Source organism: Podarcis raffonei, chromosome 8 (genome assembly GCF_027172205.1).
Source record: "Podarcis raffonei isolate rPodRaf1 chromosome 8, rPodRaf1.pri, whole genome shotgun sequence".
Lineage (NCBI taxonomy): Eukaryota > Metazoa > Chordata > Lepidosauria > Squamata > Lacertidae > Podarcis > Podarcis raffonei.
The window spans coordinates 45,612,764-45,756,942 of NC_070609.1; the positions used below are offsets into that span (position 1 = coordinate 45,612,764).

Sequence of the window (144,179 nt, forward strand, 5' to 3'; positions counted from 1 at the left end):
TAAGAAGACAGCCAGATAGGGACTGGCTGAGAAGAGACAGAAGTTGGTGGGGCAATGCCCCATTAAACCTAATGGACTCTGGCAATTGCTACCTCCCTCTCATGGATATTTCTGTTTTTGGCACATAAAGGTCCACACTTGTAGAAGCAGTGGTTGTCAACCTTAGGACCCCTTGGCATATTTACAGAGGAAAGAAACCATTATGAGCCCCAAACACAGACACACGCACCCTGGACCAAGCATTCACCACAGCCAAATCTATTAGCCACACCAGAATGCTTCTTTCAACTCTAATTTCAGTTGGGTAGATGGTGGGAGGAGATCATGGAGGCATCAGTAAAGGCCCATGGATGCCAGAGTAGCAATTCTTGGTGTATAGATCATTTAGCATATCCTGCAAGTAACTCTTTTTTCCTTGAAAGGTCAGGAATAGCTTGCATCCTGTGTGAAACACGGTAGCAGAGGAAATGGAAGCCTTTACACAGACCCAGACTGCTAGAGAAGGAACCACATGAAGTGGGCAGCCTTCATGTGGGGAAAGGAAGTCTTAGCCTTAAATTCAAACTGAATGATAAAAGGAAACATGAATGATTCCTGCTGGTCATTGTTGAGATGACAGCAAGTAGTCCACAGAACTCTGGAACGTATAATTAACAATATTATTGGTGAGTGTGTTCTAACATTTTAGCAAGTATTACAGTGATTTTGTAGGTTTAGGTTTTGTAGGTTTAGGAAGACAGGAATCTTCCTTATACTGAGTCAAATCATTGGTCTGTCTAGCTCTTCTTGTCTATACTCACAGGCGCAACTTTCTGGAGCTTCAGACATGAAAATTTCAGCTCTGACTAGAGATGCTGGGGGGGTTGAAATTGGGACCTACTGCATGCAAAACACTCAGCTACTGCCTTTCCCCTAGATAGTATCACAAATGTGCCTTTTGATTTTTGAATTTTTAAAAAGGGGGTTCTACACACAGATTTGTTTTCTGACAGCTAAATTTAAAAAAGACAAAACTAGCCGGGAAAGTAAATTTATTTCCAACCTTATAAGTGAGAAAGAGAGAGAACCACAGACAAAAGAAAATCCCCAAATATTTAAAATTATGAAAAAGTAATTGACAATACTTGTTTCCCTTAAAAATTAAACAGAAGCATATAGAAAAGGTGTTACATTTTTGCCTAACAACGCAGTAAAAAGTACATTATCAAGTAGTGAAAATTATGATGAAGATTATTGTCATTTTGAAGATAAAGGTGGAAATGACCACTTAACAGCAAGTTCACTTTTCCTCTATATGTTAATATAAATTGCGAGCTTTCAAAATTTTAATTCATATCACGGAAATGTGCAAATCTAGCAAAATAGTCTTTGGATTATAAAAATAAGAAAATAATAATAACAATAACGAAAGAACTCTGAACTAAAGAGTGTGAAAGTATATAGAATGTGCATTCTGTTAAAATGTAGTATTGAAATAGGACATGATATAATAGTTACATTTTTTCCCTACACTCAAGCCTACTAGTGGGGCATCTACCAATCTTAGACCTTTAATGGCAAAAGACAACTATATTGAAGTGATAAAATTTAAATCAACATCTTTAAGTTAAAACGAAAATTACCATAAGCAATGCAGCTCTTGCCAATATTGGCATTCTTCACTGCCAGTTGAAGACAGAAGCAGCATTTATCCCCCTGTCCAATCTCCTCTGGGACATTAAAAATGGGCTTTGCTGATGATATGGTTGTTTTCTATATTACATTTTCAGACCTCTGGCCTTCCCCTACTAGCTATCTAAAATCTAGCTTGCTTACATTTGTTTCCAGATGTTAAACAAATAGATGAACATAATCTGGTCTGTTGTCTAAACTAATCCAGAACTAATCTATAGTCCCTTTTAAAATTGATTAAATCAATACATTGAAAATATTAAATAAAAAAGCTATGTATTTATTTTTCAATGTTTTATATTCTAAACATTGAAGCAGCAATACCTGCCCGGCGAACTAAAATAAACAACTACTAAAATATCAAAGCACTAATTAATATATTTCTTAGGTAGAAGTTGGGTAGAAAATTGTTAGTGGGCATGCGTCCCCAAATTGGGTCAGGCTGAGATTTAAGTCTCTTGCAGTCCACAGAAGGCTAAAATGGATAGTCAGCTTAAAAAGCACTGAGTAAATTATAAGTACAGTGCATGCCTGCACATTTATAAAGTCATTTGTGAGACTGTCAAGAGGAAAGATAAATGCATATAACAGGGCAAAAATACTTAGGAAAACTGAACTGAATCCAGAGCTGACTCATTTTACATTTAAGGTGCTACTGCATTCTTGGAGCAGCTGCCAGCTTGCCAGTATTTCACTAAAAAACAACTTGTAATTGATTTTAAATAATCACTTAACAAGACATCTTGAACTACAAACGCATAATAAATAGGGCTATTAAAAGGTCAAATGGGTAGTGAGGGGAGATATACATATGTAAATGGAGCATTAGAAACAACACTTTCCCTTTAAATTTTTAATAAACAAAACCAGAAGTAAAAAAAGAATCATTTTTTTTTATTTCAAAGTCTGCTTCATATATTGAAGCGCATATTAAAGCAACAGTACAATGTTCATAAAATATAAGTGTGATGTAACATTTCTTACATGTCAGAATACTGATATTTGTATGTATACTAAAAATAAGAACTTTAAAATTGTACAAATAGATACATTTAAAAATGACATAGAAATAGGGCGCCTCTCACTGCAACAAGACAGAGTTTTATATCTGGCACGTATTAGATTAAGATGAAAGTATAAGCAAAAAGATTTACAAGAGTCAGCAGAAACAAGTCGGATGCTCAAGAGACATTATAATTGTACATTGTCCTGTACATACATCATATGTGTTTAAGCTGGCTGAATATTATATATTTCAAGTTTAAAAATGCACTACATACGGAGTGTCCATAGTTTAAGGCGAAATTACAGCTCAGAACTGTTATCCTTTCTAATTTGTGGAAGCTTCTTTGACATAAAAGACTTAGTTGTTCATCATACATACAAAGATTGCCCGATTGTAGGATGATTTTTTATTTTTATTTTTTAAAAAGAGTTTCCCTTCACTTAAATATTTTGTATTTCACAAGTGGTTATTTTTGTCCCCCTTCTAGTGAAGTTGATAACCAACTCCTATATTTGCCTTTTGCATGAAAAGGTTCTTCACAGTATTTACCACTTTTTCTTAACATCCGTTTTTAATTTAAGGACTCTCCTGAACCCCACCAAACCAAAAATGCTTTATACGAACCTTTTCTTGTTTTATTTTAAAAAAATACCTGCTTACATTTCCTCTGATTTCTTTTTCTCAGAACATTAGACACAGTTCTTAAGGCCAAATTTTAACTTTATTGTTAAGAATCGTCTTCAAAAGTGTCTTTGGAGCCATATAAGTCTGCTAGTTTCTTAAAACGAGGTCCCCAATTTTGTAGATAGTCATAGTCCAAATCGGAATCTGTCGTTGCTGACTCCAACGAGCTAAGTGAACCAGCCACTGAGCCTCTTCCTTCATAGCCATAGATCTGGATAGAGTCATAGGGAGGAGCTGTTGGGTCATTGTCTGCTTCTTGTATTCTTGTGTTGATAAAGTCATCAACATCAACACTGTTTGGAGCAGGCCGAAGCCCTGGCCGTGGCATGTACTGGTACTCCGGCTTTATGTCTTTGCGAGGAATAAATCCATTGATGCCGTCGGGGTTTTGCAAAGTAGCAATGTCAAAAGCTTCAGTGTCTTCTTCCCCGCCACCTTCATCATCATAAGTAATGATATTCTCTCGAACATCTTCTTCTTCAAAAACAATAAGAGGTTCTTTCTTCTGACGTTTAAGTGTTACAAATAACACTACAATCACTGATGGAGGAAATGAGAAGGTTATTATTATTATTATTACTAAAAAGCAAGTGAAAGAAGCAATCTTCCTGTGCACTGGGCAAATCTTAGAATAACAGGCAGAAATACTGGGTTGAATCCAAAGATTCCATTCCATTCACATAATGAGCTTCTGTTCTAAGAAAGTGAGTTCTGCTTATGGAAGGCCTTCTTTTGTCCTTCCATTCACAGAATTCTTCTGTGCATGAAAAGCCTTTCTGTGAATAGAACAAAACTTTTGGATCTAATCCATTTTGAACAGAGATGTGCAGAGCCCACTGCAGGGTGAATTTGTATTTTAACAGGTTAATTTCCCATATGCCTGCTGGATGTCTGGAAAACAATCTGAGCTCCTTTCTGGATTTGAAACACACCAGGCACTGACACCCTGATCGGGTGCCTTTATGAGCCCTCTCCGTCAAGGGGATGGTGGAACTCCTGAGATTATGCTGGAAATCTTGAGACTTTAGACACTAAAGGCACATGGTGCCTGTTTGGCACTACAAAAAATCAGGATTCACCAAGATGTGGCTGCTGTGCTGTGCTCAGTTTGGTGTATACTTAGTTCAACATATTTTTGTAGGATCACACACTGTATTTCGATGGAGAAGGGAGAAGGAGGAGAAGCAAGAAAAGGGAGAGGAAAATAAATGTTAAGATTTCCTTACCTAACAAAATGACAATACAAGCAAGGATGGCAATTAAAGCTCCAGTGCTAAGTCCGGCATTGAGGACATAGGCTTCTGGGTTGCAAGAGATTAATTGTCCATTTCCATCGCAACCACACACCCGGATTGTGAGTATGTTGGTACTGCTCTGTGGCGGGTTCCCACCATCACTTATCACGATGGGCAGAGAATACAAATCCTTTGTCTGCCGGTTGAAGCTTGTGCGTTTCGCATAAACACTTGCTGTGTTATCTGTTGTAAATAAGATAATGATCATTATAAGGCTTATTCCAGCACCAGCCCTTTTGTCCAAAATAAACACAGAACTTCGGTCCTAATGGCATGACAACATTTTAACATTATGTCTTCTGCATATTGTCATGCTCTCATCATTTCAGTTATTTGAGAATAAAATGCAGTGGTGAAAAGAACAGAAAGTGGGTGAAGAAAATAAAACACATAACTTTGCTCATAATATTATGGACACACCCATTTATGGGTATTGATTACTGCACAGAGCTTGTAAAATGTGAGACATGCATCCCTAAATGGCAGGGGTATGAAAGAGACACATACCAAGAAAATCTGTCAATACCAAGGTAAATCTGTCAATTTTGGTTCCTTTCAATTTCTATTTAATTCTAATTTTGAATCCTGGTCTCCACATTTCCACATCCATTTGTGAATTTATCTTACTTTGCACATTTTGAAATGCTTTTTTCCCCTAGTACACACATTTTTGTAAAGCAATTTTCCATAATACAAGGCATTTATGAATGTTATATTCACAAATATGTGCATTTTTGTGCACATTACTTGGCATGAGAACTGTAGTGAAAAAAGAGAAAAGCAGGGAACTTGAAGGGTGGTTCTGTTTTCACATTGTTTGAGACAGTGCAAATTAGTTACATTTGCCTCTGAATCAACTTTCTGCCCCATCCCTTGTCAAAAATCACATGTCCAATGTTAGGAAGCTTCAGTCAGTAATTTTTCAGGCAAAAAATACACGTCCCTCCTTTGTAAGTCCTTTAATACATAGTTAAGGTGGGGAGTAGTATAATACTTGGAGGCTCATCCCTGCCCTACACATGTTCACACTCTGTGCAATTTAAAAACCTGAAAAGGTTGGATTTGCAAAGATGTGGAGCAAGTCCCATCTGCATGCAAGTAGGCTATGTTCAACTCTCAAAAAAATGCACATAGATCAGAGAAGAGGCATATTTATTTGAATCGTTTATATGCTGCTTCTAAAAATGAAACTTTACTCAGGGCATCTTCCAGTCAGCAGAATAAAAATCTCTTAAATCAGTATATTTAGAAACAAACAGAAACAAAACAAACAAATAAAAGTCATATACAACAATCCCAAATAAGCAGAATGAAACTATTTCTAATCCTGATGGGGGAGAAAATGTTACAATTTAAATAGACAATAATACCAGTTTAAATATTCAGCTCCTAATTTGACCAAAGGCACACTTGGGGAAAATAATCTTTAACATATATTCTATAGATATGGGGTCACCACTGAAAAAGCCCTGTGAGCAAGGCATCAGTGGCTGATCTTAAACCCTGGGCAGAGTCAGGCAATCCTTCAAGTAACCAGATCACAAACTCTTCATGGTTCCTCAAGTTAAAATCATTACTTTAAACTGCTGGCCCCCCACCGATCCGGAAGACATCCATGACTTGATCGTTAAACTTAAAACAGGGAAAGCGCCTGGACCAGACCTGATCCCGGCTGAAGCTATAAAATACCACGCGGACTGGTGGGCCAAAGCCCTGGCAACCATCTTCGATGCCGTTAACAACTCTGGAATGATCCCAGAAGTATGGAAGGACGCTGTTATCGTTCCAATCCACAAAAAGGGCTCACCAGATGACCCGGGGAATTACAGAAATATCAGTCTGCTCTCAATAGTGGGGAAACTGTATGCCCGCTTCCTGTTGAACAGACTTATTCAATGGGCCGAAGAGAAAAAATTAATTGGGCCCGAACAAGCTGGATTCCGCCCAAAACAGTCAACAATAAATCATATTCTAATTTTACAGCATCTTGCCTGGAAATATTCCACCCCAAAGGGTGGCCAACTCTGTGTGGCATTCAGTATACCTGAAGGAGCGTCTCCACCCCCATCATTCTGCCCGGACGCTGAGGTCTAGCGCCGAGGGCCTTCTGGCGGTTCCCTCATTGCGAGAAGCAAAGCTACAGGGAACCAGGCGGAGGGCCTTCTCGGTAGTGGCGCCCGCCCTGTGGAATGCCCTTCCAGCAGATGTCAAAGAGATAAACAACTACCTGACATTCAGAAGACATCTTAAGGCAGCCCTGTTCAGGGAAGTTTTTAACGTGTGATATTTTACTGTATTTTTGGTTTTTATGGAAGCCGCCCAGAGTGGCTGGGGAGGCCCAGCCAGATGGGCGGGGTATAAATAATAAATTATTATTATTATTATTATTATTATTATTATTATTGACCTAAAGGCAGCATTCGATAGTATCTCCAGGAGCATCCTCTGGGAAAAACTCACCCGCTGGGGCATCGACAGAAGGCTTCTCTGGCTAATAATCAAACTCCATGAGAACTCAGCGGCTAGAGTGAGACTCACCCCGGAGGGCGATCTCACCAATTCAATTCCCATTAACAGAGGTGTCCGACAGGGTTGTATATTGGCTCCATTCCTGTTTAATTTGTTCATAAGCGACATGAGGACTCCCCTAATAGAGGCTCAAGAAAGGATTCATGCACCCCGCCTAGCACTTTATCGCTGCCCTTTGTTACTATATGCGGATGACGCAGTCATCCTTTCTTTTTCTAGAGTAGGTCTTATGAGGGCCTTAAAATTTTTTGGATCATATTGTAACGCAAATTCCCTTACAATTAATTATGAGAAATCTAAAATTCTAATTTTCTCAAAGAGCCGGAAACTCCATAATTGGAGAATTGATGGGAGAGTCATCGAACAAGTCTATAGATTCCAATACTTGGGAGTTTGGTTACAACATAACCTTAGATGGAAGGCCCATGTAGCCTATGTTACAAATAGAGCCAAAGCTATCTCCTTGGCGATCTTGCGATTTTTCTTCACCGATGGGGCCCTTCATATCCCATCGGCGTTGAAAGTCTTCAAGGCCAAGGTGATCCCGACAATTGCTTATGCCATCTCAATTTGGGGGACTTTTGTCAACTTATCCCACCTAGAGGTTATTCAAAATCAGTTTTTAAGAGGGATATTGAAACTGCCCAACTGTGTAAGTAATCCAGCACCACGCATGGAACTTAATATTGTATCCCTGGAAAACGCTCTGTGGAAGCACATACTTTGTCACTGGTTATCTCTATGGCACAATCTCCCAAACTTGTACTTGATACAATGCATGTGGAGAGATGATTTCCAGAGCCCATGGGTAATAAATTTACAACTGAAAATTATGGAAATGGGAATCTCCCCATCCAAATTACTAGAGCAGGATATAGTTCCAGCTAAAAGAACAGTAACCTGTAAACTAGAGGAGATGGACTTGCAGCAGAAAATGGTCTTGGGCAATGGTACCTGCTCACCTCTAAACCTTGGTTTATTACCCCTCTTAAGGCTCCCAAACTATTTGAATTCCTTAACTTCTTCGGCTCATAGCTATGCCTTTGTAAAGGCAAGATTCAACACCTTCCCATCGAACGTGCTGAGAAATAGATTCTCCAATGGACAGATATCGCTCTTATGTGATTGTAATTGTGGGGCACCGGAATCGTTGCATCACATAATTTTTGATTGTGCATTTCACTCATCGGCCAGGAGCAAGTTTCTTGCTCAATATCTAAAGGGAATTGCCGATGATACGAATGAAGCCAAACTGAGATATCTATTAAATGATGATGACCCCCTAAGATCACTCATGGTTGCCAGATTCTTGATCAGCATTCTATCCCTAAAGAAGAGAAATGGACTCCTGTGCGGCTCGGATAATCCCTCTAAACTATGATCTATGTTTTAGGATGTAATTAGGTGATATCACCATTATTTATTATTATTTAATGGTGGCCACTAGATGGTTTTACAAGAGATTTACAAATGATGGGCATGATGGCTACCCCCAGGATCAGAGGCAGTATGTCTCCATGTACCAGTCATGGAGGTAGGAGTGAGCTTTGTCCTGTTTGTGGGCTTCCCAGAGGGAAGCAACTCGACTTGACTTGACTTGACCTGACTTGACCTGACTTGACTTTACCTTAGCAACTCTGAGAAATTAGATACTGGACTAGACAGGCTTTTGGTCTGATCCAGCAGGGCCTATACCTGCTGAAGCTTCTGGTTCACCTTTAAAGGCAGACTCACAAAAAGTACATTTTAGTAGACTACAGTGGTACCTCGGGTTACGAACTTAATTCGTTCTGGAGGTCTGTTCTTAACCTGAAACTGTTCTTAACCTGAGGTACCACTTTAGCTAATGGGGCCTCCCGCTGCTGCCGTGCCGCTGCCACGTGATTTCTGTTCTCATCCTGAAGCAAAGTTCTTAACCCAAGGTACTATTTCTGGGTTAGCAGAGTCTGTAATCTGAAGCGTCTGTAACCCGAGGTACCATTGTATTCTGTATGTGATCCCCCTCCCATGTCCATTGGCTCACCCCACATTTGTATCTATAGTTTGCATGTCATTTAGGAAATGTACCTCATTTCAAAACATACATTACTAGGTACTCTCTACCACATCAGATTATTTATCACCTACCCTCTAGTGTTCTCGTACCTTTATTGGAAAGGTCTCAGGGAGGGGATCTTTTCCATCACATACCTGATTTCTTTAACTGGAGGTGCCAGGGATTTAATTGGGGCTTTCTGTGGAATAGAATCTCCAGCTCTTCCTAATACAATCTTTGTTTTTGCTGAGAAACGAAATAGGTGTGGGGAATCTTTGGCCTTCCAAATGTTGCTGAACTACAACTCCCATCATCGCGGTCATTTGCCATGTTTGCTAGGGCTGATAGGAGTTCTAGATTAGCAACATTTGGTGGGCCAAAAGTTCTCCACCCCTGACCTGGAGAATCTGAGGGTATTATTTTAAGGGTGCCTCACTGGCTGAGAGCTCATCCCCCCATTTCAACATCATTATTTGTTGAAACATCCCTTATTTAGAGAAGCCATCCCGGTTTCTGATTTGATCCCAGAATGTCCAACTTTTCCTTAGGATGAAACTATTTTCATTGGAGAAATGTTGGAGGGTATGGAGTTATTTGACCCCCAAGCCATCTTAAGGAAATCCTGTATAGGGAAGTTTTTTAAAGTTTAATGTTTTATTGTGTTTTTATCTATGTTGGAAGCCACCCAGAGAGGCTGGGGCAACCCAGTAAGATATGTGGGTTATAAATAGTAAAATTATCATTATGGAATGGGATGTCCCTATTTTCATTGGAGGGTATGCATCAAAGCACTTAAATTTAAATCACCATTTCATGCATATGCCACTGAATAAATGGAACCCTTCAGACTGCACGGCAGTCTGCAGAACTATACCCTGAATTTAAGCTATGGTGTTGTCCTTTAAGTCATAGTAGTCAAAATGAAAATGACTCATGTGTTATGGCTAAATGGAGCTAAATACCTACCTAAATTTAGCTGTCAAAATAAATATTTTCCCTCTTTATATTTTCAGTGTATTGCCTTTGGCAGACATCATAGTATTCAAGCACTTGAAAGAAATGGCATTTATTCAGACATAATGTCACTGGGCATAATTCCAATAAAGCCAGTCCTGGAACTAAATTTGGCTCAACAAAGAAGCTAATTCGTAATGCTATCATTTCCTCAGACTTTATTTACTGTTTAAAAGAGGTGGGCCCAAGCCAAATATTACTGTAATTTTTTTCCACCCTGGACATGTGATTGTAATCAGATGTGGTAAGTTTATCAGTACCAGGATAAATATCTGTGGATTCCTTCTTTAAAAGAGGGCTGCTAACAGTGTGATTTCCTTTTTTCCCTTTTCAAAGGCCATGAAATCCTTATATGCGTACACAGGGGGGAAATAGCAATTCTAAATTTCATGGTTGTGCACTGCAAAAGGCATGTGATCCGCACAAACAGAGGTGTTAGATCAAGCATAAGTAACCTGCAGCTGTCCAGTTGTTGTAGGCTCCAACTCCAGTCAGCAAGTACATGTATTACTCCAAGGTCTATAATAATCTTAATTCTTGCATCCTCTAGAATCATGAAGTTGCCACTACTTTTATTATCCACTCTGAATGTACTGTAGGAGAAGAGCAGGGGGGGAAATCCATTCCAAACAACTTCAAACTCCATTAATGTTGTTTTTCTTTCAAAAGCACCAGCAGGTGGCTGCTATCTCCTGATCCGATCCTTCTTCATAGATTGGTTGCAGTTCTTTTATATGTTTATGGTATTTCCAGAAAGACTTATTTCCTCCTCTTTGATGCTCCTCTAGACACCTTGGGAAAAAGTCTGTGGGTTTGTTTATTCATTGAAATGCCCTTTCTTTTTCATTTTAAGCAAGTCAAAGGAAGTTTGGTATAGATTATTGAATTTTACCACCTGCTGTACAGCAGACCAAATATCATTGACTGTACTCCAACAACAACAACAAGAAAATGCATCAAAAAGAAAGCTCTCCCGAGGTCAGTAAGATAAGAGTGTGGTGGCCTGGGCATGCATGGAAGTCCACAGCTTGGGGCTGGCAGCTTTAGCACATTCACATCTAGGGTCCACTTCACAAATATCATTCCATGCTGCAGAAGTGGTCATTGTTGTTCACGTATGTCAGGATTCTCACAGTGGTTAGACGGACATCTGGATGTGGTTGGATGCAATTATCTGTTAACACTTCTGAAATGTCTAGTTGTAGGCTAGGAATGATGCAATAGTGGCTTCATAAGAGCAAAGCCATCATCATTTTCAGAAAGCATTTCCATAGTGTAGCTGAACTTCACACTAAAGTTGTTCAATTAACATGGTGCAATTCATATTTATTCATTCTTTTCTTTTTGTTTTCTCTTCTCTTCTTTTCTAGTTTTTGTGTGAATAATCGCCTTCATGCTAGTTAATGGAAGAAGATAGGGCTAGATCTAATGAGCTTACAAGAGCCAAACTTTGGGATGAACTTCTTGCTGGTAAGACCAATAAAGCAATGCCCTAGACAGGTGATTGGCTTTTCCTTGATGGAAGTCTTCAAGTAGAGGCTGAATTGGGGATCCGATGCATTAGTGATGCTCTAGCTCTGGGTTTTCAGCATTGCAACTAGAAGCCAACAAGGACTCCTCCAATTCTACGTTTCTATGAATTTTGCCACCAAACAAATTATTATTATTTTTAAATAATATTTATTACTTTTAAAGATTACAGAAAAGGAAAAGAGAAGGAAAAAGACAAGAGAGAGAAAACAAAAAAAGAAAAGAAACAATACAATACAAGATATAAACAATACAAAACACAACCTAAACACATTAAACTAAACACATTAAACTAAACTAAACAAAACCCTAACCCACCCTAACCCTAAACAAAACAAAACAAAAACCATTTAAAAACATACATCACACCTTTTCCATACTCTATCTTTCATTCCCTTGTTTCCTCGACTTCCTCTCACCTCCCTTTTTGTATTCCACTTCTATTAATTGTTTCAGCAAATCCTTTCCATCTTTCTCTATTTTCTATCATATTATAAATATCTTAACATATTTTTTAACCTTATTTTTCATTAAAACTAAAATACTTATATATGCTTAACTCCTTATAACATTTCTGCTAAGGCCATAAAATTTCTTTCCACCATTTTTATATCACTCATTAATTTTACAGTATTTCTATATATAAACTTTAAATTCTCCAATCTTCTTCCACCATCTCCTCTCCCTGGTTTCGGATTCTGCCAGTCCTTTCCGTCGATTCCATATAGTCCATCAACCTGGAGATCTTATGTCTGAGGCTCTTAACTCTTTTCCAGGTCCCTTCTGCAGGTCTTCTTCATATTCGTTAATGCCAAAGAGCAGATCTCGGGAAGACTCCAACCTAAAAATGCTTTTATTCCTTCTGGACAGGTCAGCCAAATTTCCATAGTTGAAGCTAAGGTCTATAAGGTGTTTCATGACATGTTTCAAAATTCCTCCAAATCCAAAGGCCCCCAGAACTCCAAACTCCTCCAGACCCAAGTCCATGTCCCAAAAGTCAGTTAATCCCTGCATAGAGGGATCTTTCCAACTTTCCTTCTTCCGTCCAAGCCGGGATTCAATCCTCAAAATCTGGCTTTTTCTAGTTTCAATCATAGAAGGCCTCAACTTGTAATCCTCAATTTGCTTCTGTAAGACTGAGGATCCCGCTTGTATTACTTTAGGCTCAACAACCACAGCTTTCTCTTTCTCCTCCACAATTTGTCCTGCCAAAGTAGATTCTTGTACCAAGTCCTGAATTATTTCTGTATTGGTGCTCACTTTTTGTCTCCAATTAGTCACTTTTTGTTCCAAGTTGTCAATTTTAAAAGACATGTCATCCATCTTCTTATGAAGCTGTTCCAACGGATAGCTTATCTTACATAATACCATCACAATGGCTTCTCCTGTCAACATTTTAAATGGTCCAAGGTCAATCTCTGGTTCTCACAATTTCTTATCTTGCAGCCGGTGATTCCCCAGCTACACTCCTGTAACAGTTTCAAAGGCTCCCTCTAGAGGGAAACGGTCTCCACTTGTATCAATCCTTTCAAACAACTCAAGCCATAAAGATAGTTTCAATTTTCAGTTACTTTTCCTCCTTTTTAAACGCAGAAGAGGACAATGGAAACAGTATCTTTCTCTTATTTAACTAGCTGTCAAAAATGTTCTGTTCGCAGTCAATGAACTCTCCCAAAACTTCACTCTTTCTGGCAGCCCTTTTCCAGGTTCAGAGCAGTGGTAATTTGGTTTTTCACTCTCTCCTGCAGGCTCGCTAAGTCCAAAATTTCCCCCCTCTTCTCCTGCTTCCAAGGGGGGTTTTGTAGTTTTAACCGATGGAAATTTAATCCTTTGCCAAAAGCTTTCAAAGACTTTAGCTTATAACGTCTTTGCTTCAATCTATTTACAAAAGAGGAAGGCGGACTTCCTGTTTAAGACCTTCCCGTTTCGGTGCCAAATTAAGGTATTTAAAGATCCAATTTTCCGTTCTACTCACGGGTAGTTGTTTAAAATCCAATTGTCCACAGGAAAAAGTCAGCGCTCTCCGGCAACAGCAATGCGGCTTCACTCCGTGAAAGAAGCAGTCAATTCGAAGCACCGCACCACTCACCCCACATCGCTCCGGATCCCCAAAACAGGGTTTCCCCGCGAGTAGGGGAGGCGCAGAAGGTGCCAGCTGAATCCCAAGTTCACAAGCTTCTCCCGCTTGTGATTTCAGAGGGTCTCCGCCTTCGCCATGGCGGTCAGACCCTGCTTTCCACGGAGCAAGTTCCTCCCGATCGGAGGAGCCAACCCGGAAGTCTGCCACTAAACAAATTAGGCCACATTGATAAAAGTAAAAAACCATAGACAATTCATTATGGTACAGTTCTCTAACCATCCTTAAAGCCTTCCAAAGGAATTCACATGCTTTGTCTGTGTATGAAACAGCATCATATAATACTCTTTGTTTTTTATATAAAAAAATCAATAATGCTTGGAAATCATTTAATAACTGTTTATATAATATATTGTGGGTTTGTGTCTGGATAGAGTAGTCACTGTTCCAGGAGAACCTCAACATAATTTGCTTGTTTTTTGTTGTTTGTAACAGAACAGCAACTCTACATAGCTGCTAGGACTTGCTACCCAGGCAAGACTAATGTTCCAACAGTTTACACCAGATACCTTTAGGTCAAAGAATAACTGAAATCTCTCTCTCTCTCTCTCTCTCTCTCTCTCTCACACACACACACACACACACACACACAGAAAAAGACAAAGAGAGCATTTTGCTCATAAGAGTATGCCCATCTAATCCAGGATCCTGTTCCCTTAGTGTCCATTCAGATGCCCATGAGAATCCAACAAGCAGAATCCAAGTGCAACAGTTCTTTCCTCTTCTGCAACTCCCACAAACTGGTGTTCAGAGGCACTCTGCCTCTTACAGTGCAGGCAGAATACAGCCACAGTGGCTTTTGTCATTCTTTCCTATTGATAAGCATTCCCCCACCCCAGTTTGGAATGATGTATGTCCACTCCTGAAGGGTTTGATGGCTGAAGATGGTTATGTACACATTAGATTCCTGAAAAGCTGCAAGACACTTCTGCTGCATGGCAGAGACCCATGCAAGATGACATTATTATTTTTTTGTTCCTTCTTGCAGCATTCCTGAACATACATTTAAGACACAGGGCTAAAAGCACATGTTTTTTCTCATGTAAGCATGCTGACCAGTAAAGGCTAAAGGGGCACTGCTACTGCAATGGAATTTCTGCTACCCATTATCAGTGAGGCCAGTGTCATGTACACAAGAATATGGCCTGACCATAAAACTGGTAAGAACCAGTTAAGGAAAAACCTAATAGCACAAGAAGGGATCTGCATGTACAACAACAACAACGTGTGTACAAAGATTGTGTCTGGATGAGAGATGGTGAGGAAAAGGGATGGCAGAAAGTGGCTTGGAAGAGGATGAAAAAGCCAAGGTGATGCATGTTTTGTCTGTACAGTGTGTGCCCTAATGGAAAGTCCTTGCAGACTCTCCCCTGTAGTACATTATTGAATAAAGTCTGACTGATTGGGAATTGGGTACGAGTCTGCATACCTGAACCCCAAAGGGGAAATTTCCGCCACAGTAGAAGGGAGTTAATTTTTGTATGAAGAATCCGTTTCAACTGACTTTTAATGCTGTGCCTCTGATCTTCCTGCAATACTGGTACATTCTGTCCCAAACTGTCATGGGAATTAAAAATGGTACCAGATGTATAGAGAGAGTGTGAAGTAAGAAGATGGTTGTCTATTAATATGATGCAATGTGAGTAAACACCCTGAATGAAAGCAGTGTTGTGCTTTATCACAGCATGAAATTACCCATTATCCCATGCTTTTCTATAGAACCAAGCTGGGCTTGAGAAAGCCAGTAACGCCACTGACTATTAACAGGATGTAAAATGTGACTTTTTTATTATTTCAATATGTAATTACTTTTGGGAAACGAGTAGAAACTCTATTAAATGATCATTATAGGATGGTATTCACTTTAAAAGTTCTGGCAGGGGCCTAAACATAGGAGTTTTCATTAACTGGTTTTGCAGTTAATAAAGCCATTTTTCTTTTAAAGTAGTGAATTCCTTAAGAGTGTGGAGGCATGATACAAAGATTACTCTGATTTACAAATGGTGGGAGGGGAGAAGGAGAAATTTTAAGTTATTTGACTTGCAAATCGCAAGACATTCTGTCACCGGGGAAAAAAGGTTACTCGCTAGAAGCCTTTAGAATTCCTGCTATTCACTTTGACTCTCCAGCTTAACCTTTTAAAAATACACGCACATACAAAGAATTAAATTAACTACACTGTGGATCCCCCCCTCCCGCACACATACACTCATGAAAATGACATGAATATATTAAAGAATTTATCATTTAGCTGGAGAATTGGTAAAGTAAATGAAAAGCTCATACCACCCCCCCAATCCAGATAAATTCAATTGACTTAAATTGTTGAGTTTTGTTTTTTATTAAAAAAAAACCAGAGTGCTGTCTGCTAAACTACTCAGTTGAAAAGATTATCAAGTATCTGTGTTAGGAATGTTATTCAATTCACTGCTTGTTTTGAGTGAAAACAATGAAAAAAAGAAAACCAGTGGTGCCAGCCCAGAGAATGAATAGCAGCTTGACACAGGTTAGCTGTAGTTCAGTTAATACATGACCCAACTAATGGTCCACGCCTCCCATAAACAACCCAGACATTAAGTGATTATTTGGATGGAAGCCAGTTTTTAAAATCTATAACTTCTAATGGGAGACATGCCATTAAACATTCCAAAGGCAATGCTAAATGAAAAAGTTGGACCAAGGTACAAGAGTTCATAACTACATAGTTGAAGGTAGTTAAATATGGTCTTGCCCCTTATACACTCAAAAGATCACTGCACTCTGAAGGGGGAAGGGGCTCATGAAGATACCATCTCATCAGGAGGTTCCTTCTGTACAGTATAGGAATTGGGCCCTTAGGATGCTGATGTTTGTGTGAAATAGCTTTGAGATGTTTATGGGGTATGAATTGTAAGAGATCAAGAAAATAAAAGTCAAAAGAAGATGGGGACCTCCTAGACTCTCTGCCTATTATAGGTCCCACCAGCCTGCCTTGAGAGAAATCATAGCTTAGCAACATATTTGGCATTCTTGTGGCCCCATGTTCAGTCCCTTTCCCTTGTATTTCCACTAGCTGCCTCGGGAAGCAGGAATGGTGTCAGTGGTTCCTGAGATTTTGTGTACCCTGATGTGATACAGTGTAATTGTACACTGTAGGAACAGATTTGTTTTATAGATTTTTATTTACACTACTTTGATGGTTTCAGGGTTTGAAGCAGTTTTTTAAAAAATATGGGGGGGTGTATTTTAATAATTAAATAAATATGTAATTTTGGGTTATAAGGGACCAGTGCTGCAACTTGGTGGTAAAGTTTCTCTATTTAGCACAGCTCTAAATTGGTGTTTATGCTTTTCTCTTCCTCTTTAACTGCTTTAACATAGTTAGTCCTTCCCTCTATTCCCCCTAACATTACAGGAGAAACGAATAGCAGGGATTTTTTTTTCTATAAATGGCTCAGGATCTAGAATCATAGGGTTGGAAGGGACCCCGTGAATCATTTTGTCTCAACCCCTGCTGTGCAGGAATACGCACCCATGACCTTGTGACCATGCAATTTTTAAAATATATGAAGTACAGGTGTGTGCATGGGGAGGGATGACTGTGGTTAACCCCATAACACATGAGGAAGCTTAAATCTCCTTCCCAAACTTTGATCCTGGTAAAAAACCCAATTGCCACCCATGTGCAGCAAGGAAAATGAAACTTCCAACTGGTGCTAGATTCCCAGAATTTCCCACCACACCAGTGATAATAACAATAATAACAATAGTGGAAAGAATTGCATAAGAACATAAAAGAAGAGCCCTGTTGTATCAGGCCAAAGGCTCAAGTCCAACATTCTGTTCACATAGGGACTAACCAGATGCCTTTGGGTAACCCTTAAACAAAACCTGAGCCCAACAGCACTCTCCCCAGCTGTGATACCTAAATAGTATTCAGAAGCACACTGCTTCTGACAGTGAAGGTAGAACACAGCCACCATAGCTGGCAGCCATTGAAAGCCTTATCTGCCATGAATTTATCCAATCCTCTTTTCATCATTGCCTCTTTGGGAGGTAAGTACCATAGTTCTTCTGCCCTTTATCATTTTTTTTTCTTTTAAAATTAATCCTCCCTCCTATTGGAAGCAACAGACCATTCTCCTACAATCTGATAGGCCCCAGCAAATCAGAAGGCTGCCATGTGACCATTTTATTCGTGTTAGCAGCCAGCGGCATAGCTAGCCACTCAGGTGCTGGGTGTGGCCCATGTATCATGCAGCTGGGGGCAAGACGAGTTGCCCATGGGGGCGGGGCACGCTGCATGCTGCCTCTCCACTGCCTCCCCCTCAGGGCAGGAGACGTGTGGCTCAGGCATGCTGTAGGCCCCCGCGGTAAGTGCTGGCCCCCACTGTGTGACAACCAGTGCTAGCCGTGTTTCGTTACATTTGTTGACTGAACTAAAAAGTTTCATGAGCCCATTTTTAAAAAATCATTTTTTGTGTATGTCATTTTGTCACCCCCCCTCAGTGATAACACCCAGAGCGGCCCACACCCCCTTCCTCCGCCACTGTTACCAGCTCAGAGATGATGCGCTAGCAGATGTTCCTGAAATCGTTACAGCACTTGCAATCCCAAGGCATTAATCTTATAGAGTCTATATTACATGTATTTATTAGGATAAATGCTGGTGGTGATGCGCTAAAGGAATGCCTCTGAACATTGTTTTCACATTTCACCCCACCGCCCATCCTTTGCAACAAGTCTCAGCCCCAGAGATGCGGGCATGGATAACTAAAGTGTTACAGTATGACATGATAAGAATAATTAGTTTGCTCCTGTCTTCACAAACCTCGGTTATCTCGGAGAGTAAAATTAGGCTTCTGGATCATATCAGGTGGCAACCCAAAGATAAATCTTGGGCCATTAGCTGCATCATCCTTGTCCTCTGCAGTAATTGTTAATAATGGCTGTAAAAGAAAGGCTCTTGTGAGCATGCAGTGCATCTAAAAAGTCATTCCTCTTCCCATCCCACCAAATTGGCTCTTGAGTGAAAATTGTGCAGCTTCCTTTAGGGTGCAATCTCATAACTATTGCCCAGCACATCTTACATCATAAGAATGTAAGCAGAGCCCTGCTGGATCAGACCAAAGTCCTTTCCTGTCTAGCAACCAATTTCACAAAGAGGCCCACAAGCAAGGTGGATGGGCAACTTTCTTCTTGCACTGTTGCTTCCCAGAAATTGGTCGTTCAGTGGCATTCAGCCTCTGAACCTGGATGCAAAAGGCAGCCATCATTGCTTGTAGCCATTGATAGACTTTCCCTCCACGAATCTGGCTAAGCCCCTTTTAAAGGGGAAAAGGCTACAACTCAGTGGTAGAACATCTGCTTTGCATGCAGAAGGTCCCATGTCCAATCTTTGGCATCTCCAGAGAGGGCTGGAAAAACCTTTTTGTGAAACCTGGAAAGCCACTGCCAGTCAATGTAGACAATACTGAGCTAGAACGAGCTGTGAACTGGTATAAAGCAGCTCTCTATATTCTAAAAGGGGGGGGGATGTGTGTGCTATAATTTTAACTACCTTGAAAAATATGAATAAAACTTAACCTGAAATCTTAACCTTTTTTTTTAAAGGCCTCAGATAGACAATATTGGCTCTTCTAAGAAACTTGGCAACAAGTTCTTTCCAAAAGGGATGATTTATGAGCTTCAAGCCTGTTATTAGAATACATTAGAGATGCCCTATGTCTTGGAGAACAGGATATTAACCCCCCAGAAGCCAAACCTATGTTAAATTGAATTTTCTTTGCTACTCTGCACTTAAGAAAAATGAACATCCTCATCTAATCTCTCCCACCCACAAATGAGAGGTTTGTGTGGCAGAGGTTACCTCATTGGTCTGTGGTTTCTCACAAACAACTGCTTCATAGGAATCTGCAAATTTTGGAGCATTGTCATTTACATCAAGGACCTTGATTGCTACTGGAACTTTGGCTTCCTGGTGCCGATTATCTACAGCAGTTATTTAGAAGAAAAAAAGTCACAACATGGGATAAAAACATAAGAAACAAAGTTAGCTGCCCCACCCACACAAATCCTATCCTTGACCATTGATATCAGGAGTAGAGTAGTAAATCTCTTTTCCTGCCTTTGCCTCAAAACCCAAAAGCCCTGTGGCTCCTTTAAGGCTAATAAGTTTTCTTAAGGCATGTTTACATAGACTAACATAACATAAAAACATAATTTCTCAGGAGTCTCTCTCTCTCTCTCTCTCTCTGTGTGTGTGTGTGTGTGTGTGTGTGTGTGTGTGTGTGTGAAATAGCCATAGTGTTAGCCTGGACATTCAATTCCCTGCAGAGCCACAAAGCATGCTTGATGAGTTTTCTGCTGCAACCTAACTAACTTCAAAGAGCAGATAAAAACAAATATAATAATAATACTACCTGGGAATGAAGGAATGCATTAATTCAGGTTGTTAGTCAAGATGTGGAGGTCACCCAACTCTCACAAGTTCAGAATGTCCCATTAGCAGGAACTGTTGGTGAGGAGGGATGGTGCTGTGCACTGGGCCTCCTACCACCAAAGTTGCTGCCAGTTACTAGGACAGGAGCAAATTGGTGAGTGATCAGTGCTTTGTGGGCATATCAGCCCACACAGTGCTGAGCTCCTCACTGACATGCCCCTCTCCTAGTAAGCAGCAGTGACTCCATTGCTGGGAGGTCAGGTGCACAGTGCTGTTCCCTTCTCAAAGACCACTCCTGCCCTTCAGGAGACATCAATAGGCAACAAGAGCTGAATGGGATTAATGATTCTTGGGAGAAACAAAAGTTTGCCCATCCCCCCCCCCCAGAGGTTCAATACATTAGGAAGCTTTTCTTTTTTGATGTTTGTATACATAAAACAGCTTTTTTGTTCATGTGAGACTGTATTGGAGCAGAATAAATATAGGTCAGGTAAAGGTAAACGGACCCCTGACCATTAGGTCCAGTCGCGGATGACTCTGGGGTTGTGGCGCTCATCTTGCTTTATTGGCCGAGGGAGCCGGCGTACAGCTTCCGGGTCATGTGGCCAGCATGACTAAGCCGCTTCTGGCGAACCAGAGCAGCACACGGAAGCGCTGTTTGCCTTCCCGCCTATTTATCTACTTGCACTTTGATATGCTTTCGAACTGCTAGGTTGGCAGGAGCAGGGACTGAGCAACAGGAGCTCACCCCGTCATGGGGATTCTGATCGGCAAGCCCTAGGCTCTGTGGTTTAGACCACAGTGCCACCCGTGTCCCAAAATACAGGTCAACTGGGTTCTAATTAGAGCTATATGCAAATGGCCTCTTAATATTCTCAAATTTATGCCCCATTCCATTCCCAATAAGCACTCTGGCACAAAGTTTTGTCCAGTATCTTCTCTGTGTGATGGGCTCATGGAAAAAAGCTGCCCCATGAGCCTTTGCTGCAGGGTGGAGGGGAAGCCTGTATAAGGCTGATTCCCCTGGAGCTCAGAGCCATTTTGCTTTGAGAGCTTTCCGCCTGCCCACCCTCGGGTTAGAGCCTTCACTGAGCAATTTTGGGTCATTGGTTGACAGGGCTGGAAAGGATTTTTTTCTCTCTCAATCTACTACAGTGGTACCTCTGGTTAAGAACTTAATTCGTTCCAGAGGTCCTTTCTTAAGCTGAAACCGTTCTTATCCTGAGACGTGCTTTTACTAATGGGGTCTACCGCTGCGTGCACGCCTTCGGCACAATTTTCGCTCACATCCCAGGACAAAGTTCACAACCAAGAGCAGCTACTTCTGGGTTAGCGGAGCTCGTAACCTGAAGTGTGCATAACCAGAAGCGTTCGTAACCAGAGGTACCACTGTATTGGCACTTGGTCGGGGTTTTCTTCACCTCAGTGAAATTACAACTTCCCTTTGTTTATATGAGGGCGGAAATGGCATTGGTCAGAATCAACATAGTACAGGGGTCCCCCCATAAGGTGCCTGAGGGGAGGATTGACTATGACAAACCCAAGCGGAGGTTCGGTATCTGCCTTGTTGGAATCTGCACTCCGGTCCCCCAGTGAGACCTTGCTTGCTTGGCTTGCACCACGGCAAGGTTCAACACTGGCCAACTCCCATCATACAGGTTTGGAGCGATCCAAACCCAGTGGATCCATTCTATCAACATGAGCTTGTGGAATGATGAACTGATCCTGGAACTCAATGCCATGCCAACCCTTGCCCTGCCTGCTGCCGTCAATAAAGGTTTGGCCTGATTTGGTTGTACAGTCTGGCTCTCATGGGTCACATAGTGCACCTGCCTGGGCAATCATGGATAAAGAAACTGGGTAACATTTCACTGAATTTCTCTAAGGGTAAGTTATCCAGCAGTTTCTTGTGGGTTAAGGCTCCCTGTTAGTACATTTTCTTTCTCCCCCATTAAGAACGCTCCTCCAAAGTTCATTTCTTGCCATAGGCACCAACTCCGATGGGCTGGAGCAGTTTCAGCCCCCCAAATATACAAGGGTACCTCAGGTTACATACGCTTCAGATTACATACGTTTCAGGTTACAGACTCCGCTAACCCAGAAATAGTGCTTCAGATTAAGAACTTTGCTTCAGGATGAGAACAGAAATCGGGCTCCGGCGGCGCTGCAGCAGCAGGAGGCCCCATTAGCTAAAGTGGTGCTTCAGGTTAAGAACAGTTTCGGGTTAAGTACGGACCTCCAGAATGAATTAAGTACTTAACCTGAGATACCACTGTATATTTTTAGGGGGCTGCCCCCCTTAATATTCAGAGGTCATTGCACAACGCCACACATGCAACATCAGGATGTCGTACAATGTCGCATCACATTCCAATCCTCTTGAAAAGCTGGCACCTCTGTTTCTTTTTGCTTTGGTAGACTGGCTACAATCTCCACAATGCACAGACCTAAGATGACCAACATGCACGTACTACAAAATGGTGAGTGGTATCAAGAAAGAACTCTGCAGGAGTTGGGGGGAGGGGGAATCTCAGAACTTTTCTTAGAAAAGTCTTCCAATAAATTGGCTCAAAATTTACCTGAAATGTACCTCAAATTTTGCTCAAAATGGAGACTGTGGCATTTTAATATAATTTATACGAAAAGTATATATAACTGTCTGATGAATACTTACGGAGTTCATATGCAAACACTGAGATATTGTGCCAGGCCATATCTTCCCTATCCAGTTTCTTTGTGGTTGTAATTGAACCATCTTCTGCGCTGATACTGAAATATCTGTCGAGGTCAGTGTGACGATCAATTATATAACTAAAAGGGGATGCAAATGAAGTAATTAGAGAATTATTCAATTTATTTAGTGTCTCCTAGACAGTGTACCACATATTATTTTTTGGAAAAAATTGTTTGGAGGCACTCTGCTTAGCAAGATAAAAAAAAAATAACTACACTTAACTAAATCACCAGGATCAAAATGGATTTCCTTTCCTAATACCTACATGAGCACCATTGTTTCATATCAGTCTTTTAGCAGAAAGAAACACTTACAAGTGTAGAGCTATGCATTGCCAGAGATACAGGTGGCCTATTGGTGCATTCTGAATCATGTGATTACAATTGTGTGAAGCAGGAGGCATGTTACTTCAGGGATGCAACTGTTGGCTCCTCATCTACCACTGAAACACATTATGGCTCCTTTGCTACCATTTCCATAGGTTGAGGGAATGCCTGAATAATGGACCCTCCTCTATGTACATAAAGGTAAAGGTACCCCTGCCTGTACGGGCCAGTCGTGTCCGACTCTAGGGTTGTGCGCCCATCTCACTTAAGAGGCCGGGGGCCAGCGCTGTCCGCAGACACTTCCAGGTCACGTGGCCAGCGTGACGATGCTGCTCCGGCGAACTGGCACCAGAGCAGCACACGGAAACACCGTTTCCCTTCCCGCTATAAAGCGGTACCTATTTATCTACTTGCACTTAAGGGTGCTTTCAAACTGCTAGGTGGGCAGGAGCTGGGACCGAACGACGGGAGCTCACCCCACCGCGGGGATTCGAACCGCCGACCATGCGATCGGCAAGTCCTAGGCGCTGAGGTTTTACCCACAGCGCCACCCGCGTCCCTCTATGTACATAGCCACCCCATATTATTTGGAATCTGTGCAATCAGGGTGCCACATTACAGTGGGAACCTACATGAATAAAGCAGATTCCTCTCTTCAAACCTTCACCCAGTATGTGGACAACATGATGATATGAAAAGTGCCCCTGTTCCCCCATTGCATATAACGATGACCATGTGATTTAGAACACCCAAATAAGATTAGGATAGCAGAATTATTGGAGTGGAAGCATCAAATGCCTCTTCCATCCATTTGTTTGTTGTGTTCTATACAAACCCCATGTGGTGTTTAGCAACACTCAACCCCATGACATGACAAATGCTTTGGGTTCTCTTGTCACCTGCTCCACATCATTGTTTACCACTATTAGAGTTGAGGAAATAAATGATGTGATGACATGACCTCATGGAGGTGTTATTTCATGTTTTAGCATTTGGGTGAGAGCTGGACAATGGGGTGTGCCATTTTCAGCAGAACCCCAACCCCAATAATGTGTGTTTCCATACTTAACTATATTGTGTGAAAAGTGAATATGTTCCTCAAAGGTGGAGATACTGGGTGGTATCCAATGCTAGTTCTACTTAAAATAGATCCATTTAAGGTAATTGACATGACTAACTTGAGTTTATTAATTTCAATGGGTCTACTCTGAATAGGACTTATTTGGATGCAACCCATTTTCCCCACATATGTTTTCAAATTTCCCATGAAGTCATTTTGGAAACAACCAGTGTCAGCTTAATTTACATCATTTTATGCTTCATGGTTTGCCAGTTTATTGAAACATTGCTAGTTCATTAACTGTACATTTATCTATACAGCCTCTTTATTAGCTAAGATAACTGTGTTAAGGTCTTAGGAAACTGTATGCACTCTGACTCCGTAGTCTTGGACATTGCAGCTGGCATCTGAACAAGTTGGATATAAAAAGCCTAATAAAACTGAAACTTTTATGGAATCTGGCATCTCTTTTGAAACTGTTATTATAGCATAAAACAGATGTGCCCTTTACAGTTAACATTGGTACAATGTATGTAGTGTGATGTTATCGAAGGCTGCAATTGCCTGGCTTGTGATGCCATTATGATCAGATTGCAGATCTTGCCTGCATTGAGCACCACATCCCCGAGTTATTTTTCAAAGCATCCCCTGGGTAGGGGGTTACTTTCAAGTTGCAAGAATAAATAAAATTGGGACACAGATTTTTCCTTTCTGGCCCAGATTCTTGTTGATCTGCATGGGGGAGACGGGACCAGAGAAAGCAAAGAGGAGAATAGGATGGCTTAACTCAAACAAGGCAATGGAAATATATACAACATGGCTTTACAAGTTTTTAAATTGCCATTTGAGGGATTTCCATAATGGCATCACTGAAACCATCCTTCCCATTTCGCAAGCATACCTTATAAGGCTGTTTTTTGCATCAGGGTCTTTGGCATGAACCCTCCCAACTGGAGCACCAGGGCCCAAATTCTCTTCTACTTCCAGAATATAAGATGGTGCTAAAAATATTGGTGGCTCATCAGCATCCTCAACATTAATTTTCACGGTTACAGTATCCTTGAATGGTCCATTGCTGATGAACTTTGGGTCAATGTGTATATTGGCTGCCTCTACCTTCAAGCTGTAGGTCCTTTTGGTTTCATAATCAAGATGCTGAAAAAGACAGAAGCACGGCATATTAGAATCAGTGTTATGACTATTTTTACAGAAGTCAAGTGTGTGTATGTGTGCATGCGCACACACAGAGTCACAAACAAAAAGACTCCTATGCATGCACAATTTTTCAGAATTTGCAGATCTGAGCTAAAAGGAATGAAGAAGCAAGGACCCATGATATTATAATATTGAATATGGATATTTGAAATAACCTATCAACATGAAAAGTTAATATATAAGTCAGAAAGGTTGAGGCTGGTGGCTCAAGGATGACCAAGAGATTAACACCCCAGCATCTCCAGCATTCTTTACTTTGCTCTCTCTAAGGACAACAATTTTCCTTAATATAAGTCATTTTAATGCTTTTTCATGAATATATGTAGTTTTGTAGAAGTTTTGCTTGGAAAACTGCACTGCAAAATTTGGAGAAGTGCAAATCTCCAAGGATGACTGTGTTTTGGTTTGCGTATTGTTTTGGAAAGCACAGACTACATCAAATTTCTCCCCATTCCTAGTTCTGATAGCCACTTGTTTCTGCCCAGGTTCTCACAGTGGCCAACCTGATGGCCACGAGAAGCCCACAAGCAGAGGTTGAGAGCAACAGCATGCTCCCCACCTATGATTCTCAGCAACTGCTATTCAGAGGCATAATGCCTCTGACAGTGAAAATATAAGATGGTCACCCTTGCTTGTAGCCACTGATAGCCATATCCTCCATGAATTTGTCCATTCCTCTTTTAAAGCCATGCAAGTTGGTGGCCTTTTAGGACATCCTGAGAAGCAGTCAGCCCAAGTAAAGTATACTGTGAAACCAGTTTGCAGTGTTGGTTAAAAGTTTGTCATTAATGACACTGAGCATAGTTACTTTCATTTGGGATTTAGCATTATTAGATGTTCAGATTGATTTCAGCAGTGACATCAGCTGTACAATAAAAGAATTCATTTTTGAATTGCAAGCAGAAACCAGATAAGTGGCTTAGGCTGGTTGAATCTCTTGATGGGAATATAATGCCGTTCAGCCTAGGCTTCCTTTCTTCCCATCTCCCCCTTTCTTTCTCTCAGCACTGAATGCATTTGGAAGGAATATTGACAGCAGAAATTAAGTTTTCATCAGAAAAGCAGGCACAAAAAGAAATCTCTTGTAATTTTCACATTATCCGAAAATTCACACCATACTGCCAACTTGAAAATGAATGCTTGATTATAACCAAAGCAATCCTATCATTTATTTCCAAGTTAATACGCAATATGCTTTGAAGAACGAATGGTGTTGATTTCTCAAGTGGAAGATCAGTAAAAGAAGAATGTACTTTCTTCACTTTAAAAAGATGTTAAGAAGCTTCTATGCATCAATGCTTTCTTCTCATAATCTCTTTCCTTCCATTCTGGCTCCAGGCATTAGCAGATAACAGTAAAATGGGATGCTGGAAGTTAATCATAGCTTCATAAACAAATTATCCAAAACTGCATTTGCTGTGATTTTCTTACCATGAGCAATAATCTATGGCTATTATAGTTTCTGCAAGGCATGGGAAGAAAATGAAGTATATTATCCATTAACAGGAATGAAAGGATCGCATTGCTTACCTTCTTAAGCTTCACAACCCCTTCCTGAGTCTCATAATCGGTTGTAATTTCAAACATCTCTATACCGTCTCCATCAATAATGTTGTAAGTTACTAAGCCATTTTCTCCAATATCTGGATCTTTGGCCTTCACTCTTCCAGCTTCCTCCCCTGGGATGGCTGCTTCTGATATTGACATCTGATAAACACCTAGGCAAATAGCATTTATTAATAAATGAGTCATTATTAGTTTCTTTACGTGCATTCTTTTCACTTGTTAATCTACATGTGCAAAAGGCAGCACAGAAACTGCTAAAACTCAAGACATCTCAAAGTGCAGAAGTAGTCAATGTGCTGCCCTCCAATGGACTACCATATGCCACAGCCAGCATGGCTTATGGTCAGGGGTGATCAGAATCCCACAGCATCTGGAAATAACTTCTGTATGTTGGACACTTCTGTATAGACCTACTGACAGTCTACCTGCCACTACTCATTTTCCTCTGCAATGCACAGCTACATGAAAGTGTTGAGTGTACTTAAGAATGCAGTTTCATATCACATGGTTTGATGGTGAACTGGAAGTGCCCTCCATAACACATTCAACAATCCTCCCAAATGCATAGGAGTTATTTGGCAGACGTTCAGGGCTTTCTTGGTAGACATGTCAAAACAGATCAAATCTAGTGCAATGCAACAACAATATTATAACCCACACCAACCCCAAACAGGCAGAGCATGATGACAACAACCTTAAAAACCTTTGGTGCTTCCTGAAAGGTGTTGTGATTTAGAGTACCCATTACCCACAAACCACACGTTCCATCTGACCTCCAACCTTCATTCTGGCCTTACGAGACCTCAAGGAGTAGGAATGTGTGCTTAGAAATGTCTGGCTTCTACACGATGGTTTACTCGTGAATCCCATTCCTGCACCTAAGGTGGGAGCGTATTTGCCGTCACCCGGCTCTCTCTAAAATGAGGCCTGATGACCAATAGGGAAACGGGGGGAGATTGGCTTTATAAGCCTTCTCCTCCCACATTGTCTTGTTCCTTGTGAGTTTGCAGCAACCTCCCTCCTTCCCTCTCTCCTTATGGTGGTCATTTGTTGAAGGGACTGAATAGGGATGTTTGTGGGGGGAGGCCTTAGGATCCCTCTATTTTTTGTGGTGGGCACTGAGTACAGAAAGATAAGGAAGTGGAAGAGAAAATTGCAGGGAAAGTGAGACATTATTGGGTTAAGGGATCTACCAGTGTTTTACACCTGGCAGGGTTGGAGAGTTTCCTTTAGGCCTGGCATTTGTATTTTAGGCCTGGCATGTGTATGCTCAACAGCAGAGAATCAGTGGGCATGTTGGCTTCATACCCAAGGCTCACCAAGCAAGGATGGAATTATTTCCTCCCCAACCTTTATTGGGGAGCCCCAGCATGTGGCTCAAGCACGTGCCCAGATGCATGGATAGATGCTTCCCTACCAGAGCTGGCTAAAACCTCTTTGAATCTGTCAGTTGGGTTAATGCTGGTTTGTAGTTCCTCCAACTTGTTGAGGAATATATATATATATATATATATATATATATTTATAACCTTTATTCCAATGCTAGCTCATGAGTCTGTGAGTGTAGGGACAATGACAATTTTAAATCACTCACAATAATGACTTCATTGTCTGTGACCTGCTCACCAGTTGCTATATTTATGTGCAGTGGATTAGCAGACCAACTGGAAGGTGTTATTTTATTCTCCCCTCAAAAAATAACTTCAGCTTGACCCTCGTCGTAAGGCTTAGCACAGATTGTCAGCTGCCCCAGAGAGGAATTTAAAATGGAACCCATTTGCAGTGTTACTACCAGCGCTAATTTGCATTTGAAAAAAACACAGTGCATTTGAGCTATGCTTTACTTGCCTTCTTTGCTATTTTTTGCCACCATATTTTCAGACTTAAAAATGCAACACTAAGGTCTGGAGCTAATTTTTCTTAAAATTGGGATATAAAATCATCAATGTGCTTGCCATTTTATTGAGTTGCAAAGGCAAGAATGATGAGCCACAGAGCTTACCGCCTAAATCCCTGCCCATTAAGAAATACTCTCACTGCATTATTTACAGTAGGCAGACAACTACACCACATTATTTTCACCACGTGCTGAAACCTTTTCTGTTCCAGAAAACCTAGCTAAGTATGCAAGTTTGGCATGTAATCTGATTTTAGTAGGCACCTATGTTTTCAAATTACTGATTTTGTTTTATATTTCAATTTTTAATGTTCTTGAAAAGAACCCCCCCTCCCTGAGTTTTGCTTAGCCCTTATGAATATATTCAATTCCAATGAGGTATGCTTTCCAATTTGAGATGAAGATTAAGAAGCTAGCCCTTATTAAGGTTTGTTTATTTGTTTAGTTAGTTAAGTAAATTGTTATCCTACCCCTCAGTACAAGTTCTGTCAGCATAGCTGACACAGCCAACAATATACCCTTGTCCTTGCTATCCTCATAACAACCCTGTGAGGTGAATTAGAATGAGACAGACATTGTGATTTTCCCAAGCTTCATGGCTGAGGGGGGATTTGAACCAACATCCCACTGGTTCTAATCTGGTACACTAACCACTACAGCACACTGCATTTCGAGAATTTATTTCCAACATTCCTGACAAGAGCCTGTAAACTACACCTCATTCACCTGTAGACCAATTATAGAAAATTACCTTCCAATTATGCATGTCTTAATCTCAGTCACGAGCACTATAAGACCATGCAGAATATATTGTGACACGAAGGCTGTAATTTATGCTGCAGGTGTTACTGCAGAAATCCAGAGAAAATTACATTAAAAACAAATCACAGAACAACCTTCAACTCCCAGGGTGGTTTCAGAACATTTATTCACACCTTCTTTTTGTGTGCATTTCAAAGAAGGACAGGGCCCAAAAATTATGTTTGCACACTTCATTTTTGACATGCCATACTTTGAGCATAGATATTCACAATCAAAACCAACAACCTAACCCTCAAAAAACTTAAGAAATCAGGGCCTCCAAAAGTCAGATAATTCACAGAAAAACAGCTGATGTAATTGTTGTGCATCACTGGGACAGAAATGAAATCTAAACAGAGATTGCTTTTAAGAACAGTGTCCTTGTCAGTTTCACAGTGTGCACAAACTCATAAATATACAATCTGGAAGAAGTGAGATTCCATTTCTTTCATCCCTCTCTTGTTACAATGGGTATTTCCCCCCTCTCAAGTATATTTTTATTGCTTTCATCCAGTGCAGTCTCAACTGTCTCATTTAACAGGTTTTTCCAGTGCTTTCCACAAAAGTCTTTGCCACATCCCATTGATCTCAGTGGGAGTATGTTTTTAAAACATCATTGTCCAGTATGTTTTGAAAGTGAGACACAAAGCACAAAACCTCCCCCTGGGTTTTAATCTTGCCTTTGAGGGAGAAAAAAACAACAATTCACTGTGAGTCACTAGGAAGTGGTTTAATCCTTTTATGAATAAGCTTGCCTCCCCCCTTTTTAAAGAGGGTGTTTTGATAATGACTCCTAAACTCAATTTGATATAGATGTGTCTACATATTTAAGGGTGAGGCAGAGGAGCTCAAGTGATACTGATAAATTCTGCCTAAGCTACCAGGCCAGATTCAAAGTATTAGCACAAACATACAAGCCCTAAACAGCTTGGTACCCAAGTGCTTAAAAGAGTGCTTTCCCCACTATCATGTATATTGGGCCCTGAGATCAGTCATGGAGGCCCAGTGGGTCTTCTCAGTGTTTGTTCCCTTGTAGAATGCACTTCTTAGTGAGGTGTGTCAGTCTCACTCACCATTAACTTTTAGAACAGATGTCCTAAACCATTCCGGTTTACCTAGGGACATGATGGTTTAAAGTCATGTCCCTGGCAAACTGGAAATTATTAGTTTGAAAGCAGAGGATTTTTAAAAAATGAGTTTTAAACTGTTTTTAGAATGCCATTTTTTAATTGGTTTTGGATTGGTCTGCAATGATCCCAGAAACTCTTACCTAAATGTAGTCCCCATTAAGATCAATGAGATTTTACTTTTGATTATACTTTCTAGGACTGCACTTAGGCAGGATGGCCAAAATACCCAGCTGACATTCCATGTGTGCTTTGATAGTAGATTGCTCAAAGATTTTCTGAATACCTAACCCACTGCATTATTCTTAAGAACGCTTGCAACACCAACTTCAGAGTCTGTGGACTATTGAATACTGCTTGCTAACAGGCAACAGCAAGGGAAATAGATCCCTAAATGGCTATTATCCATGGCAGCTATAAGGAACCTCCTAGTTCATAGGTAGTATGCCACCAAATACTAGTGACATGTGTGTGTTTGTGTAGCAACAGTGGGGAAAAGGTATTGCTTGTGGGTTATCCAGAATCATCTCACTGACCATGAGAAACAGGGTGATGCTGGACTGCACAGGCCAGGCATAGGCAAACTCCAGCCCTCCAGATGTTTGTGACTACAATTCCCAGCATCCCTAGCTAACAGGACCAGTGGCCAGGGATGATGAGAACTGTAGTCCCAAACATCTGGAGGGCCGGAGGTATGATTCAACAGGGCTCTTCTGATGTTCTTTACTTACTCTGCGGGAACTTTGGCGGGTTGTCATTGACATCAGTAAGTGTAATTGTCACTTTGGTTGTCCCTGAGAGCCCTCCCATGTGTCCTCCCATGTCCTTTGCTTGTATGACAACATGATATTCTTCCTTTGCTTCTCTGTCCATGTTGGGAAGGGCAGTTCTAATAATACCTGCAGGTAAAAGACCGAAGGAGGGTTCAGAATACATTCTTTAGACATCTACTATACACTGAGAACCATACATATTCAGATGCATCAGCACTTGTCCAGATTCCTCATAGCTAGCAACTGCCAGCAAGGGGTGAATGAGCCCAAAATGAGCTGGGTAATATTCAGCTGTTCAGATCCTATCCCTTGCATCAGGAGATTTTGGAGAGAGCTTGTGACTGGTATGTCCAGCACAATATATTATGGGCTGTCCCGTGAATCTGCTAGATGAAATAGCAGAAGAATGTTGCCTCAGGAGAGTGAGGAAAACTCTCAGGGATGATTCATACCCTGGCCGGCACTTTCTTGATCTCCTGTCCTCAGGCAGAAGATATAGAAGCATGATTAGTCGCACCAACAGGGTAAAGAACAGCTTCTATCCATGGGCTGTTAGGCTGCTGAATGAAAAGATAACAACAGGGCAATTGACTTTTGGGTTTGGTGGGTGTACGTCAGTAAACGAGGGGAGTTAAAACCAAGCGAGCTGAGTGGGGGGTGCTCATGTAATCTCACTGTATACAAGTTGTAAAAGTGACAATAAAGTTTTCCAATTTCAATTTGTGTGCCAACAATTTCTCATTTCCCAGCTATTCTGCACCAGTTAATAAGAAAATAGATTGTATTTGAAGATTACGAAAGGGGAGAGAAAAAAATCAGAGAAATTATGCTGGGTGGGTTACTATCAAGGTGGCCAAGAGGTCTATGTGACTGTCCTTTCTTTCATCCTACAAATCATCTCTCTAGAGGCCTGTACTCTCCCATGATCTAGACTTCCCTTTAAAATAAAACCAGTGACTGCACTGAACTCATGTACTCAGTAGCAAGCCTGCCTGGCTTACGATGCTTCAAATAAAGCTCAGGGGAAGACATTATCAGGTAATTTATCCCATGGGGATTTTTTGATATCAGGAAGAATAGACATCTGGGAAAGCTGCAGCATGCTGGAGAAATGTTTAATGGGAGCACACACACACCCATAGCGACTTGAATATGATAAATCCAATCCAGCGCCCACAAAAATTATTTTTTTAAAAATTGACTGCCCTGAGAAAGAGGGAGAAAAAATGGAAGTTTCTTTTGTAAAGAAAGAAAACTTTTGAGAAACTGGAAGACATATATAAACAGCTCTAAACATGATACTAGGGAAGAACAATGATGAAGCCAGGATATGCTACCGGAATAATCCTGGTTAAATATAGACCCACTTTCTGTTCCTGTTCTAAATTTGAGTACAGACTTTATTATAGTACAGTTCTCCATTCAAGAAACATTAAGTACATCTTTAAAATTAAGGAAGTTTGTTAAGAATACATATTTAAAGGTGACTTTTCATGTAGATTTTTATTTAATTTATATATTCAGTATTTTAAGAAAGCAACTCCAAAGATAAATATGGAAATGGGATAGACAGAGGTGAAGACATGCAGAAGTGTTACGGACTAGGAAAAATACAGGTCTGCACATCCCAAGCATTTGGCAGGCTAAAATACATTGTTAATAGACGGCTTTTGCTTGGTGAATTGCGTGTTGCACAACCATTGTCTGGAGCCAGTTGGTGATATGAAATGTCAGACTGTATCTACAACTGAAAAGTAATGGTGCTGTCAAAGTTTGTAACTAGGTGGTTCAGAATATGAATGTGCCTCTCTCACAATGCTTGAATGTGTTACAAATCAAATGACATTTCCCCTCAGAGATTCTTCTACAGCTCTATAGCAAAATCAGACTGCAGATATTCAAAAATGTTTTTAGTTTAGATTTTTAGTCTAAGTACAGGACACTAATTACTGCTCAGTCAGAACTAAGCAAATGCTCCCAATGGCAGATTTTAAGGCTCCTATAGACAGTAGATAAATTACAAAGATAAATCACATGGTCTTTGGTAATAGGAAGAAGTATTTTTTTCCCCATTGTTGGTACTTCATCCTTTCTTCTAAAGCAGCCTTCCCCAGCCTGGTGATCACTAGGTGTTTTTGACGCCCATCACATGTAGTCAGTGGTCAATGATTATGGAATCTGTGGTTGAAAGCTTCTGGGAATCTTACACTGAGTCAGGCCATTAGTCCATGTAGCTCAGTCTGGAAGCGACTCTCCAGGGCTTCAGACAGAGGACATTCAAAGTCCTGTCTGGAGGTGTTGTTTGTTGTTGTTTAGTCGTTTAGCCATGTCCGACTCTTCGTGACCCCATGGACCAGAGCACGCCAGGCACTCCTGTCTTCCACTGCCTCCCACAGTTTGGTCAAACTCATGTTAGTAGCTGCGAGAACTCTGTCCAACCATCTCGTCCTCTGTCGTCCCCTTCTCCTTGTGGCCTCCATCTTTCCCAACATCAGGGTCTTTCCAGGGAGTCGTCTCTTCTCATGAGGTGGCCAAAGTATTGGAGCCTCAGCTTCAGGATCTGTCCTTCCAGTGAGCACTCAGGGCTAATTTCCTTAAGAATGGATAGGTTTGTTCTTCTTGCAGTCCATGGGACTCTCTGGAGGTACCAGGGGCTTAATCTGGTGCTTTCTACATGCAAAGCAGATGTGCTACCACTCTTCTATGCCATTATGTTGGTGCAGCTGTTAAAGGGTATCAGGACTTGCCACAGCAATATAAAGAATGATAGACATGCCCATTCTTTAAAAAAAATGAATTAATATCTGGATTTTCATTTATGCTCAGGTCTGATCACCAGATTTCCAGATTTGTAAAGATGCATTGCTCCGGTTTCCCTGGGGAGTGCAGGAAGCACCTTTCTCTTGTAGCAAAAAAGAATTGCTCACCTGTCTGTGCTTCCACAGAAAAGTACGGCTGACCTTCAAGGATGCTGTAAACAAGTTTGGCACTATTTCCATAGGTGGGATCATCAGCATCTGAGGCAGTCACCTGAATAACAGATGTACCTGAAAACAGAAAGGTGTGGTGATACATTTCAGGATTTAAGTAAGCATGTTAAAAGCATGGAGAACATTTTCAAAATTCATTTTTATTTAAAAAACAAAACTAAATGATTGGGAGATTATGTACTAATTAAGCACTGGAAAACTCCAAATTCTCTAGATGAGGTATTATTAGTGAACCACCACTGGTTACCCACCAGCTGTGCTAGGGATTATGGGAAATCTCTGTCCAATGAATTATTTGAATTACACTGTTCAGTAAATTATATTGAATCACCTTTTACCTCATTGGCAATTGCTTAATATTACTATTTGGGGTGTTTATTAGAGGCTCCCTCTCATAAAAACAACATTTCATGGTATCTGGCAATTATATGTATAGTAATTGCTGGATTGATTTCTCTTTGACATGAGGTGAAGAACCTAAGATGGGCAATTTCTTCTCCCATTGGTGCTTTCATCAGAATTCTCTGACATCCCTAGTCAAGACACAAGTTTACTCACGGATATGCTATTTGTGAAAAATAGGCATGAATGAAAATTTCATGTCCTAAGCGTAAACCATAATTGATGATCAGCTCAATACCGATTGTCCTAGAAATCCATTTGTCAGCCTGTGAACTAACTGTTATTTCATGTTTTCTGTTACGTACCTACATTAGACCTCTCTGGTACATTGGCATGGTAGTTTTCATGTAAAAATTCAGGGGGGTTGTCATTGATATCTTGAACTTTCACAATGAATTCTGAGGGTGGTTCCAGAGGTCGGTTGGTATTCCTGTCCACAGCTTGTGCCGTTAATGTGTACTGAGCTCTTTCTTCCCGATCCAGTGTCTTTGTTGCATGGATGTTCCCTGATTTGTCATCAATGACAAAAATGATTCCCGCTCCTTCACCTGAGAGAATGTATTTTATGTTCCCATCACCAGAATCGATGTCCGAATGAAGCTGCAAAATGCAAGATATACACACTTATTGTTTTCAAAGCCAAGAAAATGTTAAGTACATAAGAGCTTTGATGGATGAGGCTGAAAGCCTACCTAGAGTGAGCAACTAGATTCTTCTGGGAAGTCTGCAAGCAGGACAGCAGTGCAAAAGCAGTTCCAACAACTGGTATTCAGCTACATGTTGCCTCTGATACTGGAGATAATACTGCTATTGTGACCAGGAGTCACTGATAGCATTACACTGATAGCATGTTTTTTCTTCTTCTCCTAATCCCTTTCTTCTAATCCCTGTATTGGGAAGTTTTTAATGTTTGGTGTTTCATTATGTTTTTATACATGTTGGAAGCTGCCCAGAGTAGCTGGGGCAACCCACACAGATGAGTGGGGTATAAATAATAAAATTATTACTGTCATCATTACTATTATTATTACTACTACTATTACTACTATTATTATTTGAAGATGCTTTTTATCAACACACTGACTTCTACATATTAATGAAATTTCTGGGGTTCCCAGATTTCTTTTGCCCATATATTGTAAATTTATTGGGCTGAAACCAGATATGTACTCAGAGTTTATTTGTTTCCAGAAACTGATTTTCTGTAGCATGGGCAGAGATAACCCAATGTGTCTTTGTATGGCCCCCTTGGGACTCTTCCTAGGCTACACCTTCTCCTCGGCCTCTTCCTTGTCTGGATGCAGGATAGAGAGGTGTGTGTGTGTAGGTGTGTGTGTGTGTGTGTGTGAGAGAGAGAGAGAGAGAGAGAGAGAGAGAGGTGTAAAACCTTAACCCTTAGCCCACCACTGCCATGTGGCCTCAGAAAGGTTTGCCCAGAAGGGAATCCTAGGCTGAAAAAAGGTTCTACACTCCTATTCTATGATGCTTCTGGGCATCTCTGCCATGGATATAATGAACAAGTAATTTTAAATAGCCTGAAGAAAGAATTCACAAAGTGAATTAAGGATTAGTTTAAAATGTACTTGGGATTTTTTTGGGGGGGGCAATGTGGAAAGTAAAACCGATTATTAGTTGTTGAGATTAAGAGGAAAAAGCAGAGTATCTTTTATGAAAGGTTTTATATTCATCAGATACTTTTTTTAATCTGAACTTTTAAAAAAATGAGGTATGTGAAGCATGGGGCTGCAACAAATGAACCACCCATTGGCTTCCACCTCATTTCCAATTTCTCAGCTACTTAATGCCCATTGTGATATTTTAATGAATGGCACTAAAGCAATTAAAGTATAAAATGAAATCGGAGCCCCACTTGCCTTCCTTCACTTTCATAATGCTTATAGGCATTGGCTCTGTGAATTGATATGAAAAAGTAATGTATAAGACTGGGAACCATCTTCGCTTCCTCAAATGTTCAAGCTGGTACAATAGTGAAGAATTGTCACTCAGTGTGGTTAATCCGTTCCTGCTGTTTAATGCTGGTGCAGGTCCTTTGATGTAAGCAGGGCAGCACTTTTTAAGGTACATTCTGTTATAACTTGGAAAAATAGGTTGCATTCTGGGTAAGAGCAAATGCAGGCTGCAACCCAAGTATGAACACAGTTTTCTTCTATCAAGGATGACTTTTTAAAGTCTGGTTCTACTGCTTTTGTGATAGAGAAGTCATCTGAGTGCTCTGTCATGTGAGTTGCCACACAAATGTTGATCATCCATCATGCTCATACACACGAAGAACCTTCCCCTGGAAAGGGGAATACAGACAAGCAGAGAAAGACTGAGGAGGGACTATCACTCAATGGTGATATCACTCATGCAGAAGGTTCTAGGTTCAATCCAGGGGTAAATTTCAGTTAATTTCCGTTTCTCTCATTTTTTCAACTGAAATGCATCAATAGGCATATTTAAATTTAAAAAGGCCTTACAAAGATTTGTCACCATTTTAACACACACTTTTCCAAACAGGGGTGCCAACTTGAATAAAATATGCAGATAATTGATGACATGACACAGTGCATGCATATGATTTGAATGGCAATGCTCATCAACTTTGGGGGCCCCGCACCCTCAAATATTTTATTGGGGGGACCAAAGACCACTCAAACCGCAGGAATTGGCTCTTATGTTGCCAAATATGTACATTTTTGTATGTAGTTTTGCCAAATATACACCGTTTTGCAAGCAATTTTACTTGCTACGATGCACTTCTGCATGTTACTTTCACCAATATATGCATTTTTGTGTACTCTTTCCTCTAATGGATGCATTATTTGGTTAGAGGACTGCATTACAAAATACAAAGACGTGCACATTTCAAAACATAGCTCTGTCTCTGGAGAATATGGTCCTTGCGAGGGCATCAGAGGGACTCTTTGATGCAAGGCTGGCCCAGCTATGAGGCAAGGTGAGGCAACTGCCTCAGGTGGCAGAATATATAGGGGCAGCAGATCATGGGAACTGACATCCAACAACATCTGGAGGACCACAGATTTATAGAACTGCAGCTTAATAGTTCCTAAAGAGGTAAAATGCAACAACTGATAAAGAATAAAGGCTTTCTTACCCTTCCCACTAAAACAGGATCAGGTCCCGTATACTCCTCTATTACAAAGAACTGGTTCCATACCCATCCTCTTTTTGAACGGTGGAGAACTTGCCCTTCCTTTCCTTTTTCATGATGACCGTGGAGTGATGGCCTGAAATGATTCAATTTCCCGATCTCTATTGCAAGGCTGAAGCACAGCATTCCCAGGCAGATAAGGGTAGCATGTAAACAGTTGTCCACCTTCATTTTTGGTTAATGTATAGGCACCAGAGTATCCACAAATCTAACACTTCTTCTCACAGGGCCACCAGAAGAGTAAAAAGGAATAATATAATCCTCTTGAAATTTCAGGTGTACTTTTCCATAAATGAGATGTAAACACTCCTTAAGCGCATCACTTTAATTCTGGATAGATTCCCAAATTATTTCCTAGAGGGTGGAAAGAGAGAAAAAGAAAGAGGGTGAGAAATGCAGGCTAATTTCCCCCACTGTGTCAATTATAAGTTAATTATAATTTCGAATATGTCATGTGAAGCAAGTTAGCATGGCCAATGTGTCATACATTACAATGACATTCCTCTGTTTGGAGTGTTGCCTGGTTCAGAGCTGTTTTAAAGATAAAGAGCCTTAAGAAAGGAGAGATAGACTCTTGCAGATGCCCATTAACTGTTAGCAAACTAAGCTAACACAAAGTAACCTGGTCATCCTCTTCCTTACTATGGTGAGATGCATTGCATATCTATTTAAATTACAGTAATTATTTCTCAGTGTGCATATATACATACATATTAAGATGCATGATTTTATGCACATCTATGCCTTCTTTTTTGATGATGTATATCCTCTCTCTTTTTCGATTGCAAGATAATAAATGAAATCGGGTAGAATAGGAAAATAATATTATATATTATATATTATAATGAAATATATTATAATACTTGCAGGTATGCATTCTAATTATAATGAATGATTTCTTTCCCTGTACTAGACTCACCGGGTTATTAGAAACATTTATAGTTAGTTTCATGATTATTGAAGAATGGAGTTTGCTTCTGTTTTTGTTTGTTTTTTCTACTAAGAGTGTAGAAAGCTGCCACAGAAAACTGTCCAACCATTGGTCCATCTATCTCATTGTTTACTCTGACTGGCAATGGTTCTCCAAGGATTCAGGCAGAAACCTTTCACAGCGCTACCTGGACACACCAAGGATTGATGCTGGGACCTTTTGCAAGCAAGGCAGATGCTATTGTCTGTATCAAATGTGCATGACCTAATGTCAGCATTTGCTTTTACCAATTCTCAGTACCTTTTCAAAATGCAAGCATCCAGAGTTAAGGCTGCAGAACCATGATATCAACTCACCAAGTAGAGTGCACAGAAAGTCATATATATATGCATATTTATAACACATAGAAGCAAGCAAAGCCAAATATCAACCCACTACTGCCCTTTCCACTTTCACCAGATAACTTTCCAACAAGAATAAAACATTAGCACCCACCCTTTACTGAGTTGCTTTTCACTTCAGTCACACACTCAGCATGTAAAACCCAAATATCAAAGAATGTGACTGGATGACAATACATAGCTGGTGAACTACAGTCAATTTGGTTGAGCACAAGAGCAGGCATTCTCCTTACATGATCCACATGAGAAAAGTAACTAAATAGGACTATATTGGGGAAGGTCCACATCAAAACTCCCCCAAGTTTCCTCCAGCCACCACAAGGGAGTATTTCAGGGCATGTGAAAGTACATACAAAGGGAAGGTTTGGGTGTTCTGCTTCATTATCTTTGTTTGATTGGGGAGAGATATAAGAGGAAATTAAAAGAAGACAAATGAAACGTACAAGTGAATTTTCTTCCACAGACCATTAATTTTAAATGATGCCATCAACAAATGGGCTTAAGAAAATCATCAAATATTTCCAATAACTGCCAAGATGTAGTATAACTTTATTACTGGGATTATTATGTAATTACCAAGAAACTCTTTAGAATAATAGAAAAGATGTGTGGATATATGAAAGTGTTTACTATCAGTTGTTCAGGCATGAAGAACCAAACACAAAACATTAACCACATATCTAAGCCATTATCCTTAATTTACTAATTAGGGCTTAATGTGGTAATTGCCTGCAATCCCTTTCTTTGTAAATCTCTCTCTGTTGGGTAAGGAATGGGCCAGAATCTTTTCAAGTCCTGTTGTATCTGGTCTTGTTGACATGACAACAGTACCCTAGGGTTTCTTTCTAGCATGCAACACAGAGGTTTTCAGTCTGGAGAAAGCACACTGGGGTTATTTTCTGCTGACCTACAGAGAAGTGCAATTCCTGTCGGTTTACCTCACCAACTATCTGGGTTTTGCAAACATTCCTAACAAATACCTGGGCTTGAAAACACACCTTATGGAAGCATAGAAAGTTGCCGTACTCAGAGTTTGCCCACTCATCCAGCTAGCCCAGGATATTCTGTACTTAATAGAGGTATGGATGCTGAAAGAAACTTAATTTTTGTGAATTCTAAAACTAGCTGAGCTGATCCACACTTTCCAGAATAATGGGCACATTAGAAATTAGTTATCCACCGGCTTGAACACATCTATGATGTTCTAGTGCACCTTTACGCATATATATATATATGAAAAATGCATAATTTGTATGTATTTAAATAAGAATTTTCATCCTGGTTTGTTTAAGCATATTCATGGAGAAACAGAACAGGCTTATGAACAGAAGCATGGCATGTGACACTGACCTGAAAAGAAAATGATTGGGCTTTATCTAACTGGAATGGCTTTCCAGGGTTTCAAACAGGTTTCCTTCCCATCCCGACTTTGAGATGACTCTGGAACCTTTACAGGCTCTATCACTGAGCTGTATCCCTTTCAACAGCAGGTTTATGTAGTAGGAGCTGGACCTGGTCCAATTAGACTTATAAACATCTAGGGACAGAAGCATGTGGATATATGTTTTCATCAAAAGACATGACCTATAGTTCAATGGACCATGGATGAGCATTGCAATCCATATTTCATGTGTAGAAATCTGACCTGATGCATGGATCCTTCTTGCAGGATTGACACAACGATGTTTCAGTGGGAGTATTTGCCTGTAATAGGAAAACATTTTTCTATTGTTGTTGTTTTTGTTTGTTACTATGTTACGTATTTTTGTTTTTTTTAATATTCTAAGCTACCTTGTGATCCTTGGATGAAGGATTGTATGGAAATTTAAACAAGAACAAATATCAGTTAAGTGATTGGATTGTATCTTAAAACAATTGATGCATAAATTATTCTAAGTTGTGGAGAGCTGATTGCTACTATAGAAGTAGGATCCAGCTGAAATACTGATCAAATGTGTGGTTGAAGAGCATGCAACTAACTTGAATGAACTTTCCTTTGTTCCTAAGAGCTCAGGGTGGCTTTTTAAAACTGAACATACACAATAAATGGTAAAAGAAATATTAACATATAAACTGTCAAGGTTAAATCCCCTAAAACTCTTAGCAAAATCTTTTCCTGTTTCCTTCCTATTCAATAAATATCTTTCCCCCCATGTTTCATATGTTCCATCTTAAATTTCCGTAGAGGGGGTGGAAATTATAACAAATGAATCACAGACAAAAACCCAAAGAGGCAAGTGGGATTATTATTTGATGACAAGGCTAGAGTCTAGGAAACCACGTCTGACCAATGGTATTCAAGCATGCTCTCTATATAGCAAATATAATCCCAGTAGGACAAAAAAAGTTTCCAGTGACTGCCTTTATTTCAAACACCATGTGCTGAAGCTCAATAGACTAAACAATCCCTTAGATTTGTCTAACCACCATGTCTGCATGATACATTAAAATAGCAGCTGTTCTGTGGGGATATGTATTTAACAAGACAGATTTCTAGAGTGTGCTATATAATGACATTATGATGGATAGCGTAATTCTGAGACAGTTTGCAGAAATAAGGGAAGTGGGATTTTCTGGCAAACAGACAGAACAAATAACTGAACCTCATATGTAGCTGGATAAATAACTGAGTGGGAAGTGCACAGAAGACGCAGACCTTCTTCTTCATGCTTATTGGGTTTGTAGCAATGGAAGGTTGCCAGACCTCCATTTAGATATTTTGGCTGCCCATAAAATTGTTACACAGCTGGATGGCCGTTCCTTTGATAGTCAAAATGCTGGTGAGAAGCTCAGAACACCCTGGTAATGTATTTTGCTGTGTTTGAATAAAATATCCACTAGAGAATTGATGAGAAACCATTGACCCTCCAATGACTACCATCATCCCCAAGCACGCTGGCTTGCCCTCATGACTGAAGGGACCAAGGCTGCATGATGTGTGTACAATGTACGCACACACTGCAGAGAATGCTGACATCACTTGTGCATGCTGCAAGGTAGTGCTGGCGTGCCCTGCGGCATGCGCGACTGACATCAGCACTCCCCATGACATGCATGCATGGCTGCCACAGAATTTTGAGGGAACCCAATTCCTTCCTTGAAAATGGGGGAGGCTTGGGCCCCTGTCCCCCCAAGGCACCCCTGATCATCCCTGACCACTTGTCATATGTAATGGGGCTTATGGCAATGCCAGACTTTGGGGTTTAAAATTTCAGCAGCACCCTGCACAACACCAAAATTCGGTGTCCCTCCACCTCTCGTCTTCCATTGTTCATCATTGTTGCCCTCTTGACTCGGCACCCAGTGCAGGCAAACCTGTCATACTCCCTAAATCCACCTCTGCTGATGGGAGTTGGAGACCAGTAACATCTGGAGGTTCACCACCTCTACACTAAGACTTTGGGGAAGTGGCACCTCATCTCAGGGATGGAAACATGGGTGGGTGTGTGGGTGGGTGGGTGAGAGAGAGGGTGGTGGTGGTAAAAAGCCATAAAGCAGTTTGGAAGAGGCAGAAAGTGGCAGAAAGTGAATGGTGAATTGGCTGAAGGCAAAAGTTACCTAGAGGATTCAGAGAGTCTAGGGATCTAACACTGGGTAGTTTACCTCCTGCTTGTAAGAACACCTGCAGTTTTACACTACTGTTTTTCACCACACTTGTGCATTTTAAAATAATTATTACAAAAACGTTTCCAGAGTTCTCCACCAAAGAATATCCAGCCTGGTAGCACTGCCTTTCGAACTCCCCAACAGTGTGTGAAATGGGAAGCATGCAACAATACAGCATAGTATGGGTGGGAAACTGCAGGTCTAATGGCCAAATACAGCCTTTCAGGTCTCACTATCTGATCCTCAGAACTCTTCTCTGGCCATACCCCTCTCCCCAAGCCACTCCCTCTCCCCAGTCCTTCTTCACACATATGATGTTTTTGCCTGTCTGGAATGTATGATAATGCCTATGATAATGATAAACTATGATAATGCCTCTTGCTTGTCTGGCTGGAGGATAGAAATTAGCTTACTGTAGAGAGGTAAAATTTACATTCATTGCTCTGCCCACTTTCGCCTCTTGCCCCATCAACCGCAGGTATTCCCTTGGCCCCCACTGAAAGCTTGCCCAGAAATGAATGTAGCCCTTAAACTGAAAAAGAGGGAGATGGGTTGAGGAATGGGAACGGTAAGTGATAATAGTTCAGAGAGAGAATTTTTCCAGGATTGGTTTGTAGGCCATATCAACATGGTCCCCTGTAGCTGTCATTAATGAGCTCTTTCTAGAGCTCTCAGAGTGTGTGATTTCAAAAGCAATACATTTACTGCAGTACAATCTTAAATTCTGAAGTAAACCTGGCTGAGTTAAATGCAGTTTACTCCCAGGAAAATGGGTGGAGAATTGCAGCTTTACAATGTAATCCTATGAATCCTATTCATTGGGTGGCATTCCTACTCAGAATAGACACATTGAAATTAATGTACAGTATATGACTAACTTAATGTTCACTTATTTCAATGAGTCCAATGGGTTACTTACTTCCCAGGTAAGTGTGTGCAGAACTGCAATGTAAGTGAATTAATTAAAAGCAGATGTTGCTGAATACTGAGGATCTCATCCAGATATATATTTTACATATATTCAACAGTGCCTAGATAAACGACACTATTCCACTGAAGCTCACTGCACTTCAGCATAAATCATTGTCTTTGTTCCTATCATCTGTCTCAGCGAACTGAAATATTATGGAAAGGTGTTTAAGTACGCTTACCTCCCGCTGAGAATTTTCATGAGATAAAGTAAAAACTGTGGCTTCAATCAGCTTAGCTATTACCAGATTTACATTTCCCTGCTAATTTAAGAATTATTTTACACTTCAAGCAACCTCAGCTTGCATGGAGGCTATATCTACTTACCCAGTGAACTCAGTGTGGCTTGATTCTGAGAAGACATGTAAAAAAATAAATGGTTGTGACTAAGTTGCTCAAGTATGTAGTTAGCTGAAGTCAGTATGGGGAATCAGTGGCACTCCAGCTTCCATCATTCCTGGCAACTGGCCATGCTGGCTGAGGCTGATGGGAGCTAGGTGTTCAACAACACCTGGAGGGACATAGGTTCCCCCCTCTTTTAAAAAATAAACCTTCAGTAACAGATTAAGGACACTTTGGGGGCTGTTTCTATTGTGTTTCACATGAGAAAACATAATATGGCACTAATGTGTTAATGGGTTTTTGTTACCTTGTTTTTGCATAGAAGCTCTCTTCTGTGGCCTAATAACCTGAAGTTTCCTATCTCCAGTTTCTAATGGATACTTTAAATGCAGGTTGTTTGAGCTGGGAATATGTGTGCCTATCTGTCTGTAGTGTGTGTGCATGTGTATTTGCTGATTCCTCTCACCCTGTCCACTGCTGCCCCCTCTGCCTCCCAATCTGCTTCAGAAGTGAAAGCAGTATGGAGGGCTGTAGGAGAAAGGGAAAATATGTAAAAAGCAACCTCCTTCCCTTATTCATTAACAGAAATGGCTATGAGAATTATAGTGATGTTAGTAGTGATGTAATCCCATTGATTATCAGATAAGAATCATGACAACTATAGTCTGTTAAGGGAACTGTAGGTCTGCAAGGGGGAAACTATAGTTCCAGGATTCTTGAGGGAAAGTCATATGCTTTATATGTGCATTGAGTCCTCTTTAAACGTATGGTGTGGCTCTGAATTGTACATAAAATGTCGGGGGGGGTGTTGTGGAGTGAGACTGTTACATGAAAAGTCATTTCTTAACTCTGTAGCTGGGGCTTGACGAAAGACCAATTGAGCAAGATGGATTCAAGGCAGGGGGAGAATTAAGTGGGTTAGCACAAAGAAGCAAAAAGGGAATTGACTGGATGGAGTGCATGACCCAAATTTTCAGTTTATCCCATGCTACTATGGGTAGCTAGAAATCAAAGCAAACACGTCCATGAAATAACTGAAATGTGGAAAATCAAGCATTTGAGTGCCCAAGAGTCACACCCTACCTGCTGCTTAGAGCTTCTCCTAACAACAGGGTGCTCTTTGCTGCTTCAGACCACAATATAATTGTGTGAGTCTAATACGCTCTGCATAAACCTCTGTACGTAAATCTTTGAAGGGATTAGAGTCTTATTCTTTTAATACTCTCCCTTTTACCTTGGAGATCTCTTGGGGCAGCTTTAAAAATTACATTCTGTGCGAAGTTATGAATGAAAATTTTAATCCCTTGCATTTAAGAATTATCTCTCTTGGCTTGGTATTGGATAAACATTTAAATCTGGTAAACTCCAACTGTTCCTAAAAATAGCTTTTCAAACTGTAGTTGCTTTCTCCCTGTGGCCGGTTGGATATTTTGTATATAGAACTGATAGAATAAAGGCTGATTTGAAGAAAGTAAAGTGGTACCTCTGGTTATGAATGCTTCTGGTTATGAACGCTTCAGGTTACGAGCTCCGCTAACCCGGAAGTCGCTGCTCCTGGTTGCAAACTTTGCCCCAGGATGCGAACAGAAATCACATGCCAGAGGTGCATGCACAGTGGGAGACCCTATTAGCAAAAGCGCGCCTAAGGATATGAATGGTTTCAGCTTAAGAACGGAACTCCAGAATGAATTAAGTTCGTAAACAGAGGTATCACTGTACTACACTTCCAAATATGAGAAGCATCTTGCAAACGATGTCTATGAGTACCAACTAGGGCTGCCAACTAATGAAGAATGTTTTGTTGCTTAATTGCTAGCCTACTGACCAGTCTTTAACGATTGATTGATGGGTTAAGTACTTAGTTAAATGCAAATGTATTTACATATTAACAAACCCTCAATATATACTCTTTAGAAATACCGGAGAAAGTGTGGAGAGCTTAATTTGAAAAACAAAATTTATCATTTGCTTTGAGACTACTTTTACTATTGTCTTTTAAATTCTTATTCCAGTAGCACCTCAAAAACCCCTGAAAACCCCTATCTCATACTTTTACTATCTACTTAGCTTAAATTTTCCCTCCACCAATCAACCAAACATTCGGTTGATTTGTATGCTGGTCAAACTAATTAAAGATTAGAAACTGCCCAGGTTCTATCCAAGTTTCACATATGTCTTTGAAAATTCCAGAGGGTCACTGGATGGTTTCAAACTCAATGAACCAGGCTGGAGTGCAGTGCATTCTGAGTGCTTGAGTTCTATCCCTCTTTCCCTGCTCTTACCAGACTACAAATCCCAGTAAGGTATCTTTCTGTGTACCATAAGGGAGATGGAGAGAACTGAAGAAGCATAGAGGGAGAGAACAGAGTGATTTCTCACTTGCAAGAGTAGCAGATCTGTGGCAAGCAAGCAAGGAAGGCTATGTGGTTGTAGGGGTTGAGTGCGTGTGCATAAATCCAGAGGATACACTGTGGTTTGTGACAGGCACCTCTGCCTGGCCCCACCTATTTACAAAAGTCTATATTATTTGCCCAGTATTTCTACCCTAATACAAAAGCTATGTCTTTTGTCCTGTGTTTCAATTTAAATTGTAATATTTTACTTTCTAAATTTGCATTTACGCATATTAACAGTTTAAAAGAGGTGTCATAGAAATTATTTTTCTCTGGTTTTGGTTTCATTTTCAAGCACGCACAGTGTCTAGTGAAGGCACAATTTGAAAGTACAAACAAACTGAATGATTTCAAAATAGGAGATAGAGAGAGAGAGTGAGACTAAAAGGATTGGGAAATGAAAAATGGTTGCAAACTGAGTTTTACATTCTTCAACTGCCCTGGGGAGATGCACTTGAGATAAATGTGACATAGACTGTCTATTCTTAAGCACACACTCAGCAGGAATAGGAAAACAACCAGCATAAGAAAAGGAGTCTTACTAAGGAACACAATGATTGATAGTATCATTTGACATAATGACTATGCTCTTGGAGGAGTTTACTTTAAATAATAATTGTATACTTGTGCGACTTGGAGCTAAGTGGAAAATTCATAATTTACCGTATACTCAAAATCCAATATCGCCCTAGCCTTTGCCCATTCCCATTCCAATAGCCTTTTTTCTATTATATAAGTGAGTGGTTGTAGATGGGGCCCTGAGGGAGAAATAACCTAAGTCAAGAAGCTGCCAATTATTATATGTCGCATTCACATTATAAGCCAGGTTTGAGTGCTTTTCATTTACAAGAGGGCTTGTATGTAAGGAGGTTAAAATTAACCTTAGACCTTTTCTTTTTGTTTGCAGGTTTATGCAGAAAAAAGTCTATAAAAAATTTCCAGCCCCAATAGCAGCCTAATTTCAACATGCAACAGAATTTGCATGCTTTAGATCTAAACTAGTACAGAGCAAAAGGAGGCAGACTTTGCTTTCATATATATATATATATATATATATATATATATATATATATATATATATGTATATGTATACACACACACACACACACACACTGTTCAGAGGCATTTCTTCATTTATTTTCATTTGGAACATTTATTTTTAATTTTGTTTCAGAATTAGAATGAGACCAATGGGGCGGGGCGGGGGGGACACAGAAGCGATGGAGGGAAAAAAATGTGTGTGTGCAAGCATATCAGACATATACAGTGGTACCTCGGGTTACAGAAGCTTCGGGTTACAGACGCTTCGGATTACAGACGCTTCAGGTTACAGACTCCGCTAACCCAGAAATAGTACCTCACGTTAAGAACTTTGCTTCAGGATGAGAACAGAAATCACACAGCAGCGACGCGGCAGCAGCAGGAGGCCCAATTAGCTAAAGTGGTGCTTCAGGTTAAGAACAGTTTCAGGTTAAGAACAGACCTCCAGAATGAATTAAGTTCTTAACCCGTGGTACCACTGTACAACCTTCCAAATCATAGCCTTTTCAACAAAGTCTTTTAAAGGGAGCTTGTTATTTTTATCCCATTCGTCATCTATATTGGATTTGAAATTGTTTTCATTAATTATATATGTATATCACTTCTAGCTGTTTCATTGGAAATGATTCATAAACAAGAATAAACAAATAATCAAATGGAACAGACACACAACTGCCACTGACCCTGGGGCTTGTTGGTGGCTCCTTTTGCGAATGAAATTTCTAACTCACTTTTGCTTTCCAATGGAGATGCTCAGAAGGGCTAACAAAGCAGCTAAAAAAAAGCCAATAATCTTATCATTAAAAACAAATGAATAGATACCACAATACAGCACAAAAGCGTTAAAAATAGCATTAGCAAAGATTCAAAAGAGACAGAATTTACAAATAAATAACCTCACAGAGAAAAGGAATCTAGGGTTGGAAAAAGGAACTTTTGGGGTCCATGATTTAATGTTTATGCAAACATATATAGGGTGAACAGCCATTAAGACTGGAAGAGAAAATAGGAAGAGAGAAACCCAAACTGTAAGATATTTGTCTGTTTTTCATAGAATTAATAGCTTATTGTCTTCAGAATACTAATAAACAAGATGATGATCTAACCACTGGTTTCTGAAATTGGTTGACATGGGCCCCTTAGGATGAATAGGGCTGGGCTGGGGTTTGAAAAGGGCCCAGGATGGAAAATACATTTGTGAGAGACAGAGGTAAAGGTAAAGGTAAAGGGACCCCTGACCATTGGGTCAAGTCGTGACCGACTCTGGGGTTGCAGCACTCATCTCGCTTTATTGGCCGAGGGAGCCGGCGTACAGCTTCCGGGTCATGTGGCCAGCATGACTAAGCCGCTTCTGGAGAACCAGAGCAGCGCACAGAAACGCCGTTTACCTTCCCACTGGAGCGGTACCTATTTATCTACTTGCACTTTGACGTGCTTTCGAACTGCTAGGTTGGCAGGAGCAGGGACCGAGCAACGGGTACTCACCCCGTCGCGGGGATTCGAACCGCCGACCTTCTGATCGGTAAGTCCTAGGCTCTGTGGTTTAACCTACACTTTAATTAGGAACTGTGATCTTCAGAAATAAAGGCTATGTGCATGGTACAGAGTGTTCCCACTCCCAGTGAGGAACCTTCACAATACAAAACTATTCTCTTCTTCTTTACACATGGTAATTTTTAGTAATGAAGATTGGTGACTGAAAAACGTTGATTACATATTGGTGTTTCTTGACTTTATTTCACTTACATTCCTAAGAATTTGGGTTGGTGCTGATGGCAACTTTATAAGCTCAATAAGGGGTCAATGAACACAGAAATCTTGGAAACCCCCAACCCCTACTTCTTGAGGCCAGAAATTACAGGCTGCAGCTGAATCCCCTGACTTGGAACTGACTGTCTTGATCAAAAGGTGCTGAAAGTGTGTTAAAAAACCCCCAAAGATTTTGTATTAATCGAATAGTACCAAAGGTATCCTGCAGATTTGAATTAGGAGCAGTTTCATTCACTGAATGGGCTAGAGCATCGCTTTACATAATTGGGATCTGCAAACTCTGCTTTTCAATTGCTTCTGGAGTAATTATGTAATAGGAGAGGTTGCTGCCATTCTGAGTCCTGACCCCCTTTTTTCCAAGATAACCATAAAGAAATAGCAGTTAAACTATACAGAACTATCTTTCACAGTTTCTGCTGTGAAAATTGTTCAAGGGGCAAGAGCCTCTATGCATCTCCCATTTTCTCTGTGCTGTACAGCAACAGTCCTTTATACTATGTGGTCCCTTGTACTACAGGAACGGGGGAAACTTTTTCAGTCCACATTCCTTTCTGGGCAACCTTCCAAGGGTCTCATATCAGTGGTGGGCAAGACCAGAGCCAAAAGTAGGTGAAGCAATGAATGCAAATATTGTCTCTGTACAGTAATAAATAATAATAATAATAATAATAATAATAATAATAATAATAATAATTATTTATTTATACCCAGCCCATGTGGCTGGGTTTTCCAAGCCACTCTGGGCAGCTCCCAACAGAATATAAATATAAATATTAATAATAAGTGATAAAACATCAAACATTATAAGCTTCCCTAAACAGGGCTGCCTTCAGATGTCTTGTATTTTTTTTTTATTAAATATTTATTGGTATTTTCAACAAACATATAACAATCAAAAACAAAAAATAAACAGAATAAAAACAACACAAAAATACATAAAATTTAAGACTTAACAAAAAAAAAGAAAAAACACATAAAGTTTCAGATACTTATTTTCCTTAACCTTATTTCTCAGACCTCCTCACACCTCCCCTTCTTGTATTCCAATTTAAATTGTCAATTCAGCAAGTCCTTAACTTATTTCTTCACTTTAACTTGAACATTTGTTCTAACATACTGTTATTTTACTTTACTTCTTTTTTCCATTCCCTCAATTTATTTTTACCAGCCTTATTTCTATTTAATTTAAAAAAACCAATTTTACCTTATCAAATTTACACGTCAATACTTATACCTCATTAATTATTCTTAAACCTTTTTCCTAAAGTCGACCAAAATTTCCCTTCCACGATTTTCCCAATTTCCATACAACTAACAAAATATAAAAAACAAGGCAAATTATACTTATATACCCTTTGGATTCCCAACCTCCACCCACCCTTTTCCCGGTTCCAGTCCCCAACCAATATCCATCAGTCTTTATGTTATTTAGCCTGGAGATCTCACGTCCGAGGCCCTTATATCTCTCTCAGTTCCTTTCTGCCGGTCTCTTTGATAGTCCTTAATGTTAGACCCCAAGTCTCAGAGAGGCTCCGGCCCAACAGGATCCATATTGCTTCCAGCCAGACCTCCGTACTTAAAAGCAAAGCCTATGGGGTACTCCAACTCTTGTTTCATATTTCTTTCAAATCCACATGTCCCCAAAGCTCCAACTTTCACCTTCAGCAAATTTGTAATCCTCAGGTCTTCAGATCTCCTCCAAAGGAGATCTCTCCATTTTTCAGACTCCCATTCAGGCCAGGCTTTCCGCATCAAATTTTTATTATCCTTTTTTGTCATCATGTCAGGCCTCATATTGCAACTCTCCTTTGACTCCTGCAGAATTCCAGCTCCTCCTTCATTTTCTTCAAAAGCAACATATTGCTCCATCGTGTCTAAACTTTCAGTTTCATTTATTTGTTCAGTTGAATGGGCTTCCTGTTTCAAGTCCTTATCAGGATCAAAACTGTTATTTACTGTCAAGCGTAGTACTGAAACCTCTGTAGACAAAGCATTGTACTCGTCTTGTAACTTTCCCAGGAGAACAAATGCTCTGTCCAATTCTGCTTGAATTTTCCATGCTCCAGCCATTTTTGTAGTGTAATGTCACTAATACCCCTCTAGGGGGATTTTAGTTCCTTAATATTCCTTTCATCTCACAACCAAAAGTCCAGTTATTTTGTATCAGCCCTCCTTATTTTCAGCAAGTTATAACAAATAAACCAGCAGAAGCAACAGAAACAATGTTCTCTTTTTCCAGCTGACAACTAGCTGACTGACAGCTAACTTGACAGCTGTCAAGCTCTTCAATACAGCAGGCTTTCTCACAGGACGTTCCCGGGTCTAGGGGGGGTGAAATTTCAGCTCCCAAAATTCTTTTTATCCTCCAGTAAATCTTCTTATAATGTCAAAACCGTGAAGTCAAAATCTTTTATTAAAAAGCAAAAAACAGATTCTCTCGACCTTAGCTGCCCGGTCCTTTGCTTTAGATTGTTTACAAAGAGGGGGGGGTGGACTTCCTTTTTAACCCCTTCCCGCTCGTTCCAGATCCAAAATAAAATTTTTTAAAGTTCCAATCTCCGTATTACTCACGGGTTGATGTTTTAGAGTCCAATCGATCCAAAGAAGAAATTGGTGCTCTCTGTCAATGGCTTGCGGCTTCACTCCGTAGACGAGGGAGTACTCTCAGCACCACGCCTCACCCCGTCCCCGCTCCGAAGCCTTTAAAAAGGCTCCGTCACGGATTGGGGGGGCGCAAATGGTGCCCGCCGAGTCTCTGTGTTCACAGGCTTCCGCGCCTGTGATTTTAAGGGTCTCCGCTTCGCCGCAGCGGCCAGACCCAGACGCTACGGAGCCGATTCCCTCCGGAGCTCGGAGGGAATCCGCCATTAAACAATGGCGCCAACCCGGAAGTCCGCCCAGATGTCTTGTAAAAGTCAGATTATTTCCTTGACATCTGATGGGAGGGTGTTCCACAGGGCGGGCACCACTATTGAGAAGGCCCTCTGCCTGGTTCCCTGTAACTTTGATTCTCACAGTGAAGGCCCTCAGCACTGGACCTCAATGTCCGGGCAGAACGATGGGGGTGGAGACGCTCCTTCAGGTATACTGGGGTGAGGCCATTTAGGGATTTAAAGGTCAGCACCAACACTTTGAATTGTGCTCAGAAACATTTCTAGTTTCTACACACACTCATACACCTCTCTCTAGCCTTCATCCTAACAAGCAAGAGGCATTATCAGAGCATATTATTATGACACATTCCAGCCAACCAAAAGAAAAGAAAACATTCAAGGAGGGTCTGAAGTAGTGCCAGAGAGTGGTATGATCGAGGGAGAGGATGTGTGGCATATGGAGAGTTTCAAGGATCATTTAAAGAGGCCTCACTCATGGACAAGGTGGCAACAAAAGACTGGAGAGGAATGCTACACACCATGGACACCATTTAGTTAGCATGAAGCACTTTTAAATCACTTGATCACCATGAGAGGGGATTAAGCGCATGCTTAAATCTCCCATTAACCATACCCCATGGATTTAGATATGAAACAGCTAGATACTGGCAATGTCATGCTATAAAGAAAAAAACCCTACATGCATCATTTTCATATGTGTGAAGATGTGCCAAGATTGCTAAAGTAAACACATGCAGAATGTTTACCTATTAAGTGCAGATTAATTAAACTCTGTGAGAATTAATTGGTTCTCCACAGTCAGGTTAGGCAACCTTTTAAAGATCACACAGCTTGCACATTTTGGATTTTGAAAAGTGCAGCTCTCCTCATCAGCCAAAGCAAAGATACGATTATGATGATCACCACCTTTGGAGGAAGCTAATTCTATAGGAGGGGAGCATATGTTTGCAAAGGTTACAAACAAAAGCGAGCAACTGAAGGCGTCTAGTGATATTATAACTGTTTGACTGTTTTGTTTTGTTTCTAGACATCTGCTGAAGAAGAGTGCTGTTTGATCCATGGGTCTTTCTTGTGACAATCAGAAGGTGTCATCCAAAATATAATGCTGTTATACAAAACTATGGTGTGGCCACATTTGGAAAACTACGGTATATACAGATCTGGTTGCCGTACCTCAGAAAAGATATCGTAGAGTTGGAAAAGGTTCAGTAAAGGGCAACCAAAATGACTGAGGTGGTGGAGCAACCCCCTTGTAAAGAAAGGTTGCCACATTTGGGATTTATTGGTTTAGAGAAAAGCCGAGAAAGAGACAACATGGTAAAAGTTTCTAAAGTATGCATAGCATGGAGAAAGAGGATAGAGATTATTTTGCCCCTCCCTCTCTCATTACAGCAGAACTCGCGGACATTCAATGAAGCTGAATTTTGGAAGATTCAAGACAGATAAAAGAAAGTACTTCTTCATGAAGTGCATCGTTAAATTGTGGAACTTAAATCCACAGGGGGCAATGATGGCCACCAACTTAGATGGCTTTAAAAGAGGATTGGTCAAATGCATGCAGGAGAAAGCTAACAATGGCAACTAGCTATATTGGCTATGCTTTGCCTCCACAATTGGGGGAAGTCATGTACTGAATAGCAGTTGCTGAAGAGTACAGAAGGAAATAGTGTTCCTTTTGTCAGATGCTGTTTGAAAGTTCCCCAAGGCATCTACGTTGGCCACTAGATGGAGCTTTCCTTATGTTTTTATGAAATATATTTGATAATTCCCTTTGTCCTTTGACCTTTCCCCTAAGGACCTCAAGAAAACATTATTTTTATTTAAATATGAAGTGCACTTTCATAAAGAATATTGCAAGGTGGCATACAACTTAAAAACACAAAAAATAACAACAAAATAATGTAAAAGCTAATTGGCAAAGAATCTCAAGTTTGAAAGGCTTGTCTGAATAATGCACCTTGCAGTAGACATCGAAAAACAAGTGGATATGACTCCCATTGAACCTCTATTGGCAAGAAGTTCCACAGGGCATGGCTCATCACACTAAAGGCTTGGTCCTTTGTGAAGGCCAGCCAAACCTCAGGAGAAGGGGGATCACCAAAAGTGCCCCATCCAAAGATCTCAGCAGTTGAGGTGGATCATAAGAAATCAGATGATCATATAATTATATAGCTGGGATGTAGCATAATACAGGATGCAAGAATCACAACTATGCAATTCTTGAAAGTTAACCATCCAACCTTCTCAAAAAACATCAACAACTTCCAACGAAGGAGAGTCCACCACCTTCCGACATGGTCCTCTTCAACTGTCAAAGAGCTCTAGCAAGTTCATCCTAATGTTTTCTCTGAATCTCCTTGTTGTAATTTTAATCCATTAGTTTGCTTTCTACTCTCTGGAGCAGCAGCTCTAAGTCTTCTCTTCTTCAGGCTAAACACACTAACTTCCTCAACTGTTTCCCATAAAACTTGTTTCCCATAAAACTTTATCATCCTGGTTGCTCTCTCGTCTGCACATGTTCCAGCCTTCTTTAACTGTGGTGCCCACAGAACTGGACACAGAACTCAGAACTGATGCCTTTCATTGTACTGAATTTGCAGTTGTGGAAACAATTATTCAGAAATTGGCTTATAGCTAGACCAAAATATGTCAACCCAGAACAAAAATATTGTTTTTCTGGGCCCAGTGCAAACCTATAAACACAGCTCTGCTCTTAAAAACATCCAATAACCTCATTGTTGTTTTGAAAAAAATGGATAATTGCTTGGCTTCCTTTTTGCTTTATTGAATGTGCATTGTTGAAGTGCCTGGCTGGAAAGGCCATACTACATATTTTGCTCAATGCACAGTGTGCTGTTACATCTCATTTTTATTTTTATTTTTTATTAAATATGTATAATTCCCTATACCCAAGGGTCTCATTTTTTTTCTTAATTATTTCAGAGATATTTGATGTGGCCAAGCCATATGTTGTGGACAACAAATCCCATTGGCCGCCAGCTAACAGTCAGCAGCCAAGGGTTATGGGTGTGGGATTCTACAACATTTGGAGGGTGTGTCACATTGACTGCCACTGCCTTAAGTACAAATGTGGACGGACAGTTGTTATAGAGACTTCAGTGCACAGTGGCATGAGACTTGTCCCTTATCTCCTGACCTGTGACATGCCAACAATCTTGCACCCATAAAGCTCCAAGGAACGTTTTTACTAACCCTGGTAGCCATGATGGTGGCCATTTGGTGGTGATGGCTGTGTGGCTGGAAAGAGAAATGATGAACCTTTCCTCCTGATGCACTGCTGTCCTGATAGTTAACAATCCCTCCCCCCACTTGTTATTTAGTAAGGAAGAAAGGGAGAAATAGCGGTATGGTACGCATTAAGCATAAGCGTGCAGTTTGACCTTGATTTTCTATCCACAGCCAAACATAGCCAAGATTACTGCTGCTTTAGACAGTCAACACAAACACGTTGTTTTGTTTTTTTTATCCTTTTGTAATTCAAAACAGTGTTCTGAAACATCTAGTTGGCATATTCAAACCCACATATTTCCATACCTCGAGACAGAAAGAGGGAAACTGGATTAATTTATCACTTAAAGGTGAACCTACCTACCTTGCACTATCTGAAACATTATGTGAACCGAATCAGAGCCCCCCCATGGAAATCTGCACTTCTCTGAATTTTTCTGTGCCAAGTAATGTGCACCAAAATGATAAAACCTGCATAAAAATGCATATATTAGCAATAATAACAAACAGATGCATTGTATTATTCTAACAGGCTTTTGAGCGCTGACTGATTTTAAGGAAAGGGCTGATGCTGTGTTGTTTTTATTGTAATTATTTGTATGTTTTAATACAGATAATTACAATAAACACACCTACATGTTTTAATTCTTTTTTAAAAAGATTTCTCTTCCTCCCCCCCCCATGTTTTTAGCTGTTCCCATTTTATCTGTAAGCCACCTTGATTCCCTGTGAGGGGAAAGGCAGGATATAATAATAATAATAATAATAATAATAATAGCAGAAGACTAAGGAGAATGGTTTTGCGAAAGTGTGCATGGTAGGCAAATTTGCATGCAGTGGTACCTTGAGTAACTTCAGGTTACAGACACTTCAAGTTACAGACTCCACTAACCCAGAAATAGTACCTTGGGTTAAGAACTTTGCTTCAGGTGAGAACAGAAATCGTGTGGCGGCGGTGTGGTGGCAGCGGGAGGCCCCATTAGCTAAAGTGGTGCTTCAGGTTAAGAACAGTTTCAGGTTAAGAACGGATCTCCAGTACAAATTAAGTTCTTAACCCAAGGTACCACTGTATTGGGATAAATGCTGGTGAATTTTCCTGAGGTCTTAAAAAATGGAAACTCATGTAGAAATGTGGAGAAGTGAACTTTAAATTGGAAAAAGGGTGGGGGGGATGGGAAGAAACTGGAATTGACACATTCATCCATGATAGATGTGGCTCGCTGTTCAGAATATTGCATTTTCTGTTGCAGCAATTCTTGACTGGCTTCTGCTTCTGCCTGGTTGTAACAAACTTCACTAGATTTTACAAGCCCTGGATATCCCATATAGATGCGCTTACAGAGTATACCCTCAATTCTGCCACATAACCCTTTCCCCCATCTCAGTACTGGGCTTGTATCCTGGACCAAGATCCTTGAGTCTAGATAATGTACCCATTTCCCACCCAACCACCATTGCTTGCCCATCAGAGACATCAACATGCTGATTCTTACAACCGCCAGGGATCTGGGACCCAAGAGTGCAACATTTCTCTGCAGCAAGTCCATTTTATTGATGAAATATAACCATATATCCTTTGAGGGGGCAGGGGAGACAATGGCTTAGTACAGGGTCACAAACAATCAGGGAAGGAGTGTGATACTCGGCAGGCAAACGTCTTGAACTGGCTTCTGTTGGATCGTTTTGTTTATGCTGCAAGAAAGCAGCAGAAGCAGCAGTTGTGGTTGGCTGTGCTGCACTCCAGCATAACAGAATCTTTGTTCAGCTCTGCTTCGTGCCATTTAAACATTGTGATTCACTGAATGGGAAGCTGCTTCCTGTAAGGGTGTCTTTTCTCCTGTGTTTACAGGCTAGTGGGGGCAGGCAGTGGGGAAGGAGAGAAAAACCAGCCCCATTGAAAAAAAAATGGGGGGGGGAATAGAGGAGAGGAAGATTATTAAAGATTAATACAACCTCTGGTAGTTGAAAAAGGTCATTGAACCAAACCATGTCTCTTCCCTGTGCAAAACAACCCTTGTGTATAATAGTGGCAGCAGGCAAAAATAAGGCAAAAATTAGATTTTAATTGATAAAAACCTTTTATGCATCCACTGTTGCATTTGGGGAATATACTCTTGTGATGTGCAATTAAACAAAGCAACTGAAGATACTTTCAGAGTGCTGGAATGGTGTTCCAGTTAGCTTCAGCTCTGCCTTATTGCAGGGGTACCATTTTAGATGGCAGTGGTTGAGATTGGTGGTGGAGTGGGAAAGCATAGCAATATTTCAGTATGAACATAGGGACATGGGAGAAGTTTGATTCAGTTTGCATTTAAAGGTGAATCTTTCTGCTTCTCATGTGTAGTTGTTTATTCATTTGGAGTATTTACTTTGACTTCCCCTGGGGATGCCCAAGCATCTATGCACATAACCTGGTCAGCAGACTGAGCAGGAACACAGGCCACCCCATAATGGTGAAATGTTTTGCCTTAAATTATTTCTCAGTTTGCAAACTTATTTCATTTTATATGCAAATGTGTGTCCTTTTGTCTTCGTTTTTGGATAGGCAATTTCCTCTTCCATAAGCAGGGATCCTACTAGGCAAGCTACCCACTGGGCAGTCCCATAGAGGCAGGTGGCAAAAATGGGCATTTTATTGAGCACTTGAGCAGCCACCAAGCACAGCTGGCTGGCAGCTTGGTGGATCCCAGATTATGCAGGCTTGCTTTTGTCACTGTTAACAAAGATTTTCTCCTTATGATCATAGCAAGCATTTGAAACCTGGTCTCTGCCAAATTTGTTGGAAACGGCTCTTCATTAGCAGACAGAGAGAGAGAAAGAGAGAGATCATTTTTATTCAGGTATGTGAAAGGCAGAATGCTGCTACAGGGTAATCATAATCTGTTATTGTTTCCCTCTAACTTTGTGCTATTTTTTCATTTTCTTTTTAATGAACTGTGCAGTCTGGTTTAGCAATGGAAACTATGATGGAGCTACAATATAAATGGCTTATTCAGTGCATTTGTTTTCATTGCTATTATTATTGTTGTTGTTGCTGCTGCTATTATTATTATTAATTTTATAAAACCCTTCCCCACCCGCCCAGCACCAGAGTATAATTGAACAGCATGGAGAGTGATTGCAAAGGCAAGTTGTCAGGGGTGAAGCAGATCCTATATCAGAAATGCATTCTTGACACCACCACACCCAATTATAAATTCTCCTTTAGATTTGCATTGTACGAAGGCAAACCATGTGGGGAAAAGGATTCAGGGCCATGTATTTTTGACTCCACCGACCAGGTCATTGGTGAAATTAGCTTTGTGGGCCAAATTTGACAGGAGGGCAAGGTCACCCACTAGTAAATCCCATGGCACCACATTGAAGTCAGGTGTAAGGTGCTTTGCAGCTTCAAAAGGCTGCCTTTCTCCATGTAATGTTGCCAGAGAAGTGTCTTTTCTAAGAACATGTGAGAACTGCCTTTTCTAACAACATTTCTGCCATCATCCCCCACCCCAGTAACTTCCTCCCAGCGCTTGGGTCAGAGGGCAGTCAAACATTTCTATTCAGTCAAGCTTCTGTGCCCTAGTTATTTGGACTGCTGTGAGTTTTACAGTTTTCTATAGTTAGTTCATATTTTATGCTGTTTTACTGTGCCACACTGATCTCCTGAGGGCCAAAGAGCAAGATATAAATAATTTTAAATAAATGAATAAATAAAACATTCTTTCTAAGTAACATGGTATCTACACTATTTCCTTGCATACCCAAAGCTAATGAACTCAGAAAATTGACATGTGCTGCCTTCTTTTGATCTCAATTTATGATACTTACGTATATTATTATATTTTCCCTCTGTGATGCAAGCTGCTAAAACCATTATTTATATGCAAAGAGGCACATACTTTAGAAATTGCTACCACATTCTGGGATTGCTAATACTTCTGATTAGCAATTCATCTATGCAACCCTGAAAATTGTCTAAATAATTAGTAAATTAATAGAGGCATAATAAGGCTCATCTAGGGAAATCAGCAAAGCTGTTCTCTGGGCTTGTGCACACTTTACCCTAAAATAAGGTTGCTCTCTGCCCTCACATTGCAGCAGAGGTATGCTGCATCTAAGCCCACTCCCATCCTGGTAGAGTTTCACTTTCCTAGAAGTTTTAGGAAAGCACATAAAACCCCAGGCCTGGGGACAGAATGCAGCCCTCTGTGCTTTACACCTGCCAAGACTAGACCCTTCAATGAGCCTGCTTTTGCCTGGTTGAGTATTTTCCCTGGTCTGGAACATGTCACTGAACTATGATCATGCTTCTTGGTTGCCTGGATATGGAGAGAGATGTGTGCATATTGAACTCTCTCTGTATTATTGGGAGAAAGATAAGAGCCCTACCTGCTCACATTTTCCTCTGGCTCCTCTCACCACTGGATTTGTGACCTTGAGATGAGTGCTCGTAAGAGACTAGGCCTCAGGATAAAATAAAATCCCCTCCTCTAATCCAAAAGAACATACTGCAGTGACATTTTTCTACAACATATCAAGGATCCCAAACACACGTTCATTTAGAACATAGGAAGATCCCTGCTGGATCAGACCAGTGGCCTGTCTAGTCCAGCATCCTGTTCTCACGGGTTTCCAGTGGGAAGCTCACAAACACACAAAACCTGCTGTACCTGGAACTGGAAGTGAGAGTGCAGCTGACTGCAGAATGGATGTGGGCAGCCTCAAGAACCACTATCTACATTGGTGCCTCCCCATAAAATGCAAGCCTAGAATGAAAGACTAGGGTGATGCCAGCCGTTTCCAGGGACCTTCTTTGTGAGTTCTTTTAAAATGTAAAAGTTTTGTGTTTGCTTGGGCTGAGAGCCGGGGGTGGGGGGTGGAGGGGGGGTGGAGAGCTGGGTGGCAGCCAGGAAGTTGAGACAGTGCATGTGTCAGCAGGAGAATGAACTGAGATTAGTGTGCATTAGTAACTTTGTATTAAATGTAACATTTAATTTAATGTAACATGCTACATTAAATGTTACATTGCATTAATGTAACCCTTTTATATGTATTTTTGGAAAAAATGTTGCTGCTTTAGTTTCCATACATCACTTAGATATATATGTTTCAGAAGATTATATATTTTACACCAGCCGTCAGCAAACTTTTTCATCAGACCTTGTCCCTCAGACCTTGTGTGGGGCTGGACTATATTTTGAAAGGGAAAAAAGAACAAATTCCTGTGCCCCACAAATAACCCAGAGATGCATTTTAAATAAAAGCACGCATTCTAGTCATGTGAAAACACACTGATTCCCGGACCGTCCGCGGGCCGGATTTAGAAGGAAATTGGACCAGATCCAGGCCCCGGGCCTTAGTTTGCCTACCCATGTTTTACACACACACACACACACACACACACACACACACAGAGGTTTTAGAACTTAAGTTTATGAACTTTAGAGCTTGGTTTATGAACAACTTGGAAATAAAACACTGCAAACCTGGAAGTAGGTGTTCTGGTTTGTGAACTTTTCCTTGGAAGCTGAACATGTTCTGCTTCCTGTTGAGTGTGTTCTGTTTGTAAATTGAGTCCCTGCTGCTAATCAGAGGCTTCCTGTTGAGTCTGTCGGCTGTTGAGTCCCAAGCACGCACGCAACACAGAGGTCATATTTGGAGCTTTGGCTTTTGCAAAAAAATAAATAAATGCATTTTTGCTTGTGTGGCTTTTTCATTGTTTTTTTTTTTTACTGTGACTTGTTCTTTGTTTTATGGGATTGACTTGTGACTGTGGCTTGTGACTTCATTTTTGTGACTGTGTGGAACCCTGTTCAGCTACTGACTGACTGATTGATTGATTGATTGTGTGACTGCAGAAATGGACAAAAGCCCCCCCCCCAGCCAAACAATGACTATCATCAGTGCACATAAGGGGGGGGTGTAATTGATATCATCTACATGTTTATCATCTCTTATTTATTTTATAGTACAGTACATTGCTTATTCTCCTTCATGGATCACTGCCTTGTCATGGTGAAGGGCTTGAATAACTCAAAGAAGCTATGAGCTTTGCTGTGCAGGGTCACCCAAGATGGACAGGTCATAGTGGAGAGTTTTGACCAAATGTGATCCACCTGGAGCAGGAACTGGAAAGCCACTCCAGTATCCCTGCCAAGAAAACTCCATGGACAAAGACATCCTGGCGTGCTCTGGTCCATGGGGTCATGAAGAGTCGGATACGACTAAATGACTAAACAACAACAACATCATTGATTATTGCTTTCATTTTATGGATCAATGGTCTTGTTAGATAGTAAAATTCGTGTTAAATTGCTGTTTTATGGGTTGTTTTTAAAAGTCTGGAGCACATTAATCCATTTTGCATTACTTTCTATGGGAAAGCATGTCTTGGTTTTAGAACACTTTGGTTTTGGAACAGACTTCCGGAACGGATTAAGTTTGGGAACCAAGGTACCACTGTACACATATACACACACTTACATTTTTATATTTTAAATAGTATGAATAAATAAAGCAGGACCTGAGTGCAACAGCACTCTCTCCTATGGCTTCCACCAACTGATACATGTGATAACTTGATTACATTAGCATCTTCTGAATGAACCTTCACAAATGAAACACTGCAAATAGAGCATGCTCAAGTGGGAACCGTAACAAAAGTGTGGAGTGCTGCTGCTCAAGATGTCAGCCGCTATATTCCAGCCCCCTCTACTGTCCCCCCTGCAACTGTCACACGTCATTCAATGTCCATTGAGAATATACATCTTCATAGGTCTGTTTTTTTGGAGGGAGAGGTTTCTTTCCACCCACTTAGGGTTGTTGTTGTTTTTTTTTTCATCCCTAAATATTTTGGACCTTCAAACCACAGGGTTTCCCAAAGTTGTAGAATTGTAGAGTTGGAAGGGACCCTGAAGATCATCTGCTCCAACCCCCTGCAATGCAGAAATATGCAGCTGTTCCATATACCTCCTTCTTGTACTATTTTGCCACATAAAGCAATATCACTCCTAACTAAGCATTGGAAACACAATGAGTTATATTAGGCATAGGCAAGCTCGGCCCTTCAGATGTTTTGGGACTACAACTCCCGTCATCACTAGCTAACAGGACCAGTGGTCAGGGATGATGGGAATTGTAGTCCCAAAACATCTGGAGGGCCGAGTTGGCCTCTGCCTGAGTTATATTGTCTCTAACACTACATTTTTATGCAGTCTGCTCAGACATTCAGCATTACACATTAGAAAATAATAAGTAGCACTGTGATGAAAAATCGAGACATACATCTCTATAGGAAATGACCCAAAGTACAATGGCAGCCAAAAGTTAAATGATATCCTCCAATCTACCACTTAGTAGATTCGAATTCCCTTCTACAAAATTGTCTCTATGGATTGATTCATTAAACGAGACCTGCACTTACTTAAAATATGAATCAGAAAGTAATTACTGTGATTTATAAAACAATATTCATTTATACAAGCAGGTCATCCCATTGCTGACCATGGAAGCCAAATACACAAACATCTGAACTGTAGCCTACAGCCAGAATTCTAAGATCGAGTATGCACACTAGAGATTTGTATGCTCAGTCAAGGATTCTTCCATAGTATTTCCAGCAACAGCAGCTACTAGGCTAAATTGTCCTCAAGACCCACCTAGAGTGTCGGATTTGGGGAAAGAAGTGTCCAACAAAGTTGAAACAATCAAATAAGGTCAAGCTGAGCCTCACTATAGTCACCAGTTGATGGAACATTTCTATCTGCTATTTTTCATTTTTGCCTCAGCAATCATAACCATTTTTGTATATTTCACCTTTGACTGCTCTTTGATGATTTAGATACAGAAACAGGAAATTTACATTCTTGAGTGAGCACAGCAGGAATGAAATCATTTCAGGGGAGAACAAAATATGAATTGAAACAGAGAATGTAAATGCCATATGGACACCCAGTTTTACATGACAATCAACAGAAGTGGTGCTTGTTTGTTCTTCTTTGCAGGAAGACAATTGAAATTCTTAATAGAGTGGACACCTAAAATCAACCAGCAGGGAGTCTTCTCTCAGAAATTATTATAGGCATAGCAGCTTCCTCTGTATTTCAAATTCAAAGCACCTACAGAAATCAATAGGACACTTCTCAAAACTGGATGCTGCTTGACTCAGACTCCCCCCCCACCCCCATCCCCGTTCTTGACAAGTCTAAACAACTCCCATCCTTCACACTTTCTCTCACTTCCTTTAAGAAATTGGATGAGGCCAAAGACCCATCTAGTCTGTACAACAGGAAACTCTTAATCCCAGGGTCATGGGTTTGAGCCTCATGTTTGGCAAAATATATACTGCCCTCCATCCATAGATCTTGGGGCAGTTCACACCGGTGACACCTGGATGCCTTTGAGAAGCTGAAAAGGAAGACCTGGATGCAGCAGCACTCTTCACCGCTTGTGATTCCTATCAACTGGTCTTCAAAGACATACTGCTTCCAACAGTGGAGATAGAACATAAATAACCATTGGGGACTAGACGACTGCCTTATCGTCCATGAATTCGTCTAATCTTATTTTAAAGCCATCCAAGGTGTTTGACATCATCACGACGTCTTGTGGCAGCAAATTCCATAGTTTCATGATGTGTTGGGTGAACATTCAATTTCATTGGGTGGCCCCTGGTTCTAGTGAGAAAGGGATAAAAAAGCATCTATCTATTCAGATTATCTACATCATGCATGATCTTGCACATCTCTAGCATGTTTCCCCTTACTTGCTCCCGGCCAAACTATAATGCTCCAATGTCGTAACCATTGCCTCCTTGACCATTTACCAGTTCTGTAATATCCTTTTTGAGATTCTGCACCCTGGGCTATACACAGTATTCCATATGTTGCTGCACTATAGATTTTTAGAACTGTATTATGATATTGGCAGTTTTATTTCAATCCCTTTCCTAATAATCCCTAACATGGATTTTGCCTTTTTCGCAGCTGCCACACACTGGGTCAACATCTTCATTCGGTTTCTCACCAAACTCCCAAAGTCTTAGTCCTGCTCTGTCAGCTCAAATCCAATTAGCATATATTTGAAATTAGATTTTTTTCAAAAAGTAACTGTTCTTAAGGAACTCAAAAACTGTAGCTGTTCCTGATAAAAAGTTATTGCCTTGTGGTGGCTCTTGGATGTTGTCTCCATAATTTCACCACAATTTCGTGATGGATGTTCATGTACCTATAGAAACCTGATAATCTCCTGCTGTTCCTCACGTATTGACATTTCAAGGTTGTGATCATGCTTCATGAGCTCCCCTGCTGACTAAAATAGATTCTCAACAAGGCCATTGAGGCAAAAGAAAAAAGAAAAATGAATTTGTAGATACAGCTTTGAGTGATGGAGGCACAAAACTTACAATTATCCTTCTATTTTTCCATTGTAACTTCAGGAAATGGACCTTTGTTTACCAAATTAGTAAGCGCTCCTCTTACACCACACTTCCAAAATTAGGATTTCTAGAAGTTCATTCCCCAGCCTCTTTTCCTCAGTTGAGACAGGTGGAAGAAAAGTATGGGGTGGAGGTAGTTAAAACAAAAATGAAACAAAAAACTAAAACCCACAGGCCTAAGCACACATATGTGGAGACTGACACACTATCGCTCCTGCACATATAGGCACATTAGCAAAAGGGAAACATTCTCCAGCTTTCACAGCTTTGAGTTTGTCATTAAATGTGTTCAACGACCCCAAGATACCGTAGTTTATAAAAGGGATAGGGATTCTCTTTCAGGGAAAGGGCCACATTCCCTCCTCAATAGCCTTCTGGGGGCCAAATGCCAGTGGCAGGTGTGGCTAGAGGCAAAAGTTGGCAGAGCAGCACTGTGAATTTGTACAGCAGCCCTTTGCACGTTAGGCCAATTTCTACACACACACAAAGCTCATCTCTCTACCCACCATCCAGGCAAGGAAGTAGCACCGGCAGAGTTCACAGACTCGTTCCAGCCAGGCAGAAATACTCAAGCGGGGTACAAAGGAAGCCTGGTGAGGGATGTAACCTAGGTAGAGTCCCAGGCACCACACAGAGAGACTTGAAGTGCTGTATTTTCCCCTTAGATGACACATAGATGTCGTTGCCAAATTAAATTGATCACTGTCTGTTTAAGCATCAAATCAATGTTACTAACTCTCAAGACTAATTGCTGCAGTCTACCTTAACTGGCAAATGAATGTCACATACGCTGTCCTGTATTGAGGGTTTTTCTTTTTCTTTTTTTAAAGCGATGTCACAGCGCACAGGGCATTTAGCTGCCAGAAATAAGATTATCAACACTCAAGGACATTTTGAGCAGAAATGAAGCAGCTGTCAAGCAGAACATTGCTACCCTGCCTGTAAAACAATATGAATGAGTCAGCTAAGCACTAAGCTGTAATGTCATAGGCCTAAGCACTGTATTATGAGCATTGTAATTCAGTTGGGAACTTAGCATCAGATGCAGCTAAGAAGGCTGTTACTGGCATGATATCTATTACAGCCAATGCAGAAAAATGTTTGGGGCAAGTTAAAATGTGAAAATTCTTATGTTTCAACAGCATGCATATTCAATAGCAGAAAAAAGAAAACATGGATCTACAGAGTCTCAGATGGTAAAATAAAAATAAATAACCAACACAACTGAACAGAGAATAGCTGCAAAACAGGGAGAACAGTAGGGATGTGAAATTCCTTATTATCCTAATTGCTTCACACTCCAGCGCTGCTTTCCAGATTTTAGGCTGGAACAGTGAGGGGGGAAAAACACATTGACTGATCACATGTAGCGATGCACAAATCTATCAATTGCAGTTTTGCTTGGTTTTCAAATCTTAAGTTCAGTTCCCCACATTTTCTCATCAGTTTAAGAATGCTAGTCCTCATGAAAATTCACCAGCATTTTAGTGCAAATTTCTCCTAATATACACATTTTTTGTATGCAATTTCCCCTAATTTACATTTTTTTTGTGAAGCAATTTCCGTGATATAATGTATTTTAAATGACATTTTCACTAATATATGTATTTCCATGCACAATATACCAGACTGTATCTACCGTATTTCTGTTCCCATTACTTGGCTGGAAGACTGCATTGCAAAATTTGAAGAAGTCCATATTTCAAAGGATGCCTGTGTTTGGGTTCACATAGTAACTTTACCTTTTTTCCCCTTTTTTGCGTTACCTTCACATATTATTTTGGGAAATGCAAAATAGATTGGTTTGCCTTTAAATGTGAACTGAATCAAATTCCTCCTCTGTCCACAGTCACATGTGAACAGCAGAGCTATTGCAGTTTTGAAATGAGTGGCACTCCATGAAGTAGTTAATGATGAGCCGATGAAATAATGAGATGAAAATAAGCTCCAAAGATAAGCCTTACAGTCAGGAAACTGGGAAATATTTGGGTCACACACAAGAACCATCACTATGGATTAAAACCACAACTGGTTATCAACAAACTCAAAATGTAGTAACTGCACATCGAGTACAAAACATATACAAAGACTGACAAGCTATCTCAAGTCAATGGTCCATTCTAGCTCAGAGGCGGAGAACCTTTTTCACTCCAAGGTTTGCACTTCCTTCTGGGCAACCCTTTGGAGGCCACATGCCAGTGATGGGACCAGAGGCAAAAGTGGGCAGATCAATGAATACAAACTGTACCTTCACACAGGAGGCTAGTTTCTATATATACTCACACACCACTCTCTATCCTGCATCCAGGCAAGCAAGAGACATTAATCGGTGTTTAAGGATGCATTCCATCCAGGTGTTTAAGGATGTATTCCATCCAGGCAAAAACAGCCGAGTGGTACAAAGTGGTGCCAGTGAGGAACGTGGCTGGGGAAGGACCCGAGGGTGGCCCTGGCACCTAAGTGTGAGGTGCCTCACTCCTGGTCTATCTCAACACTATTTCTAACAACAATAGCAACCAAAAACTTCAAAGAGATTAAAATAATAATAATTATAAAAGAAAAGAAACCTCAAGGAGATTCATGGTTCAGCACCGATGGAGGTACTCCCCTCATTTTTTAAAAGTGCATAGCTTGCACTTTGTTGTGCTTTGAGTGAGGTGGCTGTAGTTCTGACTATTCTTCTGCAACCACTTTCCCACAACCATTCTTCTTGTACAACCACTCACAACTTCGTAGCGCCCTGACAGCTCCCTAACAACTTCCTTGCGGCACCATAGGCACCATACTTTAATGCAGAAATACTGTAGGTCACAGTGAAGGCAGGACCAGCAGTGCACAGTTTTAAAGGCATATTGGCCCTAACTGGGAAAGCTTCATTGGTATTGGCCTGCATGCTTCCCAATTAGTAGTAAGCTATTGCAGTCACATTCCAACAGGATATACCACAGAGCAGGGAAGGCTGCTGAATACACACTGAGTGGGATGCTGCTGTGCTGAAATTGGTGTGTGCCATTTTGATTCACAGCTGTGCCTATCTTTAGATGAGGGTGCCAGTCATGCCATGTTCAGGCACTCTTCCTCTAATGTGATTCCAACAACAGTAAACCAAAGTTATTTGTCTGGTCACAGAGCCAGTAAAAAACATGTATACATCTATACCATACATTTTCTAGTATACACTAAACTGAAATATGTTGTGCTCGTATAAAATAAGGACAAAAACCAACCAAGTTACAATTTATTCAGCAGAATCCTTTGCAGGAAGGAAAAAAAAGAAAAGAAATCTAGCAACTATTTCCATTACTATTTTCTTTGTGTCAGTAGGCCAAAGTTATTTGTCAGGGAACTGCCATCGGAACTAGAGGAGGAGGAGGCGAGGCTCCACAGCGATGCTGGAGAGGGGCCAAGCAGGGAGAGAGGCAGGTCTCCGGCTGGGGAAGAAAATCAGTGCAACACCAGGGATAGAAGGGGGCCGATGGGGGAAGCAGAGAGCAGGCTCCAGGACTCTTCACAGGAGACCAGCGAGGAGAGCACAGGTCCTCCGCTACCCACACCCACCCTGCGCAGAAGACTTCCGCGCAGGGAAAGTAGGCAGCGACTTGGCGTCTAAGAACTTCTTTGCTGGAAGAGGTTCAAGAAACGCCCACTGACGGATTCTGCCAGCGACTGAACAGCCACGGAGTGGATGGCTGTCCAGCGAGAAACGGTTTAACCAGGCAAGCTAGCCCAGAGCGGCGGTAACTTATGCACGAGCAACCCCTAAAGCCATTACATTATTCAAATGCATACAAATTAGCATGTATTAATCTTCTTTGATTACCATCATGTGAGAGAAGCACACAGGTGCTCTTAATAGGGAAGTCATCAGAATCATGAAGGGTTTCCATATAAGAAATAAATGGAAACTACATCTCTCTCTCTCTGGAAAAAAATAGTATTCCATCCTTGCTTGAAGTGCAAGCTGTTGTGATCAGGCATCTTACCTTCACCCACTGGAAACCCATTGCCAATTGAAGTAGCATATTCCACCCATTTTAGCAAGTCAGCAGTCCCAGTGAAGAGTCAAGTTCTGTGATGCCAACGTATCCAGTATCCCAATTCTTTCTGGAAAAGAAAAGAGGGGTGGAGTTCAGTTGAAATTCAGGATGGCAATACAGGCTGAATAAAAGAATAAATGAAGTCTTTAAAGCATCCCCCCTTTCCTGGGACCCTGGGGAATTTTGAAGGAGGGCCCAGCCTCTTGACGTCAATATTTAAAAGTAACCAGAACAGACATATTACTAGGGAGGGGATGTTCCCATAATTAAAGTGCTGGAGGCCATGTCAATATCCCACATGTTGTTCTCTTCCCCTTCGAGACAAAACAGAGTATCATGAAAGAAAATGGGCTCTGGAATCATTACCATGTGTAAGAGACACTGTTGCAAAAGTAACAGCTAGAGTCTTGTCGCAGCAGCCAATTAGAAAATTCTGCTGGCTCAGGCCTTTCGAAGCACTGTGAGGCAAATTAGAAAGGGAAGAGAAAGAGAAACAGGCTTGATCTTCAGTGTGTGGACCGGAGACCTATACAGATGCTTGAGAGTGAATGTAGTGTTGTAGTTAGAATTCAGAACTTAGTTCCATGGAGATGTGGGCTCAAACCCCAATTTAGGATGAGATTGAAGCCCTAGCCAGGTGTTCTTTGCTAATTGGCATTATGGAGAGGGAATGCAGAAATGCAACTTCAGGACATGTTTTCTTTCTTTCTGAGTGATGATGTCATGGTCCAAACTGCCCGGCTAATTGACCCATCCTCCTTGCTCCAGCAAGTTCATGAGATGAGAATGAAACTTCCAGTTTGGTTCATGGCAGTTTAGCATAGTAGAAGTCAGAAAAGAAGAAAACCAAGCAAAGGTTGGATACCTTCTTCCATTGGTTTTCTTTATTCCTTTCTTCCTGGGGGTACTCAATGAAATAAGATATGGCAGAGGGAGCCACTGTGGAACCCTTCAAATATTGTTGGACTCCAGCTCCCATCACCCTCAGTCAGAATGGGAATGGATTGTGAGAACTGTGGTTGGATATTATCTGTAGAGCTATCCCTGGGACAGGGAGTTCCATAGTTCCTGGGAACTACAGCTGAGGAGGTCATGTCCCATATACCCACCAATCACACTTCTGATGGTGGTAGAATGCAGAGGAGGAAAGCATGGAGGAAAGTTTATTCAGCCCTGAATAACAACAGCAGCAGCAACTATTATTATTATTATTAGGATCCTATTATAGAATTGTAAAGACAGAAGGGACATGATCTAGTCCAATCCTATGCAATACAGGAATCCTGACCACAGTCATTCCTGGGTGGGCTCGAACCACCAACCTTCTAGTTAACAGCCAGACACACTGATCCATTTTCGCACAGGCTATATGCAAGATTTCAGATGACTTACTTTTCCACTGGCTCACAAGAAGATAGATAGATAGATTCTCAGCAAGGGATAGGTAGGTAGATAGATGATAGATAGATAGATAGATAGATAGATAGATAGATGATAGAGATGATAGATAGATAGATAGATGATAGATAGATAGATAGATAGATAGATGATAGATAGATAGATGATAGATAGATAGATAGATGATAGATATGTGTGTATTTGCATTGGCATTGGAGTTTCTGAATTCTGACATCCCTACTATAATGTGTCATGGGTTTATATCCTGCCTTGGACCTTTGTAACTTGTACATTACAGGAAATAATCAATTATGACCCCCCACAAAGGAAAGGTAAACAAAGGTGGTAAACATGGGAAACTTAAACCGAAAGCTGTATTTTCCTCTCCCAGGGTATTAAAATGGATGCATAATGCATTTTGTCAGTTGTGGGCCGAAATGCCGACTAGCTGATACTTCTTAAGTTATATTTCTTAGGAATAACTTATTAAGAAGAATTATACTTATCTTTTATAACATATTATGGATTAGCATATTTGTCATGACAGAACCATTGGCATTGATTATGATTTCCAAGCAACAGATGGAAAATCCACAACAGCCATTTTTGGATCTATTTTTTGACAGGCCAGCTTATTTATTCCAATTTCAGGTTGTAGTGTTCAAAGTCAAAATGCAACAATCAAGGGGAGGGTGTGTGTGGAAAGTATCATCAATAACTCATCACCAATAAACATGTAATTTGAATGGAATTGATATAGTGGTACTTTTAGCTCAACTCATAACAAGATTATTATTTTTTCCTCTTTTTAAGTAAGGCATTTCTTGAGGAGTTGGTTTATACTGAGTGGCATCGTAGGGATTTGGAAACTGTTGGTACTTTGGATGCAAAGAAACGGGGTGTCCAAAAAACCAGCCCATTGTCCTTGTAGTAATTACTTCACAGTGCCTGATGCTAAATGGACAGTTCTGGGTCCCAAGAACCAGCTGAATCCTGTATTGTCCTTGCATGATAAAAAGATTAGAGGCTGAAAAGCAGAGGAACTGAATCTCACAGCTTCTTAGACTGCACAGTGAAAAGACCATTGTAACATCCTCATAAATCCTCAGCTCCCTGGGCTCTTGACAACTAAAGCAATGGACAATAGAATTCTTGTGTTCAACAAAACAATCATTGTCTGTCAAAGGGCTTATCTGCTTAATTTACAAATGTCTTTCATTGTCCCCAAATAATTCCCTATTAGAAAAAAACACCCTATGACGAGGAGAACTAAATAAATATTTGCAGATTTGTAGTATGTTTGCCACCATGACTGCAATAGTAACAATAAGAACAAGAACTATAACAAAATATGAGACCATTGCAGTTTGCTTTTCTCGGGCCCACATTTATCATTAATGTATATGCCAGGTGTACATGCATTAACGTGGCACATCACTCTCAGTTTTAGGGTGGTTTCAGATGGGTATTGGTTGTGAGACTGATGGTCCTGATGTGTGCTTTTTTCTTTTTTGCTGCATCTTCAAATGCCATTGGCAACAAAATGCCTACTGACATTTTTTCCTCATTTAATCCAGATGTACACTTTCCAGGGAAAATCCAATGAGTAAAAAAAAAGGGGGGGGACTGGTAAATAGGTAAGTTTAAAACACTTTTAAAGTTTGAAATAAGAGCATTTTTTTTAAAAAAAAAAGGAAAGAGAGAGAGAATTCTTAGATATTTAATAAAAGCCTATCAGAAGTTCAGACTAATGTTGCTGAATGATATTTAATTCAAATATCTGGACATTTGTATCCAGTTTCAATGTACAATAAGCAAGCAATAGGCAATAAAAGAATTCCCCAGACACTCATGTCTATCACTTTTTAAAAATAAATTTTCACATTGTGTGATACCTTAAGCAAAAGAAGCCTTGCAAATTCTTATATGCCTTGACACACAACTGAATCCACAATTTTACCAATTCCCCCCTTCCTTTTTAAAATCTGCCCCCTGCAATTTATAAAATATTCAGGGCCATGTTCTTGCTTTAGTTTAGCAAATCTCAACAAAACCATTGGGCTGCTTCCAAGCTTGGTGGCAGCAAACTAATTACTTTCAGATGGGCTTGGCTGGGTTGAACAGACCCAGGGCTCAATGAATATTCCCCCAGACTGTCGATTACAATGGTCAAGGCTGACCTATGTCAATTCTGGGTCAGACAAAATGCATTGTAATTGAGGCCCTGATGCATTTTGACCTGACCATAACAGATCAGCCAAGGAACTCCCTGGGCAAATACAACAGGAGGCATTTTTCTAAATCAGGGCTAAGAAACCTGTGGCAAACAGAAAGGGAAAGCTTTGGCCCAGTAGTGGCTAGTTTAATCCCAAAGGGATTAAAATGGTATGATACTGCTTTAAATGCATGGTGCAGAAGAGGCCTAGGAGAGAAAGGGGAAAATGTATTTGACACTTCTAGTTACTAGACTTGTCTGAATCCACATAAGCTTCATTCAGCAGAATAAAAATCTATGGCACCTCACAGTTCTCAGATTCTTCAAACATTATTTCAGCCATTGTCAAATATATGTCCCAGCCCATCTTTCAGTGTGCATACTTATCTATAGTAAAAAAACAAACATACAAATCTGTATCCACATTGCATTTTAGAGTTCTCCTTTAATTTTCTGCACATTTTAATGCTTCAATCCTTTCAGAGAGAAAAGAATGTTGGCTTTTGACATACAGCAATATCAGTCAGGGGATGGTGTTTTTTGTGTAAACAATTTGCTCTTTGCCATGGCAGAACTGTTTCTATAAAGAAGGAATATATAAACATTGACTCAATCATTTTCCAGTCTGTCTCCAGTACCTCTTTAAGATGGTACTTTAGGAGCTGCACCCTGGCTCACACTGCTCAGCAACCCCCCACCATCCCCCTCAAACAAAACAGTCAGTTTTGACACGGAAAAAATAGCAAAGATGTGTACAATACAGAAGCTGACACCTGAAACCTAACACAGCAGAGCCTTTCCAAACTACTTTCTTGCTGTACTCAAACCTTCCTTTAAGCTGCCACTTCCGCCCTCCACTGTTTGCCTCTGCTCACTCTACTCAAACCACTGCCATTGTTTAAAATCACCACTTTCCGTATTTCAGTTTTCCTCCAACCCTGCTTCATTCAAACATTTGCTGTTGTTTAAAAGCAACATTTTCCGCTCAGTGTTTCCCTATCCATGGTCATTGGCCATGCTAGTGGGGCAAAGCGTGTTCTCCCTAACAGAGAGCACGTGTTGCGGTTGGGGGAACAGGCCACCCTGTCATGACTAGGCAAATTTGGTATGGAACCCTAGCCTTAAGGGGTTAATTGGGTTGCTGGGGAATTTTGGTTGTTGCCAATTCGGAGGAGGGGTCAGAGGCTTTAAATATAGGGGCCAGACGATGGGACGTCCTCTTGGCTGTTTTGCACCGGATCACCCGCCCTCCCTCCCTTTCATAGGGTGGTTTTTTGCTCGCTTGACCTTGCTATGCCTGTCATGGGGTCGTCCGCCTTGGAGCGGGGGCCTGGTAGGAATTTTGCCATTTGGCTGATTGGCTGGTGCCATTTGGTTTTCGCCTACTGCGTAGCAAATCGTCACAACTTGTAAGGTTGGCGGTTAGGCATTGGTTAAATTGGTGCTTGGAGGGGTAAGTGCCTATCCCTCCAAATGATGCGGAAAGGGAATTCCGTTAAAGGAATCCAGGGGCTTGCCATTCTTTTCGTCCTTGTCCGTGGAGCCGGACTTGGGCCGTGCAAGCCCCACAGGAACATGAGGGTGAGAGGTGAGGGACTGTTGCCCAGCTTCATTTTCTCACCCAATACTTGTTTCCCACGCTGGCTTCCGTTGGTGTCCGGAAGGCCAGCTCTGTCCCTGAGGGCAAGGACAGATAGTCATAACCAATGCCTAAGCAACCACTCACATTTTTTGTATTTGAATAAAGTTGTGGCCAAAAATTATGCCAAAAAACCTTAAACAAAAATTGAAGTGTGAAGTGTGAATTATTTTGGGGGGTGGCACTGTGGGACTCAACACGCAAGTGGAGTTGGAGTCCAACAGCATTTAGAGGGCCACAAGTTTTAGATTAGTCCTGAAGACCTTCCTCCAGCCACCTTTTGAAATGGAATTTGGTTTTAAAAATGGCTGTTGGCTGTGAGTTTATTGCTGTGTGCTGCCTTAACTGTTTCCATTTATGATGTGGCATTCTGCATTATTTAGCGGTCTTGGCTGATGTCTTTTCAATTCGTTTTCCTAGATCTATTTTATTTGTTTTTCATTTGATGTATTTAATTTTTCACTTTGAAAGCCTGTGTGTGTGTGTGTGTGTGTGTGTGTGTGTAGAAAAGCAACAGAGAAATAATGAATTGACTAATCCCCTCACCCCTGTGCATGCACACGTCATTTACAAACAGTCAGGAATCTCTTAGGACATGGAGTTGTATCCAATTAAGTTGTACTTGGAATAGTAATGGATCAAAGTTAGTCAAGTTATTATTTTCAGTGGGTCAACTCTGTATAGAAGCCTGCATTGTATACAACCCATTGATCCTGGCTTATTTCACAGTCAAGTGAGTCACAGGTGTAGATCAGGGCAGCCACTTAAGCATTATCAAAAGGGGACAAAAAACAATTTGCATTAAAATTGCATATGCTGACACACACACACAATTTTAAAATAGAAATATATCTCATCATACTTGGGGAAACCGTGACAAGGTGACCTGTGTGCAGTGATGCTGTCAGTGCTGAACTTTGGGCTATGAGCCCCTTGTCCCTCTCAACAGAATGAACAAGAGCCCACCAAATGCACCAGAGCTATCTTAATACATTCTGAAGTTTGTGAAGCATATGGAGGAGTGAATCTGTCTTTGGTCTTTCTCTGTTTCTCATTTTTCAAATCTTAAATTCAGTTCTTGACATTTCTTTTTTTTAAAAAAAAAAATATTCAATTTCCAATACAAAATTAAAACATACATTTTCAATATTATCACAGATATGTAATTTTGACTTCCTTCAGCTCATCCGCGAATCTACCATTTTCTAATCTTCTATCCGCAATTCTAAATTTAACATTGCCTTTTATTTTAAATAAACCTATTCCCTTATTCCCTTTTTTTACAGTGTTTCTAATATTTCTTCACAAAGCTTCTTGTAAACCCACAAACGTTATTTGCGTATCACAAATGCTTTTCATATAGTCCACAAATTTGCTCCAGTCCTTGATAACTTGTGATCTCATCGGTTTCAGATCCTTCCTTTTAATTTATCTAATTCTGCATAGTCCATTAATTTCATTCCAGTTCTTGACATTTCTATACCTGTTTGCAGGTTTATTTGTTTTTTAAAGTCCTCATGAAAGAATGTTGGGCATAAATCCAGACATTTCAGGGTGGTGAGGTTTTGTGGGGGGAGCAGTAAAAGTAGCAAAAAAAACCCCTATTTTTGAAAATCCACAATATTCTTGCAATTTAAGCTGACACAGAGAAATGTTTTTTTTTAACTGAGCATTCTTCACTGAGCAATCCACCCAGACCCCTAGAGCCCTTTCCTGGTGAGTCACTGCCAGCTCAGTCCCTGAAACAAATCATATTGGCCTTACGTTGAACCCACTGCCTGATATTTTTAAACTGGACATGCCAAGATTGAACTTGGGATGCTCTGAATGCAAAGGGTGTGCTGTATCTTTCTTGTCCGGAATTGCCAGGATTGGACCTGGGACCCTTTTTTGCATAAAGCATGTCCTCTGCCATTTAGCTACAGACCATTTCCCTTAACGTGCAGTGATCAAATGCTGAGAAATCAAAGGGTGTTAACATGAGTGAACCAGGCTCACCCAAATTGGCAGGCTTTCCTCATGGCAACCATGTGAATCAGCCCCCAGATATACAAGTGCCTTGATGACCCTTAAAGAGAAGGGCTCCTTGGTGGAGTGTCCCAATATTGGCTGAATGTTTCTTGCCTTTCTTTCCCTCCAACATTCCTCTTTAACAGACTGTTTCCTCTCTCCCTCTCTGGTTCTCTCTCCTCCTTCCAGGGTTGTGTCACACTTCCACAGTCATTAAGTGGTTGTTAAAATGAGCTGCAGAGTATGTACATATCTGCCTTTCTGTTATATTTAATTATGTGGCCAATGCAAGGCATCCAATTGCCTTCCTTATGCAAAAGTATTAGGTAGGACTCGTTACTTTGATTAACAGCACAATGTTTAATGTGAGGCCTTTGTTAAATGGAGATTGCTTTGCAGTCCTTCTAGATATTTATTCCTATGCTCTCTTCTTGAATGCTGATGGCTTCTGACAGGAGAAGATATTCATGGGAGCAAATTCCTGGCAGGCTGAAGAGGCAAAGGGATGTGGTATGCAAGCAACTGGTCCCAGCAATCAGTTATGGTAGATACCTCATCAAGAGCTAATCTAAAGATTCAGGGTATTTTTGATAGGATTTGAAGCATGCAGTAGAATTTTGAATTGAGGCTGCCTTTAAAGTGTGCCTCTCGGGGATGCTAGAGAAAAGAAGATTTATACTAGTTAATCCTGATAGAAATAAAAAAAAGAGGAACAATAAGCATTTCCAAATTGGTTTGGGATAACAATATGCCCAAGCCAAAATTGATTCTAAGATGATCATTTCTGTTGATACATTTGTAATGAATCCATATTAGAGCAGTGTGTCTCGGAAAACAAACAAAAGCTGCAAATAATAGAGAAACTAAAAAGATTATGCATGTTTACCAGGATGAACTGAGTAAACAAAAAGTTTCAAAGGGATCTTTGCTGTAGCAGAGAAATGAGAAGCCGATTTCCCCAGACCTCATCTGTGCAAAGCTCCAAAGACTTGTTCACAATGAAGCAATACTTTGTGCCCTGCAGATATTGCTGAACGCCAACTCCCATAAGGCCCAACCAGCAGTGCCAATTGTCAGGGATGCTGATGCTGAGAGTTGTAGTCCATTAACATCAGGAAGACCACAGGATCCCCCAGTCCTGCCATAAGTTCTTATAAAGATGGTTAAAACATGATTTTGTTTGTCAAGGGCATGCTGGTGGCAGATAACTCACGGACTGAAAATAAAAGCCTGTTATGGCTCTAGGATTTGGGGTTGGGGATTGAGCAAGCTGCCTCCTCCCTTAATAGCCCCCACTGTACCCAGTGCCATTGCTGCTAACTGCTCAACCAGTGGCAGAGGCAGAGCTTCATGCTCCGGCACCAGGGGTGGAGAACAGGTGGGGGCATGGCCAGGGGTGTGGCATGCATCCCGGGGCGTGGCGCACCGCCTGCAGGGGCATGGCGTGCATCCTGGTGGTGTGGTGCACTGCCCACAGGGGCATGGTGCATTGCCTGGGGGCATGGCACTCAGTGCAGGGGGGCCAGCCACGATGGCACCCCACCAGGATGGTGGTGCTGGGAGCTGTGTTCTGCCCCCGCCCCCTTCTTCCTCTGCCAGTGTGCTCAACAACACAAATAAAAGGCTGTTGAGGGTGCGACAGCAGCTATTGCTCCTTTGCTGCCATCACAGCTCACTCAGACCAGAAAAATGAGTAAACCAGTAGGTGGCAAATGTGGAAGGGAGTAGCAGCAAGACCAAGTGAAGTCACTGGAATGGCTACCAAGGTATGGGCCTCAGCAGGTGTCCAAACATGCTGGTTTTTTCCAAAGTAAGTCCACAATGCTTGGGGTTCCCAGGCTGTTCAACAATATTTGCTGGATATGCCAGTTTGATGGGCAGCTATGTTGTTCAAGGAAGCTAATGTGCTTGGTTTTGGATTCATTATTATTGTTGTTTGAAGGTGAAATATGCAACAATAATAATAATAATCATAAATTTTATTTATATCCCGCCCTCCCCAGCCGAAGCTGGGCTCAGGGCGGCTAACAACACTAAAACAGTGCAACATTATAAAAACATTATAAAAGTTAATTAAAATCAAAATTGATGGCAACCATAAACTAAAGTTTTGTAAAGATTGCCAAAGGAGGGAGTCAGGCTGCGCCCTGACCAAAAGCCTGGTGGAACAGCTCTGTCTTGCAGGCCCTGCGGAAAGATGTCAGGTCCTGCAGGGCCCTTGTCTCTTGTGACAGAGCGTTCCACCAGGTTGGAGCCACAGCCGAAAAAGCCCTGGCTCTAGTTGAGGCCAGCCTAACCTCTCTGTGGCCTGGGACCTTCAAGATGTTTTTATTTGAAGACCGTAAGTTCCTCTGTGGGGCATACCAGGAGAGGCGGTCCTGTAGGTACGAGGGCCCTAGGCCGTATAGGGCTTTGAAGGTTAAAACCAGCACCTTAAACCTGATCCTGTACTCCAGCGGGAGCCAGTGCAGCTGGTATAGCACCGGATGAATGTGATCTCGCAGCGAAGACCCCGTAAGGAGTCTCGCTGCGGCATTCTGCACCCGCTAGAGTTTCTGGGTCAGTCTCAAGGGCAGCCCCACATAGAGCGAGTTACAATAATCCAGTCTGGAGGTGACCGTCGCGTGGATCACAGTAGCTAGGTCAGGGCGAGAGAGGTAAGGAGCCAACTGCTTAGCTTAGCGGAGATGAAAAAATGCCGCCTTTGTTATAGCTGCAATCTGCGCCTCCATGGAGAGGGAGGTATCGAAGATTACACCCAAACTCTTAACGGACAGTGCTGGCACTAATTGCACCCCCGCAAGAGATGGGAGATGCCCCCTCAATCCCATATCGTCCCGTCCCAGCCAGAGGACCTCTGTCTTCGAAGGATTTAACTTCAACCGGCTCCCACGTAACCATCCAGCCACAGCTTCCAAGCATCTGATCAGTGTGTCTGGGGCCGAGTCAGGATGGCCACCCATCAACAGATAGAGTTGGGTGTCATCAGCATACTGATGGCAGCCCAGCCCAAAACTCCGGACAAGCTGGGCGAGGGGGCGCATAAAGATGTTAAAAAGCGGGGAGAGTATCGCACCCTGGGGCACTCCACACACCAAGGAGTGGCAGGATGACAATTCCCCCCCAAGCACCCCAGGCAGAAACTGACAGATAAGAATGACTTAAAGTTTAAACATATAGTGGCAACATTAACATCTGTTGCCAAGTCTATCAAGACCTTCCAAAAGGATTGCTAAATTGTCCCAACAGTCAATCAGGCAGAAGCTGGCCAGGGAGCCAGAGGTGCCTCTGAAAAGCACTTAAACAACAAGGCTAGAGAGATCTAGCCAATTGTAACCGCTGTAATTTCCATAAAACAATGTCTGTTGCCCACCACGACTGTGAAGCCAACTATGCTTGCAATACGGAACAGCAGCAGCGATCATTACTTGGTAGATTACAAATAAAAACTTGTTTACTGAAATTTAGCTGGTTTTCTCCCACAATGTGTTGGGTGGTGTTGTTCCGTCAGAATGATTCAGCACTCAAAATAGCAAAACCCAAAATTCCCCCTTCCTGCTATTAATGCTAGTTCACAGAGTAAAATGATGCATAAATACCAGTTACTGCATTGCCTACATTTTTACAAGGCATAGCTAAATGGAAGCGAAGCTGTAGGGTTGGGTTCCCACCCTGTGGCTTCAAGACATGTTCCCCTATTGCCTCACTCAGACCTCATCTGCACTAGCAGCTGAAGGAGGTGGCAGTGGTGAAGCTCAATGGTATATGCTTTGCATGCAGAAAGTCCCATGCATTGACTCCTCCAGGTAAGGTTAAAAAAGACCCCTGCTTTGAAAACCTAGAAAGCCACTGCAAGTCACCAGATTGTAGTGGCAGTGATGGGAATTTTTTTAAGTGCTCTCCCATGTACTAAACCTCCTGCAAATTTACTGGCTAGCCCATCAGGGGGTCAGGGCCGATCCCTGTTCACTCCCTGCTGAACTAGTTTTTAAGCTACTAAGTGTCTTATTTTAATGTAGAGGAGTTTTAAATGAAACAGTCTATTATACTACCTCAGAATTCACCTGCCTCATTACTCTTTCATTCTATTGTATTTATAGAGCAGTTCTTCAGTAATACACTCCCTCTGGAATCAGTGTCTCTACCTGCAGAATTCTGGGTCCGAGGCTAGACATACAGCAGAATGAGAAAAGAATGAAACTGAGGGGTGGACTATACCACTTCAGATGATAAGAGGGGAGGGGGATTCCACTTTTGAATAGTTCCCGATATCTTTGGAAGAAGAGAACATACATACATAGGATCAAAGGTTCTAGAACCTCCCCCTGCTATGCTAGTCTTCTATCTTATGGGAATCTCTAACATAGGGGAGTATTTCAAATGGTTATCTTCTTATCCCAGTATATTTCTGTGCACAACTGGTTACCACCACATTTCTAGCACAATTTAAGGCCTTGGCAACCAAGATGGCTGAAGAGATGACCTGTCCACATACAAACTGGCTGCCCATTTGTAACTGGATGCCCTGCTGCCAGCTGATGGCAATAATACGTTCATTATAATCAGTACTCCAGTTAGCCTTCTCTGGAGTGATGCCCTCCTTGTTAAGCTGCCTCCCCTAGGAAATGTGATTGGTTCCCTCCAATTGAAAAGGACTGTTAAGACCCATCAGTTCACTTGCAACCTCAGTTTAGTCCCCCAGCACCACCTTGTTTCAGCTCTACTCTATTTTTACTGGTCACTGTATATCACAGGGAGTGGTTTTTAAGTTGATGCTGTGAAGTGCCCTGCTGATGCCATTCCAGCACTATGTGCAAGACTGTTAGGCCCTGCTTATTTCATTGAATGAAACTGAAGCAGTAGCAGTATGCATGAGGAGGGTGGAGTGGCCACAGCATCCTCCCAGTGCTTCTGGCACTGCCGCTAGCTGGAAGAGGGGTAGGGTGGGGTAGGGTGGGATGAGGTGAAGTGAGGTGATGTGGCCCAAAGGCAGGGGGCTTCCAGCTTGGTGGAGTTGACTGTCCCACAGATGTGAACACACATGTGGGGCTACCATCATCATCCTAGCCCCTTTGCCTGGCAAATGATGTGCCACCACAGGGAATTCCAGTCCCTTTGTGTGTCACTGCTGCATCTAAGCACACCCTTATCTTCCCTATTGACATCAATGGATCATAACATTTATTTGGTTGGCTCATGCAGCTGTATAGCTGTTGCCAATAATTCGGAAGCAGCAGCTGAGAACTAATAATACGGCCCAGCAGAGTGCTTTGCCTAAATCTAACGTTGATAGATATGGAAAACAAGCCATATTATTAACTGATAACGATGCTGCAGGAGCAGCAAAAATAACATGCACAGAATAAAATAACTTGCTGAAGCTTCAGTAGGGAAACAGCAGTAAAGAACTGAAGTCAGCAGATGATAAGGCTCCACTCTAAAGTGGATAAAGCAGTCCGGTTACTAGCAAATTAAAAATAACCCTTAAATTCTCAAAGAATTCCATGAGGGATGTTAGTCACACACTTCTCATTGATTTTAATTTAAGTTCCAGAGAAGTTCAGTAAAGCTGGTGTCTCCAGTGATCCTTTGTAGAACAAACAATTGGCAGTTTAATAAGTCATGATTTCTAAATCACATGCCTACGCAGGCTGTCTCTAATGAAGACTTAGGAGCAAAGCAAGGTAGAACTGGAAGGGGAGGCAGGGAGAAAAGGATTGAAAAGATGCCAACGTATTGACCATGATCAAAGTTAATAGTTATGACTCAACATTCATTTCATTATCAGAGCTACGTTTTATTGAACCTTTTAATTATTATTTTCATCATTATTTAGGAAGCAAAATGATAATAATAGTAATAATGAAATTTCTGGTGCCACTGAAGTCTAAGGTGAGGGAGTGGACTTTCAGAGAGAGGCTTTCTTAGTGGTAGGAACCCAGGTGTGGAACACTCTCTTCATGGTGGGTTCCCTGAAATTCACTTCCTTGTGCTTTCAAAGCTAGGCAATCACTTTTCACTCCCTCCCCCAGCTTTTAAGATACAATTTTGGATGGCTTCCCATAATAGATGGCTACTCCAGGAGGAAGTAATGCTTCTCAATATCAGCTGCTAGAAACCACAGGAGTGTTATTGTGCTTGAATCCTGCTTGCAGGTTTCCCAGATGCATCTGGTTGGCCACTGCAAGAACAGGATACTGGACTAGGTGGGCCCATGGCCTGATCCAACAGGCTTTTCTTTCATTTGGATGACTGGTTTATCAAACATTCATCCCAATTTGTTTGCACAAAGCTTGTGAGAAGGTTATAGTAGGTGATACCAGAGCCAGTGACAAGCAGAGCCAACTTATTTTGGCTTTGCCCCCATCCTCCTGCTGAGTTCTACAAAGGCAATGCTGAGACTGAGGAGGAGGGGGGACATGAGTGCAACCTCTAGACTACTTGTAAGTAAAAATGCAGGCAGGTGGGGGCTGGCTGAGAGCAGGCAGATGTTGGTCGGGCAATGCCACATTCACCCAGCTTCTACTTGGCACTGGGTGCAGGGAAATGAGTGCATTTTGGATCTGGATGATCTATGCCTGTGGAATGCCCAGTTTGCACCACCACAACTAGTGGAACACCACCAATAAGATATTTGTGCTGGTGGAGCTTTCCACCACTAATCCAAGGGTGGTTCTGTGTTTTTATTTGCCAGTAGTCCTCCCTCTTCAAAGGCACTTAAGCTGTTTCCTGAGGCTCTTTCCATTTTTCTAAAACATTCTCATTCTCTTCACCTTGAGGCAGTAGAAAAGGGCAGTAACTAAAAACAGCTTTAGTGAAATCTCTTATCTCACAGATGTAATCCCGGGGCATAGAAATCCAAGTAAAACCCATTGGAACGTTCATTCTGAAAACACACTAGGATGTCATTGTTTCGTTCCTTGCTGGGAATGTGGAAAGTAAATCCTGACACGGCAGTGAAGCTCTCTAGCCAAAGTCTAGTATGGGCTTGCTCCCTCGACACATAATTGTCATGAAGAGAACAAACAAAAGAGCTGCAGACAACATTTGTATTTTGAGTATTAAATGTATACCACTTAGTTTGGGGGAAAATTTATGTTTTTGTTATTTCATTTCATTGGGTTGTATCCAATTAAGTTCTAACCAAAGTTGACCCATTGGTAAGCCATTGTGACTTAGTGGTTAGAGTGTCAGACTAGGACCTGGGAGACCAAGGTTCAAATCCCCACTCAGCTGTGAAGTTCACTGGGTGACCTTGGGCTGACTGCCTCTCAGCCTAACCTACTTCATCACAAGTTTGTGGTGGGGATAAAATGAGGATGAGCAAACTATGTATGCCACCTTGAGCTCCTTGGAGGAAGGGAGAGAAATAAAGTACATGTGCTGCCAACATGTGAATATTGTTGGCAGAGGGCATATAAGCATGCCACGCTCTGTTACACCTCACCTCCATTATATCCTCGTCCTTCCCTCTTCCGGGTCCAGAAGGAGCTACTACACATTGGCGATCACATGTCATTTGGACGTGCCTAATATTAAAATCAGGGGTGTGGGTGGCACTGTGGTCTAAACCACTGAGCCTAGGGCTTGCCGATCGGAAGGTCGGCGGTTCAAATCCCCACGACGGGGTGAACTCCCGTTGCTCGGTCCCAGTTCCTGCTAATCTAGCAGTTTGAAAGCACGTCAAAGTGCAAGTAGATAAATAGGTACCGCTCCAGCGGGAAGGTAAATGGTGTTTCCGTGCGCTGCTCTGGTTTCACCAGAAGCAGCTTCATCATGCTGGCCACATGACCTGGAAAAACTGTCTGCAGAAAAACGCTGGCTCCCTTGCCAGTAAAGCGATATGAGCGCCACAACCCCAGAGTCATTTGTGACTGGACTTAACTGTCCTTTACCCTTTACCTTTTAATATTAAAATTATGTAAGTGGACATGTCTAACTTAGGTTTCAGTAGTAATACTCTGAGCAAAAGTTATTTGAACACAATCTCCTTTGAATGTAACATGCCTTCATAAGTATTTTATCTACCCACCTTACTTGTATATTCATTCAGAATGGGGCAATTTCAAACAAACAATTTGGAAATAAGCCACAGGCAGTATTTTTTTGACAACAAATCCCCTCATAAAGATGTTGCTTCATTTGAAAAGTTATGGGCATCAATAAATGTAATAGCTGACTTCAAACATTTTGTAGAGATTAAACTGGTAAATAATGTTCACAGGAATGTGGATAGAAGCATCTATTACTACACATATTCCAAAAGAAATAAAAGAGTCATTTTCTTTCCAGAGAAGAAGGGGTTCATAATTTCATAATGATAAGCTATTTGTGTTGTTTTGTGCAGAGGTATTACTAGTCCTTATCATTTTGTCTCAATATTAAAAACATAACTTAAAGGGTAATCATTAAATTAAATAATCATAATATTCCGTTTTGTTTATTGCACCATCTTTAATGTATTTTATTAACTATTATCACTTTGACTGAAGTATATGCCCTTGATAATAAAACATGTTCTTATTTATTTACCATATTTGTGTCTCATTGCTCTCTCAAGGGTTTAAGAAGAGCCGAAGGTGTTTCCTATTTGTAGAATCACAGTTGGAAGGTACCTCAAGAATCACCCATTGCAACTCCTAACTGATGGAGGAAATTTACTGCTGCTTTATTCTTAGTGGGTGCTCATCCAACCCCAAATTCTCTAATAAAGGAGAGTCCACCATCCCCACCCCACCCCCATACAAGCTGTCTGTTTCACAGTCCAAGAACTCATGCCATCAGGAAATTCTTCCTGCTGCTTAGTGAAATCCCCTTTCTTGCAATTTGAACCCTTTGACTCAGGTCTTACCATCTGGAGCAACAGAAACAAAACACATTTGCTCATCTATGTGGCAGATATTTGTAGGTCTCTATAATACGACCGCTTAAAGCCCTATGCAGCCCACGACCCACGTAACTATGGGACCGCCTCTCCTGGTATGCCCCGCGGAGGACCTTAAGGTCCACAAATGACAACACTTTGGAGGTCCCAAGTCGCAAGGTGATTTGATTGGTCTCAACTAGGGCCAGGGCCTTTTCAGTACTGGCCTCAAATTGGTGAAACGCTCTGTCACAAGAGACTGGGGCCCTGCAGGACTTGACATCTTTCTGCAGGGCCTGCAAGAAAGAGTTGTTCCACCTGGCCTTTGGTTTGGACCCAGTCTGACCCTCATGTTTCCCTCCCCTTATGGTTTTGATCTATGGGCTACTATTAAAATGAGTCTGCAATTTAAATTGTGTTTTAACCATTATTTTAAATTGGTTCCTCCCCTCCCCATTATGTTTTTATTGTAATTTTACTGGTGTTGGACGCCCTGAGCCCTGCTCTGGCCAGGGAAGGTGGGGTATAAATAAAATTATTATTATTATTATTATTATTATTATTATTATTATTATTACCATATGCTAACATATCTTCTCCAAAAATACCCACATCCATCAACATTTCCTCATAGGATATGGTTTCCAGGCCACTCACCATCTTTGGCCTCTTCTGCACTACACATTGAAAGCAGCATCGTACCCCTTTAAATAGCCATGACTCCCATCAAAGAATCCTGAGAACTGTAGTTTGTTAGGGGGCGCATAGCATGGTTAAGAGACTCTCTCACAGAGCTGGTAATCCCAGCATTCCTGGGAAGAGGGATTGACTGTTTAACCACCTTGGAACCTTAGGGGAATAGGGGTTTTTTCACAACTCTCAACACCTTTAATGAGCTAAAGCTCCCAGGATTCTTTGGGGAAAAGCCATGGATGTTTCAAGTGGCATTATACTGCTTTAAATGTACAGTATAGTGCAAATGGTGCTTTTGTTGTCCTCCTCTGGATAACAAGCCTTTGAGGAGGATTTGGCTGAGAGACAGGAATTGGACCAAGGTCACCCACAGTACATTTGATGGCTGAACAGAAATTAGAATCCAGTCTTCCTAGCCTCAAACCAATATTTATTCTATAATGGCTCTTACACTAACACAACATATATGGGTGAATAATTCACCCGATTCAGTTAAAGTTGAACATCTTTGCATCTCCCTAATTTTTTCAGTGATGGTGATTTACAATCCCCGCTCACCTATTGCAAACAATGAGACACAGAAACCTTGATTAACTTTGATGAGATCACACACGTATTAAAGAATGACACAGATACTTGGAAGGAAAACAGCAAAGTTTGATTCATATTTACAAACAAAACCCCCAAATCACTTACTTTTAACTCAGCTAACAGACATCTTTCTCTTGTTGTTCATTATCTCTTACCGCTCTGAAATGGAATGCTTTGATCTCCAACAAGATAATGAATCAATACAAACTACAGGTGTTCTCTTTTCTTGCTTTGATAACTCTTTTTCATATAATTATTGAAATGTAACTGCTTCCACAGTATGTTCAAAATTCAAAGATCAAACTCATGTTTTGAGCAAGATTTTATTCATACCCACTAATCATAGAATGTATTTGTGCTTGTTTGAAGAGTAGTACTGAAGAGCAATCTGTATGCTAAGGCATCACTGAGCTCTTTGGGTGTCTGGCACATTTGGAATTTTGAAGAAGCGTTGTGGGTGCCTTTCACAAAATTGCTGGGTTGTTGTTTTTTTGAGGGGGGTGGCATAAAAGAAAATGCCCATTGTCATGGTGTGGCATAACAAAAAAATGGCTACCACCTCTGCAAGAGTGGAAAAACAGACCACATAATGATGCAGGCATGCAGCCCCCATAGGGGAAAAATGTCTACATCAGCCATGCTGATGCTTGCTCACAGAAAAGCTTTTTGCCCCTCCCCTCTGTTCAGAAAAGGGAAGGTGAGTGTCCAGTAATAGCACTGAATGAAAGGTGGTCATGTTTAAGGAGGTGTGTTCAGTGTAGGAGAGGCTGAGCCAGTGCAAACAGGAACTGAACAGGAAGAGCAAATGGTTTTTTGTGCATAGTGGATTTCGGGGGGAATATTTTCTGACACTGCCTATGACACCCATAGGAAGTACAGGTGGACTTATTAATCAGCGCTACATTAGCAAACCCTATGCTTTTGCAGAATTAAAGTGCCAGCCACCAAAGCAAGCAGTGTTCACGTAATGAATGCTATGGTTTTCTTTCTAACTTTTTGTGTGCATATATTCTTACTATATTTCCACATTTCTATTACAGCTCATTTGGAAAATGACCGTTTAAATTGTCATAATCATCTGCCTTAGTAATGAGAAAGTTAATTCAAAGCACTAATTTTTATAAAACAAAAACACAAAACTGGAAGTAAAATACATTTCTCAGTCCTCACTTTTTTTAAAAAAAAAGAACGAAACTTCAAGAAAATAGCTACCTTTTCAGGTGTTTTAGCACATTTCTGCTTGCTGCAATCCAGCTACACACATAGCTAGATTTAGCAGAAATTAGCCACAATTAAATCCCACAGAAATCAATGGGACTTTAGCTGGTTGCAACTAAGCTGTGTGCACCAATGATTTAGTTTAATTAAAGCCAATAATAATAAAAAGACAGAAACATCTCACAAATCATTTCTTAGCAATCATAAGCCCAGCTATTATCCACTCCACTCAGTTAAGTCAATTTCATTTGCCCATTCTCCTATGCAAAACAAACCACATTCACTCAAAATATCCAAATATGTACAACCCAGAAAGCAGAAAGTTTTGGAGCAAAATATAGTAATGTCACAATACACTCAATTTCCACATTGATTCACATCTGTCATGTTTCAGCTAACCAATATGAGAAAAGTTACTGCAAATGCACACTGCCATTCCAAAGCTGTTTCCTTAGAAGTAAGCCACATTCCGTTCACATTGAGTAGTTGGTGGGTATGGTGGGGGAGGAGTAAAGTTGGAGATTGTAACCATCACATGCACCAGCATCCATTATCCCCCACCATCCCCCATATTCTTGTTACGAAAAAGGAGCAATGCAGAAGCGAGCTCCAGGTGGCTGGAATGGTAAACAGGAAACTGATGTTATTGGAATGTACCGTGGGAACAAGAGACAGTGTACTGAGCTCCGGATGTTAGCTCAGAGTGTCACATGACCCTGTACTGGAAGTACATGGGTGGAGTTATTCTCTCTCTGCAGTTGTGATGTGAGGGTACAGACGTGTTTTCTCTGTACTGCTGGAAAGACAGGAATAAAGCATGTAGATATATTTCTGTCTGTCTCTTCCCCCCCCCCTGGATATGGGAGGGGGAGGAATGGTGTGTTCTTTTCACGTTGAAAAGGATCGCCGAAGAGACCTCGCCTTGATCCTGCTGGAGAATGCAGCCAGGGAGGTCAACAAGGATTCAAGCCGGGCACCTGGAGGGTGGCCAAATTCATCAGAGCTTCGCTGGCTCTGCTGGCTTGAACCGACATCTGGTAGCAGAGGTTACATCTGGTAGCAGTGCCGATGGAAATCTGATCTATGAGACTCAGCATGAGAGGTGAGAGGTCGATGAATCGTTGCCATCCTCTGCACCTAAGGAGATAAAGAAAGCGTCTGCCTGCAGCCAGAAGCTGAACAGAACAGACAGCTGGACACCGAAAGGCAACGGAGCCAAAAAGGTATGCTGCATTTCGGGCTAAGGAGAGTGAACAGAAAGGTTTAATTCTCTGTTCACGAGAGAGCTGCGTTTGAGAAAAAACAGCTCTGAAAGAAAGGCTTGCATACCAGGGATTCTTGTGGTTAGATAAGAATTCCCGTCCTGAGCAGGTTGCTAGGCAACGACCGCCAGTACTTGTAAAGTTACTGAATGGCTCAAAAAAGAGCCTGGGAAGTGGAATTGTTTTGAATTCTGCGCAGCATGTGCAAGGATTTTGAATACAGCCCAAAAGTTTGCCTGCCAGTGAAGCAGTAAACAGCCGAAAGAAGACTTTTGGAGTTTACTGGCTTGAAAGTGAAAGCTGGCCTGAGATTGAGAGCTCACACTTGGATTCAGCATGGATGCCAAGAAGGGGGGAGTGCCCCTGACTGCCGTGGTTCTAGATGAACACAGCCGGCATGCTGCACTGGAAGTAGAGAACAGGGGGAGGGAGGAACGGAGTTCTAATTCCCCCACCGATGAGGCTACTGGAAAGGAAGCTGTAGCCTTGAACGTTGTCCAGTGTTACAATTGTGGACAGGCTGGGCATCTTCAGCGGAACTGTAAGAAGCCACGTCAGCCAAAAGGAGCTAAGGGCCGCTCAGCAAAGCCTGAGGCGTCAGGCAAAGGTCATACCAAGACTTCGGTGAGACCTGGAAAGGCTTTGATGGCAAAAGGAACCACGCCAGATGTTGGGAACTCGTTTGTAATTGACACTGGAGCGACCGTCCATATGTCCCCACACAGAGGGCTCTTTTCAACGTTTAAGAAGCAAAGCTTAACATCCAACTGGGAGAAGGATTGTGGTTAACTTGGATAGTGTAGTAAGAAGTAAGTAAGTAAGTAAGTAAGTAAGTAAGTAAGTAATAGTACCCCACCCATCTGACTGGGCTGCCCTAGTCACTCTGGGTGGCTTCCAGCATATATAAAAACCATAATAAAGCATGACATATTAAAAGGCTTCCCTATACAGGGCTGCCTTCAAATGTCTTCTAAAGATTCACAAATCTGATTCCCTCCTATAGATTGGCATGGCTACCTGCATTATTAACAACTACTACTATGACTGTAAGACATGCTTTCCAGCATGAACTGTGCAAAACCTATCCACTGTAATGTATTTCAAAGGCACCCAAACCACTCACCCTCCATTTCACACATACACATATACACACACACCATGATTGTGAAAGTATTTGGCATTCATATGGTTAATTCTCAGCTAGATAAGGTTTTTTTCCAATTAGTTAACCTCATTGCTGATCTAGCTACATCCCCTATCCAGTTCCTCTATTCTGTCCTATATAGCTGGGTGGTGCAGAGGAAGATAAACAAGCCCAGACTTCAGGGGAGGAAAAGCAGTCAGCCTGTTTCCAGGTGTCTTATAGCAATTTTTGAGGGGGATAGAAATATTTCCCCCAAAATGTTTTTGTTCAGTGCCTTTGTCTCTCCCACTTGCTTGCTGCTTCAGCACCAGTTCTTGTCTCCTCACCCCCCCCTTCCTGCCCTCTCCTTCTTCTTGGCTAACTCAATTGATGATGCAGGAGAATGGCAGTGAGCACCTTCAATGTGGGATTGATCGGGAGTAATTGATCGGGCGTAATAAAGCATGTTCAAACACAACAGAAAAGTGCAAGAGAGCTGGCTGTAATGTCTGTTTTGTGAGTGGCAAGAAGAGACTGAGATATGATTGCCTGAAATCTCTTGTTTGTGCGTCCTTAATATTGGCAGATCAGAGGAGCTAACATATAATCAAGTTGCTCTCCACTCTCTCTGAACTCAGGGCTGCTCTTAAAGTGCATTTGAAAACTGCAGCTGGTGCAAAACACAGCAACCAGAATGTTTTTCCGGTGTGCACATTTCAGGCCATGCTATGCCAGCCTTTCATCAATTGCACTTGCTTCCAATTAGTTTCTGAGCTCTGCTCAAGGTGTTGGTCCTTGCCTATAAGCCCTGTATCAGGGGAACCTGCGGTCCTCTGAATATCATTCAACTCCACTTCCATAAGCTCTATCCAGCATAGGCACAGGACAGGAATGATGGAAAGTGGAGTCCAACAACACCCCTTGTCCTATACAGTTTAGGACCAGGATAGTTTTTCCCAAATGAGCTGGCCTGATAAGTTACAATTAGAGGCCCTGACTTCTGTCCCACCACCAAACAGGATGATGAAATGATGAAAATGTTGCAGAAATTGCCCGAAGGAAGATATTGAAAAGGCACGACACAGAGTCTTTTTTTACCTCTAGACTGTTTCTTACTCAAACTTGACAATGATACTCAATGGTCCAGACTGAAGACTTCCTGCACCCAAAAATATTGGAAGGAATGCTTATCTAGCTGTTCAGATATAGACACCAATGCAAATATTTAGGTTCATGTTGTAAATAAGTTGTCCTGTCTTGATCAAGAAGTTAGTCCATGTGTCCCATATCAAACTTTAGAGGACAAGATCACTGCTACTTCAGACCTTTGGTGAATTTACTTTGAAGATACAGCACACCCTTATGCCTTGCCAACAGTTTAGGCTTCAGAAGTTCCCCAGTATATGAACTAAATAAAAATAAAATAAAATAAATGTGCCTGAGGATCAGCTCAGGTTTTAGTAATTATGCGGCACATAATGGAAAATGTTGGAAAGGCTTTATCTTGATCATTCAGCAATAGGCATTCTTCTGACATCTCCTCGGGTTTAATACCTCTTTAATATTCGTGCATAAATAATTCAAATCTTCTTCATTAACCTTCCTGGCAGCTGCCACTGTCAAGATCCCCAAGAGGCTATGAGAGCTTCCCTTCTTCAGAAGATACAGCATTAGATCTAAGCTTGTTGCATATTATTTATTTATTTTATTTATTTATTTATTTATTTATTTATTTATGTCATTGTTTGCAAATGGAAATGCGGGAGGACACTTCTTAAAAATCAAAACCAGGAGCACTTAGTTCGCTGCTGGGGAACCTGTGGCTCTCCAGATGTTGTTGGACTCCAACTCTCCTTAATCCCAACCCACAGGGAGCAGTCAAGAAGTTGGTAGCTGTAGTACAATGTCTAGAGGGTCACAGCTTCCTCACCCTTGAGCTAATTACACATGAAAGGTAAGCAAAGTCTTTGGGGAGTGTTATGTGCAGGTTACAGTTTGTGCCAAAGTTACAATTTGTGATGAGCAGTCAAGAGCAGAAGATAGCAGGGCTAGGCAGTTGGTCATTTACCAAATAGTAACCCATTACAATATGAGAATAATCATTTTCGCAAATATGCTATATATACAATGAGATAAGAATTTTATCTCTCTACTGTTGTGGCTTTCCAAGGTTTCAGGCACGGAGCATCCTCAGCGCTATCTGAAGATGCCTGGGATTGAACCTTGTTCTCTCTGCTTGCAAAGCAGACATTCTACGCAAAGAGCTCTGCCTCCCCCCACAACATATAGGTTCATTAGAACAGAGGTTTGGGGGAACCTCAAAGGGCTGTGATGTGGGGAGGCAGAACAGGAACTTGTCTCAGGGATCAGGGTGCTGCTCATGGCCATGCAAAGGGCGTCCTCCAGTTGATGGGAGAGCGGTCATTCTATCACCAAACTATGCCCTAACAAGTTATGGAGGTACTGCACACACAATTGGGAAACTTCTTGTTTTAAATCAGCCACCTGGTTCAGGATATCATGATACAAATAAGATATGGTAAGTCAGTTGATAGTTTCCTTTAGGGATTAACTTTCAATTCCAAAGGAAATATGCAGGCTAGCAGGCCCGAACAGACTCCTGATGTAAGCATTGATTCTGCCTTTATCCTGTTTCAATTCAGGAAACATACCAATCTTCAGCATTTAATAGGTTTTCAGGGAGCTGTTGGTTTTAAATCAGAGGAGGATCAAGGATATGGCTTGCAATGCTTATTCTGGAGGAACACAGAGAAATGAAATGTCATGTAACTAAACGAAGCGCTGCAGATCTTTGTAGGACAATTCATATACAGTCTTCGCAGCACACAATTAGATTTCATATAAATGGCTACGGGCAAACAAGGGATGCTCTGTCTTCTCAATCTAGTGACACAGACGGAAGAGTTGTTTTGTGTTCTCCGATCAAGCAACACCAGCAAGCTGCTGCAGCAGCAGCTAACAACAGCTTTGGCATTTGTGGGGTATCTTTTTTTATTTTAATGGTTCTGTCTCTGGACTCACAAGCTCGCTTAGATTTGCTGTGCTTCAGTGAATGCAGGTCAGGCAGCCATGTGAAATGTGCTCCCAATCTGTTTGTGACAACAGTAAATTTCAAAAACAAAGGCGGTGAGGAGGGAACCAAGAAATACTGTATTTTTCACTCTATAAGACGCACTAGACCACAAGACGCACCTAGTTTTTGTAGGAGGAAAACAAGAAAAAAAATATTCTGAATCTCAGAAGCCAGAACAGCAAGAGGGATCGCTGCGCAGTGAAAGCAGCAATCCCTCTTGCTGTTCTGGCTTCTGTGATAGCTGTGCAGCCTGCATTCGCTCACACATTTCCCCTTACTTTGTAGGAGGGAAAAAGTGAGTCTTATAGAACAAAAAATACGGTAAGACCCAGCTCAGGAAACCAAATTTTGCAGCTGCATTTTGTGGCCATGATTTGTTTTCATTATCAGAGCATAAGAGGAGCTTTCTGGATCAGGCCAGTGTCCCATCTAGTCCAGCATCCTGTTCTCACAGTGGCCAACCAGATGCCTGTGGGAAACCTACAAGCAGAATTTGGGCACAAGAGCAACCTCCCCTTCTGTGGTTTCCAGCAACAGGTATTCAGAAGCACAGCTGCTTCCAATTGCGGAGGCAGATCATAGCCATCATGGCTAGTAGTCATTGATATCCCTCTTCCATGAATGTGTCTAATTCTCTTTTTAAGGTAGGCAGGGTCAGGAGGTAGAAGTGGCTGAAGCAACAGATGTGGCTCTTATCTTTGTGCCATAGGCAGCATTCCAGCCATGCAAAAGTCTGAGGTGTTTGCGCGTGTACACACACAGAGGCAGAGGCAGATCTCCTTCATCCATGCAGGCACTGGACACAATCATAGTTTAAAGACAAAGTCCATCTAGGGAAAAGCACCCAAGGGTGTCATGGAGCAGGCCCCCAGACCCAAGGTTCCCTGCCTTGCTATATTTGTTCCACATGGACAGCTGGTTGTGTGGTGGCACTGCCAGCTACATTGTTAAGAGACCCTCCTGTTTTCTTCTAGTTGCAGACATATTAGAATTTGGGGCTTAATTGTGTGACCAGTGGTTATGGAATGCCATATCCCTATGAGATACAACTGTCAGTTGCACAACTTTAAGCAGCTACCGCATGGCTGAGGGTTTTTTGAGAACATCCATACTTCAGGAATAAATAGATCAGCTCCAGGCTAACAGTGTAATACCATAAAGAGTGGCTATGCTACAAAATAAACAGCCTGTGGAAAATAGATTTTTCTAACATCCTTCAGTTATATTAATCAATAGCAACAGTAAGTACACCATTTTCAGATATAATCATTTTCAAGATGACAGCATCCCTTTAAGTCAGCAGCACTTGCTTAAAGAAAAGAGCTGTGTATGTTTGAATCCAAGAGCACATTTGCACATACTGCAGCTCTAAAATATTTAAATGACCATCGCTCGATCTTTGCAATTAGTTCCTGTTATCTGTCACATTACAGGATGCAGCCTCTTAAGTCATTCTGCTTCTCAATTACAGCCTTAGATTAAACTCTTGGTCTTCTCACCCGCAGACATTTAGCAACTAGAGAGGCCAAAAAATAAATAAATACCTGGTTATTTCTAATTGGGATAGGAGGTAGTACATCAGGGCACTCCCCTGAACTCTGTTGCTCTAGAGCCCAGAGCAGCATCTAATGGGCTTAAGTTGGATTTTGGTTGAATGTTAGGAAATTGCTAGATGATAAGGACATCAGAATCTGCCTTACACTAACTCAAACCATTGGTCCATCTAGCTCAGTACTGCCTACACTGACTACCAGCAGCTCTCCATGCAACATCACACACACACGTCTGCATGTGACGTCACATGCACTATGTGCAGGCGTGTATGGATGTTGTAAGTCTGTGTTGTGGTGGCGGATGGAAGCTGTTCCCCTTTAGTGTTTAGAGCCATAGCTTCTAACCTGTTCTAGACACATTACTCAGAAAGAAGCACCACTTCGCCCTGGTGCTCTTATTTATCACATGCAAGAAGGTCTATGCAGGGTGGGGCAGTCAAAAATAGAGCTTCTTCTCCCTGCAGCCTGCAATGAGACTGTCCAGAACCCTACCAGAGCCAGTGTGGTGTAGTGGTTAAGAGCGATAGACTCGTAATCTGGGGAACCGGGTTCGCTTCCCCGCTCCTCCACATGCTGCTGCCGGGTGACCTTGGGCTAGTCACACTTCTCTGAAGTCTCTCAGCCTCACTCACCTCACAGAGTGTTTGTTGTGGGGGAGGAAGGGAAAGGAGAATGTTAGCTGCTTTGAGACTCCTTCGGGTAGTGATAAAGCGGGATATCAAATCCAAACCTCCTCCTCCTCCTCTCAACAGCCAGCAAGGCACCCCTTTCTATGGAGAGAGGCTCTGCCTCTGTGTCTGAGCCCCCCTCCCTGAAAAGGGTGCCTTGCTGGCAGTGGCAGAGAGCAGAGGGGGTATGGCTGGCACGCATCCTGGGGGGGCGTGGCACCCAGTGCGGGGGGGCAGCCACAATGGCACCCCACTGAGATTGTGGTGCTAGGGGTGGTGCGCTCCCCCACCCCCCTCTTCCTCCACCAGTGCTCACTGGCTGGCTGCAGAGGGCAGAGTTGAAATGCTTCTCTCTTGGAAGCAGCACCACTGCCTTCTGCTGGCTTTTCTCATTGACTTTGTGGGTGCCCAGCCCTCACGCTTATATTATTGTGGGTGCCCAAGCACCCACGGCCTCCAGGAGTTGGCTTCTATGCTGGGGAATGAAACTGGGACCTTTGACATGCAAAGCAGATGCTCTACCACTGAGCTGTAAAAAGGTAAAGGGACCCCTGACCATTAGGTCCAGTCGTGACCGACTCTGGGGTTGCGGTGCTCATCTCGCTTTATTGGCCGAAGGAGCCGGCGTACAGCTTCCAGGTCATGTGGCCAGCATGACTAAGCCACTTCTGGCGAACCAGAGCAGCACACGGAAACGCCGTTTACCTTCCCGCTGGAGGTGGATATTTATCTACTTGCACTTTGACGTGCTTTTGAACTGCTAGGTTGGCAGGAGCAGGGATCGAGCAACGGGACCTCACCCCGTCACGGGGATTCGAACCGCCGACCTTCTGATTGGCAAGTCCTAGGCTCTGTGGTTTAACCCACAGCGCCACCCGTGTCCCAACCCACTGAGATGTAGGCTCTCCCTAAAGAGCAGTTTCATCATAATTTTATTTGTATGCTGCCTCTCCATCGTTAACTCAAGGTGGCTTACAAAATAAAGGTATTTAGATAATTACAAACATCGCAAAATTATGTATAAACATTAAATAAAACACTTCAAAAAGTACACAACCAAACCGAACAATTCCCACATAAATCATAAGATCTAAAACTAAAGATACACAAATAACAACAGCAGCAACAACCCTCCCTAAACAATACCCCAGCCCAACAGTGTGTTCTGCAGCTTCAGCTTTTGTAGCTGGAGTCAGTCAACGCCCCTCCCTCCCAGCCCATGTGGGAAAAGGCCTGCAAGAAAGGGAGCAGGTACCCCAGGACTCACAGCCAATATTGTCTCCAACTTTTCAGTTTGACAACTGACCCAATTATTTAGAAGGGTGGTGGTGGGTATCACTACAGGTCTTCAACCAGGGATTGCACAACCATCAACCATCGCTTGGGGTTGCTTTAGGTCTGGCTTTGCTACATCAAGCAGTTGGATTAGATGGTCTACAAGGATCCCTCTGACTGATTTTATGATCCTCAGCTGTCTTAAGGACTCTTGTTTTCTGTCTATTCACATTCACTTTCCTCCCTTTCACTCTATTCCTCCTGTACCCATTTATTCAGCACACCTGGCTTAGAACACTCAGTGTGTTGCATTTTCTTTTTGACCATCACTGTATCTTACCTCTCCTTCCATAGGATATTGTGTGTCTGAGCTAATTCTATGGGGATAAGCCGTAACCTAGCTGTGGAGCTCATGATTTGAATGCAGAAGATCCCAGATTTAATTCCCAGCAGCTCCAATTGTAGTGAGGAGCTGGTGTGTCTTCCCATTGGCATTCATCCAATAGTGGTGCATGCGCTGAGCTGGAGCTGTCTTCCATCCCAACACAAGTATCCTTGCTGAACAGGTCTGGGCTGGGATGATTGCCTGAACAGGTCTGGGCTGGAGCAGTGGCAAGGTCTGGCCACATGGTCACAAAGGCATGAACAACAGTGCTAAGCCGGAGCTCTTGATGTTGCAACCACAGGTCCCAAACCTCATTGCTGCCCTACCCCAGCCCTGTCCAGGCAATCATCAGCACCACCAGTGTTGGGAAAGTGGCTCTGCCCAACCTCATGTGCCACTACTGCTGCTATTCTTTTCCCTATTCCAGTAAAACAAGTTAGCAATGCCAAAATCATCATCTAGAGAAGGAGCCATAGCTCAGCTGTTGAACATCTGCTTTACATGTAAATGGTCCTAGTTTCAGTTCCTGGCTTCTCCTATTTTAAAATGATTCAGTATTAGTTGATTACCCTCTGACTAGAGTGCTTCTGCTACCCAGAGTAGGCACCATTGGGCTAGAAAAGCCTTCCCCAAACTTGTGCCCTCCAGATGTGTTGGACTGTGACTCCCATGACCATTAGCAATGCTGCATGTGGCAGATGGGGGTTGTATTTCAAAAGATCTGGAGGGCACCAGGTTGAAGAAATATGGGCTGGGTGGATGGCCAAATTGTCTAGCATAGTATAAACAAATCCCCTTCCAGAATCCCAGCAGTTTATCCAATGCTAGTCAGAGCCTGTCTCACCCCTCTGTGACATTGGGAAAGATCAGGCAATCACCCCAGGTGCATTCTCAATAGAAATAAATGCAATGCAGTATCTACTGAAGCAATAGTGTAGACTTTAAAAAAATAAAAATGGTGGAGAAATTAAGTTTCCTTCCATTTTATATAGGTAGACACACTTTGGAATTCAAGAGGTAATTCCATATCCTTATTGTTAGTTTTAAATTAGAAATGACCAGACATTTCATTCTCCTTTGGATCCACTTGCAATGCAATTATGGTGCTATTTTCAAACCAAAGAAATGGAAGAACATTCTTGGGTCACCATTTTATTTATGAAATGTAATAGCAGGAGATGGTAAAAACAACATAATTCTCTTGGAAAGCTCAGTTCAGTAAAGCTTGTTTCACCTTAAGGCTTAGTTCATAAAAGCTTGTTCAGAGCTCAGTTTGGAGGAGCTGAAATCACGCCAAGCCTTTCAGGCTTGCTTAGAAATGCAGGCTCTATAAACTCAAACCTCCTGGTTAGATTTAGTAGATATCATCTGCCTCAAAGCCCCTGTATTCTACGTTTTTTCCTGCCACATTATTTCTAAACTATGGCATTGCTGGAAAGATCCCAGAAGCTTTTTGAAAAGGAGTGGGCTTGCCTGGGACAAATGAGAGAGAGCACGGAGAGGTTGCTAGATAATTTCAGAGGCTTGCAGCCTTCTAGAAGGGGAGGAAATTGTAATGGAAAAAGGGCATATCTATTTTCATTGGTAAAGATTATAACTAAATGTGGACAGAGAAATAGGCTGCTGCATTGCCTTATCCAGCAATCCTTTTCTTAGCTCTGAACTTTATGGCAGACAATAGGCTCATGATCAATACTCTTTCAGGGCCATTGGTTATTCCAACCCTTTGGAATGTCTGTCACTCACCATATGCCTCTGGGGGTGCTGAAGGAAGCCATTTTGAAGTGTTCAGTCTTGGCAGAAAGACCAAGGATGCATCTGAGTGTGTGAGAAAGACTGAATTTAAAATCTACCATCTTTGTGGTTGCATAATCTTTATTCAATGCATGAAGTGTTATTCTAAGCGGGTAGGTATGCTAGAGTATTTAATACCCCAAGTAAAGAAAGGATAAAGGTAAATATTTGTGCTTTGTTTTCTTTTACAAAGAGAGGTCAAAACAATGTGTATGAGTGAAGTGGAGGGGGGAGAAGGAGAAAAGAAAGAAAGAAAGAAAGAAAGAAAGAAAGAAAGAAAGAAAGAAAGAAAGAAAGATTCCGCCAATAATATTTTGAGAGTATTAACTGCTGTGTGTATAATCTATCTATATGGGAAGAATGGCAACAGAGGAGAAATAATCACCTGTTGGATTGCATTGCTTAAATGGCATCTCTGAACACAGCTTTGAGCTGGCTGGTTTGAAGAAACAGCTAGGAGCTGTAAAGTTTGCTGTTGTTTCAAGACTAAAGACTAGTATTTCAGTACTGTACTGCTTATTCCAACCCTCCAGCATTTTGCATCTGAAAATAGAGACATGCATGTAACACTCTGATTCTGAGCCCAAAGATTGCTACATGAAACCCTCTCCCTTCCAAACACACACACTTTTACACATTGCACTATTTATCTATTGCTGGAAGCTCTGCATTATTTATCTATTGGATTTCTTTAGCGTGCAACACACTGCAATCATTGAAAAGCGAAGGGAATGCTTGTTGTGGGGTGCTAAAGATATACCTGGGATATAAGTGGGAACACACACACAATTGCCCTATAATAAGGGGCGGAGGAAGGGGGTTACGGTAGTGGCGATCTGCCCTGGGTGTCACCACTGGGGGGGTGACAAAATGCTAGGCGGCACTTACCGCGAGGCCTGCAGCACGCCTGATCCACGCATCTCTCCTGGGAGAGACACAGTGGCTTGGGCACACACAGGCTCCAAGCTCTCAAACAGTCCGCCTCCCGCTTCCCCCTCAGCTGTAGTGGCAGGCAGACTCCTCGGAGGCCCCATGGAGCATCCTGCCCTGGCTTGCCCCGCCCCGGGCATAGGGCACACGTGCCATCCCAGGCGCCCAATCGGCTTGCTCCACCACTGCCTATAATACATTATCAATGCTTCTAAATATACCTCAACGGCTGCAGGGCATGGAATGGTAAGTTAGTGCTTTGCACAGTGCCCTAGTGTTCATGTGATCAAGAGGGGCAATTTAACCCTATTATCTCTGCTACGGTGCTGATTGCAAAGTGCCCCAAATAAAGCCAATAGGGAATTACCACCTGGTGCAAATATCGCCTTCAGAGGAACATTTTTTATTAGAAGAACAGCAGGAGAAGAAAGGTATAACTATGTAAAAAAATACTGGTCTTCAAAAATATGTCAGGGAGCAATGCATCATATGTAAAACCACAATATAAAACACAAAGACAAATATTATTAAACAATAAATGAAAAATTAAGAAGAATTGGCATAATGCATGGGTAAGGCAATAGGATGCCCTCCTGATGTTGTTTGTTGTATTGGCTGAGGCTGATGGGAGTTGGAGTCCAACAGAATCTGGAGGGCAGCACATTGGTGACTCCTGCCCTGATACATCTTAAAATGCCACAAAAACTCCAGTTGTAGCAGATACAATAAAACATTCAAATAAGAGCCATGGGAACCAAATAAGGTTAAAACCCTCTGTTAAATCCTGAACTGGTTAGAGCCAGCCATAGAGAAGGAGCCATCATGGATCCACATCTGCTGTGATCCCAATATTTGTCATAACCCTCTGATACATTATTCGCATTTAAAACAACACTAATCTTCATATCAAATGCGAGTTTGCGTTTAACACAATATCTACTTTGATTTTTACCCTAAAATCCAGACTGTACCTGGCAAATTAGGACAGTTTGAGAGAATGCTGCATGGGAGACAGTCCCCTCAACTTGCCAAATTATTTTTAAAAAAACAGCTGTGAGAGAAACCAGAACTTTCTCATCACAATAAAACTAACAGTGCAATCTTAAGCGTGTCTACTAATAACTAAGCCCTATTAAATTCAATGGGGCTTACTTCTAGGAAAGTGGGGTTAGGATTGCAACCTAAGCCTGTAAAATGGTGTTCTCAGTCATCTTCTTGTTTGGCGGGAAAGGAAGCATAAAATAGTTTTGGGTGTCTCCCCCCCCCCGTTTCTTCTTAATCACACCCTTTTCCACTCCATGGAGCACCCCATCCAAGCACTCTCATCCATATAAATCGAAGAGGGAGGAAAACAAACAACCACAAAAAGGTGCATACACAACAAAACAAATCGTGTTCTTACCCACTAAATTATATTTGAAAAACTGACTGCAGTCCTCCTCCATTTCTTTCATACACCATTACGCTGTCAAGAATCATAAATGCCCACTTCTAAGTGCACCGTACATTTGTGACAGCAAGATGCCTAGAAGGGATTTCAATTATTTCAACCAAAAGAAGGACGACTGAACAAAATGTACAAATCTTGTGAGTGCCACATTGGGAAACTATTTGAGCATGGGTAAAACTGCAGATCCCAAACACACATCCCTCTCTTCGGAATTGTCTATGGAGTGTGTGAATAAGAACATAAGCAGAGCCCTGTTGGATCAAGCTAAAGGCCCATCTAGTCCAGCATCGTATTCTCTCAGTGGCCTATCTGAAACCCACAAGGGGGAGATGAGTGGACTGGATTGTTGCTGGACTAGATTGGGTGGAGCTCCCTGCTTGGCCAGGAAATAGATTAGGTGACCACGGGCCATTTATTTCCTTACTCTCAGCTAAAGCTACTGTACTACAGTTACAGGATTCTTGTGAGGGTTAAAGGGGATAAATCATGTACACCTTGAAGGCAGGATGCACAATAAATGCATGAATCTCTCTCTATATATATTAGAATTTATTATATGCTTATATTCTGTTTTTATTTCATGAGGAACTTCAAAGCAATATACACATAATTATTTCATCCAGGACCTAGCCTTGATTTGGACCTGCTTAGCTTCAGCAAATTGCCAGTCAACCAAATGTTTGTTGCCATCGACAAACCATTAATGAAAAGTTAAAATATGAAGCAATACAAAATAACAACCTCAGTAGAACCAATTCTTAATACCTCAGGGTGACAAGTTAGAAACAATCATACACACACTGAGACAAACTGCAACATTCAGATGTTGTTGTTGCTGTTTAGTCGTGTCCGACTCTTCATGACCCCATGGACCAGAGCACGCCAGGCACTTCTGTCTTCCACTGTCTCCCGCAGTTTGGTCAGACTCATGTTTGTAGCTTCGAGAACACTGTCCAACCATCTCGTCCTCTGTCGTCCCCTTCTCCTTGTGCCCTCAATCTTTCCCAACATCAGGGTCTTTTCCACGGAATCTTCTCTTCTCATGAGGTGGCCAAAGTATTGGAGCCTCAGCTTCACGATCTGTCCTTCCAGTGAGCACTCAGGGCTAATTTCCTTAAGAATGGATGCGTTTGATCTTCTTGCAGTCCATGGGACTCTCAAGAGTCTCCTCCAGCACCATAATTCAAAACAACATTCAGATACATTGTACCTATTTAGTAATATATTTATTTGACCTATTCTGTGCTACGTCAGATGCTGTTAGAGCAGACAGGGAGAACCTGTGGCTCTCCAGATGTTGTTGGACTTCCATCAGCCCCAACCAGCATGGCTAATGGTCAAGGATGAAAAGAGCTGGAGTTCAAAAGGAACAGGAGATTCCATTGGTTAACTATCACTGCAGTAGACCGGGTACCAGGAATTTACCCATGTGTGCTTGGAACACATTATACTGTTCTTTGGCTGGCAATCTGAAAGACACAGCAGGCAGTTTTTCAATTTCTCTAAAAAGCAGTGAGAGAGAGAGAGAAGGCTAACTAAAGTTCAATGTTCTTACGTATATCTTCACTAATATACAAATGCAAATAGCAAATCTTGGACTCTTACTGGATTTGTGATTATCTGCAGACTTCGGGCACCCAGGCCCATGGATGGATTATGCTGATCTGTACATGTAGCACTTTCATCCAGGACAGATATTATCAAGATTTTGCATTTTACTTAACTGTAGTGGAAAAGTCTGCCTAAAGTCTTGTTAAATGCTTGTTATCTTTTAAAAAAGAGAGTTTGACTCTAGTAAGGAAAGCTAGACAAGGGAATTTATATATGTGGTCTTTTGGTTTTATTCTTACTTGTATAAAAAGGGGAAATGAAGGGAATTGACAGGTGAGTGAAGTACAGTTTCCTGAAACTATGGGCACATCTCTACCAGACATCCAAAGCATTGTTCTACCACTTTAACAGTCATAGCTTCTCTTGCCCCCCCCCCAAGAATACTAGGAACTGTGGCTTGTTAAAAGTGCTGAGGTGTTAGGAGACCCTCTTCGTCTCACAGAGCTGCAATTCCCCGAGTTCCCTGGGAAGAGGAACCTGATTTTTAAACCAGTCAGGAAATTGTTATTCTGTCAGGGCAATAAGGGCTTCCTAACCATTCTTAACACTCTGAACAATCAACAGTCCTCAAAATTCTTTTGGGGTAAGCTGTGACTATTAAAAATGGCATGATGGTGCTTTAAATGTATAGTGCAGATGGGGCCTAAGATAATAACAAGCCTGGATAATGAGGAATTGTTTTTGCCTCATGCCCAAAGGAAGACCATGCTGTCACCAGGAAGATTTCTGTGGGGGAAGTCTTCCCTAATTGGGGAGCCACCTTGAACAGGCTCATTCTCAGTGGTGCCACTTATGCCTATACTTTCAGTCTGATCCACCAGAACTCTTACTATGTTCTTACAAAAAATAGGGCTGGTGATCTGCACTTGCTCGGTTTCCACATTTTATTTTTATTAGCAACTTATTTCTTCATAGCATTAACAGATGCCAATCATGCTAGACCCTGAGGTTTGGAGAAAACATCTACCATTCATATGATGAGATGAGGTAGGCAGAACAGAAAAGGGAAGGTTCATCTCATTGAGACCCACATGGAAAATTTAGCACCATATATAATAAATGTAAACCTTGCACTCTTCAACACCTTAATTATAGTCTACGCACACAATGTATTTTTAAAAACCCACTCTGCTGCTTTTTAAAACATTAAAGGGGAAATTATGCAAATGTTAACACATTAGATTGATTAGTTTGGGATGAAACCTTTTCTACTTTATTTTATATTTTAAGAGAAGAGTCACAATTACAATGATTGAGAAAGTGGGGTGTTAATGAAGCATGCTATTGCTAATCAATGCTTCCCCCTCGGGTGATGGTGGGGGCTCAGCCCAGTCACCCTCAAGGCTAACCATTCACCCCACTACACATCTCTTGATACAGTGTATTTAAGAATCTCTAAATACTCTTATAATGATGATAATTTCTGCTTAAGTCAACTGTAGTTGACAAATGGAAACTAGGGCTGAAGAAAGGCCTCCCAGAATTCTTCATGGGCAGTGAAGTTGAAGTTGAGGGGATCCATTCTGGATATTCTTGGGAGGTAACATTCTGAGCTCTTTGGAAAATAAAACCCCTAGGTGGTTGTCACCAATGGAGGCTAAGGAAGTTAAAAAACTTAATATGGAATCTAAATGGCCAAAATATTGGGAAATTATAGAACAAGAAGGTGGAAATGTGAAATTACAGAGTTATGAGAAACTGAAGTCTAAAGTAAGAGATTGGCTTCATTATTACCAGATAAATGAAGTTTTTAAACAGGACAGGAAAATCGGCTTCCAGGTGGAAAAGTCAAAGTTAGAAACAGAATTGTTAGAAACCAATACTAAGAATTTGTCAAGAATGTACAATCTGCTGCTGAAATGGAACACACAGGATGAAACGGTTAAATCAGCAATGATTAAATGGGCACAGGACATTGGCCATGACATTATGTTTGCTGACTGGGAACAGTTATGGACCACCGGTATAAAGTTTACGGCATGTAATGCCTTAAGAGAGAATATTATGAAAATGATTTATAGGTGGTACATGACCCCAGTCAAGCTTGCAAAAATTTATCATTTGCCCAATAACAAATGCTGGAAATGTAATGAAACTGAAGGTACTTTCTATCACCTTTGGTGGACGTGCCCAAGGACTAAGGCCTTCTGGGAAATGATTTATAATGAAATTAAGAAGGTGCTTAAGTGTACCTTTCATAAGAAACCAGAGGCTTTTCTCCTGGGCATGGTAGGCCAATTGGTGTCAAAGAAAGATAGGACGTTTTTTATGTATGCTACAACAGCAGCAAGAGTTCTACTAGCAAAGTATTGGAAGACACAAGAACTACCCACGCTGGAAGAGTGGCAGACGAAGGTGATTGACTATATGGGAGTGGCAGAGATGACGGGCAGAATCCGTGACCAAGGGAAAGAGACGGTGGAAGAAGATTGGAAGAAATTTAAATTTTATCTTAAAAATTGTTGTAAAATTAGTGAGTGTTCAAATGTCATGGGTAAAGCATAGCAGATTTGCAGAGATAAATGATTGGACAAGAGGAAAGAAAAGGGTTATAGAAAGGAATTTATAAGTAATTCAGATCAGGGGTTGCTGAAAAAGTTTAAAACAGGGATGCAGAAAAGGGAGGCATGGGGAAGTCGTTGAAATTGGGTACATGAAAAAATTCATGAAATTATACATGTTTATATGTTTGTTTGTTTGTGTTTGTTGTTTGTAATGTTTTATAATATATGTTGAAAAGTCAATAAAAATTAAAAAAAAACAACATTCTGAGCTCTTGTTCTTCGGTCCCAGCTCCTGCCCACCTAACAGTTCAAAAGCACATCAAAGTGCAAGTAGATGAATAAGTACCGCTCCTGCGGGAAGGTAAACGGCGTTTCCATGCGCTGCTCTGGTTAGTCATGCTGGCCACATGACCTGGAAGCTGTCTGCGGACAAATGCCGGCTCCCTCGGCCTATAGAGCGAGATGAGCATGCAAACCTCAGAGTTGTCCGCAACTGGACCTAATGGTCAGAGGTACCTTTACCTTTACCCAACATTCTTCAGCAGCCTTTCTCTAGAAAGTGTCTTCTCAGGAATTCTGCTCATTTAATGCTGGTAATGGATGGTACAGAAATTCAAATCAGTTCATATTTAAAGGTGAATCTACCTAATTCACACTTTCAAAAAAAATATGCAAACTGAACACAGCCATCCTTTGAAATACACCCTTCTCTTTTTGCTCCCCATCCAAGTATTGTTTACAAAAATGCATATACTCAGGTAGCTGGAAGAGGAAGGGGAATGGAATGCAGTAGTCTCTGAAAGGGTATGGCTGGCTAGAAGCACTCAACACTGCAATGTTTTTTTGAACATCCCACTTGTAAGAATAACATCACATTTACATAACACACTACAAAACCTTATGCCTGTTATTTTATCACTAACACAGTGATAAAGTCAGAAGTTCACTACTTCCTTGATTCCTTCATGCCTTTCCAAAGTCCCATCTTTTTGCCATAAATAATTCCTCAAACCCCCATTCCTATTTTACTTCTGCATTCCATAACAAATAACAATTTGATTCACAGTAATTCTACCATCTCTCTCTCTCTCTCTCTCTCTCTCTCTCTCTCTCTCTCTCTCTCTCACACACACACACACACACACACACACAATTATTTTACATGAAGCCTTCTTAATAACAGAAATCTGGCCCATAGGTCTCAGTTTAGAGATAAATGAGTGCAGGTGGAGACAGCCTAATGAGTTCATTTATGCGGAGTATGTTCTGACTTTGTTTTCATTTCCAGAGAGCCATTTTTTTACTGCACATAGTAACATTTATATTCTATGACCAATGGCGTACCTCCTGCAACTTCCAATGTCTAGTCCATGCTGAGATATATAAACACAAGATCCCAGGTGTCCCCTGTAAAGCAGCCCCACAAAGTGCACTTGTTTGTTTGTGTGTGTGTGCTTGACAGGCATGGATCAGGGGGAAAAAAGAAAAATTACCTTTCCTCATTCCAAGAAACAACACCTCAGTTCCATATAAGTTACACGGCATTAGGAAGAGAGGGGTGAAATGGGAGAAAACCAGCGGGGGCAGGGAGGTGAAGACTGAGATCTTACCTGGACAAATAGCTTCCTCCAACCAAACTAACCCCCCCCCACCAAAAAAAAAACATATTTCTTCTTCCTACATATAGAAGCACACAGTGTGATATCCAATTCAGTCAGTCTGAGAGCCACAGTCCTTTCCTGGGACCACATGCCATGGGTGGGCAGGATCAGAGGGGAAAGTGGGAGTAGGAACTAGTGTACATTTTACTTTTGTACAGAAGACAAGTTTGCATTCACACACCCCTATATATTTCATCCTGGCAAGCAAGAGGCGTTGTTAGAGTAATATTAGAATTCAGGGGCACATTCCAGCCAGGCAAAACCACTCCAGAATGCAAAGCAAGATCAGAGAGTGGGGTGGTCTTAGGAGAGTTTCAAGGGCCAGACAGAGATCTGGAGGGCCACACATGGTCCCTGGGCCTGAGGTTCCTCACCCATTCATTAAGTCATTCTCATAAAAGATACATTATTACTTCAGATCATTGATCTCAGTGGGTCTACTATGAGCATTACTAACGTTTGATGTCACCTATAAGAAATATGGGTTGGGGCCAAGCTGTTGCAGGTGTTTGAAATACAAGATGGTCTGAAAACCATGGAAGGAACAATTACAGGTTTCCTTTTCAACCTCCAGCCAGCAAAGCAGCTTTCAAAGTTCTGGCCATAGTCAAAGGCCTCTGTCTCATCTTTTTGTATGTATCCTTATCCGCATTTCTACTATCTAGTTGATTATTTCCAGCAAGCCTCATTTCTGGTCCAATTTGATCGGAAAATTAAACTTCTATTAGTGCAATTTCTCATATACGCAAGCGTGCAGATTGCATGTTTAATACCATCCATTTCAAAAATCTATTTTGGTGTAAAATGTAGTCCTATACATGGAGGAGGTAGGGCAGCGATATGATTTGAGCTCAGCCCAGCTACTATGGCTGGATCAGATTTGCCTGTACCTTGGTGCAGCTATTATATTAACTAGAAATTCTAGAGAGGTAGCCATGTTCTTAACTAGAATAAATCTGATTAAATTAAGTAGAATAATTCTAATTATGATTAGAATATGGAAGAATTCAGTATCATTTTTGCTTTTCTTAAAAAATGCCTTATTCCTGAAATACACTGCTTCATCTCTTTAAGGTTCTCTTCTCCTGTGCTTAATGGCAGGGGAGAACTATTATATCTATATAATTGGACTTTCCAGGCATGCAGGTATATACAATACATTAAGCTGCCAAGGTGGCAGAGTAGAATTACTTGCAAAATGCATAAAGGCTTTGAGCTGTGAGGCTGACTATACATATTTGAAACTTGAAGCCGATCTCCCTAGCCCTTTTATAACTGGCATTATTATTTTTTCTTATTTTTATTTTTAATCCTATATTTTGGAACTATTCCAGGTCCCATCCCTTTCCTCTACCCTTGGATTTTAAAACTAGGTAGCAATCTTGCTGCAGGAAACAGAGAAGCCGGTAGAAAATCTCAGGCATGGTGGCTTAATCTGTTCCTTGGGACTGTCCCTGAACATGCCCTCTCCCCAGGTCCCACCACTCACTGGCCCTGCTCTGCGTCCTCCTGGAGTATTTTTTCCTCCTGGTATGTGTCCTTAAGCTCTGAAAACACCTATTGCTTGCCTTATTGGAGTGGGTTTATGGACACTTCTGTGCGGCCAATGAGAGCCCCGTCCATCATTCCAACCACTTTCCCCTTAGGTTCTGCCCACAATGGGAATGTGGCCCCGGAAAGGTTCCCCATAAAGAAATGTGGCCCTCTGTCTGAAAAAAAATCTCCTCACCACTGGTGAAGTGGCTGCCTTATAAGAGTGGGCCTCAAGTCAGGGACTCCGGATGCTGAACTGCAATTCTTACAGCCCAAGGAATAGACTCCACCTAGCCTAGAAAACTGGCCCTGTGTCTGTAATCAGACCTAGGGTTACTTTACAAGGGGCAGCTTCTGTTGGAATGGCTGTGCAGCTGAATTCCAGTCTAAAGATAAAAGCTTCTAAGAAGGGATAGTAGGAACTAAAGTTTCCTATCTAAAGTTTGCAGCTGACCAGGAGACTATGGTGAGCTATATTGATCCCCCACCCCCCACTACAGTTATTTGTGAATATCTATACAGTGCTTTTTTTTAGCCGGATCTCACAGAAACCAAGTTCTGGCATCTCTCTTGTGCAGTGTTTTTTTCTGGGGGGGATGCAGGGGTATCCATACCTCTAAACATTTTGTGAATCTTTGCACTTGTCCATTTATTGCATTTATTTTTCCTGATATGAACTATAAAATGGTGATTTTCTTGAGTCAAAACGAGAGTCCCCCTAAACATTTTTTTAGAAAAAAGCACTGCTCTTGTGGGCACCATTGCCATTATAAGAGAACAAGGGAGGTGAGGCATTCACGGTTAAGTCCAGGCACCTCTCCCCCCCCCCCTAGAAATATAGCACTGTCTATCAAACTTGTTAGCATATGCACATTTGATGCAAAACATTATCTTCTTGACAATGAGCAAGAGGTCATCCCACACAGATCACAGAGCCTCCTTCAATCACAAAATGGAATAAAGTTCTAGAACATTAGCCCGCATGTTTGCTAGGCAACTTATTTATAATAATTCATATTTCTCATTTCGTTTTTCTCACTGCCATCTTGACAAAGCCAGCCCTCTGGTCCACCAAAGTTTCTGCCACAATGAATGGGTTTGCATCTGCAAAACTGTATCTCTATCCTGCCATACATCTGTTCATATTTCAGGCATGGTGACTTGTGTGGCCCAGTGTGCAAGTGGACTCCCAACACTGAGCATTTTGTGTCTATGGACCGCAATAAAGCTCTCTCTCTCTCTCTCTCTCTCTCTCTCTCTCTCTGTGTGTGTGTGTGTGTGTGTAACTCCCAACATAAAGCACTACCTTTGAGTTGATGTTGGGTGACCTGAAAGCTGTGCGTGCCTGTGGTGTTTGGTCTGTGACACAGTTAAAGCACACACCTCACCAGTTGGCGTGCATTGAGCCATTAAATGTACAGAATGAATAAGTCAGCATTTCAGGTGGCCCAACCAAAGAAGTGTGGCCAGTGAAAGACTTTAGACCGCTTCTGAATTGCAGTGTTGTGCCAAGAAGAAGAAAACAGGGATCCCTCACAGTGATACTTCATCACAGATCTGACCTCATTGTCGTCCACCCCCATTTGTTTACAGGGCCCACTCCCTACATTTGCAACAAATTGGGAGAAGGGCTCATAGCTCAGTGGTAGAGCACCTGCTCTGCATGTAGGAAGTCCCAGCTTCTCTACTAGATTACTTAACCTTTCCTGCTAAAATCCATACACACAGAGATTTTTTGCTATTGAAGCCCAGGATCCCTCCCAGAACAATAAAGTATTTCAACAAACCCTTTTGCAGGAGTTGAAAGAAGCTGCATTTCACTCCTTGGAGAATGTGAGGTGACTAAATCAGCATTTACTTAAGTTGCACTCCTTTCCCCCAGCTAAATCCTGTTGATTGTATCCCATACAGTTCTTTATCATGGGGCAGCCACCATCAGAGAGTATGTTTTACTGCCAGTAGCACCTTAAAGACCAACTAAGTTAGTTCTTGGTATGAGCTTTCGTGTGCATGCACACTTCTTGTGCATGCACACGAAAGCTCATACCAAGAACTAACTTAGTTGGTCTTTAAGGTGCTACTGGAAGGAAAAAAAAATTTGTTTTGACTATGGCAGACCAACACGGCTACCTATCTGTAACTGAAACTATGTTTTACTGCTGGCTCAATCCTTACACCAAATTCTTTCAGCTTACTTGAGATGCTGGATTTCTTAATTAGAAGTGTGTATGTGCTGTGGGGAGATTGTTGGAAGCTTCTTTACTGCTCCAGTTTGTAAATAGCTCAATATTTGCAGTGTACATTCAATGGGCTCCAAGATGGTGGGACCCAAATCACATGTAAGTCCCATTGTCTATATGTGTCAAAACATATCAAAGGTTTTGGGCTGACTAGGTCACAGACTGAGTTCCATAAACCCCTCCAGTTCTACCACTGAGCTACTGCCATTCTCCATTACCTGGTCCTTTTAAAACTAGAAAGTTATATCACTAATGCAGGGACTCTGGCCTGGGCTGCAGCATAGAGGATAGCCTCACAGCTAGCCATGCTTGGGGAGATGCTTTCTCTGCAGGAGAGAAAACGATTGAAGGTATTTGTGGGGCTGATCTTACTACTTCATTCTTCAGAGAATCTGGGGTGACAGAATTCCAGAAGTTTGCAGAGAACTGGTAGTATGCGGCTGAAGGTAACACTAGAAAGACCGACTAGAAAGATGTTAATCCTGACAAACTGCCTGAGCATTAGCCTGAACCACAGAGAGATTGAATTCCGTCTCCCCTGAGAGGGCAAGCAATGCCGGTGGTAACAAAACAGCTTTTCACAGTGGCCTAAAAAGCAGATGGGCCACAAGCAAGGACATACAGAAGAGCACCAGCGCCCTCTAGTGCACACAAGGCCCGGCTCTTAGGGAAACAAATTGCTAAATATAGACAGGGCTACAGATTCCCTGCTAATACCGCCTGAAGGCATGGAGGGTCTAGGTCTAGCAATACCTTCCAAAAACACAAGGCCCTTTATTAAAAGCAACTATGGTAGGATTCATAAACAAAGCAGGCACAGTAAAAAAATAGATATAAAAGAGCTTTTAACCCTTGGTGTACATGGAAGTAAAACGTGTTGGTTTTTTTGCTATGCTTTCTGGAGATTTGCTTTCAAGGGACAATATTCTTGATGAAATCATGAGGACTCTGTCACTCTCACAGTGCAATCTCATGCATGCCTGCTCAGAAACTAGCCCCATAGATAGAACTCCCAGTGTGCATAGGATTGCAGCTTCTGACAATTTTTAGGCTTCTGTATTTCCTTTGTCATTTACAGCCTGATCCTATGCATGTTTGTTTGTTTGAATGAACTAGATGCTACCCTTTGCACAAGCCACAGGACAGTTTACAACAAAATCAAATCACATAAAACAAATCACATGTTTACCCAGAAGTTAGTTCCATTGAGCTTGGTGGGACTTACTTTCCAGAACATTATTTAGGATTGTAGCCTTAACAGAGTTTGATGTTTAAATTTGGGATATTTTGCCCCACCGATAGACACACTCATCCATTTCATTTTAATTTGGCTATGGCACTCCAGTATTGATCAACTAATCCATAGTATTTTTTGCAGACTAAAAATCCTATGGGGTTTGTCTCACTCAGGAATCCATGGGCATCCAAAGGAATTGTTCACTGAGGCTGGAAATGAAAAGTAAAAGAAGATCAAACAGTGGGGTTTTTTAAGTTCAGTGGTATAAACACCAGAGAGATCATGTGAAGTGTGAATTAACAGCAGTACATAGGCATCTGATTTGGCACCAAACTGGCTGTTGTTCTTTTTTCTTAAATGACCAAAGAACCAATGACATTTGTTTAGGTGAAAACATGATTTTCTTTGTCAAAAGCTCTTGGGTCAAGTACCCCACATATAATTCATTTAATTGTTTTGAAAATAGAAGACAATGGGTTTTTATTTTTTTTGTTTCTTAAAAAACACCTGAATTTTTAGAATTTCCAGAAACTAAAATTTGTTTCATTGTCTTTTCTTTTGTTTTTATTTAAATGTGTTTCTTTTTAATAAATAAATAAATAATAGAAATCTGCAAATCCGTTGCAATTTCACAAAATCTTGTTGCTGAGTTACAAAGTTCCTCTTTCTGCAAGATCCATATTCAACAATGAGTGCAACTGTTTTACAAGAATGGGGGGGGGGGGGGAGGAATCCTCTCCATTTAATTTATCTTATTTGGTCAAACTGCATTTGTTTGTAAGAGTGCAGTTCTATGTCTATTTGATTAGAAGTAATTGCCGTTGGATTCGATGGGCCTTATTTCTCAGGGAAGCGTGTATAAAAATGCAGCCTAAGTTGCCTGGACGCTCAACACGATTCATTAGCGAGGAAGTAGCCCCTCCTATTAGGCTGATGTTAATCATGCTTTGTCAGACAAATGGGGGGAAATACACGATATTGTCAGGAGAAGAAGAAAAAAATCCCAAGAACCACCATCCTCTGTCACCATTCTATATGCATCCCATCTTCCATATATAATTCCACAACATAAATCATTGCACTTTGTCAGATTATCTGTCCACAGACCTCACCCCACCCACCAATGAGAGATCAACTATCAACACTGTAAAGGGAATTTCTTTGCTTTGCTCTTGACAGAGCTTATTGTAATAGTTCCTACGCTAATGAACTCACCCAAATGTGCAAACTTTGTGCATTTCTTTTCTGCAAAGTCAGAACTGACGAGAAGCCTATAAATAGCACATCCCTATCACCCGTTTCCTCTGGTTGCATTATCAGAGGATTGGGTTTTAAATATAAATTATATAAAGCAGAACTGCAACAAGGAAACATCCATCATACGGGTTTTCTTGGGGGCATAGAGGTCTTTGTTTGATTTTTTTTTTTAAGCCTGCAGACTGAAATTCATCCTTCTCTAACTTTATTTGTTCTCAAGAAGCAGCAAGGCAAAATGTTTTCAAACTGTGGTCAATTTTACATTTCCTGGGGTGCAGCACCTTTTAAAATGTGCTGAAACAGCCTTCTGGGATTGGAAACAAAAGAAGAACTCTTCCAGGCATTAAGGTCTACTTTACTGCCTTACCATGAAATGTGCTGATGCAATGCTACAGGACCGTGGCGTGCAAGCAAACAGCTTTTATCATCATCACCATCATATTCTGGAGCTTGGAATAATCCTAAAACTGACATAACTTGCATCTGAAATCCCAAAAGGTGGCAGCCACCAAGGCAAACTTCGGCTTAATTGTTGCAGAGAACTTGCTTTGTTGACAAATCTTAACTGAATCTGAGAAGAGGCCAAGTGTTTCAGATCTACCTCCTAATGAGCATTGCATGTTTTCCAAACTCTGACGAAACAGCTTCTAAACCAGAGAAGTGGATACACGAAGCGGGGAAAATACGTACACAAAAAGCCAAGGAAGAAATCCCTCTCCTGCTCATGGCTCAGCCTACCTGAGTAGGTCTATTGTAGCCTTATTACTTTGCAGTTTCATTATTAAGCCATTAAAATTATTTGACTCCTTAACAGTGGGTCAATGGCCCATGAAATTCTTATTGTGTCATCAAAATGAATCAACAGGAATCATGTGTTTCCTAGCTGAACTATGAGCCATGGGGATGTGAAAGAGAAAGAAGAAAAACACCACTTAGTTCTCCTTTCCCAAATTAAAGGTTGCTGTTTCGCCTGAACTACTGACCTGCATTTTGCTAAAGGGATTCCTTTGTCCTCACAGAGCAAAGAACTCAGTCACATCACTGAGACCTACCTTTTCTATTTTATTTTGCAAAAGCAACTGTACCAAATATATATAATAAAGGATATCCCCCCATTCCTTACTCTGTGCCAACTTGGCACCTCTCTGCTTGGGTACTGGCCCAATAAATATTTAAAGGCACTGATGATAAATGGGCATCACTCCAGAAAGGTAAAGTTGCTTGCCTGGTGATGTCAGATTGTAAGATGGGCTCTGGGGAGGATTCCACAGGAAGAGGGTTCTTATTCAAAAAGTGACCGTTATGTAGATGGACTGGCAACCTCAAAGCCTGATTTATTTCACCTTCCCTGGGGCTGAGATTACCTATACATCAGCCAAAGAGCATAACGGTTTTCCAGCCAAGCCATCTCACCACTCTCTCGCTCCCTCTCCACGGATACCTTGTGAATGCTGCTGCAAGATGCGAGCGGTTGGCCAAACAAACAACAACAAAAACTCTCTCTGCTAACAACCATGCATCTTCTGAAAGGGAATCTCTGAGATAATGTTTTGAAAGGGGTCTCCTTCCCCACAATTATTCTACACACACAGTCGACTGCTTTCCGCCGCCGCCGCCCGCGCCCCCCCCCCCACAAAAAACACCGCCGAAGGCTCCAGAAGTAACCCAGAGTTAATCACAGTTCCTATCGACCCACTTTATCTCCCCCCCCCCGCAAAAAAGAACATTTGCCAATGCATGCGATAGAGCGATATTTGTAAAGAATTTGTAGAGACATGAGAGACGTTTGCACAAAACATAACGAGAGAGATAAAACCTCAAAGATTTGAGGTTGGGGTGTCTAGATTTGAGGGAGAGGAGAACCCATGAGACTCCCGTAGTCGTTTCTTGTGCAATGTCCCCCTGCCCGCAGAGCCTCGATTTGTACTGATCTGATTGCCTCAAATTGATGCTCAGCAAGCCAGCTATGGCATTTTGCTCTGGGGTAGCCAGATGCGCTGCTGGGCTGCTCCGGAGGTTCTGCTTGGGGAAAAAACAAGAACACCCATATGGCTCTATCTCCACGCACTTTCACAGCCAGCTAGAGATAAGAGGAGCCCAAACAACCCAGAGATCTTGCCTGTCTAGGTGTCTGATCTGCGTGCATAATTTCTTTCTCTCCCCCCCCCCACTCCCCGCCGCCAGCTACAAACCAACGATCAGCCCTCCAAGCTTCGCCTTTGGCTTCAGGTCAGTTTCTAGCCACCCCCGGGCTTCCAAATCCTTCCCTTGCCCCCCCCCCGCGCCGCCCCTGCAATCTCAGATGCCTCGATGGCAGAGGAAACTCTGCGCCCCCATCAAACCCCCTCTTTCCAGCTTCCACTTTGCAGATCTTCACCCTATCCATCCTCAGCCCTTTCCCGATAACCTCCTCCCTCCCCCCCCAAAAAAAATATCTCCATGGATGCAGCAAAGAGCATCGCTCCAATTAAGAATATAAGAAGTCCCCCCCCCCACACACACACCACAAAAAAATTAATCTAGGACAGGCGGAGGCAGGCGGAGAGTCAGCTCTTACCTGCGAGTCCGGCTGCCTGCTTCTTCTCCCTGGGTCACCTCTGGCAAGAGGAAAGCGAGCCGAGGCAAGTCCCATTCACAACTAGAGGCGCAGGAGGAGCAGCGGTAGCAGCATCCCCAGCCAATTCCACTCCACTGGCAACGGCGGCTGAATGAGGCTTCGAGCTAGTGGAAGGAATTAGAAACAGGAGAGAGTGAGTGAGTGAGTGAGAGAGAGAGACAGAGAGGAGGGAGGCAAAGGGGGAGGGAGGGGAGAGAGCAGGGAGGGGGAAGGAGGGAGGGTGGAGGCAGGCAGGATGAAGAAGAGGAAAAGCTAGAGGCTCTGACTTGTCCTCTTTTGGCAGAAAGGGACGGCAAGGCCTCAGATCTTTCCCTTTCCATGGGGCTTCCCTGAAAAGGCAGTGCAGGCTCTGGGGAAAGACATTCTTTGCATTTGGGGAAATGCTCACTCTTTAGGAACATGGGATGCTTTATGTACCCAGTCAGAGCGCTGGTGCATCTGGTTGAGGAATGGTCTATGTACTGACTGACAAGCGGCTCTCTGGGGTTACTGGCAGGGGAGCTTCTCAGCCTTACCTACAGACACTGGGGGATTGGACATGAGACCTTCTGCTTGCTGAGCAGATGCTGTGCCACAGAGCAACGGAGAAGCAGGAGTGGATCAGGATATCTTCGGCCACACAACAAAGCGGGAGCGGAGGCCCTGCTCATTCTTCTTATCTCCTCCTTTTTGGTAAGCCTCCTTTTCTCTATCCTAAGCCCAGATGCACAAAGGATGGAGGTGGTGTTTCCACTGGGTCAGGCATGTGCAATCTGTGCACGTTCAGAAGCAACTCCCACTCTAGCCAACCTGCAAATGGCCACCTTCACAATGCATGAGATGGACCATTTAATTCAGTGATAGTATGCATGCATGGTAGGCAGAAGATTCAAGGCTCAATGTCTCAGATCTCAAAGCAGGGGTGAAAATGACCCCCAACTGAAACTCTGTAAAGTCGCTTCCAGTCCATGCAGACCAGGAATGAGAACCTGTGGCCCAACAAGCACTGTTGGGGTAATAACACTCCCACCATCCCTCACCATTGGATTGACCATTGGGCTAGGGCTTTTAGTGTCCCACAACACCTGAAGAGCAGAGGGTTTCCTATCTCTCATGAAGACAAACCTTGAGTTACGACAAATGGTCTGACTTGGCTGGCATTATCGTATGTTTCCAGTCTCCTGCTTTCTTGGAAATGGGACAGGATGGTCTCTTCAAAGCATGCAGATGAATCTTCTGTGGGGTGATGGCTAGCATGAAGGAGTCACCTCTTCCAGAATATTAAGTATGTGAACCATTGCATGTTCTATGACACTGTTGCTATGACTCCCCACCCCACCCCCCAAAAAGAGCACACCCACATGTTAAATGTCGACTGGCAGTTTAGCAACCATCCTCCATCTTTACACGGGATGAAGTAGAAATTTTTAAAAAAGGAAAAGCCAGGATAGTGCAGTGTTTTCTTTTCTAGAAGGCTACGTGCACAATATTGCTTACTCCAGCTCCAGTGTGGTCCCACCACTAGTGTTTGATGCTGAGTACACATGATGCTAGCCACAGACCGTAGTATTTCTTGAGAAACGTTCCTGTTTGATGCACTTTCCCTCAAACCAGCTCCCATTTTCTGATTAGGAAACAGAAGCTGCAGTGAAGCAGAGGTGTGTACATTTCAGGCAGCCATTGCACATGCGCTGATGACAACTTAAATAAATCTGGTAATTGGGTGAAGACACCTCTCTCCTCTTTCTGGTATGAATAGCACCATTAAAAAAATTGCTTGAAACATTGCAGTGGCGTTGGGGGGGGGCACAACTTAATGTATTTCAAGCCACTAATGTGTACATAATTTTATTTTTCTGAGAAGTTTTTTCTTTCATAAGTGACACACAGGCATCACTTTTAAAGTGTTGAGAACTAAGAAACAGACTGATATCTTGAGACAGACTGAATTAACATGAAGAAGCATTCACCCATACCATTCATCTTCCTGGAACCATAGAACTCAGCAACAGAGCAGATATGCCACCCGGCACTGCTGATCATGCAGTTGGATTCCAAGTTATTTGCATATAATGTCTGAGAATATCCTTGTCAGAACACAAGTGACAGGGGGTGTGATATAGACACACGGGGGGGGGGGGGGTTGCAGGTTGTTGACTCTGCTAAAACAATTCCTTGTATTCTCCCTTTACCACACCATTAAAAAAACCCAAATCTGCTGTTCACATATATGATCAGTCACTCTTATCACAAAATGTCCCTTCTGATTTAGATAACAAACCAAATCAAGAAAAGGCAAAGATTCTAAGGAACCCTAGGAGCCAAGGCCACTAGCAACAGCCCCTTGTTTCACACTAATGGGAGGGGGAGTCCTGGAACATCAGGGCAGCTGAGTAAGTTGAAGCAGTGCGATAAGGCATTCTGAGCTGATAAATGATGTGTTGTTAGCAACATTTCAAATAAACTGATTTGCTGGTGGCACAATCTCTTCCCCTGTCATTCAGAAGTACATCACATCAAGTTCAACAGGCCTTACTCCCAGGAAAATGGCTAATAGAATTGTTGCCGGTGTTTGTATTTCAGGATTTCTTCCCAGAGTTTGGAGTGAACAAGAGAACAAAGAATGGAATACCGTGGCAGAACACTACAAACAATAAAGCAAGGGGAAAAGAAAGTAGAAGGAGAATTTATTGAAGCACAGCAGTGCATCCAAAAGTAAACAAACCTGGATGCACCCTCACATACAATCATCCTAAGATCGCTTCTTTTGCAGAGCTGTGGCCATGTCATCAGGGAAGAGAAGATACAGATAGAATTGAAGGCACTTAAAGGTTCTGCAAGTGCAATTTATTTCTAGAATTAATTTTAATCTCAGTTAGTTAACTCAAAATTTTGTTGACCGGACTGCCTTGGAAGGAGAGAAACACTCCTTTGTTAGAGTAGAGGCTTTAAAGCAGAAAATGAATGGCCATCTATTACGGATCCCATAGATTTCTTGCATCAGGAGTGGGTTGGACTAGATGACCTGTGAGGTGGCCCCAACTCCTATGATTCTTTGAAATTAGAGTGGAATGCAGGGTGTCAACACAGTGTGGGATGTTGGACTGATTCTCCTGTATAAATCTGCTCAAACCTTGTGATCAGCTGTGGAGGCCCTGTATATAGTTCCACGTGTAAGATCAGCAATATTGGTGTGAGCATGAGAGACCAGTGGTGGCTTCAGTATCTGTGGAATTCACTCCCCAGTTATTTGTGTAGGAACAGACTTTATAATGGGTCTTTAAAAAACACTGGTGTCAGGTTGCACTTTTTTTGTTAAGGATTTATAGCGTTGCTGGTCTGAAACTATTTTAAGTTATTTTAGTTCACTGTAATGATGTGTTGCTGACCTCTGATTTTTTTTCAGAGTGCAGTTTTTTTAAAAAAATAAAAATAAAAAATGAACGGTGACATTGTATTCTATAGTGTTTTTTATGTAATCTGCTTTGTGAGGGCTTTGTCCTAACAGATGGCCTAGAAAAACTTAAATAAATAGAACAAGGAATCACTATGCATTTTGCATCAGTGAGTTCAGCAGATATCTCCCATGTGCTTTCACAGCTTCCTCCATTGCCTTAAGGACTAGAAACTTCACCAGCTTAGGGAAAAAAGCAATGGCTTTAGAAATTCTACATATTGTGAGTGAGCTCCCAGGTTCTGCATGAGCAACATGCCAGTTGTAATTTGGAACTCTAGATGTCCTGGATTCAGTGTCTTTTGGCTGTGATGGAAATATTAGGATATAATGAGAGAGGGGGAGAAGAACAGAACATACCCAAGAACATTATAGATATAAACAGATATGGGAGGTCCAGATGGTTATTCTTTAAATGAGAGGAATGTGCTTAGGGGACTTTGCTGGGAAATAAAGGAATGTGTCTGTAAAGCAGTTTTTATGAATGTGAAGAGGGAAGAACTTTACTTTAATCGGAGTTGGTCAGTCAAAGCTTTCAAATATGTGTCCAGGCTCTGCAATGGCTCCTAAAAAAACAAGATTATTCACAAGGCTGCTTGAATATTTCTGCCTTATTGAAAGCAGATAGTGTCTGATGCTTTTCAATCTGATGCCACTGAAATCCAAATGAGTTCTCCCATAACCTCAGTACAAACTAGATTACACACACACACACCCCAACCTTAGGCAAAGCCCCATTTCTCAGTGCCAAAAATGAAATAAAATAAACATTCCAAAGTAGTCAGAGGATGGAATAAATTATTCAAATCAAAGGCATTTGCATGCATACATCCAATCTGCATGCTGTATTCTGATTTGAGGATTTTGTCCTCAGGATGAAGGGCTGTGCAAGGGAGACAGGAGCAGCGTTGGAGAAGTGAGTCAAACATGGGGAAAGAGAACAAAAAGCTGTGTTCCCATCATGCCCCTCTGGTAACTGGGGAAGGGCAGTGGCTTAGTGGTAAGGGCTGGGAGAGACTCCATTGTCTGAAATCTTAGAGAGCTGTTGCCAGTTAGTGTGGACAGTTCTGGGGCAAACAGACCAATGGACTGATTCAGTATAAGGCAGCTTCCTCTGTTCCTGATTTTCAAAGAAGGCACTGCTTCCAGATGAATGCACAGCTTATGGCAGAAGTTGGTTGAAGAAGCTCCTTGTAACATTCAAAGGAGAAGTCTTTGTATGTCCATTATGGTGGAAGTGCAAACTTCCAAACAGACAGGCTACACAGAAGACAGCAAATGAATTGTGCAATCTCAGATTTTGCTCCTGCCCCCAAAGCACCGCCAGGCGACTGTGGAAGCAGCGTGGCTGATGAAGCTTCGTAATACATTTTGAAGCTGCTCTGAATGCTGAGCATTTAGGCAGCATTGCCATTTTAAAAAAAAAGGATTTCCCCTTTTGTTAACCACAAGAAGTAGCTACTTAGAAACCTGTGTTTCTCATGATATATGAGAACTTCAAAATGTCTCATTCCAGCAAACTTCAGTGTACAACACAAATATCCGCTTTATAGAAGTTTTTTTGCTGTCGTTGACATCAGCCAAGGGTGCTTTCTTAACTGTTATTGATTGATTGCATTTATATTTCTGACAAGGCACCCAAGGTGCTTTTCAATATTAGAATAAATTTTACAATAAATATAAAGCAGACAAAGTATTCTCAGGACAGCTTCCGGAATGAGCTTCCAGACCTAGTCTTCCTCACTTCCTGCTTTCTCTCAGAGCACACACAAAGTTTTAAGTATCCCCAGTGTGTTTGTGGGGCTTCTCTCAGACCACCAATGGTATTTTCAGGAGCTGGTAACTACCTGGGCCTCCCACTCATATTACCCATGTGCCAAGTTTGTACCACCATGGCATGAAAAGGTTTTTCAATAGATTTCCCTAAGCTATGGACATCCCTTCCCTTGGAGACTCACCAAAGTTAGAGCCTACAGGTTTAGCCAACAAAGTTCAACTCAAAGTAGACCTATTGAAGTTAATGAATCACAGTTAGTCATACTCATTAACTTCAATAGGACTTTTTTGTTTGTTTGCAGCCTCCTTCCCCTGTTCTCATCATGTGTTCTGCATTTAGAGCAAACACATTTAACAAAATATGGGACTGTCTTGTTTAAGCTGTTATGACTCCCAGTCCCATACAGGTTTGTGCCTCAAACCAAATGGGCCATTTATAGAAAGTTTCTTGATGACACAAAGCTTATTCCATTGTCTCCCAGGCCTACTAATATTGCTTCCAGTGAGTTTCACTGCTGAGTGGAACTAATGAGAGATCAGCAAAAACAGAGTCCAGGGACTACAGGAGGGGAAGGAGCACCATTCCAGTGCTAGAGCCTTTCATGCAGATAGACCCATATTAACTCCAACTGTTTAGATGCTGAGGAGCTACCTGGTTTTCTTAAAACTGCTTTCCCACTCCATTATTCTAAGAGCAAACACATTCTCTAAGTGTTGATTGTCATATAGCCAAAAGAACATGATTCCATGTATGCTTAGAATTCACTTTAGGCCTTGCCACTGAATGCAGGAAAATCTGTAGTGGAACTAGGTAGGGAGGCATTGGGGGCAGGCCTTGTGTGCAGTTCCCTGCTCTCTACCCCATTTTAAGCCAACACACATTCATCCTAAATGCATTAATAGGACTAGCGTGTATCCACATTAGGGAAGTAAGGAAGCACAGTCTTCAGTTCCCCATTGTACTCATTGCATGCCACACCATTTCCATTTCCAGGGCAGTTCATCTTCCATCAGAAACTATGTTATTTGTCTCACTGTCCACTGTAGCTAAATTACATAAGGTACATAATTTATGTAATTATTATGTAACTTACGTAAGTCAAATAGTTATTGTTTCATTCCATGTGATCCCTGCGTTGCATGGGGTGGGACTTCATGAGCCTTGGGGTCTCTTGCAACTCTCCAATTATATGATTCCACTCCATACATTTCAGTGCAAAGGAAACAATGCAAATGGGGGAGGGGTAGCACAGTCAATCACGTATTGCCTGTTGACTAAAAGCAGCAACAGCAACAAATACTGATCTTATTCACTGGATTGATTTCCATTCTGGATATAGGCCAGATAAACATACCAGCAATTTCTCCTCCCATTTCTGTTTTCTTTAATCCACATTACCCTATTTTCCACTGGGTATGAATGCAGGTATGTATATGAACACACATAGCCATCCAGATTTCAACTCAACTAGCCACATGTAACAAACATAATAAGAGATGGGATGGGGAGACAGAAGAAATGCCAAAGCTAACCCAATAGAATTGCACACAGTACAGAAAGCAGCACCTGCTTAATATGCTTAAGTCAAAACCCATTTATTGATGAATTAATGAAACCTTTCATTATACATTTCAAAAGGCATGTTAACAAATGAATACAATAACATTTGATGGGGCGCTAGCGATTGGTCAGAGTTTGCTTCAGCTTCCTAGGCTGGAATCTCAAAGGCAGAATCTAATCAGGTGTCTTCCCTATTACATTTGTCTTGTCATCTCCACTTTCTAAAGGAGTTATAAGTTTGAGGATACAACCCAGGAGATGATACTCAAGCAAAATTTCATTTCAAAATCAATAGACTCTGCTTGAAGAGATGCTTCATGTATGTCCAGCTGAATCAACAATATTCACAAAAACTAAAATACAAACTGACCCGTATTTTGGAACTTGAAAAGCACCAATGCTGATAAAATGTTTCAGCACAATAGTGGTCATGTGATGGGCCTTTCCATGAATGCTATCAAAGCCCTTACAAGAAAGCAACAAATAAAAAATGTTTTTTTTTAGGAGATGTATTATGAAATAGCCAGTTGTGTTAGCATTACAAACTGCACCTAGGTTTATAGCTAGAAACTGACCTGCCATCTCACCAAGACCACGTGACAGCCTCAACAAGCTGGGGTGCCCAGGCCAAGGAGCATGTCCCATCATCTCCTGATAACCATTAATGGTCTGAGAGAACTACCTGAGCAGATACTCCCCTACATTCCCTGGGGCAATGACCTGTGTGACTTGAGGGAAGGCAGATGTAAGGGAGCCCAGGCCAGAAAGCACACATGCCATTGGCCCCTGATGAAACCTTCTATAGCAGCCTTTCTCAACATTTGGTCCCTTTATGTTCTTGAACTACAACTCCCATCATCCCTAGCTACCAGGACCAGTGGTCAGGGATGATGGGGGTTGTAGTCCAACAACATCTGGTGACCCAAGTTTGAGAAAGGTTGCTTTACAGGCTGAGATGACTTTCAGAGTAGCCCCTCCTACACCTTTCACAACCCCAGAATCAAATTCCTATTCTTTGAGATGAAGACAAGGCCTTGGAAACAGGAAAGGCTTGCAGAAGCTGCTCCAGAAGCACTTCCACCAAGCAAGTGCCCCTTCAGCCTGAGGATGTAATGTTGCTGCCCTCAGACTCAGAGGACTTTGTTGCAGAGGTCCCAGTGAGACTGATGCAGAAGGCTGGGGTCCTTTAATTGAAAAGGCACCTTCCAGTGGGGGTGTGGCAAGCAAATGGGATGCAGCAGCTGTTCTATATAAGGCTCAGGTTCAGTTGGTTGCATGCTAAAGCAATATCAGAACCCTACTGTACAACAAGTGCAGCCTGAATTTGGCCTCCCCTGCATTGCACCCAACCTGAGTCTTGTTTTGCCTAAGATCACAGCATAAGGCAGCTTATGAAAGATCTGTGTAACCTAAGAGATAGCAGAAGTGAGGAAGCCCAGGCCTGGATCATGCATACCTCCAGTTCCCCTTGCAGAACCACCACCAACCTGATGTCCTGAACAGCAAGTCAGTATATTATTTCCAAAGTTCCAATTCCGAAGGTCAATTCACACAAGCAAAGTCCAAAGGTCAGGAAACAAGGTTGAGGGCCAATCCAAGTAGCCAAGTCCAAAGTCCAGTAAAATCAGGATACAGTCCAGAGTCAAGCCCAAAGCAGAGTCCTATGGAGGTCCAGGAGTATCCAAGTCAAGATCCATCAATATGGACAGTTAAGCAGACACACCACCTCAGCTCTGCAGCCTTTTTATACTTTGCCTGCTGATTGCAGCATCTGGGCTTGCTGAGGCATGTACCCCTCACCTGTTACAAGCATACTCCACACACCTCCTCCCAGAGCTAGTGAGCCCTACCTGGCCAGCTGGGCTGTGGGCTCTTGCCTGTCTCAGCCTCTTGGAGCACCCTGCCCTCTGCTTCCTGTGCTTCAGATCCTGCCATGTTTGTGGCTCTGGTGATGGACCCTGCGGCTTCGGTTCCTATGCACTGACACCCATCCCCTCCTCCTCCTCCTTCTCCATCACCCCAACCTCTCCTTTTCCCATCCCCAGCTTGTCCCGGTGTATCCCAGTCCTGGCTACCCCCCTCATTGGGATCCTCTTCCTCCTCCACATTTTCCTGCCAGTTCATGACACCTGAAAGAAGTGTTGGGGCATACCCTCCCCTTATGAAATTTCATTAGCATTTTTGTGTGAATTTTTCCTGTCCACATCTCCATCTGCCATTTTACCTTAACACACATTTTTGCAAAGCAGTCTTTTCTAATGCATTTTTATACATTATTTTCATTAATATGTGCATTGTTACACTTTAACCTAGTATATTCATTTATTTGTTGCATTTACAACCTGCCTTTCCTCCAAGGATATCAAAGTAGCATACATAGTCCACCTGCTCCCCAATTTATCACCACAACAACCCTGTGAGGTGTGTTAAGCTGAATATAAGTGACTGTCCCAATGTCACCCAGTGAGTTGCATGGCCATGTGGGGATTTGAACATTCTAACTACTACCCCACACTGGCTCTCATATGTATACATTGTTGTACATTGGCTGGAAAACTTTGTCCCAAAATCTGGAGAAGCACAAATTTAAGGATGGCTATATTCACTTCACGTAAGGGACACGGGTGGCACTGTGGGTTAAACCACAGAGCCTAGTACTTGCTGATCAGAAGAGCTCCCGTTGCTCCGTCCCTGCTCCTGCCAACCTAGCAGTTCGAAAGCACGTCAAAGTACAAGTAGATAAATAGGTACCACTCCGGCAGGAAGGTAAATGGCATTTCCGTGCACTGCTTTGGTTCACCAGAAGCGGCTTAGTCATGCTGGCCACATGACCCGGAAGCTGTATGCCGGCTCCCTCGGCCTATAGAGCGAGATGAGCGCCGCAACCCCAGAGTCGGCCATGACTGGACCTAATGGTCGGGGTCCCCTTTACCTTTTTATATTCACTTCATACTTTATTTCAGAAAGTGGTGTTCAGATTTGCCTTTAAATGTGAAGTAAACTGAATTTCTTTTCCATCCCTACAAGGTTCAACTTTTTAATGAGAATCTTTTTACATTACATTTCCTCTCTTGATGGTTCTGTTCTTCCATCAATGTCCTAAGCATAACTAAGGAATAGCTTGCAGTAATTTAGGATCTCCTAGGTTTAAGTAATGCCTGCAACCTACCGGTATATCCTGTTCATTGTACCCCTAGCAAAAGAGAGGAAGGAAAACCTACATTGCCATCCAGCAAAAAAGTTTGCCCAGATGCCCCAGATTCTCTCATGCACTGCTGGAGTGACATACGTTTCAGACATAAACACAGGAAGTTTATACATAGTTTCGACATTATGCAACCATATCTGTCTATATGCTTAAAGTTAGGAACATCTGTGATAACAGATTTGCAAGACTTAAAGAGAAAAGAGGTTGCCAGTTCTGTGCTTTGACATTTGCTCATTTCAGAGATTATTTTAAAGATCCACTGCTCGCTTCCCAAGTTAACACAGTTTATCTATATATATTTAAAATGAAATAAAACAAACAAACCAACATCTGACTGTGTTCTAACAGATGAAAGCCTCAAGGTAGCTGATTTTCCATTTTTTAATCACTCTTCTGTGATACATATAATTTTCCTTGTATTTTTGTAGCTGATTTTTATGTGTAATGTTTACTTTGATGCTAAAGAGGATGTGATATTCAGCTGTTAATTGTGTTTTCTAGAATGTAGATGGTCTCTTTTTGTTGTTGTTTAGTTGTGGTTTATTTAAGATATTTCAGCAGCAACAACATATTCATTCAATTTCACAGGGGGGAAATAAAGATTCCTATACCTATGTTTTATATAAGTGTATATTTACTGTTTTTTGAACAAAAAAACAAAATTGGGAAAGGCGTACCGCAAGGCTGTATTTTGTCTCCCTGCTTATTTAATTTATACGCAGAATACATCATGCGAAAGGCTGGGCTGGATGAATCCCAAGCTGGAATTAAGATTGCCGGAAGAAATATCAACAACCTCAGATATGCAGATGACACAACCTTGATGGCAGAAAGTGAGGAGGAGTTAAAGAACCTTTTAATGAGGGTGAAAGAGGAGAGTGCAAAATATGGTCTGAAGCTCAACATCAAAAAAACGAAGATCATGGCCACTGGTCCCATCACCTCCTGGCAAATAGAAGGGGAAGAAATGGAGGCAGTGAGAGATTTTACTTTCTTGGGCTCCATGATCACTGCAGATGGTGACAGCAGCCACGAAATTAAAAGACGCCTGCTTCTTGGGAGAAGGGCAATGACAGGCCTAGACAGCATCTTGAGAAGTAGAGACGTCACCCTGCCAACAAAGGTCCGTATAGTTAAAGCCATGGTTTTCCCAGTAGTGATGTATGGAAGTGAGAGCTGGACCATAAAGAAGGCTGATCGCCGAAGAATTGATGCTTTTGAATTATGGTGCTGGAGAAGACTCTTGAGAGTCCCATGGACTGCAAGAAGATCAAATGCATCCATTCTTAATGAAATCAGCCCTGAGTGCTCACTGGAAGGACAGATCGTGAAGCTGAGGCTCCAGTACTTTGGCCACCTCATGAGAAGAGAAGACTCCCTGGAGAAGACACTGATGCTGGGAAAGATGGAGGGCACAAGGAGAAGGGGGCGACAGAGGATGAGATGGTTGGATAGTGTTTTCGAGGTTACCAGCATGAGTTTGACTAAACTGTGGGAGGTAGTGGAGGACAGAGGTGCCTGGCGTGCTCTGGTCCATGGGGTCACGAAGAGTCGGACACGACTAAACGACTAAACAACAACAACAAATATTTACTGTTTACCTCTGTATAAAGCAGGGCTGGGGAAGCTGGGGGCTTCCAGATGTTCAACTCCAAATCCCATCAGTCTCAGCCAGAATGGCCAATGATCAGGGATAATGGAAGTTGTAATCCAGCTTCTTAAAGAAGCCCACAGGTTCCTGAGTGGTTCCCAAAATGCTTCACAGTTTTCATTGTTCACTTTCCTCAACAACAGCAACATCGTTGTTACAATTCCCTACTTTCACACATAGGATAAGTGAGGCTGAGAAGTGAGACAGTGACTATTCCAAGGCCACAGGATAATTCTAATGAGCCCATGAAAGAAGCAGAATGTGACTGCAGACAGAAGTTTTGCTGCCTGAGGCAAATATGGGTTCCCACTCCATGTACAGAAAAAGCCAACTGGACTGGTCACTGAATCCTACTTCTACTTCTACTTCCATTACACCTGAGGGTAACAGGGTAGCATAGGGAAAGCCACATGGCACGTGCAGTTCTGTCCTCCAACCTCTTGCTACTGCTACCCATCCCCTTTATTCACCGCCTGAGGTAGTAATCTACCTCTACCTGATGTTAGGGCTGGCTCTGACTGAGAATAGTCCTGGCAGACCACGTGAGTGCAAAGGGTTGTCAAGAGGAAAAGGTTGGTGCACTGTGATGGCCAGAGAAAATGAGATGCCATTAGACTTCCTGATGTGTTTACCCAAATACAGCTGCAGGAGCCTCCAAACTTGATCAGAATGGTAGTGAAGGAAAGGGTGAGCACTTTCCTGTGCCATTTCCAAATTTAAATCCACTCCCTCCCTCCCCCTCCCTCTTGAAAGCTGCTATTAGATCCATAGCAGAGCAAAAGAGGCATGGCATAGTTACCCAGTTCTACTACCACTATGGGTCTAATAATAACAGGGGAAGAGAGTTCAATCAGTTGCATCTTAGTGAGCCATGGGGTAGAAAGCTGCCTGAAATGTTTTTTTCTTATGATTCCATGAGTACAAGGGCTAAAGTGAAACTAAACATTCAGGGAGAGGCATGAAATATCACTGAGAGGATTGGGGCCCTACACAGCCTTCCTTGTCTACTGCTGCACCTCTGCGCCTTTGGGTGGTGAACTATTTCCTTTATATTTTCCTTCTTTAAAAGTGCTTCTAAATTCTTGTGTTTGCATGTGATGTGTAGCTAACCATCCAGAAAAAAAGTGCTTTAATGGTAGGAAGCACTATTAGGCCCAGCTGCTATGAAATCACAAAGACAAATAATGGATTCCTCCCCCCCCTTTTTTTTAAAGGGAAGTGTATTTGGAAAGATAAAATTTATTCCTTGGCTTTAAAAGTTACAACATGTGACCTTGGTTTCGGAGAACAATCTGTAGGTGGGGGTAAGGATGGAATCAGAAAAAGGCAGAGGGCAAAGTAGGAGGGTCCTTTTTAAAGGAGTGTTAGATGTGGGGTGGCAGGGCGGAGAGGCAATGTGGTAATGCAAAATATTTCTCAACTAACAAATCTCATCACACAAGCATCACCTTTTTCTCCTTCTGATTTTACTCTAAAGGGCTTTAGTTTTGTAACAAAATGAAGTGAACGATGGCCACATGGGGAGAGGGGAAATGTTTGGGTGAGTCACTGATCTGTATCATGTCCGGCACACCAGCTCTTCCCCAAGCTAGCCCAAGGGCAAATGGCAGACATATGGCCTCACTCCAATACAACAGTCAGTATGTATGTTCATTTTCATGCTAAGATACTCTGCATTTGTCTTGAATAAACAGCATGCTTAGACTAAAGCAAGGAAACAAGGGAATGAAAGAGGATGCTGTGGGAATTCGCTGAACAAAGAATTCTAGGGTGCACATATAAGATCACAGCAATTTGAACTGGATGAAGGATGCTAGAATAACTACTAACCACTGAGCCACTATTCACATTCTCTAAGGGCAAAACTAGACGCAATGTAATTTATGTAGATACAATGTGATTAGTAGCCAAGGGGAGGCAAGGGGCCTTAGGATGACAGGGAATGGAAACATAAGTAGCTGCTTTAAACTGAGTCAGGTCATTGGTCCATTTAGTTCAGAATTATCTACACCGACTAGTAGTAGCTCTCCAGGATTTCAGCCATATCTGGGGATGCCGGGGTTTGAACCTGGGACTGTCTGCATGAAAAACAGCTGTTGTGCCACTGAGCTATAGCCCTTCTACCTCCACTACAGGAAGAGAGAGCTTAAATACCCCCACACACACACCAATACCATGGTCCCAGCAAAAATCTCACCCCCTCCCAAGCATGCTGTTTGCATCAACAGTAAAGCATTCTTTGGTTCCAACTGAAGTTTTGCTCCCAATACAAACTGCAGCCTCAGGAGGACAATTTTCATCAGGAGTATGGCACATGGAAAGGATAAACTCTCCCATTCTATGTTATGCCCTGTGCTCCTGTGCTGCTCACCCTATTAATGGATACGTTTCACATTTTGAACAATGTGAACATTAAGCACATTCATATTGCATCTAGTTTGGCTCTGATACTATGGAGGATCTTGTTCTGTTTCAGGAGTGGGTGGGCCCAGGGGACAAATACAGCTCTGCAGGCCTCTCTGTTTGGCCCTTGAAACTCTGAAAGCACTGCGTAAGTAAAGCAGGTTGCCCACTGTAGACCTGCTGTATGGAGGGTATATGGAGCTACAATGTATGGAAGGTGGTGGGGAATGTAGTAGAATTGTCAAGGGCAGGGAGTGCGTCTCTACTCTTCTTCCTCACATGATGTGGAGCACAGAATTAGGAACAGGAAAAGAGGCCTGACCAGGACACCAACTCAGAGACTGCAGAGCCACTGTTGGAAAAGCTGGATCCATTTCCTGTCTCTGAGGTTCATACAGGTAATTAGGAGCTCACTGAACCTAAGAACAGCAGCAGGGTCCACAACATCAGGACCCATAGAAGCAGAGCTAGGACTCAGACAACACATTCTACTTGGCCTGAGGAACCCAGTGTCCCCCATACTCCAGCACATGGAGTGCACCAGGCAAAAGTGTTATGGTCAAGCCAAAAGTGTTGGCTCTTTGAGATTCTGCAGTTCTCAAAGGGGACAGAGCCTCAAACCTCTGTTATTAAATGTTCCATTGTGGCCTTATGGCTGGCACTTTAATTACAGAATTGGGGCCTAAGTGCAATTGTAAGCCACTGTTTTATATTATGTTAACACAGCTGCTCATGCTCAATGGGACAGTTGAGGTGGGGGGGTAGTCCCCATTCTGGGTAACTTGCTCATTACCTCAAAACAGTTTGGATGATGCCTGTTGTCCCCTTTCTCTAAGGTCCTAAACCCTGAAGAAGAGGTTAGTTGTGAGGTTTCCTGATTTTTTAAAAATGAGTTATGAACTTCCCCAACACCACAACCTCATTGTATGTTGCTGTTTTATGTTATAAAAAGGTGTAAGTCTTAGTTCCTGAGTGCCAATCCATTTGAGAGCTTCTGTGAAACTGAGGTGAATGAGAAGAGGCCATTTTCCCTCCAGCTAACATTCTCTCTAATTGGACTAACATAAAGTTGGGGAAGGGAATGTGTATCACCCAGGAGAAGCAGGAAGGAATCTGGCATGAAAATACATTTTAATATTTGTGTGCAAAGGTAAAGGGAATTAAAAGCGCTTCACCTTTGGTATCTGAAACTAGAAAATAAAATCTAATCCATGTAATTCTTAATCTATCACATTGGAGAAGAGATTGAATGTCTATAGGGACCTTGCTCATATGTGGTGAGGGTGTCCTAAGGTACAAGTATTTTGAAGAATGTTAAAAAATGATAGGCAACCCACATTTTAGCAAAGTAGTGAAAAACAGAAGAGAAATTGTATATGAATGGTGTAATTATACCTGGCAAATTGCTCTACCAGAGAAATTAATGAAACACATTGTAGCAATAAAGTACATAGGATATGGAGATGAGTTTGTATGGTTTTCATACTATTATCATCACTAGTAGCCCTTGATAGGCATACAGAACATAAGAGCCACGCTGGATCAGGCCATGGGGTCATGTAGTCCAGTGTCCTATTCTTACATTGGCCAACCAGATGCCTGTAAGCAGGAATTGAGTGCAGTAGCTCTCTCACAACTTGTTTATCAGCAGCTGGCATTCATGGTGCACTCTGGAACTAACTGCAGGGATAGAATGAAAATATCATTTTGTTCATATGACAAGAAAATTAGTCATTTACTGAAACTGCATTGTGTCTCTGATATGATAATTCAACTAAATAAATAGTTTTAAAAAGAGGAATCAGTTCACTTGCAAACCTCACTGGAGCTCTCTGTAAGTGCTGAAACAACTGCCCTACCTTGCCATGCCTCATCAGCCTTAACTTGGGACCAGAACAGGTCACCATGAGTATGAACCTTCTTCCACACTTTAACCATTCAGATTGTGAACCAACTAAGTCCATATTTGCACCATACACTGAAAGCACCATGATACCACTTTTACAAACGTGGTTTCACCCAAAGCATCCTGGGAACTCTATTCAGGGTGCTGAGAGTTGTTAGGAGACTCCTATTGCCACCACAGAGCTAAAATTCTCAGAGTTCCCTGGGAATGGGATTGCCTATTAAACCACTCTCAGATTTGTAGCTCTATTGAGGGGAAAGGGGCATCTCCTAACAACTTTCGGCACCGTTAACAAACTACAGGTCCAAGGATTATTTGGGGGCAAGCCATGATCATGTAAGTGGTATAATAGTGATTTAAATGAAAAGTGTGATTGTGGTCTAAGTCAATGTTGTGATTCCTTCTGTCTTACCTGAGAGCAGGAAAGGAAGAAACAGAGACGAAAGTACATTTTTTCAGATAGCGCCTGTTATTAAAAAACCAAACTGGTGACGGTCCAAGTTTTAGATGGCATGGCTGATTTGTAGCAATATCTTTCTTATATTGATAACCTGGTATAATTTTTAAAAAAGCATAACTGCTGAAGGATTAAAAACAAAACCTGAAGTGGTATGTTGTATGGTGGACCTCATAAACTTTTTAATGCATCACTGCTCTTGATAATGGGCTTTTAGAGACATGGCTCATAAAGCTAGATTTCCTATTTAGATAAGGTATTATTTAGTGTTAGAAACTTGAGCTTCATTCATTCCTGACATTGCACTTTTTAAAAAATAGAGATATTAAGAACCACAATCACCAAAGCATTTTATTTTCATAGGCAATGAGATATATATATATATATGTTATATATAGATATGTGTGTGTGTGTGTGTGTGTTTCTTAACTGAATGTTGTACCTTAACACTTTGTTTAATTTTAATCCTTGGGGAATTTATTTAGTGTTTTGGGGTTTTTTGAAAACTAAAAAGAAACAGTTTGCCATGCGGCACATAGTTAAAACTATGGGACTTGCTATTGCAAGATGTAGTGATGGTTACTAAGCTGAACAGTTTTGAAGGGAGTATGACAAAGTCATGGAGATATCATTGACTAATAGTCGTGACAACTACATTGAACCTCCAGTCTGCCTCCGAATACCAATTGCCAGGGATTTCGAATGAGGGAGTTCTCTTTGGCTCATGTCCTGTTTATGAGCTTTCCACAGGCATCTGGTTGATCTTTTGGGGAAGAGAGTGCTGGACTAGATAGGCTTTTAGTCTAGTCCCATGGGGCTATTGTTATCTTCTTATTTTGAATATACATATGCCACTCTGTAACCAGGTTTTCATGTCTGCTTGCAAGAAGACTAAAAACAAATTTCAGTATTTGAAATAAAACACATCAAGGTTCAGTGTGGAGTAGTGATTAGACCTGGGATTAGACCTAGATTAGGACCTGGGAGACCAGGGTACAAATCCGCACTCAGCCATGAACTTCACTGGCTGACCCTGGGCCAGTCACCATCTTTCAATGTAACCTAATTGATAGGAATGGGGTAAATGGAAAGGGAGAGAACAATGTAGTGCCTAGGGAAAAGGTGGAAGAAAAATGTAATCACAATAATCATAATAATATAAAAACAGGTGAAAGAATAATGTCAAATATAAGGTAAAAAGGTAAAGGGCCTGATCAGAGCTATAGATATTTCCAAAACTTGTCAAACACCCCCTAACAAGACTGCTGCTCTCAGGTGCACTAGGCAGGGGGGTGCTATCCTGTTGCCTACATGGAAGTAAAAAACAGTAAAGGTAAAGGACCCCTAGGTGGTTAAGTCCAGTCAAAGGCGACTCTGGGATGTAGCGCTCATCTTGCTTTTCAGGCCAAGGGAGCCGGCGTTTGTCCACAGACAGCTTTCTGGGTCATGTGGCCAGCATGACTAAACTGCTTCGAGCATATGGAAATGCCATTTACCTTCCTGCCGCAGCAGTACCTATTTATCTACTTACACTGATGTGCTTTTAAAGTGCTAGGTTGGCAGAAGCTGGGGCAGAGCAACAGGAGCTCACCCCATTGCACGGATTTGAAACACTGACCTTCTGATCTGCAAGCCCGGGAGGCTCAGTGTTTAGATTACAGCACCAACCATGTCTTTTTCTGTCAAATATAAAGATTATCATCCTTCTCTGTCAGTGAGACCAGCTGGATTTACCTGGTGGTAGAGGGCAGCACAGGAGTGCTCCCAGCAGCACCAAGTGACTTGATGTAGCTGCTGTTTTCATTTCCTGCAATGCTCCTAATATATTGTAGGCAACCAGCCCCTAAGGGCAAGGGCGGTCATCAACAAGGTTGGCATCAACCTTGAAGAAGGTATGGTGGAGGTGAATTGCTGCTCACCTAGCTCTCAAATAATCCTGGCAAGCTACTGGGTATTTTGCAGAGGGCAACTTTTTATAAGGGAAGTGTGGTGTCGCTGGAATCCCCTGTTATGGAAACTCTGGATCTAATTTCTCTCTAATCCAAATGTCACTTCTATTGTACAGCCTGTGCTATATAATTAATAGCTTTGCTTATTCGAGCACATAACAAAGGGATGTTTAAAAACCTCCCCGTTTCTTCTTAGCTCCATTCTGTGTGGGCTTTTCTTCTTTGAAAGGAAAAAAAAAACCCAGCCTCTACTTTTCCCCAGAAGCAGATTCCAGCCACATTTTGTGCTGTCTTTGCGTTACATCTGATTTCAGGTTGCAAAGGGCCCCAAACGTGTGCAAAATAGATTTATGAGAGAAGGATGCTGCTGCTAACCCTTTTGTACTGATGAACACCAGGCAGTCACGCTTATCTGGCACAAAGATCTTTCTTCATTTAATGCCCACAGCTTGAGACAGTCAATCATGCCCAGCATGCACCTGAAGCGTTTCAGGTTCGGTTTTTATTATTATTTGTGATTTTTGTGTGTGCAGCCTTCGTGCCATTGGCCGCCACTATGAGTCAATAGCTACTTATCTGCCCATCCAAGGCCATAATCAGAGGCACTGTTATTGTTGCTGTATGAATAGCCATTTTGCACCAATCCCAGAGGTCACACACTGTCCCAATTGTAGCCCTCTGCCTGTCAGGAAACAATTATAAATGGAACTGCTCCTCTGCAAAGCAAAATAATAATGATAAAAAGCTGAAGCCTTTAACTGTGCATTTTCATTTGAATTTGCAAAGGAGGGAAATAATCTTTTATGATATGCTAATGTACAGTAGCAATATTTCACATGCTGTGCAGCCCCCCACAAATTTACTAATAATAGTGCATCCATTGTCAGTGAATGAGACTGACTTCCAGGTAAGCAGGGTGATAGGACTACAGCCTAAATTCTGACAAATTCAATGGAAATTATTCTCTAGGGAGTGGCTTTAGGAGCACAGATTAAGCATACTTTTCAACATGACTCAGATGAAAATAAGGACATTTGTGAAACTGACTGGCTTGAACAAACAAATGGATTCTACAAGCCCTCCCCCCATGTGACCCCTTGCAGACTCTGCAGGACCCACTCCACCTTCAGCTTCCTCGTGGTTTTGCAGCTAGGGCCGCCATTGCTGAAAGAGAGAAACGTGTCACTTCCCCGAGAATGGAGGAAGGCCATGAAGTGGCTGGTTGGGGAAGAGTCCTGCCCACAAACTTTGGTGTTGGACAGGCTTGCAACGAAGGGGCTGTGACCGGCCTTTCTCAGTGCCCCCCCTTTTCTCCCTGAGTACTCATAGTGCTTTGTAAGAGGCAATGTAGTCCCATCCCTGCAAGCTTACATTGGAGGGTAAAGGAGAAGGTTTTATTGTTTTGCGTTCTTTTCCCTCCATCTCCTTCTTGTTGGCTGCTGAAAAGCATCAAGCTCTGAGGGAATGGAATGGAAAAATCCAAAAACCCCGGCTTCAGTCCTCCTCACCCTGATTACTCCACTGTTTTATCTACTTATTCTCCCCACTCCATTACAAATGCATCTTGCGAGCTGCTGTTGTACACAAATATTTAAAAGGGTGGGTGAGTGAAGCCAACCTCTCACTGGTGGAAAGGTAAACCATTTAAAGTTTATTTTGTTAGTTTTTAAAATTGGAAAAAAGTTGGTAGTTTCTCTCTCCACCCCCCCCCCCCCGTCCCATCCTTGCCTCTCAAGCCTTGCATGATGCGGCTTTTATTTGGTCTGGATGGCTTGTTGCTGCTGCTGCTGCTAGAAGCAGCAGAGGGTGTTTTTTCATCTACTTCCATGTTTCCTGGACACTTTTCTAATTCAAGAGGTTTCCTTTTTACAGGGGTGGGGGGAGGCAGAATGGAGTGAGGTGGGGTTGGGGGTGTTGTTTTTTCAAGGCACTGCTTTACACAACCATTTTTAACTACTGCCCAGGCGAAACAACACAGGCGCGTGGGAGTGGTGTGATGGCTGGGCAAGCCCCTTCTCCCTCACCTGAAGAAAGCAGGAAAAGGAGGAGCTTGTATGGGTTTGGGCAGAGGGTGTGAGGGTTCTGACAAGGTCCTAGAGTCCACCCGTCTTCTTCCCAAAGCCTAGTAAGCTCTAACTAGGCTTTGGGGAGGAACCACCGTACCTCCTTCTCAATGCTGCTGCCCCAGTAGCTGCTTCTGCAACCTCCGTCCGCTGGCCAGGAGAAATTGTGGCATCCCAGGAGCAAGGCAGAAACTGTAGAAGCTTAACTAATTCCATGGCTGTCCCAGCCAAATCGGGACTGTTGAGGGGTATGGTAAGTTTCCGTGAGGATGGGCGTTGTATTTGAATTCTGCCATGGTCTAAATTAGGTGTGATATTGCTAAAGTTAGGCACTTTAAGTCACATTGATTTGATTTCAATATTAAGCATTTAACTACAAGCTTGTATTTCTCCTACTGAGATCAATGGGGTGTGCAGCTCAAATCTATGAACGTCTCTCATTTTTCCAATCTTCAGTTCACTCCTCCACACCAGGTTCCAGTTTGCAATTTGCTGCTTGCATCTCCTTCCTTCCAAATGGCCCACCACTTGACAACCATTGATCACTCTGAGCCAATCCATTCTGACTTGCAGCAATTTGTGGCTGTGTTTACCCCAGACCTCAAATATCCCTGATTTGTCTCAGGGCTTGGCCAAATCCTGTGCTCTAGTATACATAGATCTGAGCTTCACAAAAAGGGAGTGGGGCAGGACAGTCTCTGTCTCTGTCTCTCTCACTTACTCATGTTTGAGAGTGTGTGTGTGTGTGTGTGTGTTCTCTCTCTCTCTGTGTGTGTGTGTGTGTGCAAGAGATAATCTGAAGAGGGAGGGAGATCCTCTACTATATCAATTCTGTTATGTACTGAAGTTCTCACCCTGGGCCAGCAGGGGGATACTGTAGATAGTTATGCAAATGAAGGATCGAAAAGTGACGTTCAGTGATTGGATAGTTTGTTATGCAAATGAAGGATCGAAAAGTGACATTCAGTGATTGGATAGTTTTAGAAAATGGCAACAGTTACATTGTTCTGGAGCTCTATATAAGCAGGCTGACTGAGCCCCTCAGCTTAGTTCTGTTCTGACATCTGAATAAAGAAGAGCTGTTTGAAGAATTGCTGTGTCGTCTGCTATGTTTGCCCACAACTTAACAAATTCCATTGAGCTTTAAGCAAATAGGTCTTCTTTGGGGTCCTGCCTTACAAATACATAGAATAAGATTATGAGCAATAATAAACTACTGTACTTTATTTATTTTTCCAAACACATCACTATAGAACAAATCATAAAATAAAACACTTAGTTTATATAGTAATTAATTTATTAAAATATAGGGAAACAAACTACACACACACTGAAGAGGGAATCATGTAAACTGCAAAACTTAACGCCAAAAAATTGAAATGCAAGAAGTATTGCCTGTGACTTTTGTCTGTAAAGCTCCAAATATTTACAAGAAATGCAGTAACCAAATGATAGCAAGCAGCAACTGACAATCAGCCAATCTTCATAGGTTGGCTCTGCTAATTTAACACCCACAGCAGGCTAGAAAACCTTGGCTCTGATTGGGCCCTAAACAAATAAATAAAGTTATGCCTCAAAGTGGTTCTTTTCTTGTTCTGGAATGTGAGGATATTTCTATCGTGATGCGAAGCACATTTTCTTGATGCTGGGAAGGGACAGTGTCTGTGACTAATCAAGCACTGATGTGATGGGCCAGCATGGAAAGTCTGCCTCAGTGCCAACACTGGCAAACAAAATGTTTGGGGATTTGTTAAGTACTGTGTGCTGCTGAGCAATTGTTGTGGTGGCATCTAATTTCTGAGTAAAAACAAAATGATGAATCAGAGAGCTGATGGATTCAGCCTCTCCTATCATGTTTTCATTACTAAATGAAATCTCAGAGTTTGCACACATAGACAGCACTTGATTTTTTCATGGAGGTACTGAGCATTTCATGACAAGTTCATTATTTACCCAGACTTTCTTCTTTAATTCTTAGTATTGTGTTGCTTCTTGTATCATCATTATCATCACCACCACCATCAACAGCAGTTAAGAAGTAACTATATCATATAAATATCTGCTAAGTCACCTAATGAGCTGATAGCTGAGGCTGGTATGATTTTGTTTTCCCATTTCTTTGAAATTCAGGACAAATCATTGTTTTGACTTATCAGACAATGTCAAGATGTCAAAAGTGGAAAGTTTATGGGTGTTAGAAAATGGTACAACACCTAAGAACATGGTGTTCTAAACTGCTTGCTTCTTTCCTTCTTTCTTTCAGATGAATAATAACAATATTTATACCAGTTGAGTGTTAATGCAGGTACAAAAACACAGTTCAAAACAAAATGCAGTAATAATATATTCAGTCTGCCTTATTGTAATACCTTTGTAGATATAGTAGCTGCCAGAATGCTTCACAAACATTGTTTTAGCTAAAAGAGGGTAAAGGTATAGATATCTGTAGATTCCCCATTAAAGAGAAAGGAGAAAAATAAAGACATTTGTTTTCCCCATAGTAGCTCTGAACTCAAAGCACAGACTGAAGGCAAAAGAGCACAATGCAATTCAGAAACAGATAAGGTTTTTTTAAGTGCACAGATATAGACTCAAGGTGAATTTTGGGGGCCATGCACATCTGTAATCTATACATATACACACACTACATGCATGCATATATTCCTTATTGCTGGAAAGCAAATATTGAAGGATAAAAAAGTTAATTTACATTTTCCACCTTATTTAAAAGGTCAATTAAATCATTTTAAATTTATTTTCTTATATATATGTAAATTAGAAATTGGCTTGTGAATATTTCATGCTGACATGAGTTGGTTACTCTGAGTTTCCATGGATATTAATAAGCAAAGATCAGGATCTCAGACAGCAAGAGGATATTAGAACAAGGTTAAACATGATCTTCAACAGAGTCATCCCTCGAGATCCATGGTTTTTCAATTTGCAAGATTTTACAACTGTGGGAGAGTTGGATGCATTTCAAGTGCTGTTGCTGTTGGTTTTTAAAAAGAAAAAAGAAAGAAAAGCATTTACAGCTGCCAAAAGGACCTGTTTTAGGGATCTGAAAAGTTGGCAGGCGAACATCAGAGTGCAACGGAATGAATACACCAGTGCGATAAAAGGTAATCTGTTCCAAATGTAAGGAATGCTGAAAAGATATGAGAAACTTCACTTTGTTCTCCAGTGTGTATGTTTCATTGACACTTACTTATTAGATATGTTTATGGCAGCTTGTCTTTTAAGTCCTGATTCCACAAAAACACTTAAGCATTTGCTTCTCTGTAAAGTGTAAAACCAGAAATAAGCATTTCTGTGTGATTCCCAAGTGAAGTTCCCAGGTGATTATTAAAGGGAAGGTGGCTCAAGGAACCAAATGGCTGACCTGGAATCAGACTAGGTAGTTTGATGAATGGTTGAATGAGCTGGATGTGCTTAGTCTGGAGAAGACATGGGGGGGGGGGAGAGAGACACAATAGGAAAAGAAGAAGAAGCAGCCTTATACTGTATCAGACCCATCAGTTCATCTAGCTCAATATTGCCCTTGCATTGACTCATCCACAGTTTCAATCAGGGAGCATTCCTGGCCCTACCTAAACATTCTGGAGACAGAACCTTTCGCATGCTGTTCCAGAGGACAAGGCTACTAAAAATGGGTGGAAATTGCAAGGAATCATATTTCAGTGAAACATCTGAGGAAACTTCCTGCTGGTTATAACTGTTTGACAGTGGAAGAGACTTCTTCAGGAAGTGGTGAGTTCTCTTGCACTGACATAAGCTGGGCAAACTTCTGTCTGGTTACTGTAGTTGCAAGATTCCTGCACAGCAAACAGGAGGTTGGACTGGGTGACCCCAAACTCCCCCCTACTACAGTGGTACCTTGGGTTAAGTACTTTATTTGTTCCGGAGGTCCGTTCTTAACTTGAAACTGTTCTTAACCTGAAGCACCACTTTAACTAATGCTGCCGCGCCGCCGGAGCACAATTTCTGTTCTCATCCTGAAGCAAAGTTCTTAACCCGAGGTACTATTTCTGGGTTAGAGGAGTCTGTAACCTGAAGCATATGTAACCTGAAGTGTATGTAACCCGAGGTACCACTGTACTAAAATTCTATGGTATCTGTGATGTTTAGGACCAACATCTTTATGGGAAGAGCCGTAGCTCAGTGGTAGAGCATCTACTTTGTATGCAGAAACTTCCAGGTCCAACCCCTGGCATCTCCTGGTAGGCTGGGGTATAACTCCACCTGAAACCCTGGAGAGCCACTTCCAGACAGTGTAGACAATACTGTTGGGTAGATGGGTCAAAGGCCTAACTCAGCATAAGGCAGCTTCCTAAACTCCTACTTTGAGATACTTCCATCCTTCTCTTCAGCAGCCAAGGCTCTCAGATCAGCTTACCTCAAACTAATAAAACTAATGCCAGCAATAAACCTATAAGAATCCATTTTCAAAAGCCAATGAAGTAAGCACAATAAATATGCAACATTATAAAAAGGCCTTGTTTCCAGTAATCCAAAGTATTGATCAACCTGGGCATATAAAAAAAAATACAAAAATGGAAATCGGACCAGGTACATGGTCTGGCAGTACTCCATGATCCATCTCTGTCATTTGAAGCTCAAGTAACCTGTGGGGCCAGGAGTGCTTTTTAGCAGCTCTCTCTGGTACACCAGCTCCAACCATTCTTGACTGTGACAATCTGGCCACAGTGGTCTACGCACTGGTAACCTCAAGACTTGATTACTGCAATGAGATCTATGTGGGGCTGCCCTCTGCTCTGGTCTGGAAGAATGCAGTGGCGAGACTGCTCACAGGAACAGCTTCGTAGTACTTGTGTTAAATCACAAAGCCCTAAACAACTTGGCCCCAAAGTACCTTAAGGACCATCTGGTCCCATATGCCCCACCCTGATCATGGTAATCCTCTGATGGGGCACTTTTGGTGGTTCCTAATGCCCCTGAGGTTTGGAAGGCCTCCACTAGGGACTGAACCTTTGCTGTGGCAAGAACTCCCTACTTGTAGAGACCTGGCAGGAACCATCCCTGTCTTTTTTTCACATGTCTTCTAGAAATTGCACTGTTTAACCAGGGCTCAACAATATGATTTTCTCTTTTTAACCAACCTGTTTCTACAAAAATGTTAATATTTTTGGTGTACATTTGAAATACCACAGATGTACACTTTAAAAAATAATTAATATTTTTACCATAGTAAACATGTGGAGCATGAAGCAAACAGTCCTTCGATAACACAAACCAAACATGGATAACAGCACAATCAAATCTGAGAGCAAATTTCAACTTCTTCATCATGCAGTGCCAACCATGTGTGGAGATTGATGAGAACGGTTAAGGGAAGTTCTATTAGAGGCAGAATGATGTTGGAGATAACAAGGTTACCACACCATTATGCATTTTCCGCATGAAAGGCCATATAAGCCTCATTGACCATCAAAATACTGTGTCTGTAATCAAAGTCCTTGAAAGCAAATTGTAGTGCGGGGGGATACGATGTTTCTTAAATGAGAAAGACAACACTGGCTAGAAAATGATATATAATCAGAATACAGGGGTGTCAAACCTTTTCTTATTCCTGGCAACTGTGGCATTCCTTAATATTTTTTTTGGGGGGGCATAATGCATGAGGCTGGAATGTAAAACAGGTGAAATCAGAGCTAAAAATGGGGAAGGGTCCCAGCTCAGAGGTAGAACATCTGTGTGGGTTGCAGAAGATCCCAGATTCAGTCCTCAGCATCTTCATGTAGAGCTGGAAAATACTTTTATCTAAAATCCTGGATAATTGTTGAGTCCATCAGTGTAGCCAGTATTGAGCTAGAAGGACCAATGATCTGTCTTGGTATAAGGCAGCTTCCCAAGTATCCCTTTCTACCATCCTTTTTTTTGTCTCCCCCTCATTCTCTGCCACTACCTTTCCCAGGTTTTATTCCCACGCCAATTAAATTAGCCTGTGCTCCACGTGCTGCTCAAGGGCCACAGGTTCCTGCAGGAAAGTCGTGAGCTTGTAAAACAGGAGATGTGTGGGGTTCGTTCGGAGAGGAATGCTTAATAGCTCAGATAAGAAGGCATGGCGAAACCTGCCTGATTCAGCATGCCAACTGAAAAGAGTAGCATTAAAAGTGTTCTGAAGGCTTTGCATACTCAATGAACTATACCCTCAGAAATGAAACACACTTAATCCAAATGTCAAATGCATGTTTGCATGGAATAGAATGGGGAAAAGCCATTATCTAAAGAGCACAAAAGAGGAGGGGGGAGGCTTTTAAAACCTCTGATTTTTAAAGCCTTTAATAAACTATGCTGATGATAGACACCATGTCCTGTACTATACCCATTTGCAATCTCTTGGATCAATAGGTTGGCATCCAGGGGGTGCCCAAGAATTTGGGCATGTGGGGTTGGGTTTTTGATACTCTTTCTCCAACTTTGGACTGCAAATTCCCACGGTTAGGCAGAATCTGCTTTTCAAAGTTTCAAGTGTCTTTCCCCTTGCTTGAAAACCTTATTGGGCATGGGGAACTAGTGGTTCACGAGCCAGAATCTTAAGCTATTTCAGAACTGGGGTCCACCTTTAGCCCCTAGCAGGGTTGGGGAACTCGGGTTCAGGGGCCAAATGCAGCCCTCCAAGCCTCTCTAGCTGGCCCTCAGGACTCTCTCCAGACCACATCCTCTCCCCAGCCACACTCAGTCTCTGCAGGTCACACCAGTCTCTGTTCCGGCTTTGAACCCTCCTTGAGTGATTGTGCATGGCTGGAATGTACCTTTGAATGCTGATATCGCCTCTTGCATGCCTGGATGGAGGATACAGAGAAGGGGTGGGTGTGGGTGTGTATACTAGCTGACGGTAGAAAGCTAAAAAATTACATTAATTCCACCTACTGCATCTAGATTTGGAATTTTTTTTACCATGTTTGGGTTACTTCTCTAATCTCTCTCTCCTGGCAACCTTTTCCTCTTAAGAACATAATACAAGCCTGCTGGATCAAGGTGATTCCCCATCTAGCCAGCATCCTGTTCTCATATAGGCTGACCAGATGCCTTTGGGAAGCCTGAAAGCTACACATGAGTACAACAGCAAGTCTGCCCTCCTGCCATTCCCATGTATTCAGAGGCACTATGCCTCTGACAGCAAGGTTTGAACATAACCATTGTGACTAGTAGCCATTTATAGCCTCATTGTCCATGAATTTATCTAATCCTCTTTTAAAGCTATATTTGCCCATTTCCTATGTTCATCTAGCTTCACTCTTTCTTTCTTTTTCTTTCCTTCTTTGAAACAAATTTTCAAGTTGCATTTTAGCGCACCCAGTATCTACCTCCATGCAATGGTTTACAACATTGTCAATATAATAACAATACACTAGAGCCAAATTATTGAAATCACAACAAAGGAACGAAACAACAGCATGAAAAATGACAGCAGCAAGTTAAAAATAGCTCTTAAATATAGGAGCCATAAAATGCAGACCAGAATAAATAGTGAAAGGCCAACAG

The 144,179-nt window shown here is 41.8% G+C and overlaps 1 protein-coding gene across 2 annotated transcripts; it reads right to left on the minus strand.

Annotated features, from left to right (window-relative positions):
• Positions 1-2,544: 2,544 nt before the first annotated feature.
• CDH11 (cadherin 11) lies at positions 2,545-116,399 on the minus strand. Of its 2 annotated transcripts, none has more exons than XM_053399640.1 (13): positions 116,204-116,399; positions 69,389-69,505; positions 38,332-38,742; positions 35,519-35,813; positions 34,749-34,868; positions 31,780-31,947; positions 27,188-27,375; positions 25,344-25,597; positions 22,997-23,133; positions 19,750-19,871; positions 18,712-18,829; positions 4,588-4,839; positions 2,545-3,901 (listed from the first exon to the last, which is right to left on the minus strand). In XM_053399640.1, the coding sequence occupies exons 3-13, from the start codon at positions 38,557-38,559 to the stop codon at positions 3,405-3,407; spliced, it is 2,379 nt and encodes a 792-aa protein (XP_053255615.1). In that variant the 5' UTR covers positions 38,560-38,742; positions 69,389-69,505; positions 116,204-116,399; the 3' UTR covers positions 2,545-3,404. The 2 variants fall into 2 exon arrangements, with proteins under 2 accessions (XP_053255615.1, XP_053255614.1); XM_053399639.1 differs by having other exon boundaries at positions 69,389-69,509.
• Between the last annotated feature and the right edge of the window lie 27,780 nt (positions 116,400-144,179).

What these genes read in the sequence shown, in the direction of transcription:
- CDH11 (XM_053399640.1), bottom strand. Translation starts at nt 38,559, where the DNA reads ATGAAGGTGGACAACTGTTTACATGCTACCCTTATCTGCCTGGGAATG. An exon ending in ATCCTGTTTTAGTGGGAAGG is followed by an intron (nt 35,814 to 38,331) that starts GTAAGAAAGCCT and finishes TGCATTTTGCAG; the next exon opens with CTTCATTCGGACATCGATTC. An exon ending in AGTGTTTGCATATGAACTCC is followed by an intron (nt 19,872 to 22,996) that starts GTAAGTATTCAT and finishes TAACTGCTGTAG; the next exon opens with ATAATCGGCACCAGGAAGCC.